General features: G+C 48.4%; 3 protein-coding genes, 1 non-coding gene and 1 pseudogene across 9 annotated transcripts; 2 read left to right on the top strand and 3 right to left on the bottom strand.

Moving 5' to 3' along the window:
• Positions 1-13,644: 13,644 nt before the first annotated feature.
• Positions 13,645-30,304, bottom strand: LOC101037528 (alpha-actinin-4-like; annotated as a pseudogene).
• A 2,437-nt stretch (positions 30,305-32,741) lies between these two features.
• On the top strand, positions 32,742-77,066 carry EPHA10 (EPH receptor A10). Of its 4 annotated transcripts, XM_039474606.2 has the most exons (18): positions 32,742-32,924; positions 34,992-35,056; positions 35,764-36,442; positions 44,107-44,262; positions 45,153-45,503; positions 57,974-58,107; positions 61,691-61,862; positions 66,186-66,294; positions 69,992-70,053; positions 70,197-70,322; positions 71,476-71,661; positions 72,142-72,203; positions 72,427-72,630; positions 72,932-73,081; positions 73,342-73,535; positions 74,130-74,285; positions 74,459-74,567; positions 76,941-77,066. In XM_039474606.2, exons 1-18 carry the CDS (start codon positions 32,819-32,821, stop codon positions 77,064-77,066), a joined length of 3,147 nt encoding a protein of 1,048 aa, XP_039330540.1. In that variant the 5' UTR covers positions 32,742-32,818. The 4 variants fall into 4 exon arrangements, with proteins under 4 accessions (XP_039330540.1, XP_074236638.1, XP_074236639.1 ...); XM_074380537.1 differs by having other exon boundaries at positions 74,459-76,966; XM_074380538.1 differs by lacking the exons at positions 74,459-74,567; positions 76,941-77,066 and having other exon boundaries at positions 73,342-73,441; positions 74,130-74,226.
• LOC120366251 (small nucleolar RNA U13) lies at positions 47,399-47,502 on the bottom strand. The gene has a single exon (XR_005580982.1). It is a non-coding gene; the product is annotated as a small nucleolar RNA U13 (small nucleolar RNA).
• A 6,307-nt stretch (positions 77,067-83,373) lies between the features above and the next one.
• CDCA8 (cell division cycle associated 8) lies at positions 83,374-99,483 on the bottom strand. The gene is made up of 10 exons (XM_003937038.3): positions 99,191-99,483; positions 98,939-99,067; positions 95,380-95,420; positions 93,227-93,299; positions 91,979-92,064; positions 90,657-90,721; positions 89,495-89,590; positions 87,295-87,421; positions 86,042-86,128; positions 83,374-84,778 (listed from the first exon to the last, which is right to left on the bottom strand). The coding sequence occupies exons 1-10, from the start codon at positions 99,282-99,284 to the stop codon at positions 84,734-84,736; spliced, it is 843 nt and encodes a 280-aa protein (XP_003937087.1). The 5' UTR covers positions 99,285-99,483; the 3' UTR covers positions 83,374-84,733.
• A 243-nt stretch (positions 99,484-99,726) lies between these two features.
• Positions 99,727-111,740, top strand: AIRIM (AFG2 interacting ribosome maturation factor). Of its 3 annotated transcripts, none has more exons than XM_074380533.1 (6): positions 99,727-99,955; positions 100,359-100,489; positions 102,094-102,371; positions 106,797-106,976; positions 109,872-109,990; positions 110,150-111,740. In XM_074380533.1, the coding sequence occupies exons 3-6, from the start codon at positions 102,097-102,099 to the stop codon at positions 110,185-110,187; spliced, it is 612 nt and encodes a 203-aa protein (XP_074236634.1). In that variant the 5' UTR covers positions 99,727-99,955; positions 100,359-100,489; positions 102,094-102,096; the 3' UTR covers positions 110,188-111,740. The 3 variants fall into 3 exon arrangements, with proteins under 3 accessions (XP_074236634.1, XP_074236636.1, XP_074236635.1); XM_074380535.1 differs by having other exon boundaries at positions 109,868-109,990; XM_074380534.1 differs by having other exon boundaries at positions 106,797-107,016; positions 109,854-109,990.
• Positions 111,741-135,117: the final 23,377 nt, after the last annotated feature.

Raw genomic sequence — 135,117 nt, 5'->3', positions numbered from 1 at the left:
TCTACTCTCCCCACCATTGACTTCATATACAAAGCCAGCTCCCCTCATACCACAAAATGACCGCTGTGGCCATTATTCCTCTTTCCATTCAACAGGCATGGGTAAGACTGATTTCTCTTTCCCAGAAGTCCTAGACAAACATCTCCTTGAATCTCATTGGTCTAATCGGGTTTAGGCCTTTTTATGCTAGACAAATTGTTGCTGAGGGGGATAGAATTACCACGACTAGATTAGATTAAATTCGTGGAGTGGGTTAAACGTTGGAGAGAATACCATGTCTACTAAAGAATGAGATGACTCTGGGAATAGAAGGTGAGAAGAATACGGGTAAGGGTGGAACTCTCAGGAACACCAGCATTTTTGGGGACAGGCAGAGGAAGGAGAGAGCCTTAGAAGGAAACAGAATCATTAATGAGGATCTAAGAGAACTGGAAGTGGGTGGTGGTCGTTTTGGAAAACTAGTGGAAAGGTTTCTCCAGCTCCCAGTCATTCCACTATTTCTGGGAATGCTCTGAAACAATTGTGGCCCCCACTGGCCATGCCTGGGGTCCTTGACACTGACACCTGGCCATGATGGTTTGACCCAGGGCTAGAACTCTGACCCAAGATGAGCAAATGATACCATCTCATCTCCCATTGGACCAGTCATGGATACTGACCCAAAGGCATCAATTCCGATCATTTTTTGGGATTTTTCTCTCCGGTCTAGAGGAGAGATTTCATCTTCTTTAAAGATAATGCCATTTGCTCACGCCTGTAATCGAAGCACTTTGGGAGGCCGAGGTGGGAGGATGACTTGAGTTCAGGCTTTTGAGGTCAGCCTGGGCAACATACTGAGACCTCATCTCTACAAAAAATTAAAATATATCAATTAGACATCATGGCACATGCCTGTACTCCCAACTACTCAGGAGGCTGAGGTGGGAGGATCACTTGAGCCTGAGAGGTCAAGGCTGCAGTGAGCTGTGATCACACCACAGCATCCCAGCCTGGGTGACGGAGTGAGACCCTCTCTCAAAAACAAACACACAAGGCTGGGTGCGGTGGCTCACGCCTGTAATCCGAGCACTTTGGGAGGCTGAGGTAGGCAGATCACTAGGTCAGGAGTTCAAGACCAGCCTGGCCAACAGAGTGAAACCCTGTCTCTACTAAAAATACAAAAATTAGCCAGCATGGTGGTGCATGCCTGTAGTCCCAGCTACTTGGGAGTCTGAGGCAGGAGAATCACTTGAACCCAGGAGGCGAAGGTTGCACTGAGCCAAGATTACACCACTGCACTCCAGCCTTCAGTCTCACTCAAACAGAGTGAGACTTCTTCTCAAAAACAAAACAAAAGAAACAAAGAAATAAAAAACAAACAAACAAGCAAGATATTGCCACTAGAGGGAAGGAAAAAGAGACAGAGAGAAACTCAGTGGTACTGGAGTCCTGATTTCAGTTTTCCTGGCAGTCTAGTTGCAGTGCAAAACACTGGACCATTCTTCCAAGAAGTTGCCCTTTTATTATGAGCAAGACGAGCTGATGGAGCTGACTATTGATTGCCTATCAGTCTCTGACAAGACCGAGAAGGAGACTTGGGAACAGGAGGTAATCTGGGCGGTAATCTCAGGAAGGAAGAGTTAGGAATTGAAGAGAATGAGACAAGAACAAAAGAAAAACCAAACCAGTGGCGCACTGAGCATGTGGCTGCTATCAATAATGGGGCCTTAATTCTGTCAGGCCTTTTCAGAAGTATACAAATGCCTCGCAGAGTCAGGAGGTATAAGGCTGAAGCAATTATCTGCTGACTCCCCTCCTCCACTGGTCAAGCATTTTCCCTAGGGGAGTTAATTTCCTTGTACCCATGTACTTCTGGACTCCTGTTGCCAGGCAGGCTCCCAGGACATCAGAGAAGGTTTTGAGGCAGGTATAAAGAGAGACAGACACATTATTTATTCAAGTGGGATGCTGCCAGTGAAAGGAAGACTAGCTTGCACAGAATCATCGATCCTAGATATACTCATTTTTTCTAAGCTGTTGTAACAAATTACTATAAATTAAGCAGTTAAAACAGCATAAAAGTTTACTATCTCTCGATTTCTGTAAGTCAGAAGTCTAGGCACAGTATGGCTTAGTGGGTTCTCTGGTTGGGATGTCACAAAGCCAAAATTAAGGCGTTGGCAGGTTATGCTCCTTTCTGGAGGCTCTAGAAGGGATCCATGTCCAGCTCAATGGCAGAATTCGGTTCTACACAATTGCAGGCCTGAGGCCCCCATCTGCTTGCTGACTGTCAGCTGGGGGTCTTTCTCAGTTTCTAGAGGCCTGCTGCATTTCTCGTCTTGCAGTCCCCTTCTTCCATCTTCAAAGCCAGAAACATCAGAGCTTGTCCTTCTCACACTTTGGATCTCTCTGATCTCCCTTTCTACCTCTCTCCTACTTTCGTCCTCTGGTTTTAAGAGCTCGGGTAATATATTAGATGCCATCAGATAACCCAGGGTAGCTTCCCCTGTTTAAGGTCAATTATTGGCCAAATGTGGTGGTTCATGCCTGTAATCTCAGCACTTTGGGAGGCCAAGATGGGAGGATCACTTGAGCTCAGGAGTTCGAGACCAGCCTGAACAATATAGCAAGACACTGTCTCTACCCTACCCCTGCCAAAAAAGGGGCCAGGCACAATGGCTCACACCTGTCCCAGCACTTTAGGAGGCCAAGGTGGGCAGATTGCTTGAGCTCAGAAGTTAGAGACCAGCCTGGGCAACACAGGGAGACCTCATCTCTAAAAGTAATTTTTTTTTTTTTTTTTTTTTTTTTTTTTTTTTTTTTTTTTGAGACGGAGTTTCGCTCTTGTTACCCAGGCTGGAGTGCAATGGCACGATCTCGGCTCACCGCAACCTCCGCCTCCTGGGTTCGGGCAATTGTCCCGCCTCAGCCTCCTGAGTAGCTGGGATTACAGGCACGCGCCACCATGCCCAGCTAATTTTTTGTATTTTTAGTAGAGACGGGGTTTCACTATGTTGACCAGGATGGTCTCGATCTCTCGACCTCGTGATCCACCCGCCTCGGCCTCCCAAAGTGCTGGGATTACAGGCTTGAGCCACCGCGCCCGGCAAAAGTATTTTTTAATTAAAAAAAATTATAAAATATAAGGTCAACTAATTAGTAAATTTTATTCCATTCCACAAAGTCCCTTCACAACAGTAACTAGATTATTTTTGATTGAATGGCCAGAGGGCAGGAATCTTGGTGGGGGACATCATAAGAGTTCTGCCTAAAAACTGCTCCTAAAATTAGTGGGCCAAAGCAATGTGACACATGGCATTCAAGGAGTCTATGACACCAATACTATCAATTGGAATGTGTGTTCAGCCACAAATAAGAAGGAAAACAGCTAAACATGGCTTAAAGTGCTTCTCTAAACTTTAGTGAGCATGGTAATCCCTTGAGGATCTTGTTAAAAATATAGATCCTGATTCATTAGGTCTGGAATGAAATCTGCATTTTTTTTTTTTTTTTTTTGAGACAGTACTTCACTCTCACCCAGTCTGGCTTGCAGTGGCACAATCACAGTGCACTGCAACCTTTGCCTCCTGGGCTCAAGCTATCTTTCTGCCTCAGTCTCCCAAGTAGTTAAGACTATAGGTATATACCACGACACCTGACTATTTTTTTTTTTTTTTTTTTGCTAGATATGGGGCTTTACCATGCCACCCAGGCTAGTCTCAAATTCCTGGGCTCAAGCAATCCACCTGCCTTGGCTTCCTGTAGTGCTGAGATTACAGGCATGAGCCACTGTGCCTGGCTGAGTCTGTGTTTCTAACAAGATGCCAGGTGATGCTTATTTGACGGGTCCTGAGACTGCATTGTAGGGCTTAGAGTGTAGTATATTTATTACCCCACATATTAAGGAGTCTTTAGGCTGGTTCTAGAGATGGTTAATCTTTTTTTTGAGACGGAGTTTCGCTCTTGTTACCCAGGCTGGAGTGCGATGGCGCGATCTCGGCTCACCACAACCTCCGCCTCCTGGGTTCAGGCAATTCTCCTGCCTCAGCCTCCTGAGTAGCTGGGATTACAGGCACGCACCACCATTCCCAGCTAATTTTTTGTATTTTTAGTAGAGACGGGGTTTCACCATGTTGACCAGGATGGTCTCAATCTCTTGACCTTGTGATCCACCTGCCTCTGCCTCCCAAAGTGCTGGGATTACAGGTGTGAGCCACCGCGCTCAGCCTTTTTTTTTTTGAGATGGAGTCTCACTCTGTCGCCCAGACTAGAGTGCAGTGGTGCGATCTTGGCCCACTGCAACCTCTGCCTCCCGGGTTCAAGCAATTCTCCTGCCTCAGCCTACCAAGTAGCTGGGATTACAGGCGTGCACCACCATGCCTGGATAATTTTTTGTATTTTTAGTAGAAATGGGGTTTCACCATGCTGGCCAAGCTGGTCTCAAACTCCTGACCTCGTGATCCACCCACCTCAGCCTCCCAAAGTGCTGGGATTACAGGCGTGAGCCACTGTGCTCAGCTAGAGATGGTTAATCTAAATCTAAGGGTTCAAAGGCAGTCATCAGATCGCCTTCTCTGTGATTCTTATTGACCTTCCCTGCATGATTGAGAAGGATAGAAGCAGTTCCAAGCATCCCATTTCCACAGGACAATGTCTAGGTGTAGAAGAGGGAATGGCCCTATTTTATAACCCTTTTACCAAGTAAGATAAGCTCTTCTAGAAGCTCTCAGTAGATTTCCCATCACTTCTGATTGGCCTGAATTGTGTCATACAAGCAGATCCCTTGCCAAGGCCATTCAGAGGTGAGCAAAATCAGAAAGAAGGGTAAAAGGAAGGGGATTTGGGTAAACAGCCAAAAGTCTTTCCAACATCTGCTTAGAGTCAATTTTCCCCTTCTTCCTTACAGAACTAGGACTGTGTTGAGAGAGCCACCCTTCCCTGCTGTGGCTAGAGATGACAGATTTGTTCTGTGAAAGAGCAGAACAAGACAGTCTCCACACACAGGAGTACCAGGCAACAGACATATTAAGGAGTCTTTAGGCTGGTTCTAGGGATGGTTAATCTTTTTTTTGAGACGGAGTTTTGCTCTTCTTACCCAGGCTGGAGTGCAATGGTGCGATCTCGGCTGACTGCAATCTCCGCCTCCTGGGTTCAGGCAGTTCTCCTGCCTGAGTCTTTAGGCTGGTGAATTGGGAGGGAGGAGTGAGGGGCATGCTGAAATCCAGGGGGGTCTGGATCAATAAATGGCAAGAAGTCCAGCTCTTTACATCACTCAGCCGCAGGAACACCGACAATCATAGGTCAGCCTTCCAGGAGCTGGGCATGGTAGTGCATGCCTGTAGTCCCAGCTACTCGGGAGGCTGAGGCACTTGAGGACAGGAGTTTGAGGACAGCCTGAGCAAAATAGTGATACCATGTCTCTAAAATAAGTTAAAAAATTAAAGGTTAATTTTCTTTTTTTTTTTTTTTTTTTTTTTGAGATGGAGTCTCGTTCTGTCGCCCAGGCTGGAATGTAGTGGCAGGATCTTGGCTTGCTTTAACCTCTGCCTGCCAGGTTGAAGCAATTCTTGTGCCTCAGGCTCCTGAGTAGCTGGGATTATAGGTGCAGGCCACCACAACTGGCTAGTTTTTATATTTTTAGAAGAAACGGGTTTCACCATGTTGGCCAGGCTGATCTCTAACTCCTGCATGTGATCCACCTTCCTCGGCCTCCCAAAGTGTTGAGATTACAGGCGTGAGCCACTGCCACTGCACCTGGCCATAAATTCTTCTTCATTTTTTTTTTTAGACAGAATCTTGCTCTGTAACCAGGGTTGGAGTGCAGTGGCATGATCTTGGTTCACTGCAACCTCTGCCTCCTGGGTTCAAGCAATTCTCCTGCCTCAGCCTCTCGAGTAGTTGGGACTACAGCTGTGTGCCACCATGCCCAGCTAATTTTTGTATTTTTAGTAAAGACAGGGTTTCACTGTGTTGGCCAGGATGGTTTTGATATCCTGACTTTGTGATCCACTCACCTCAGCCTCCCAAAGTGCTGGGATTACAGGCATGAGCTACCATGCCCCATAAAATGTTTTTTTTTTTAAGTCAACCTTCCAAGCAGAAGTCCAAGTGACTCCCTGGAGAAAAAGAAAGACCCTTGGGAAAAGTTCTGCACAGAATGACATGGAGACCCTTGATGAAAATCCTCCGCATACTGAAAAGTTAGCTCACTGCCCGATCAACCCAGAGTGAAACACATAAATCAGCAAACATGCTTCTTGCATTCAGATATTTCAATCAGGTTTCTAATGCCTCACTCTAAATGTAAATAACGAATAATTCCCAGACATTTAGTGAAAGCTCCCTGAATGAAAGGCAGATATAATAACAAGCAAACAAACAAAAAGAAAGAAATGAAGGAAGAAAATGGAGAAGAAAGAGTGAGAGCTAGCCTGGTACAGTGGCTCATGCCTATAATCCCAGCACTTTGTGAGGCTGAGGCAGGGGAATTGCTTGAACCCAGGAGGTTGAGGCTGTGGTGAGCCATGATAGCACCACTGCACTCCAGCTTTTTGTCTTTTGGAGTGAGACCCACCAAAAAAAACAAAACAAAACAAAACAAAAACAAACAAACAAACAAACAAAAAAACGAAAGAGTTGATGAGAAGAAAACAGAATGCAGCTAGCCAAGTAAAGAGATTTTCATATTCATGAAACTAAAACAGAATGTTATATAAATGTGGGGGGATGGGGAATATTGATCAGAAAGCAATAAAAAGCTCTCGGAAATTATAACAATAGAGGCTAAATTTAAAATTTTGTTATAATAGAAAGTTTTAGATGATAAAGTCAAGGAATCTCAAAGGAAATAGAAAAATAAACCAACCCTGAAGAACCTTTCTGAACAGTGAAACAATAAATTATCAAACAACTCATAAAATAAAATTTCCTGGGACCTGACTTTCTGGATTGCAGTAGCCCCCTAAGTGAGCAACGAATGAAAAATGACCCACACGGAACTTGTCATTATGAAACTTTAGGACATTGAAAACAAAGAGAAGATCCAAAAAGCTTCCAAAGAAAAAGAAGTCACATACCAAGGATTTGGAATTAGAATGGCCCTGGAAAGCAGAAGGCAGGGGAGAATTTCTTCCAAAATTCTTAGGAAAAATAATTTTGGACCTAGAATTCTACAGTTAGTTTTAAAATTGTGAGGGTGGTATATTCAGCCTTGCAATCCAGTAGAATGAACAAAAGTTAAAAACAATTATGAGGGTGAAATAGACTTTTTTTTTTTTTTTTTTTTTTTTTTTTTTTGAGATAGGGTCTCACTCTGTTGCCGAGGCTGGAGTGCAGTGGTGTAATCTTGGCTCACTGCAACCTCTACCTCCTTGGCTCAGGTGATCCTCCCATCTCAGCCCCTCAGGTAGCTGGGACTGTGCCACCATGCCTGGCTAATCTTTCAATTTTGTCAGAGACAAGGTTTTGCCATATTGCCCAGACTGGTGTTGAATAGGCCTTTTTTTTTTTTTTTTTAGGTATTCAAGGTCTCCATTTTTTTCTCCTGTGCTCTTTTTCTCAGGAAGCTGCCAAAGGATATAATAGAGAAGTAAGTAAATTAAAAAGATGAGGAGGAACTTGGGATCCAGTAAAAAGGAAATCTAACATAGAGAAAAAGCTCAGGGAGTCCCAGCGCACTCTCTGTGCAGCAAGTCTAAAGAGCAATCTGTTCGGTGGAAGCAGGAGGACACCCTTTCCCAGAGCAGCTGAAATTGATAGATAGGCTAGGCCTGGTGTGGTGGCTCCCGCCTGCAATCCCAGGACTTTGGAAGCAGAGGCAGGTGGATCACCTGAAGTCAGGAGTTGGAGACCAGCCTGGCCAACATGGTGAAACCCCATCTCTACAAAAATTAGCTGGGTGTGGTGGCACACACCTGTAATCCCAACCACTCAGGAGGCTGAGGCAGGAGAATCGCTTGAGCAATGGAGACTGAGGTTGCAGTGAGCTGAGAGTGTATCACTGCACTTTCCTTTTTCATTGTCCCTACGTGGTTGTATTTTTTTTTTTTTTTTTTTTTTTTGAGGCAGAGTTTCACTCTGTCACCCAGGCTTAAGTGCAATGGTGCGATCTCGGCTTACTGCAACCTCCTCCTCCCAAGTTCAAGTGATTTTCCTGACTCAGCCTCCCAAGTAGCTGGAATTACAGGTGCCCTCCACCATGCCCAGTTGATTTTTATATTTTTAGTAGAGATAGGGTTTCACCATGTTGGTCCGGCTGGTCTCGAACTCCTGACTTCAGGTGATTTGCCTGCCTCAGCCTCTCAAAGTGTTGGGATTACAGGTGTGACCCACTGAGCCTGACCTGGATTTTTTTTTTTTTTTTTTTTGAGAAAAAATCTTGCTCTGTCTCTCAGGCTGGAGTGCAGTGGCAACCTCCGCATCCTGGATTCAAGTGATTCTCCTGCCTCAGCCTCACTAGTAGCTAGATTACAGACATGCACCACCGCATCTGCTAATTTTTGTATTTTTAGTAGAGATGGATTTTCTCCATGTTGGCCAGGCTGATCTCGAATTCCTGACCTCAGGTGATCTGCCTGCCCTGGCCTCCCAAAGGGCTGGGATTACAAGAATGAGCCATCACGCAAGGCTGTATCATTTTTTATTTTTTATGTTAAATCACTAGTGAATATATTATATTTTATACATTTTTTGCTGTTGAATCAAGTACTGACCTGAGATTACACTTCCTTTCTTTTACGATATTTGTTTCTCCTGGAGTTAATGATTTGTTTTCTATCTTTTTTTTTTTTTCTTGAGACAATGTCTCACTCCGTAGCCCAGGCTGGAGTGCAGTGACATGATCATGGCTCACCAAAGCCTTGACCTCCTGGGCTCAAACAATCCTCTCCCCTCAGCCTCCCGAGTAGCTGGGGCTGTAGACATGCACCACCAAGCCGCACTCATTTTTGTATTTTTAGTAGAGATGAGGGGCGTCTCACTGTGCTTCCCAGGCTGGTCTCAAACTCCTTGGCCCAAGCAATCCGCCTGCCTTGGCTCCCCAAGTGCTGGGATTACTGGCCTGAGCCACGGTGCCCGGCCTCTATATCTTTATTAGTTGTTTTTTCCTAAACTCTCCAACACAACATTTAAATTCCTTTGAATCTAATTTCTGTACAGTCTTCATATTAGGATGCTTATCAATTAATAAACAAAACAGAATGGTCAGATGACAAGTGCTGTAGAGAAAAGCAAAGCAGGAGGTGGGGATAGGGAATGTGGGGCTGGGGAAATTTGACGATTTCTAACAGGTTGGGCAGCGAAGGCCTCCCTGAGCGGGTGGCCTGAGGGAGAGAGGAAGAAAACTGTGCAGACAGTGGGAAGAAGTGAGTTCCAGGAAGAAGAAACAGCAAGTTCATTTTCCTGGAGACAGGGAACTTGCCTCATGTGTTTTCGTGCGTCGGCTAGAATTTTCACTTGCATATTTTACTGTCAGTTCCACTACCTACCTTCCCAACCAAGGGCACCTCAATCTCTAAGGCACACGTCTTTAAACTTTAGTAACTGTTGATGCACTTTTTTAAAATGTTTATTTTTTAAAGATAAGACTAGCCTGGGCAACATAGTGAGACCCCATCTCTAAAAAAAAAAAATAAAACAGAATTGAAGCACAGACTTAAAACGCAGAAATAAACATGTCATGTTTGTGAGACATGCTCTGTTGCCCAGGCTGGAGTGCAGTGGCAGGATCATAGTTCCCGGCAGCTTTGAACTCCTGGGCTTAAGTGTTCCTTCTGCCTCAGCCTCCCCAGTAGGTGTGACTACAGGTGGCACTACTATGCCTAATTAAAATGTTAATTAATTAATTAATTAATTTAATAGAGATGGGATTTCACCATGTTGGTCAGGCTGGTCTCAAACTCCTGATTTTGTGCCCAAAAGTGCTAGGATTATAGGCGTGAGCTACCACGCCTGGCCCTAAATTTGTTTTAATTAGTTGGGATCTCAAACTCCTAGCCTCGAGTGATCTTCTCACTTCAGCCTTCCAAGTAGCTGAGATTATAGGTGACACCACCATGTCCAGCAATGCACTTTTTAGTTTCCAGTATACAAATGGTAACCAAGTCATATTGATAATGCTTGCAAAATGTTTTCATTCTTTCCCTTTTTCTGTATTCCCAGTGTCACCATATCAATCCTATAATGATAGAATTATAGAATATTAGGACTATCAGGCCTCTTAGAAACCACCTAGTATAAGTCCATCTTTCTAAGGCTACTTCTCTGCAAACTCTCAGCTATATCTCCAGAGTACCAGAGAAAGCTTAATTATACCACACCTGGGTTTTTCCTCTGCCCAAACTCAATCTATCCTGCCTGCTGTTCACACGAGTGCTCCCTGCACACTGTCCCATTCCTCCCCCACCCACCCTACAGGAGTACCCTACTGGCTACCTTGGCAGGGCTTTCTCAGCTGCCTATCCAACATGATCTCCTACATTTAAAATGAGCCTGGGCATGGTAGTTTATGCCTATAATCCCAGCACTTTTGGAGGCCAAGGAGGGAGGATCGCTTGAGGCCAGGTGTTCAAGACCAGCCTAGGCAACATATTGAGAGGTTGCCTCTGCAAAAAATTTTAAAAATTAGCTAGGTATGGTGGCATGTGTCTGTAATCCCAGCTACTCAGAAGGCTGAGGTAGGAGAATCACTTGAGCCCAGGAGTTTGAGGGCAGCAGACCAAGATCCTATCTCAAAAAAAAAAAAAAGAAAAAGAAAAAGAAAAAAGAAAACAAACAGCTGGGCGCGGTGGCTCACGCCTGTAATTCCACACTTTGGGAGGCCGAAGAGGGGGATCACGAGGTCAGGAGTTCGAGACCAGCCTGGTCAACATGGTAAAACCCAGTCTCTACAAAACATACAAAAATTAGCTGGGCATGATGGCGTGCACCTGTAATCCCAGCTCCTTGGGAGGCTGAGGCAGAATTGCTTGAACTGGGACCCTGGAGGCGGGGGTTGCATGAGCCAGGATCATGCCACTGCACTCTAGCCTGGGCTACAGAGCGAGACTCCATCTCAAAAACAAACAAACAGGCCGGGCGCGGTGGCTCAAGCCTGTAATCCCAGCACTTTGGGAGGCTGAGGCGGGTGGATCACGAGGTCAAGAGATCGAGACCATCCTGGTCAACACGGTGAAACCCCGTCGGTGGCGCGTGCTTGTAATCCCAGCTACTCAGGAGGCTGAGGCAGGAGAATTGCCTGAACCCAGGAGGTGGAGGTTGCGGTGAGCCGAGATCGCGCCATTGCACTCCAGCCTGGGTAACAAGAGGGAAACTCCGTCTCAAAAAAAACAAACAAACAGGCAGAACAAAGCACCTGACATTCAAGTTACGTTGATCTCCTTTCACTGTCTCTCAAACATGACATGTTTGTTTCTGCTTTTATGCCTGTGCTTCAGTTCTATTTAATTTTATCGCTTTAGAGATGGGGGGTCTCACCATGTTGTCTGGGCTGGTCTTGAACTCTTGGATTCAAGTGATCCTCCCACCTTTGCCTCTGGAAGTGTTGTGATTACAGGTGTGAGCCACTGCACTCAGCCTAATTCTCTTTTGTAATAACTTTTCTTTTTCCTTTCTATTCAGATTTCACCCATCCCTCAAGACATCTCCCAATCACAGTTTCTCTATGGCTGGTTCCCTACTGGATGGAGCAGAAGCCATGTTCGCTGTGTTTTAGGATGCTTGACTGCCGCCACACACACCATCCTCACAGATATCTTGTGTCATGGGGGAGGGAATTCCTTATGTTACAGATGAAGAAACAAAGGCTCAGAGAGGTAGGGAGAGCCTGGAGTAGGATTTATTTGAGCCCACAGTTGCCTGTGCTCTTTTTTTTTTTTTTTTTTTTTTTTTTTTTTTTGAGACGGAGTTTCACTCTTGTTACCCAGGCTGGAGTGCAATGGCGCGATCTCGGCTCACTGCAACCTCCACCTCCTGGGTTCAAGCAATTCTCCTGCCTCGGCCTCCCAAGTAGCTGGGACGACAGGCGTGGGCCACCATGCCCAGCTAATTTTTGTATTTTTAGTAGAGACGGGGTTTCACCATGCTGACCAGGATGGTCTCGATCTCTTGACCTCGTGATCCACCCGCCTCGGCCTCCCAAAGTGCTGGGGTTACAGGTGTGAGCCACAGCGCCCGGCTGCTTGTGCTCTTAATCATCACACAATAAATACTCTCTCCTGAACCTGGTGCACAGTAGGTGTTTGTAGATGTTAGCTGAGTTGTTCATGAGCTGTTTCATATATGCTGGGGTCTCATCACCCCCCAACTGGCCATGTCATGAGGCTTATGGAACAGAATGAGAGCAGGAAAAACCTCCCCTTCCAAAGGACCTACCCTGTGTGAGATTCAGCCCCACATTCAGTCATTGTGGAGAAATACCAGGAGGTAAAACCAAAGATGCAAAAGTGGTTGACTCTGGGGACTGAAACTCAGGGATGGGAGGAGGAAGCAGAGGATTTCTATTTCAATTATAAGTCTTGTAGTACTATTTGACTTTTAATTCTATGTACAATATTACTTTGATCAGAAATGAAAGCGAATTTAAACAAATTAAATAGGGAAGTGTGGACTAGTGGACTACATTTTAGAACTTCAGATATGGAGAGAAGGAAATATAGGGCAATAACCCTCTTACATATTTGTAGTAAGTCTTAAACAAACAAGGCATTTACACAATGTTTGGCTTAGAACCAGCAGCAAGAATGATTATAACATGAAGCAGAACATAGGATCAAGGTTCATCATGGGCTCATTAGACCCGAGAGATGTCATTGTAAGAACAGGCTATGATAATAAGAGATCATTATGGTCTCCACCAAAGCAGAAAAGATGCTACATCCTTCCCTGTCCTTCTACTTCCTCCAGATCTTTTTCTGTCTTCATTCCTTCCTTTTCTTTCTTTCTTTTAGTAGTGACAGGGTCTGGTTATGTTTCCCAGGCTGGTTTCAAATTCCCAGGCTCAAGTCGTCCTTCCTCCTCAGCCTCCTAAATTACTGGGATTACAGGTGTGAGCCACCACACCTGGCTGTTTCCTCCACATTTTTCTCTTGACTGAATTCACCTAATAGACTAATTATCCCTAACAAGGATGCCACACCCTCACATACATACCCCTTCCCTCTATCCCCACCCTTAAACCTGAGAAAAGTTAAATGTCCCTAGGATGTTTTAGTTTCAAGGAAGGGGAGTTTGGAAGGGAATATTGAATCATGTTATCAAATTTTCAGTCATTCACTCATTCAATGCATATTGATTAAGTGCATGCTATATGCCAGCCATAGTTGTAGGCACTGAAGACCTAGTGATGAACAAGGCAACAAGCTTTACACCTTCATAGGGTTTACATATAATGTCGCAATGACCAGAGCAGCTACTTGGGCAGCGAAGACCTCTGGCAAGGCCATTTGCACTGCCTGGTCTGAAGCAGTGGAACAAAATAGAAGAAACGACTTGGGATACCTGGCCATTCACATCTCCCTGCTTAAGTTACCATCTTCGTGCCAGATGACACTGTCCCCTCAACCACAGCCTTTTGGACCAGTAACAGACATCTGACCCAAGCTGAGCAATTAGATTCTACCCCCAAGAATTTGCCAAAATTTAGATGTGGGAGGTGAGTTGAAAGATCATTCAGAGTGAGGGCCACAGCAGAAGCCAGAGTCGACACCGTGACAAGCCGACATCATGGGTGGCGCAGACGGATGAGGGGTAGATGCTCGGAGCAGGTTGAAGCAAGCAGTCTGTCTGCAAAGAGGAAAATGTGGCATCTATGCTTTAAGAAGAACCCTGACAGCACTGGATCCAGGGAGGAAAGAGAAAAAGAGAATGAGCAAAAGACTCTTTTTAAAAGGAGAGAGCAGCTGCCTCAGTATCAGAGAGCTTCCAGACCCAGCTTCGAGTCCCACCAGGCTGCCCAGTTCATTCTTGGGAGGTGTTTTTGTCCCCAAAATGACTCCGCTCTCCTTCTCCTGAGTTGGTTTGAATAGTTCTTTTTTGTCGTTCTTGCTAGGAGAATGTATATTTATATAGTAAGTCTATAAGTTGATAAAATAAATAGTAATTCTCTGAAAGTTTTTTTTTTCTTTTTTTCTTTTTTCTTTTTTTTTTTTTGAGACGGAGTTTTGCTCTTGTTACTGGCTCGGAGTGCAATGGCGCGATCTCGGCTCACCGCAACCTCCGCCTCCTGGGTTCAGGCAATTCTCCTGCCTCAGCCTCCTGAGTAGCTGGGATTACAGGCACGCGCCACCATGCCCAGCTAATTTTTTGTATTTTTATTAGGAGAGACGTGGTTTCACCATGTTGACCAGGATGGTTTTGATCTCTTGACCTCGTGATCCACCCGCCTCAGCCTCCCAAAGTGCTGGGATTACAGGCTTGAGCCACCGCGCCCGGCCTTCTCTGAAAGTTTTAAATTCATTTTCCAAAGTTTTTTTATTTTTTTAGAGATGAAGTTTCACTCTTGTTGTCCAGGCTGCAGTGCAATGGCATCATCTCAGCTCGTCACAACCTCTGCCTCCTGGGTTCAAGTGATTCTCCTGCCTCAGCCTCCCTAGTAGCTGGGATTACAAGAGCACACCACCATCACCCCTGGCTAATTTTTGTATTATTAGTAGAGGCAGGGTTTCACCATGTTGGCCAGGCTGGTCTCGAACTCCTGACCTCAGGTGATCCACTCGCCTCAGTCTCCCAAAGTGCTGAGATTACAGGCATGAGCCACCAGGCCTGGCCTCCAGAAGTTTTTTTTTAATATATATTTTTTTGTTTTTGCTGTTTTTTTTTTTATGGTTTCTTTCTTTTATTCTTTTTCTTTTTTGGTCCTTAGAAAATCTGAGACTCATGGTTCAGACAAAGCAAGGGCAGGACTGGCTGGAATAGGGGTGAGGGGCTTGGTGGTCCTTTGCTGCAAAAAGCAGGGTGCTTAGCCAGGGCTTCTCATCTCCTGGCAATCTTGAGTCGGGGAGAGGAAGAAGAAGTGAGCTGGATGGAGTCCTTGGTCATGTCGGGTAGCTGTGGCATCCTCTGCTGGAACCTTCCTCCAGGTGGTTTCTGGACAAGGAACATGGGGCTTTGGCTTGGATGTGAGAGGCCTTGAAAGGACCTCAAGGACAAAGGAATAGACTTGGGTGTGGAGGGGCATCCCCAGGACATAGAGGGAAGCTGTTTTACTGTAGGGATCCACCGTTCCTCCACATAGGTTAAAAAACACCACCACATCAGATACGAGGGAATTTCCAAAAGTTTATGGAAAAATGGAATTAAAAGGTAGAAATAAAAAATACAAACTTTGTAAGCTTCATCAAGATCAGGAAACTTTTGAAAATAATGATACCAGCCATTTAGTCCACCACTAAAGACAGAGGATCCTGGGAAAGTGACCAGGTCAGTGCAGTCTTTAACATGATTACCTGAAGAAAATGGGTGCCCTTTACAGATTTTTTAAAGTTAGGAAACAGAAAGAAGTCCAGAGGAGCCAAGTCAGCACTGCAAGGTGGATGTCTAATGATTTCCCATCAAAACTCCCACAAAATTGCCCCTGTTCGATGAAGAGGAATGGGGAGTAGCATTGTTGTGGTAGAGAAAGACTCTCTGGTGAAGCTCTCTTGAGTGTTTTTCTACTAAAGCTTTGGCTAATTTTATCAAAACACTCTCATAATAAGTAGATAGTATTAGTTTTTGGCCCTCTAGAAAGTCAACAAGCAAAATGCTTTGAGCATCTTCCCAAAAATGGATGCCATGACCTTGCTCTTGACAGGTCCACTTTTGGTTTGGCTGGACACTTCCTCCTCTCGGTAGCCATTGCTTTGATTGTGCTTTGTCTTCAGGATTGTACTGGTAAAGCCATGTTTTATCTCCTGTTACAATTCTTCAAATACATGCTTCAGAATCTTCATCCCATTTGTTTAAAATTTGCGTTGAAAGCTCTGCTTTTGTCTGCAGCTGATCTGGGCACAGTGGTTTTGGCACCCGTTGAGAGGAAAGATTCCACAACTTTAATTTTTAGTTGGAATTGTGTAAGCTGAACCAATTGGGTTGCCTATGGTGTTCGCTATTGTTTGTGCTGTTAATTGTTGGTCCTCTTCAATTAGAACACAAATGAGATGAAAATTTTCCTGGAAAGTTGATGTAGATGATTGGCTGCTGTAGGCCTCATCTACAACATCATCTCATCCCTTCTTAAAACCAGCTGCTGCTGCGTGTGGTGGCTCATGCCTGTAATCTCAGCACTTTGGAAGGCCGAGGCAGGTGGATTGCTGGAGGTCAGGAGTTCAAGAGCAGCCTGGCTAACATGGTGAAACCCCATCTCTACTAAAAAAAAATACAAAAATCATCCAGGCATAGTGGCACATGCCTGTATTCCAGCTACTTGGGAGGCTAAGGCAGGAGAATCTCTTGAACCTGGGAGGCAGAGGTTGCAGTGAGCCAAGATGGCACAACTCCACTCCAGCCTGGGCGACAGATCCAGACTCTGTCTCAAAACAGAACAAAACAAAACAACAAAAAACAGCTATCCATTTGTAAACTGCTGATTTTTCTGGGGCATTGTATTAATCCATTCTCACACTGCTATAAAGAAGTACCTGAGACTGGGGAATTTATAATGAAAAGAGGTTTAATTGGCTCACAGTTGTGCAGGCTGAACAGGAGGCATGATGCTGGCATCTGCTTAGCCTCTAGGGAGGCTTCAGGAAACTTACAATCATGGTGGAAGTTGAGGGGGGAGTAGATATGTCACATAGTCAAAAGCAGAGCCAAGTTGGGGAGAAGGTGCTACACTTTTAAACAACCAGATCTTACCAGAACTCACTAACTATTGCAAGATAGCACCGAGGGGTTGGTACTAAACCATTAATGAGAAATCCACCCCCATGATCCAATTACTTCCCACCAGGCCCCACCTCCAACACCAGGGATTACAACTCAACATGAGATTTGGGTGGAGACACAGATCCAAACCATATCAGGCATTACCCCTACAAATTTTTGTAAAGCTTCAGTAATTTCATCATTCTTTCACCCAAGCTTCACCATAAATGTGGTGTTTGTTCTTTCTTCAATTTTAACATAATTCATGTTGCTCTGATAAGGGCTCTTTTCAAATTGATGTCTTATCCTTTTTAGTGCCTCAAAGTAGATCCTGTTCAGACATATTGTAACAGGTTAGTACCAGTTCATTTTGGTGCAATCCATGCAGAATTTTTTCATAGTATGTGATAATGTCTTCCTTCCTTCCTTCCTTCCTTCCTTCCTTCCTTCCTTCCTTCCTTCCTTCCTTCCTTCCTTCTTTCTTTCCCCTTCTTTCCTTCCTTCCTTCATTTCTTTCTTTCTTCTTGTTTCTTTCTCTTTCTTTCTCTTTTTTCTTTCTTCTCTCTCTCTCACTTTCTTCCTTTCTCTCTCCCCCTCTCTCTCTTTCTTGCTTTTTCTTTCTTCTTCTTTCTTTTTTCTTAAGGTAAAGTCTCGCTATGTTACCTGGGCTGGTCTTGAACTCCAGGGCTCAAATGGTCCTCTTGCCCCAGATGTGAGACACTGCACCTGGCCTGTAATATGCATTTTCTGTTAACTTTTTGGAGACCCCTCAGCTGGGCACCATGGCTCATGCCTGTAATCCCAGCACATAGGGAAGCAGAGGCAAGAGGATAGTTGACCTATCTGGACAACATAGCAAGACCCCATTCTCAATATAAAAAATAAATAAATAATAAGAATGAAGACCCCTCATATATTTACCAGACCAGAAACACTAACCTCAAGTGTCTTGCTTACCTCTACTGTGTGTGTGTGTGTGTGTGTGTGTGTGTGTGTGTGTGTGTGTGTAGGTGGGTAGGAGAGAATCTCCTGACCAACCAACAAAGAGAAGAGAGCCTACCTGTCCTTCCCCACTCACCCCCCAAAAGGACTGACAGAGTGCTTCACAAAGATACAGACTCAGAGGAATGGCTACTGTAGAGGCCCACACCATGGGAAGGGGGAAAAGGGCTCTCCCAGCTCCTACCAGAGGCCATGAGGAGGAGTGTTTGATCTGAGTCTCACCAAGGGCCTCATAGTCACTCTCACTGTATGGAGCTATAGAGAAGGATTTGTAGGCAAGGGCACCAGGCACGGCACTGGGGACTCATTGTGGTGCCAGGTGGATAAGGCAGTACTGGCCTGGTCAGGGGCACCTCTCTCTGCAGCTCCTCAGTCCTGATGAAGTTCTTGTCCCCTGCCAGGACCTTGAAGGAGGCAACGACCTGGCTGTGTCTATGTTGGTGGTCTCCCAAGGCCTGAAGTGGATGAAATCTTGGGAGGCCACAAGGCTGCTATGGTTAGGGTCAACCACACTCATGATGCAGTTGAACTCAGCATTGCTCTGCTGTTATCCTCCACGTCATAGCCCAAACTGATGAAGCAGGCCTTGAATTCCTTCAGCCCCAGCACCCTGCCATGGCTGTTGCCAATGTGGCTGGAGGACACTTGAAACTCTTGCGTCTGCTCCTGGCCAATGCCCTTGGTGTCGTAGGTGAGGATCTGGTTCTTGACCTCACTGATGGTGTGGGCAATGGTTGGTAAGCAGCTGCTCCCAGCCCATGCGGATGTGTTCCACCTTGTAGCTGATATGCTTGTTGTTGAAGATGAAGCCCTCCTGGAGGAGCTGGGGCTCTGCTTCAGCCGGTACAGGTTCAGCTTGTGGTCCATGATGCTTTGCTCGTATTGCTTTAGGTTTAGCTGGTCCTCCAGGGTCCCCTTCATCTTGATGCAGATGTACCCAATTTCCTCCATCTTGGTCTGGATCCAGGGCCCCATGACACTGGGGAGAACTGGTGGTGAAGGTGCTCATTGGACTGCTGCTTGCTCTGCTCCTTCAGAAGGGCATAATCCTGCTTTGGCACCAGCTGCTGCACCTTTGCCCACTGGGAGTGGATGATCTGGTTGGGGTGGTGGTGGGGTGACAATGATGTAGGGGTTGCTGCCTGACAGCTTGGTATGTTTGCTTGAAACGTGGACCACCACCTGCTGAAGTCTGGCTTGCAGACCCTGACTTAACGACAGATGAATGAATGCACTCTCACACCATTACAGTGATACAAGTGGGCTAGGGATGGCCGTTGGCTGCTTTCAGAGGTGAAATGCAACCAATCAACCAAGACCCTCTGTCCACCCACACTTTTATTCCATAGACTTTACAATAAAGGTTCTAAGTTAACACATTTGTGGATAATTAACATGGTTAAGAGAATGGTTTTACTACTGATAAAAGCTTTAGGTTCCAGGGCCCAGAGTAAATACTATTAACAAGTAATTCCCCTTTGATCTTCCCCTGAGAGGACCACCCAGCACAAAATTTACATTATTACACAGAGTGGAGACAAAGGGATGTGGAGTAAGCAGACTTAAACTTGAAAGGGATTTGATCACCTCTCTTTCCTATGCTAATGTTAATGAGGCAGCTGCCTTCAGCATGCCTCAATAAAACCTTTTGGCCTTCCAAAAGGTTTGAGATCACAATCTATAACTTTTCCTGATAGTTAATATCTCATCAGCCACCCTGAGTGAATATCAACATGCGCTCTCTATGATCCTCTGGGCCTCCTTGTGGATGGCCAGGTTAGCCTTTTTCTCCCTGTCAGTATCTGGCAGGGTCAACTTTTGGCTGTGGGCTGAGATCAGGCCCTGGATCTTCTTGGTGGTGTAGATGATGAGCATGTCCTGGAGCTCCTCCATGGCGCTCTCCATCCAGTTTTAGAAGGTGCTGCCCACTTGGCATACTCCAGGCGCAGATAATCAGTGGCCTCCAGCTGCATCTTCATTCTCTCCAGAGCTTCCCTGTGACCGTGGGTCAGAGAGCCCAGGGCTTCCCACTGCTCGCAGATCTTCTGGCATTGGGCATTGGCATTGTGGGAGTCATAGTAATCCAGCTCATTGAGTTCCTGGGAAATGTCCTCTATGATATTGTGAAATATATATTTGGTCTTCAATCCTGTTTCCTGGCATAAAAATCATTAGAATTTCCGAAACCACGTCCTTTTGTATGCTGACGAGTTGATGGTCTTCAGGATGGAGGCTGGTCACCAGAAAGACCAAGGCATAATTAGAGGGTTGGGACTTTCAGCTCCACCACCCAACCCCTGAGAATGGAAGAGTGACTGAAGATTAAGTTGATCAGCAATAGCCAGTGGTTTAATCAATGATGCCCATATAATAAAGCCTCCATAAAACCCCAGAAGGACAGGGTTCACAGAGCTTCTGGAGGGCTGAACACATGGAGGTTCCTGAAGGATGTCAACCCCAGAGAGGGCATGGAATCTCCAAGTCCTCTTTCCCACACACTGCCCTAGGCATCTCTTCATCTGTATCTTTTGTAATATCCTGTATAATAAACAAGCCAATTTAAGTAAAGTGTTTTTCTGAGCTTTGTGAGCTGCTCTAACAAATTAATGGAATCCAAGGAGGAGGTAGCAGGAACCCCAATTCATAGCCACTTGGTCTGAAGCACAGGCAAAAATAATTGGGCTTGTGATTAGCATCTGAAGTGGAGGCAGTCTCATACGACTGAGCCCTTACCCTGTGGGATCTGACACTATCTCCAGGTAGAGAATGCTAGAATTGAAGTGAACTGGAGGACAACCAGCTGGTGTCTGCTGCAGATTTGATTGCTTGTTCAGTGGGTGGGGAAAAACCTCACACATTTGGTCACAGAAGCATTCTGGGTTGTGTGAGAGCAGAGGAAAAACAGTTAGAGTTTTTTCCACTCTCAGAGCCTCGATCAGCTCCACCAAGTCCTGGTGTATGGCCAGATCACTCTCGAAGGCTTCATGGTTGTGGGTAAGGGCTTTGATGTCTGATAGGGTGGCTGTCTCATAGTCCCGCTGCTTAGGCATGGCTTCCTTCTCATCGGTCCAGGCCTCATGGATGCAGGCCTTCTGCTGGAACTTCTCAGCCAAGTGGTTGAGATGCTCCAGCCTGTGGATCTCATTCAGCAGCAACTCCTCATGTCCCTTCTTGGCCTGCTCCAGGTGCTGCCCGCCACTGTTGATCTTCGAGACCATCTTACTCTGAGTGCATGAAGGTGGGCTGGTTGCTTAGGTATAGCTTGGTCTGTGGCATGTTGAAGGTGATTTCCAGCTGGCCTCTCTCCTGCAACTTGGAGAGCTTGTGGATGCACCAGTAGTCACGAAAGACTTCTGCTGCATCTCCCAGAAGGTCTTTTGGGGGATGGGGTACTCCAGCCAGGGGCTGGTGTGCTGACTCCACTCCAGGAGATCACTGGCCAGCCTCCTGTAATTTTCTGTCAACTGCTCATGCCCCTGGTAGACAGCCAGCACCTTGCAGTTCTGGTTGGTGGCAGTCTCTACTAAAAATACAAACAATTAGCCAGGCATGGTGGTGCACACCTGTAATCCCAGTTACTCAGGAGGCTGAGACAGAAGAATTGCTTGAACCCAGGAGGCAGAGGTTGCAGTGAGCTAAGATCATCCCACTGTACTCCAGCCTGCACAACAGAGCAAGACTCTGTTTCAAAAAAAAAAAAAAAAAAAAAAGAAAAGAAAAAGAAAGAAAGAAAGAAAAGAAAAAAGAAGGCTGAAGACAGTGGCTCACACCTGTAATCCTAACACTCTGGGAGGCTGAGGCAGGTGGATCACCTGAGGTCAGGAGTTTGAGACCAGCCTGAGCAAAATGGAGAAACCCTGTCTCTAAAATACAAAATTAGCTAGGCATGGTGTAATCTCAGCTACTTGGGAGGCTGAGGCAGGAAAATCACTTGAACCCGAGAGGCAGAGGTTGCAGTGAATGAGGTCACATCATTGCACTCCAGCCTGCAAGACAGAGCAAGACTTGGTCTCAAAAAAAAAAAAAAAAAAAAATTATACAGTGTTAGTTTAAAGATACTGATTTTCTTTTAGTTACTGTTTGTATTATATACTGTTTGCACATACTATACTATTTGTTTGTTTGCAACCTTTGCTTTAGCGTATCTGTATCCTTATGTGGAAGTTTTTTAAAGCCGTATAAAGTCGCTGTTTAAAACCCAATCTGGGCCAGGTGTGGCGGCTCATGCCTAAAATCCCGCACTTTGGGAGGCTGAGGCAGATGGATCACATAAGCTCAGGAGTTCAAGAGCAGCCTGGGCAACTTGGTGAAACCTCGTCTCTACCAAAAAAAGACAAATACAAAAATTAGCTGTCATGATGGCATATACCTGTAGTCCCAGCTACTTAAGAGACTGAGGTGTGATGATCAGTCAAGTCCAGGAGGCAGAGGTTGCAGTGAGCTGTGATCATGCCACTGAACTCCAGCCTGGGTGACAGAATGAGACCTTATCTCAAAAAACAAACAAACAAACAAACAAATCAATCTGGACTGGCCATGATGACTCTTCCCTATAATTCCAGTACTTTGAGAGGCTGAGGCAGGTGGACCACTTGAGCTCAGGAGTTCAAGACCAGCCTGGGCAACATGGTGAACCTTTATCTCTACTAAAAAAAGTAATACAAAAATTAGCTGAGCATGATGGAATATGCCTGCAGTCCCAGCTACTTAGGAGACTGAGATGAGAGGATTACTCAAATCCAGGAGGCAGAGGTTGCAGTGAGCTGTGATCATACCGCTGAACTCCAGCCTAGGTGGCAGAATGAGACCTTGCTTTAGACACAAAACAAAACAAAACAAAACACAAAAACCAGTCTGGGCTGGCAATGGTGGCTCTTCCCTGCAATTCCAGTGCTTTGGGAGGCTGAGGCAGGAGGATTGCTTGAGGCCAGCAGTTCAAGACCAGCCTGGACAACATAGCAAAACCCGGACTCTACAATTTTTTTTTTTTTAATCATCCAGGTGTAGTGGTACATGCCTGTAGTCCTAGCTACTTTGGAGGCTGAGGTGGGTGGATTGCTTGAACACTGCATTCCAGTCTGGGCAACAGAACAAGATCCCGTCTCTAAGAAATTTTTTTAATACTAAAAAATAAAAATAATAAGTAAATTAGAAACTCAATCTGACAATCTTAGTTTTATTTTATTTTATTTTATTTTTATTTTTATTTTTTTGAGGTGAAGTGTCACTCTGTCACCCAGGCTGGAGTGCAGTGGCGCAATCTCTGCTCACCACGACCTCCGCCTTCCAGGTCCAACCACCTCCTACCTCAGCCTCCCCAGTAGCTGAGACCACAGGTGCGTGCCACCACACCTGGCTAATTTTTTGTATTTTTAGTAGAAGTGGGTTTTCAGGGCCTTAGACAGGATGATCTCGATCTCTTGACCTCATGATCTGCCCGCCTCAGCCTCCCAAAGTGCTGGGATCATAGGCATGAGCCACCATACCTGGCCCCTATTTTATTTTTTGAGACAGGGTTTCACTCTGTCACCCAGGCTGGAGTGCAGTGACACAATCATGGCTCACTGCAGCCTCAACCTCCCAGGCTCAAGTGATCTTCCCACCTCAGCAATTCAAGTAGCTGGGGACACAGGTGTGCATCACCATGCCTAGCTAATTTTTGTATTCTTTTGTAGACACAAGATTTCGCCATGTTGTCCAGGCTGGTCTCTACCACCTAGGCTCAAGCCACCCTCCTGCCTCAACCTCCCAGAGTGCTGGGATTACAGGTGTAAGCCACAGTACCCGGCCCAATCTTTGTTTTTAAATAGGAATATTTAGTCCATTTGTATTTAAAATAGTTATTTATACATCTGAGTTTCAAGATATCATAGTATTTGTATTCTAACTCTCCCACACATTCGATGTTCCTTTTTTCCTCTCTTCTAAATCTTTTTTGATTATTTTTATTATTCCAAATGTTTCTACATTAGCTTGTTAGTAACATATTTTTGTTACTATTTTTCCATGATTACCATGGTAATTACTGCATGCATCCTTCACTTGCTAAAGTTTAATATAAATTAATTCTTTTACCGCTTCATAGACAATGCAAGTACCTTAAAATACTTTACCTCCATTTATTTGCTCCCACACTGTGTGCTATTTTTGTGATGTGTTTTCATTCTGTGTGCATGTAGAACATCACATGACATTATCACTTTACACACTTATTGTTCATTTATTTTTACCCACATATTTACTTTCTTTTGATCTTATTTTTTTCCTGGATGTTCATAATTCCTTTTGAGTTTCTTTTAAAAAATTCCCTTTAATATTTCTTTAGTGTGGATCTGTGGAGAAGAATTTTGACAGTCTGAAAACATATTTATTGTACTTTCATTTTTGGAGTATTTTTACTGAGTATAGAGTTTTAGGTTATGATTTTCTTTTAGCACTTCAAAGATGCCATTCCATCATCTTCTGGATTTTATCATTTATATGAAAGAGTCAGTTGTCAGTCTTTTCATTTTATTTTATTTTATTTTTGAGATATTTATTTTCTCATTCTGTCTCCCAGTCTGGAGTGCAGTGGCATGATCACAGCTCACTATAGCCTTGAACTCCCAGGCTCAAATGATTCTCCTCTGTTCCTAGCCTTCTGAATAGCTAGGACAACAGGTGCATGACACTATGCTTGGCTCATTTTTCTATTTTTAGTGGAGATGGGATTTCCCCATGTTGCCCAGGCTTGTCTCAAATGGCTGGGCTCAAGTGATCCTCCCGTCTCAGCCTCTCAAACTGCTGAGGTTACAGGGATGAGCCACTGTGCCCAGCCTCAGTCCTTTTTTCAAAAAATTGGGGCAGTCTTGCTCTGTTGCCCAGGCTGGAGTGCAGTGGTGCAATCCTAGCTCACTGTAGCCTTAACCTGTGGGGATCAAGTGACCTCCCACTGCAGCTTCCTGAGTAGATGGGACTACAGGTGCACACCATCATGCCAGGCTAATTTTTGTATTTTTTTAGAGATGGGGGTCTCACTATATTGCCTAGGCTGGTTTTGAACTCCTGGCCTCAAGTGATCCTCCTGCTGTGGCCTTCCAAAGTGCTGGGATTACAGGCTTGAACTACCACGCCTAGCCAAAGTTATCTTTTTTTTTTTTTTTTTTTTTGACAGAGTCTTATTCTATCACCCAGGCTGGAGTGCAGTGGTGCAATCTTGGCTCACTGCAACCTCTGTCTCCCAGGTTCAAGCGATCTTCCTCAGCCTCCCAAGTAGCTGTGACTACAGGTGTATGCCACCATGCCTGGATAATTTTTGTATTTTAGTGGAGATGGGGTTTCACCATGTTGGCCAGGCTGGTCTTGAACTCCTGACCTCAGGTGATCTGCCTGCCTTAGCCTCCCAGAGTGCTGATTACAGGCATAAGCCACTGCACCTGGCCATTGTCAGTCTTAATGTTGTTCCTTTCAAGGTAATCTCTCTCTCTCTCTCTCTCTCTCTCTCTCTCTCTCTCTCTCTCTCCCTCTCTCTCTCTAATTGCTTTTAATATATTTTTCTTTGTCTTCGGTTTTAAGCCATTTTATTGTGAAGTGCTTAAATGTGGTTTTCAGTCAAGCATGGTGGCTCATGCCTGTAATCACTGTGTGCTATTTTTGTGATACTCAGGAGGCTAAGGCAGGAGGATCGCTCAAACCTGGGAGGCAGAGGTTGCAGTGAGCCAAGATCACACCACTGAACTTCCAGTATGGGTGACAGAGCAAGACTCTGTCTCAAAAAAGAAATGTTTTATTTGCATTTATTCTGCTTGGGATTGATAGTGCTTCTTGAGTATGTATCTTGGTATCTTTCAGCAATTTTGGAAAAATTTCAACTACTCCTTTTTCAAATAGTACTTCTTTCCTATTCTCTCTTTCTTCTCTTTCCAGGACTCTAATTCCATGTATTTAGGCCTTTTTGCCATGTCCCATATGTCTCTTTCTCTCTTATCTGTATTTTCACTTATTTTCTTTCTTCCCACACTTCCATCTGGATATTTTATGCTGAAACTATTCCACACCATTAATGCTGGAATTAGCTGTATCTAACCTGCTATCAGATCCATCTACCATATTAAATTCAATTATTACATTTTTCAATTCTAGGATTTCAATTGCATTCCCTTTTGGAGTACCCAGGTTCGGTAATTGTGCACTCTACCACAATTCCAATGCAAAATCTTACTGTTCGAGGCAGATCTACTCCCATTCAATTATATCAGCCAATAAAAGCTCATTTCTGTTTAAGCCAGTTTTATTTGGTTTCCTGTTACACACAACTGAAAAATCTTAACTGACAATGTTGAGATATCCCCCTTCATGATGTTGTAATGGCTGCAGCAACTCCAGGTATCAAAAGCAGACATGACATCCAGAGAAGAAGTGGAATATTGCCTGTCATCCATCTCTGCTTATTAGGAGTGAAAGCCTTTTCTATAATTTCTAATTCAGAAGGGCAGAGTTGTAATCACACACTACATGGAATGGGATGAAAATGATTAGCAAATAGCAATTTATTTATCCCTGAACTTGGAGAGAGGATCATTTTTTCCTAGCAAACAACTACAGTAGAAGAACATTCAAATAAAATTGGGACTCTGTCAGCAATATAAAATATGAGAGGGGAAGGGTATTGTGTAAATAATCAACAGTGTTTTCCACACTGTTATTAATTAATTTTCTGTCAAGTTGTGTGTGTGTGTGTAGAAAATATCAGGAATCGTAAATATCAATCTGTTAACAGGATATAAATTTCGGGAGGGGACTATCTGGAGTGGAAATGATGGATCTTTTTACTTTTACGATTTTCATTAGTTTATATTACTTTGATGATTTAAATATAAAAGGACCTCAATCTGAAAATGGGCTTCTCAGAAATAGAGCTAGAATAAAAATATAGAATCAGAAGGCTGGATATGGGGGCTCACACCTGTAATCCCAGCACTTCGGGAGGTCGAGGCAGGACAATCACTTTAGACCGGACTTTGAAACCAGTCTGGGCAACATAGTGATACCCTGTCTCTATGAAAGAAAAAAATAAAAAGAATTATGGGCATGGTTGTGTGTGCCTGTAATCCTAGCTACTCAAGAGGTTGGAGGATTGCTTGAGCCCAGGAGGTTGAAGCTACAGTGAGCTATGATCATATCACTGCAGTCTAGCCTGGGCAATAGAGTGCCTGTCTCCAAAATGTACACAAATACATGTATGTGTGCATGTGTGTGTAGTGTATATGTATTAGGGAGAAAGAGAGAGAGAGAGGGTCAGAGAAGCACATATTTGTATATTCTAGCGCCAGCCCTGGCCCCTACAGTTACTCAGGTGCCAGTAGCAGGTTTATCCCTTCTGGGGATTTGGAGGCACAAGGCTATCAGAGTCTGATGCCATCAAATATTTAAACTATTCACCGCCCTCCCCTCCCACTCTCAAAGCTGTTTTCACATCATAAAGTGGCTTTCTGTGCATATTTTCCTACAGGGAAAGAATGTGCTGGACATGGCATTGTGAGCATTCTGGCCCCCTTGGCAGTTCCATTTCTCATCATAAATTAATACATTGGTTCTCTGGCTCAGATAGCAGGATAGGAGCTGGGTTAGTAGGATCTACTTTCCATCCCCCCAACAGATAGATTCTCTCTTAATGCTGCTAAAGTCAAGTTCATAAGCCTGGACCATGATGAATTCACCAAGGTAAATGTCATTTCTGATGCCATTTGGCAGCTGGCCAGCCAGCCTGCCCTGATGACACCTCTGTCTCTTCAAGCACATTTCTTTCAGACTCCTGTGTTTCTAGCCACATTAATCTCAACCAGCTGTCTCTTTGTCCCTTATTCTGTCTTTTCCTCTATGACTCTCTCTTTTTAATTTATATATATCTTTCTTTCTTCCTCCGTCACCACTTATCTTTCCTCTATCCCTTGTTTTCTTTTTTCTCTCTCTCTCTTTCTTTCTTTCTTTCTTTCTTTCTTTTTCTTCTTCTTCTTCTTCTTCTTCTTCTTCTTCTTCTTCTTCTTCTTCTTCTTCTTCTTCTTCCTTCCTTCTTCTTCTTCTTCTTCTTCTTCTTCTTCTTCTTCTTCTTCTTCTTCTTCTTCTTCTTCTTCTTCTTCTTCTTCTTCTTCTTTCTTTTTAAAGATGGGGTTTCACCATATTGGTCAGGCTGGTCTTGAACTCCCGACCTCAGGTGATCTGCCCACGTGAGCCACCATGTTTGGCCCTCTTTCTTTCTTCTTTCTTCTCCCCTCCCCTCCCCTCCCCTCCCCTCCCCTCCCCTCCCTTCCCCTCCCTTCCACTCCCCTTCCCTCTCCCCTTCCCCTCTCCTCCCTTCCCCTCCCCCTTTCCCCTCCCCTCCCCTCCCCTCCCCTCCCTTTTCCTCTCTTCCCTGCCCCTCCCCTCCCCTCCCCTTCTCTTCCCTTCCCTTCCTTTCATTTCGTTCTTTTTCTTTTCTTTTTTTTTTTTTTTGCTGGAGTTTCTCTCTTTTTTGCCCAGGCTGGAATGCAACGGTGCAATCTTGGCTCACTGCAACCTCCCCCTCCCAAGTTCAAGCACTTCTCCTGCCTCAGCCTCCCAAGTAGCTGGGATTACAGGCACACAGCACCACATCCAGCTAATTTTGTATTTTCAGTAGAGACAGTGTTTCACCATGTTGACCAGACTGGTCTCAAACTCCTGACCTCAGGCGATCCACCTGCCTTAGCCTCCCAACGTACTGGGATTACAGGCATGAGCCACCATGCTCGGCCTTCTTTTCCTTTTTCTTTCTTTCTTTCTTTCTTTCTTTTTTTTTTTTTTTTTTTTTTTTTTTGGTTTACCTTAATTGACCATGGAGTTGAATAACAATATATACCAGAGCTTTTTGCCAAGCACATTTCTGGGCCATATGTAAAAATTATATTCTGACCTCACAATAGCTCTGAAAAACGTTTTTGTTCCTATTTTACAGAGAAAGAAATGGAGGCTCATAAAGTGTAAGTAGTTGTGTTTCATAATCTTAAAAGTTTTCTCTGCTTAATTTTCAAAATTAGTAAATTAAATGCTTTGTTTCCTTTATCTAAGAAAAATGCAGTTTAGGCCAGGTGTAGTGGCTCACACCTGTAATCTTAGCACTTTGGGAGGCTGAGGCGGGTAGATCACTTGAGGTCAGGAGTTAAGAGGCCAGCCGGACCAACATGGTGAAACCCTGTCTCTACTAAAAATACAAAATTAGCCAGGTGTGGTGGTGTGCACCTGTAGTCCCAGTTACTTGGGAGGCTGAGGCAGGAGAATTGCTTGAACCTGGGAGACAGAGGTTGCAGTGAACCAAGATCAGGCCACTGCATTCCAGCCAGGGCAACAGAGTGAGATACTGTCTCAAAAAAAAAAAAAAAAAAAAAAAAAAAGATCCTTTGACCCTTTGAACAATAAAGCTCCCACTGCTCTTTGCCCCTCCTCATCCTTCTTCCTGAGAGTAGGGCTTGACCCTGATTCCTCTGACACAATCTTAACCTTTTTTTTTTTTTTTTTAATCAGAGTCTTGCTCTGTCACTCAGGCTAGAGTGCAGTGGTACAATCTCAGCTCACCACAACCTTGACTTCCCGGCTTCAAATGATTCTCCTGCTTCAGCCTCCCGAGTAGCTGGGATTATTTTTTGTATTTTTAGTAGAGATGGGGTTTCACTGTGTTAGCCAGGATGGTCTTGATCTCCTGCCCTCGTGATCCTCCTACCTCGGCCTCCTAAAGCTGGGATTACAGGTGTGAGCCACCACACCCATTCACAATCTTAAACTTCTTTATGGAGGAGGTAATCTTTTATGTCCAGTCAGGCTTAATGTACTTTCTGTATCTGTGCAAAAGGAAGAGGTCAAATCTCAGCACCTAGATTTGTAACTTACAGTAACTTGGAGACAGAGGTTGTGGCAACATTGGGTCTGCTCCCTGGAAGATCACTTTTTATTATTTTGAGTGTTTAGTGAAGCTGCTCAGCCTTAACAGGTGTCCTCCCCGTGATCCTGGAGGAGAGTGAGGTAGAAGTAGAGAGAAGTATCCCTTCCAGCCTGCTTCAGTAGAGGTCTGAGACAAGCAAAAGAGGAAATAAGATGTGTCTGGGTGGGTTCCAGGCTCCTTTACTCTTCTATAAGGGAGTGAAGGCTGCTTATCTCCTGGAGACATGAATTACAGGATTTGTGTTATAGGCTGAAGGAGTAGATGCAACCGCTGTATTTTCTTAAAGGAAGCATAAAACATTTAATTTACTAATGTTGAAAATTAAACAGAGTAAACCTTTAAGATTATACAACACGACTACTTACTTTTTATGATCCTGCCAAGGATCAGAGCATAGCAGCAGAGAAGTCCCAGGTCCAAGTGAGTGTTCAGACTCCGTTGGGTTCAGCACCATGGACAGAAAGCAACCCAAAGCTGTCCCGAGGGCTGAGGGTTTAATGCCACAGACAGATACCCCTCTCTGTCCCCGCCCACAATCTCACCAATCCCCATTGCTATTCCAGGGAGGAACCTAAACCCGGCCATTAGTTAACTGGCTCCCATCACTTAAAGGTCGAGATAAGCAGTGGATTGGTTTCCTTCTGAGGCCCTCCTGAATTTCTTCACTGAGCTGTCTGTTCTGCAGCTTCCTGGTAGAGCGGGGTTCGCCTTAGAGCAACTCTTATTAAGATCCAGCTGATTTGCATATATTTGCATTCACTGGGGCTTCTCCGTTCTGGTTTTATTATAAATGAATTGCTCAGAGGAAAAGGAGGGATTATTTCACTCCTTCCTCTTCTTTCCCCCTATTCCTAGGGTCTCCATCTGGAAATTTCCCCCAGATGCCTGAAGGTGTGTGTGGCGGAAGAGGGTGGAAACCAGACTCCAACAGTCAGGTGTTTGCCAGAGCATCCTATGTAGATTTCCCCAGATAATTTCCCCCATCTGTTTGGTTTCTGAAAGATCCTTGTCAGGTTCAGAGGAAGTCTGTATTTTGTTTTAGCCCCTGGGGTCTGAACCTCTGGTCTGAAGTCCCTGGAGCTTCAGGAAGAAGCCATGATTGGTGCCTTAGAGCCTGCTAAGGGGATGGAACCCGGTTTTAAAGAGGAGTGAGGGGTGGTGTAGTGAGGACTCATTTTGAAATGAAAGGAGTCCTGGGTCTCTAAGCAGCTTCTAAAAATACCATCTCCCAGAGCTGGTGGGAGGGGGAGGGGAAAAATCGAGCGTGAGGAGAATGAAGATGGAATGGAGGTGGCAGTGTGAGAACACTTCCTCAGGTAGGTCTGGTTTTAGAGGTCCTGCCTGATTCTAAGGACTGGAGATTTGCCACACTTCCTTCTGCTTCCTCAGCGGGCTTATCTCCTGCGGTGTCCAAGACACACAGCCTTTGCTAATGACCTTTCTTTCTGCAGGTAAAAAAAACCAATTCCCCCCACCTACTCCTCCTATTGCTGCTGTCCAGCAAATATGTCTGAGTGAGCAAATGTGCATTTACTCACACACACATGCACATACACAGAAATGGCACATGAAAACGGCTTGTAAATGGCCAGTGATCTACGACGCCAGGAATCCTCCTTACCCTCGGCATTCAAAGAGGTATGGACTGTGGCAGAGGCAGCGTGGTTCACCAGGGCATCCGCAGCACAGAGCATGGCGCCCAGGAACGGCTGGGTGGAGGGGCAAGGGATACATATGCGCAAAACGCACAGACACTCAGACCGCAGGGGCCAAGTAAGTCATAGGACTCACACTCACTCCCAGGGCTTCTCAGGCTATATTTGCTTCCAAACAGAGAGGGGATGAGTCCCCCAAGAAAAGAGCTCAGAAAAAGCCACGAGGTGGGTGGAGCTTTCTCCCCTCAAGTTCAGCCCAGATGGTGGCGCTCAGTAGCCGCCTCCCTCGTCCTGGTGGGCCCCAGCCCTTCCCACCACCAAAGTGTTAAACCCTCAGCTTGCACATAAATGACCTTCACTAGACAGAGGTCGTGTTCCATGTGTTCTTGCGGCTTCTTCAACGCCGGCTGAACTCTGCCAGTTTTGCTCCGCCTCTCTCGCAGATGTCTCGGATTCCTGGCCGCGGTGCTGTTCACCAGTCCCTTGGGGTGGGCGGAGTGGGGTGACCGGAGGGGAACCCCGACTCTGACCAGACTGAGGACAGGGGTGGCTGTGAGGTGCGCTGCGCTGCTTGTGTCTTGACAGCAGAAGCAAGAACCTGAGGAACTGATCGTTCTTGCAAAACCACCACCGCCCCCATCCTGGCGTCCACATGGTTTCCGAGACTGGGAACCGCGCTGGTAGGGCAAGACCCCGTCCCTCACTTTGCTCTCCTTTCCCGAACAGCTCCGAGGTCGGGTTCGGCCCCTCCTTCCTGCCGCTGTGTGTGTGTGTGTGTGTGTGTGTGTGTGTGTGTGTGTGTGTGTGTGATGAGGGCGGGAAGAGAAAGGGGAGGGATGAGCCAGGAGACACCAGGAGCCTCAGACACGGGAACAGACCTAGGGCAGGGAGATAGGAGAGCTCCCCAGAGCTTGGGGTCAGGGCATAAGCCTTCAAAACCCCCGCAAGTCCTGGGAACAAGGGAGCTTCCAGACAAGCTCAGAGGCTGCAAGTGCCGCCTCCTCCCCTAGAGTCGCCCCTCCTTAAGCCAAACCCACGTTGCCTACTTCTCAGGAATGAGGAGCTAAGGTTTAGCGCTCTGGGCCACCGACGCCAGCTCATCCCCCTCGCGCAGCAGCCCCGTCAGCTCCCAGAGCTACCCCCCCAACCCCGGTTTGGGGATCTGCGGGACCCCTTCCTTTCCCCACCAGTTGGGTGTTCCACCCCTGGCCTATGAAACTCCACCTACCTACCCTCTGCTGGCGAGGATTGGTGGGCATCCCGCGGCGGTGCCTAGTGATTGGTCCCCATGGATGATGGTGAGCGGCGAGACCCCGCCCCCAGCTGGCGCTGGGGTCTGGGGGCACTGCTTAGCGGTGCTAGGCTGGCGCGGCTTGAGCCGCCGCCGCACTGACAGCTCGGTCTGCGGACCATGGAGACCGGCGCCGGTGCACACCCGCTGCTCCTGTTCCTCTGCCGGATGCCGCTCTGTCTCGCGGTGCTTTTGGGACCCTGGCGGCCTGGGACCGCCGAGGAAGGTGAGAAGACTGGTGGGCTCTGCTCGGAGCCTGGCATGCCAAAAGATAGGGGGGCTGGGGACGGGGATTTTGGGGGAAGGAGTCATTGGAGAGACTAGGGTCTGTATTGGGGCTAGAAGCAAGCAGGCAGCAAAGAACTGGAGAGGCAGAAAAATGTGGCCAAGCAGTAGCGAAGAGAGGGGCGTTGAGGAGCTTGGGGGCTGTAGACCCGGGAGGCAGGGGAAGAAAGAGACCAGAAACCGCGGGAGCCAGAGGCGGCAGTCCAGGGGCGGGCGAGATGGACAAGCTGAGTGATTGGAGGTGGGAGGTGTGGGGGCGGGGAGATAAAGAGAGTAGAGACAGAGAGATGCGAAGATGAGCTCGGAGTATGGGGAAACGGGATGGAGCCCGGACCACAGTGGCTAGGAGACCACAGCGTGGCCAACCTGATGCTGAAGGCTGGTCGAGGGGGCTGGGCCCGGGCGCTGCCCGATGTGCTGATCGTGGAACTGTCCGCAGTGCTGAATTCTGAGCGTAGTCTACCAGGCGCGCTCCGCGTTGCTGGCTTTGAGGCTGTCGGCGATACTAGAGCCCGCGTCTTGCCTCTGATTCTGCATTTGGGGAAGCTACACGCTCAGTTGAATCCAGAGCCGTCATATCTAGGTGCAGAATCCGGAGAAGCTGGAATCTGAGGCGCTGACCGCGGGGTTGGTCGGGGCCCTGGGTGGCTGACGCCTTCCAGTATGCAATTCCGATGTGCCCTCAGTTGCGCGGATCTCGGAAAATCGTCGGCTGTCCTGCCCACGGTCGCTGACACCTCTGGAGAGGCCCTCATTTTGGTGGGGCAGCCCCTGGCTTAAGCTCCAGAGGATAATATTCCAAGATTCCGGGATGTCCTGGCCTCCCGTCTCCGGTCTGCGGGCTTTGCTGCCCAAACCAGTTTCTGTGATCCATGCTGAGAGGTTGCAGACTGCTGATCCGATGCCTCCTGGGGGAATAAAGGGACTCCAAGCTTCACTGGTAGGAAGGGTCATAGAGGTATACATAAAAGGACCCCTGACATTCTTTCAAAAGCAGTGTAAGTGACAGCCCCTGGGAAAAGGGCTGGCTGAGAAGAGATTTTTATTTCTCCAGTTGTTGGCAGTATTTCTCCATATTATTTTCTCAGAGGCCCCGGGAGTCAGACTAAAAATGTTAAATTCTTCATGCCTCAGTGGGAGTGGATTTGGGGGTATATACAGGAATCCTCTGCTACATTCACTACTGACTTTCTCTTCCTCTAATTGACACTTAGCTATAATTTTGGGAACCTAAGAAGGTTAGGGAGGGTCACTGACTCCTATCCCCAATCTGAGAGCCAACCTGAGAGTATTTGCCATGGACCCTGTAGAAGGCTGAGTAATGACTCCTCACCCCCAATATGTCAATGTCCTAATCTCTAGAACCTATGAATGTTACCTTAAGTGACAAAAAATACATTGCATATGTGATTAATGATCTTTTGAGATGGAGAGATTATTTTAGATTATTTGGATGAGCCAAATAATCACAATGATCCTTGTATGAGGGGTGCAGGAAGAGTCAGAGGAGGAGGAAGTATGGTGACCTAGGCAGAGATTAAAGTGATGTGATTTGAAGATGGAGTAGGGGGCCATAAGCCAGGGACTACAGGCAGCCACTAGACACTGAAGGTGGCAAGGACATGAATTCTCCCCTCAGAGCCTCCAAAAGAAAACAGTCCTGCTGACACCTTGACTCTAGACCAGTGAAACTGGCTTCGGGCTTCTGACCTACAGAAGTGTAAGAGAAAAAAAAGTGTTGTTTTAAGCCACTAAATTTGTGGGAATGTGTAACAGCAGCCCCAGGAACTGAATACAAGCTCCTTCCCTAATCACTTGGCTACCTCTCTCTGGATTTGAGCTATTCATACCCCCTCCTGGGAATTTGTGGAGTGGGAAAAACTTGTCCCTATCATTTGTCACATTTTGCATTCCCTCAGCAAATTTACGGGACTTCACCAAAGGATTCCACTCTCCTGCTAAATTGACATTCTTGATTTCTGACATTTCTGTTCTCCCCTCTCCTTAGTCATCCTCCTGGATTCCAAAGCCTCCCAGGCTGAGCTGGGCTGGACTGCACTGCCTAGTAATGGGGTAAGTGTACAATGTCCCTCCCTGTCCCAGCGACCCTCTGGTGGTCCAGGACACAATCCCTTAAGCTCCCCATGTTTACATCAGCCAAAGTGTTCCTCAAAGTGTGTGATCTCCAGCAGCCCTGGCTTCAAGCCAGAGTAGCCTATTGGAATATATTGAGTTGTCAGCCAGTTAGACAGTCAAAAACAAAAACAAAAATAAACAAACAAACAAAAACCCCACAGTGAATAAATGAGGAGAGAACTGGCTGTCTAGGAACAGAAACCTGGCATCTGGATGAAGCTAATACAGGACAGTGCCTTTCACATAGTAGATCCTCCAAGCAATGTTGATTGACAGAGCAAGCAAGACTGGGAGTCCTGAAAGAGTCTTGGGAACTTCGGGTGGGGGTGGGATGATGGGGGTTGTAACAGCAGCTTGGTGGAGCGGAAAGGGCACTGGTCAGAGAGTCAGGAGACCATATGCACCATTCCTAGCTCTACCACTTTGAGGCACATACCTGGTCAAATCACTCTCCCTCTGGAGCCTCAGTTTCCCTATCTATAAAAAGATTTGGACTCATTTGTTTTCAGTTTCTCCCAGTGCTGCATCTTACAATTTCTGGGGTGTGCATGGTGGTGAGAGAGAAGGCAGGAGTCACTGCTAGCACTCTACCTCCTGGAAGCATGTTGGCTCTGAGCTGCCCACCCCTTTACTCTTGTCCCCAGTGGGAGGAGATCAGCGGTGTGGATGAACACGACCGTCCCATCCGCACATACCAAGTGTGCAATGTGCTGGAGCCCAACCAGGACAACTGGCTGCAGACTGGCTGGATCAGCCGCGGCCGCGGGCAGCGCATCTTCGTGGAGCTGCAGTTCACACTCCGTGACTGCAGCAGCATCCCTGGTGCCGCGGGCACCTGCAAGGAGACCTTCAACGTCTACTATCTGGAAACGGAGGCCGACCTGGGGCGCGGGCGTCCCCGCCTAGGCGGCAGCCGGCCCCGCAAAATCGACACGATCGCGGCGGACGAGAGCTTCACGCAGGGCGACCTGGGCGAGCGCAAGATGAAGCTGAACACAGAAGTGCGCGAGATCGGCCCGCTCAGCCGGAGAGGTTTCCACCTGGCCTTTCAGGACGTGGGCGCCTGCGTGGCGCTTGTCTCGGTGCGCGTCTACTACAAGCAGTGCCGTGCCACCGTGCGGGGGCTGGCCACGTTCCCAGCCACCGCAGCCGAGAGCGCCTTCTCCACCCTGGTGGAAGTGGCTGGAACGTGCGTGGCGCACTCGGAAGGCGAGCCCGGCAGCCCCCCGCGCATGCACTGCGGCGCGGACGGCGAGTGGCTGGTGCCTGTGGGCCGCTGCAGCTGCAGTGCGGGATTCCAGGAGCGTGGTGACATCTGCGAAGGTATCCAGCTGGCTGGGGGCTCTGGGGTGGGAGTGCAGAGCGCAAGTGGCAATTGAAAGTGTGCCCTGGATGAAAAAGGCGGGGCTGGGGGCGAGAGGGGTGGAGAAGCCTTGGGCTCTGAGCCCAAGGACAGTCCTGATGTTTTGTCTTGGAGTTTCCAGTGGGTCCAGTCAGGGCCAATGAGTGAAGTTACTAGGAGGTGAAATTGACTAGCTAAGGAGGCATTAGGGACCTGAATCTTAGGCACCTCACACAGGTCTTCTCATTTATTTTAATGGCAATAAAGGAAGCCATTCTTTTATTTTTATTTTTACTTTTTGATACAGAGTCTCTTGCTCTGTCACCCAAGTTGGAGTGCACTGGCCCAGTCTCCACTCACTACAATGGCCACCTCCTGGGTTCCAGTGATTCTCCTGCCTCAGCCTCCCAAGTAGCTGGGATTACAGGTGCGTGCCACCATGCCTAGCAAATTTTTGTATTTTTAGTAGACATGGGATTTCACTATGTTGGCCAGGCTGGTGTCAAACTCCTGACCTTAAGTGATCCACCTACTTTGGCCTCCCATATGCTGGGATTATAGGCATGAGCTACCGCACCCGGCCTAAAGGGAGTCATTCTTTTTTTTGGGAGGGAGTCTCGCTCTGTCACCAGGCTGGAGTGCAGTGGTGCGATCTCGGCTCTCTGCAAGCTTCACCTCCTGAGTTCAAGCGATTCTCCTGCCTCAGCCTTCTGAGTAGCTGGGACTATAGGTACGCACCACCACGCCCAGCTAATTTTTGTATTTTTAGCAGGGATGGGGTTTCACCATGTTGGCCACGATGGTCTCGACATCTTGACCTTGTGATCCACCCAGCTTAGCCTCTCAAAATGCTGGGATTACAGGCGTGAGCCACAGCGCCTAGCCTGAAGGAAGTCCTCCTTATTCCTATTTCACAGATAAAGAAACAGCCTCGGAGAGATTAGCACCTCACTTACAAAGTTAGGAAATGAGGAGCTAGGATCAGAATTCAGGCTTGCCCAACTCTCGCATTCTTTCTACGACACAATGTGGTTTCCCCTGCGCCTAAGGAAGAACTCTACAGGAGCCCAAGCTTCAGGCTAGTGGGACTGGTTGCATTACAGGGAGGAAGCTCCACGTCACTGACCATATGCTTGCAAGTCAGAGGCTGGCAGGGGGGATTTTTATGCTAGAGAGAGAGATTGAGAAGTTGCACTAGATGATTACTAAGATCACATCCCACTCTCTGAACTACAATCACTGTGCTCCCTGTGGGAGATCCTTCATGTTGGAGGTTTTGCTGGTTCTCAGGCTGGTGAGGGCATTAGGAATAGACCTCTCCTTCTCTCTCCTGCCTGTGGCTTTGGAGACAGAGGGTGAGGATGGGGTTATGAATGTGTGCACTTAATATAGAAAGATCAAGGTATGCTTTTAAACCATGTCCTTTTCTGGGTGCCAGGGCAACAGAAATGAGTCAGACATAGTCCCAGCTCTCAAGAAGCTCACAGTTTAGATGAAGAGATGCAAAAATTTAAAAACCACAAGAGGGTAATATATGCTATAAAAGAGGGATACACAGAGTGGTGGGAAGACAGAGAAGGAAGTGACTCAATTTGCTCTCATTTCTTTGTTCAATCATCCATCCAATATGAATTGAGGATGTGCCAGCTGCATTTATCAAGGGCTTGTTATATGTATACAGATGAATGCCACCATCTCTTCCCTGCAGAAATTGTAATTTAGCAAAAGACTGGGAGGCATGAACCTTCCTGAGCTCTCTAGATATAGTTAGGATCCACCTCTATGCTCTCCAGCACTCATTGAAAACTCTGTTTCTGTTCTTACCCTATGGTATGCAGTGATCTACTTATGTGTGTTTTCATCACTAGATTAAGAACTTTGTTTTTTTAGAGATGGGGGTCTGTGTTGCCTGGGCTTGACTGCAGCAGTTATTCATAGGCACGATCACAGTGTATTACAGCCTTGAGCTTCTGGGTTCAGGCATTCCTTCTGCCTCAGCCTCCTGCGTCGGTGGGACTACAGGGATCACACCTAGATTAGGAACTTCTTGAGCTCAGGCACTGGGTCTTATTAGTGTCAGCAGCCCCAGCATCCATAACAGGATAAGGCATATGGTAGGTGTTCAGTGAAAATGCATTGGGTAAACGAGTGGTTACCATAGGGTGTGACGCACAACCAGGCAGCTAAGGAAGCATGGAAGGGAGAACCTTGCTGGGTTCTGCGAAGCATGGAGAAGGCATCCCAGAGGTGAGATCTTTTTTCCCAGGCAGCTTAGAACACTCTAAACTCAGGAATTGCATGCAGAATCATGGAGGCAGGAAGGGACATAGCATGGTTGGGCCTATATAACTAAATGTGGTTAGAGCAGAGGGCATGTAGGGGTGTGGGAAGTTAAGTGATGGCAATGGAGAGGAGCAGGGCCTTGAATGTAGGGATAAAGAGCTTAGGCCAGTGGGGAAGATTTGAAGCAGGGATCTGACATGCTCAGATTTGTCGTTTCAAAAGATCACTCAAGCTGTAGCTGCAAAAAAGGGATTGAAGAGGGAAGGATTAGGAGCCAGAAGATGAAGAAGGAAGATGGTTCAATAGTGCAGGAGAAAGAATACAAGGTCTGAATTAAGGTAGTAGCAGAGATCATTGAGAGACAAGGATCTTGAGTTAGCATCCACAGCACTTAGTGACCATGTGATACAGGAGGAGAAAGGAGTCCCCTTTGACTTATACGCTACTGGGGATTGAATGGACAGAAGGATCATTCACTGGGGTACAGAACACAGGACATGGATAGACACATCATGTTTATGATGTCCCTGGCACATTGCAGAGGAAGTAGTTAGAAAGTGGGTCTGGAGCTCAGCAAGACAGAGAGAGTACTTGAAGCTGTGGGTGTGATTGGGACAGACCAGAGAGAACCTGTTGGGGAAGAAGCCAAGAGGGCCAACAATGAAGACTCATAGAAGAGCAATACTCAAGGACAAGTAGAAAATACAGAGCCCATTACAAAGGCTGAGAGGGAGTGGGCAGGGTATGGAGGAGAACTAGGAAAGTGTGATATTATGAGAGCCTAGAGAGGTAGGAGTGTCCAGGAAGGAATGGCCTAGAGTTGGGAAGCAGTCAGGTGAGTCGAGGGCTGGCAAGTGCCCACTTGGTGGACTTGGTGAGAGCAATTGCAGCTGAGTGATGGGTAGAGAGACCAGGTTGCAGTAGATGGAGGGATAAAGGAAGTTGAAGAGCTGGAGTCAGTGAATCTAGAAGCCTGGATTTGAATTAGGAGAAGAGGTGGTATCTTGAGGAGTACATTGGATTGAGGGAGGATTTTTGTTGTAGATGGGAGAGAGATTTGTTTGTATACTGAAGGGCAAAGAGTCACTGGAGTACCAAGTGTGTATATGGGGGGGATCCCCATCCCAGTCCCAGGAGGCAGGAGTATTTTATTATTGATGTGAGCTAGAATTGCTGGTGCATGTTGGTAATAAAAAGCAGGCCAGATTTTAGTCAGTTCTATTATTGTTTTTATATACTATTAGTTTGTGCCCTTATTGCCTGCACCCCAAATGGGCTGCTTTTTACTGTTTCACTACCAAGAGGGGAGACAACTGATGGAATGTAGCCTTTGATGAGGTTAAAGGGAGAGATCCAGGGTGGAGACAAAGGGATTGGCCTTCAACAGGAGATGGCTCATTCCCTCCTTTAGGACTGGAAAGAAGGAGGAGAGGGAGATGGTTGTGAATGGGGACATTTGTGTGTTTTGATGGGCAGATGTTGAGGGAGTTACCAACTGATGGCTTCTCTTCTCCCTATAAGGTGGGAGGGAGCACATCTGTAGAAGTGGACAGTAAGGTCCTTGTCTGTTTTATTCATTGCTGGGTATCTATAGAGGCTACATAATAGATGCTAAAAAAACATTTGCTGAATGAATGGATTAGGAGTGAGAGGAGGAGGTTTCTCTGAGAAATGGGGGAGAAGGAGAGAGGGAGAAAGAGACTCAGAAACCCAATCCATGTCTGATGAGACCAGAAAAAGGCCACTTGTAATGGCTTCAGCTTTGCCTTGGGGAGTTGGAAGCTGTGGACAATGCCAAGGAAAGCTTCACTGGGGAGATGTTATTTGAACTGGGGTTTGGAGAATTATGGAAGTTTGCCAGGAGAAAAGGGATATAAGGAGTTATAGAACAAGACACAGAAGGATGAGCTCAGTGTAGCACAGTAAAGTGGCGGGCAGTGGGGAGCTGTTGCAGGATATTAGGAAGGGAGGAAATTGTTGGACTTAGAAAGGTCTTCCAAGTGCCTTCTGCAGCTAACACAGACTTCCCTCTAAAAGTAAATAGATAAGAGGGGAATAGAGCTAAGATGTTCTTTTCTCCTTTTTGTTTCTCTTTAGTGACCTTGACTTTTGTTCTCTTAGTCACTAGAGAAATTAGTGAAAGAACTGGGATTTCCTTTGGGGGAAAAAAAATCAGGGCATGTAACCAGTATCTTTTATTCTTCACTAGGGCCAAGTGCAGTGGCTCACACCTGTAATCCCAGCAATTTGGGAGGCCAAGGCAGGACGATTGCTTGAGCCAGGAGTTCAAGATCAGCCTGGGCAACATAGGGGGACTCCATGTCTACACACACACAAATTAACTAGGTCTGGTGGCACAGCATGCCTGTGGTCCCAGCAACTTGGTAGGGCTGAGATGGGAGGATCGCTTGGCCCCAGGATGTGGAGGCTGTAGTGAGCTATGATTGTGCCACTGCACTCCAGCCTGGGCAACAGAGCAAGACCCTGTCACAAACAAGACAAACAAACAAACAAACCAACAGAAAACAACTCAGTGGGACTGCCTTGGAGCCAAGGGACCCAAGCTGATATGTTCCCTGAGGGTCCACAGGGCACAATGAGCCCCTGTGATGGGGTGGCACAAGGGGGTGGTGTGATGTGGGCTTGAGTTGGATTACAGACAGGGAAGCTAATGGGGGCTCATCCTAAGGAGCACTTTCTGCCAGTGTTGTCCAACAAAGGCAGTGTCACAAGCCGGCGAATGCCTCATGGTGAAGTATGTGACAAAGACTGTGGCTACTGCTAGGGAAGCTGCTGGAGGACCAGGCCAGTGGGAGCTGAGCCAGATTAGCTCTGAAGTTCTGACCTTGAGGAGAGGGAGGGACTGGCAGTCAGGAATCCCTGAATCTGCTCTTCAGCACAAACCCCTTCTTCTTCTTCTTCTTCTTTTTTTTTTTTTTTGAGACGGAGTTTCGCTCTTGTTGCCCAGGCTGGAGTGCAATGGCGCGATCTCGGCTCACCGCAACCTCCGCCTCCCGGGTTCAGGCAATTCTCCTGCCTCAGCCTCCTGAGTAGCTGGGATTACAGGCACGAGCCACCATGCCCAGCTAGTTTTTTGTATTTTTAGTAGAGACGGGGTTTCACCATGTTGACCAGGATGGTCTCGATCTCTTGATCCCGTGATTCACCCGCCTCGGCCTCCCAAAGTGCTAGGATTACAGGCTTGAGCCACCGTGCCCGGCCCTACAAATCCCTTCTAAACAGAGCCTCTCACAGCAGAGATGCCACTGTTGTCGCTGATGGGCCCACCCACCTCTAGGACAGCTGCCACCCTCATACACTTGTGGGGAGGGAGCCTCCAGCATTCTTCCCCTATTGCTGTGAAACCGTGTGAACAGATCCTTTATCTGGGCCCTCACTTGCTCTCCTATTTCACAACAGAGGTGGGCAGGCCATGATGGTTATTCCTATTTGACCGGTGGTTTCTTGAGGCCAAAGAGGCACGAGGAGTGGCCCAGCCAACGCTAGAACCCAAGCCTGCCAAGTTCCAGCCAGGAGGAAAACCTCCAGGCATGGAGGTTTTCTGCTGCCCACTAGACCATGGGGATAGTCGGCCCATGCTTTGTTCTGCCAGCAGAGAAGGCTTTGAAAAGCTCCTGGGCTGCTGAGTCCCTCCCACAGAGTTGTGTTGCCCAGGACTCTGGGCAAGATGGACCCTCCCAAGCCCAAACCTTCCAAACAGTGGGAGTCTTAGTCCCCTCCCCTCTTCTCCCACACAGGCTGAAAGTTCTTCCCCAAGAGCTAGTCTGCACCCTTTCTGTCATACTGCATCTTCTTGGAGCTGGAGACCAGCCAGCTAAACTAGAGGGGAGGGCCAGAGAACAAGGGAAGGACCACCCAATCTCTGAGACGTCGGGTCGGGAGCCACTGCCTCCCTCCTTGGCCCAGCGGGAGAGAAATTTTTTGAAGTGGGTGTTTAGCAGTTACCACTTAAGGCTTGTAGAGGAGGAACAGTAATTACTACCATTATTGTGAACATGTGTTTGGTGCTGGGCTAGGGGGTTTACATGTTTTATCTCAATCCTCCAACAACCTTTTTTGAGGTAGGTATTCAACACAAGGCTCAGAGAGGTCAACTGAAGTGCTCAAGGCTACACAGTAAATACGTAGTGTGACTCAGCTACAAACCCAGGTTGTTCAGATAGAAACCCTTGTGTTCTTAACAACCTGTGTTCTGAGAAGTGAGAAGCAAACTGAGTAGGTGTCAAGACTGGAACCAGGTCTGACTCACGACCCAGGGAACTTTTACTGGCCCTTCTTTCTCCACCCACCCTCCCCACACCTGGTTGGCTTTAATTTCAGTTGAGAATTTATGATGCATGAACTCGAATGATGGTGGCGGTGGGAGGGTGTGTGTGTGTGTGCGTGTGCATGCATGCTTGTGGGTCTGTCCCTGGGTAAGCACTTGGGACATCTCCCCCCTCTCTTTCTCACACCAGGACTGCAGAGTTTGGCTCATTTTTTTTCTTCCAGTGGGCATGAGGGTGGTGTGATGCTGGCTTGGGTTGGAATCCCACAGGCTGTGGGGCAGTAGCTGTAGGCAACTTCACCTCTCCTAGCCTTAGCTCCCCCGTTTTAAAAAGGGGAAAAAGGGCCAAGCACAGTGGCTCATGCCTGTAATTTCAACACTTTGGGAGGCAGAGGTGGGGGGCAGGGCAGATCACTTGAGGCCAGGAGTTCGAGACCAGCCTGGCCAGCATCGTGAAACTCCATCTTTATTAAAAATACAAAAACCAAAGCAAACAAAATCAGCCAGGCATGGAGGTGCATGCTTGTAAATCCCAGCTACCTGGGAGGCTGAGGCAGGAGAATTGCATAAACCTGGGAGGTAAAGGTTGCAGTGAGCTGAGATCTGGCCACTGCACTCCAGCCTGGGCAACAGAATGAGACTCTCTCAAAAACAAAAATAAAAAAAAATAAATAAAAAGAGGATAATCTCATAGGTGGTTGTAAGGATATGAATTAACAGACATAATTTTTAAAAAAGTAAATACAGACAGGGTTTCACCATGTTGCCCAGGCTGGTCTCCAGCTCCTGGACTCTAGTGATCCTCTGGCTTTGGCCTTCCAAAGTGTTGAGATTATGGGCGTGAGCTACTGCGCCCGGCTGAAAGTAAAATATTTCAGTTTTCCGAACACACTGAGCGTTTACTAAGGGTCGGTAATGGGTTGTTTAGGAGTCACTCCACGGGGCAGTGCTGACTGCAGTCCCCTGTTTTCCTATTGAAATTGGAGGAGATAAACCCTGCCCTAACCAGGCCAGTCAGCAAAGCGGGGAGAAACTGTGGCGGAGCCCCAGCTTCTCACCCGCCATGCCCTGCAGCCTGTCCCCCAGGGTTTTACAAAGTGTCCCCGCGGCGGCCCCTCTGCTCACCGTGCCCAGAGCACAGCCGGGCCCTGGAAAACGCCTCCACCTTCTGCGTGTGCCAGGACAGCTACGCGCGCTCGCCTACCGACCCGCCCTCGGCTTCCTGCACCCGTGAGTCCCCCTCTAGGGTGCACTGCAGAGGGTGGCGGGGTGGGGGAGGACAAGGAAGGCCTGATCCGGGTGGTGGTGAGGGTGGGGGCTCCGAACTGGGGCGCAGGAGGGCGGGTATGGGGGCCAGCGCCCCGGAAGGCGAGGTATGGGGACCGGAGCCTGGACGGGCGCTGAGGGGCGGGGCCTTGGATGAGAAGAACCATCCAAGGTTAGGATGCTTGGCGGGTCACTGAGGAGAGCGCCCCTCCGCCGCCCTCTCTGCACGCTGCGTACCCTCCAGTCGAAAGGGGGGCTCCCGACCTTCGCACCATCGGTTCACGGTCCACACACTCCCATCCTCGGCTCCTCACTTACCTCCTCCCACATCCTCACCACTGCCCTGCCGCTCTCACCTGCCGACCTCCCAAGGGCTCTCACACCTGGGTCTCTGACCCGTCCCTGGGGGAGGGACAAGCCCCTGCTCCCTCTCGCCCAGGGCTCATCCATACTTGACCCCTCACTGACCATCTCTGTTCCAACCTCCCTGACTGAACTCACGCCCCCATCCCTCCCACCCCCAGACCCCTCTCCCCTGTCCTATCTCCCACGCCCACTGGCTCCCACGACGCCTTTTCCGCTCAACCATCCCTGTCCCTTCACTGATCGTCCCTTCTGCCCTCCTCCCTGACTGACCCCACGCTCCCGTCCCCCGTCCCTGCATATCTATCCCGTCCCCTGCATCCACCCAGTCCCCTGATGAGCGCCCCGCTCCCTCCTCCCCGATTGACCCTCGCGCTCCAGCTTCTCCCGCCTCATTGGAAGGTGGACCAGCCCCCGCCCGCCCCGTGCATCCCGCCCTCCTAGCGGGCTCCCACGCCCCGCCCTGACCGCCCTGCCCCTGTGCCGCCCAGGGCCGCCGTCGGCGCCGCGGGACCTGCAGTACAGCCTGAGCCGCTCCCCGCTGGCGCTGAGGCTGCGCTGGCTGCCGCCGGCCGACTCAGGCGGACGCTCGGACGTCACCTACTCGCTGCTGTGCCTGCGCTGCGGCCGCGAGGGCCCGGCGGGCGCGTGCGAGCCGTGCGGGCCGCGCGTGGCCTTCGTGCCGCGCCAGGCCGGGCTGCGGGAGCGCGCCGCCACGCTGCTGCACCTGCGGCCCGGCGCGCGCTACACCGTGCGCGTGGCCGCGCTCAACGGCGTCTCGGGTCCGGCGGCCGCCGCGGGAGCCACCTACGCGCAGGTCACCGTCTCCACCGGGCCCGGGGGTAAGGCCGCCTGTCCCCCCGCCCGCATCCCCCGTCCCGAGGCCCCAGCGCCTGCTGCCCCCGCGCCCTCCCGGGGCCGCCCCGTCGGTCCAGCAGGAGCCCCACCCACTCTCCCCAGAGAAGCCACTCTCTGTGCACGCACCCGGCCCCTCTCCGGGACACGAAGTCACCCCCGGACTCCTCAGCGTCAGTCGCCCTCCCGGGTCTGCAAGAGGGACTGAGAATGCAGGCGTTCCCTTGCTACGGGCCAGAGGGGAGGCGCGCGGTTCTGTGCGTCTGCTGGAAGCCGCTGGGTGCTCGCCTTTCTCCTGAGCGCCCTGCACAAAGCCGCTGTCCGGCTAACAGCTCGGCAATTGGCCTTGCCGCTGACTTCTCAGGGAAAAAAGAGGTGGAAAGTCCCTTAATCTCTTACCTTACCTTTAAAAAAGTCAGTAGGAAGCCGAATTTACTTCCTTCTCTCTGTCTGGGGAAGCGGGGTCCCGTCATGTGTCCCTTGCCTCCATCCCTCGGCCTCTGCATGGTTTTGCTGTGTTGGCCACCCTTTTCCTGATCCCGGGAAATGGCAAGGAAGCTTGTAGAGTTAGGCTGTAGGGGAGATGGAACGCACCAGCCAACACATCGCTGAGACTGGACATGAGATGCGTTAAGTGAAGACCTGCAGCCTTTTTCCACCACACCTTCACTCCTGACAGTTTCTTTGCAAGAAAGATAAGCTAGTGGTAAGGTTTCTGACTCTATTCCTAATCGAGGCGATAGGATCCGTCTGTGACCCTGCTTCCCTGCCTTCTGTGATTCCGCTTCTGTCTTCTGGCAGTTCTGTTGCCTAGGAGAAGTCTGAGGCTAGGGTTATTTTCATTCTTTTCTACATAACTTGGACATATGACATATATATGTATACACACGGATGTTAGAATATTCTTTAACCTACTTAACCTGTTGAAAATAAACTTTTTTTTTTTTTTTTTTTTTTTTTTTAATGGAGTTTTGCTCTTGTCACCCAGGCTGGAGTGTGGTGGTGTGATCACAGCTCATGACAACCTCTGTCTTATGGGTTCAAGCGATTCTCCCACCTCAGCCTCCCGAGTAGCTGTGATTACAGGTGGGCACCGCCACACCCAGCTAATTTTTATATTTTTAGTAGAGATGGGGTTTCACCATGTTGGCCAGGCTGGTGTTGAACTCCTGACCTTAAGTGATCTGCCTGCCTCAGCCTCCCAAAGTGCTGGGATTACAGACGTAAAGCACCATGCACCCAGCCAGAAATAATCATTTGACCAATATGGATTTCTTTTGATTGAGTAAACCTTTTGATTTGCACAACTTTTTTTTTTTTTTTTCTGGAAAACTTTTTTTCAGGCCAGGCACAGTGGCACAGGCCTGTAGTCCCAGCATTTTGGGAGCCTGAGGCTAGGAACAACATAGTGAGATCCTGTCTCTACAAAAATTTATTAAAATTAGCCAGACATGGTGATGTGTGCCTATAGTCCCTGCTGCTCAGGAGGCTGAAGCAGGAGGATCACTTGAGCCCAGGAGTTTGAGGCTGCAGTAAGTGATGATTGTGCCACTGCACTCCAGCCTGGGCGACAGAGCCAGACCATGTCTCTTAAAAAAGTTTTCTTCAGCTACTGCTTTGACTAGAACTTCTGATAGCTTAAACATATCTCTTATTTAAAATATTTCTAAGCCTTAGGTTGTATATTCATTTTCTGATTCTCAAATCTTGTCACTTGACTTCCTTGATCATTTTGAGCTCTTAATCCACTTCCACTGCCTTTTGGAGGTTTCCCAGCTCGTCTGGGTTTCTGGAACAGTACTGTTTTTCACTGTCTCTATTGTGATTTAACATTTGCTATTGCATTTACATTTTTTAAAATTCCTTTTCGATCTTTCTTTCATGTTAGACGGGTATTGTGCCGATGTCGTAAAAAGGTTCAAGGGTGACACATCTCACACATGAGTGTGAATTCCCAATCATCACACCCACAAACTACAAAAGGATCACATTTTAAAAAATTCAGTGTAGAAAAAGAAGCTATAATCGTATTATGCCGACATAAACCACTATTAATATTTTAGAGTATATACTTCCAGAAATGTTTTTATCTCTATATTCATATTTGTAATTATCTACCCGTAAAACTCCTTTTGTTTTTTGTTTTTGTTTTTTTTTAATATTTAAATTATTTTACATTTTCTTTTTTAAAATTTTATTTTAGGTGTATTCTATATCCGGCATTTCTCCCCATGTTATCCCTCCCCACCCTCCCCACTCCCCACCGTCCCTCGCTTACCCCGCAACTACCCGCAGTGTGTGATGCTCCTCTCCCTGAATCCATGTGTTCTCATTGTTAAACACCCTCCTGTGAGTGAGAACATGCCATGTTTGGTTTTCTGTTCTTGCATCAGTTTGCTGAGAATGATGGTTTCCGGATTAATCCAAGTCCCTACAAAGGACACAAACTCATTGTTTTTTATGGTTGCATAGTATTCCATGGTGTATATGTGCCACATTTTCTTTGTCCTGTCTATCATTGATGGGCATTTGGGTTGGTTGCAGGACTTTGCTATTGTACACAGGGCTGCAGTGAACATATGTGTGCATGTGTCTTTATAGTAGTACGATTTATAGTTCTTTGGGTATATACCCAGTAATGGGATTGCTGGAAAACCCCTTTTGTTTTAATACAGTCATGCATCGTATGATATTTTGGTCAACAATGGATGGAATATATGATGGTGGTCCTATAAGATTATAATGGAGCTGAAAGACTCCTGTCACATAGTGCTTTCTGTTACAATTGCCCACAGTATTCAGTACAGTTACAGGCTATTATCCAGGCTGTACGGGTTGTAGCCTAGAAATGTGATAGGCTATACCATCTAGGTTTGTGTAAGTATACTTTGATGTTTCTGTAGCAATGAAATCGCCTAACAGCGTATTTCTCAGAACATCTTCCCATCATTTAGCAATCTGTGACAGTATATGTAATACTTTTATCTGGCATTTTATATTAGCAATCTTAACTGTTTTGACACAGATGGATTTAAAAGCCATGTTAAGGAAATAATCTTCTATTTCCACTTTCTCCATAAAAATACTAAGCTTCTACTGATCGAGGGCCGCTGTATTTGGCACTGTGCAATATGATTTTCTACATTAATTCATTGAAATGGTGCCGGGCGCGGTGGCTCACGCCTGCAATCTCAGCACTTTGGGAGGCCAAGGCAGGCAGATCATTTGAGATCAGGAGTTCGATGGGGTTTCAGCTTGGCCAACAAGGTGAAACCCCACCTCTAGTAAAAAAAAAAAAAAAAAAAAAAAAAGCCAGGTGTGGTGGCACAGGCCTGTAATCCTAGCTACTGGGGAAGCTGAGGCAGGAGAATCGCTTGAACCCCAGAAGTAGAAATTGCAGTGAGCCAAGATCGTGCCACTGCACTCCAGCCTGGGTAACAGAGTGAGACTCCACCTCAAAAAAAAAAAAAAAAAAAAAAATTAAATGAAACTCAGATTGGTCTTGGAACCCAGGTCTGTGTGCCCTCAAAGCCCTGAGCCTTTAACCCCTAGGCCATATAATGCTTCTGCTTTTTACTGAACTTTTTCTAAAAATCAGAAGTGGATGTTAATTTTATAAAATGCTTCTTAAGCATTTTCAAGATGACCACATTTTTCCCCCTTTGACCTCAGTATGATGAATGCTATTAATGGATTTTTCAGTTTGAACTCTCTGTACTCCTGGATTATACCCTACTGGATATGAGTATATTATTCTTTTGATATTTTGCTGAGTTCATTGGCTTATATTTCAATGTTTTTTTTTTTTATCTACATTTCTTTTTTTTAAAATTTTTATACAAAGAGCTCTTGCCATGGAACCATCTGCATTTCTAAGAGGGATTAGTGTTTTGTAATGTGTTCTTTGTCAAGTTTTGGCACTGTGGTGATACTGGCTTTAGTAAAGGCATCAGGAAAAATTTCTTCTTTTTCCCTGCTCTGGGGTATTTTAATAGCAAATTTATATATTACTTGAAGGCATGAAAAACTGCCTGGGAAACTTTCTGGGATCGATGCCATTTTTTGGGAGAAAGTTTGATATTTTATTTATTTAGTTAGTTAGTTTTTGAGATGGAGTTTTGCTCTTGTTGCTGAGGCTGGAGTGCAATGGCACAATCTTGACTCACTGCAATCTCTGCCTCCAGGGTCCAAGTGATTCTCTAGTCTCAGCCCCCGGAAAAGCTGGGATTACAGGCATTCGCCTCCAACCTTGGCCTATTTTGTATTTTTAGTAGAGATGGAGTTTCTCCATGTCGGCCAGAATGGTCTCGATCTCTTGGTCTCGTGATCCACCCGCCTCAGCCACCCGAAGTGCTGGGATTACAGGCATGAACCACTGTGCCCAGCCAAAAGCTTTTAATTTTGATGAAGTCTGATTTATCTATTTTTTCTTTGGTTGTTTGTACTTTTGGTGTCATCGCTAAGAAACCATTGCTTAGTCCAAGGTTAATATTTCTGTGTTTCTTTTTAGTGTTGTAGTTTTGACTCAAATTATTTTAGAGGATGTGCTTTCATTTCTAGATGACTTGCTTTTATTTTGTTTATGTTGCTGATTGTAATGCTTCATGGAGGTTCGTGCATGTAAAAGTTTTTAAACTATTTCATGCTACTTTAAAACAATATGCACTATTTTGTAGTATAGTTCTTTTTTTTCTCACTCTCTTTATATCTATCTATCTATCTATCTATCTATCTATCTATCTATCTATCTATTTGCCTACCTACCTGTCTATATGTAGATGCTCTTCAACTTAAAGACAGGCTTATGTCCCATTAAGCTCATTATAAATTGAAAATATTATAAGTTTCAAAATGCATTTAAGACACCCAGCCTGCCAAACCTCATACCTTAGCCTAGCCTACTTTAAACGTGCCCAGAGCACTTCCATTAGCCTACAGTTGGGCAAAATCACCTATTTTACAATGAATGTCTATTTTACATTGAGTATGTCATGTAATTTATTGAATACTGTTCTGAAGTGCAAAATCAGAATGGTTGTATTGCTTTTACATCATTGTAAAACGATCATCAGTTAAACCATCACAAGTTATTATTCAGTTGGAGTGACTTCTTGTTTTTTACTCGTTTCAAAGACTGAGGGGGGTTTGTTTTGCACTCTGTTTGTGATTTTGTTAAAATTCCTTGTATTTGTAATGAATTTTATTTTAAATATTTCAATTTTGCTGATGTATTTTTAGTTTCTTCACCCACCCCTTCTCAGTTTCTCCATTTTTATCTCATCTCTTCTTGTTTCTTTTTCTTCTCCACCTGTTTTCTCCTTATGACCTTCTGTACCTAGTTGGTGGAGGCTGTGTTTTCTTTCTTCTTAACATGCCAGAGCATCTCCTTATTCTCTATCACATTAAATCACTTTTCAAGATTTGCTTCTCCTGAATCTTCAGAACAATGCTCCTATTCCCTTATTCTGAAATATTTTTTCATATACCCAATTTCTGGTATTTTCTGTCTACTCATTCTTGAGTAAGGGGTTAGCTGTTGTTTGCCAACAATGACAAAAAAGATAACTGAATTGCCCTTTGAATTAGTTGTGAGGTTTTCAACTGCAAGTAGCAATAAATCCCAGTCTAACTGATTTTATTATTATTTTTAGAGACAGGATCTGACTCTGTCACTTAAGCTGGAGTGCAGTGGCATGATCATAGCTCACTGTAACCTCAAACTCCTGGGCTCAGGTGATCCTCCCCACTAAGCCTCCCAAGTGGTTAGGACTGCAGGCATGTGCCAACATGCCCAGCTGACTTTTTTCTTTTTTAATTTTTTTTTTGTACAGATGGGGTATTGCTATGTTGCCCAGGCTGGTCTCTAACTCCTGGCCTCAGGTGAGACTCCCACCTATGCCTCTCAAAGCTCTGGGATTACAGGCATGAGCCACAGTGCTGGGCCCTAACTGACTTTAACTTAAATGATTTCTTACCTCACGTAAGAGGGCTAGAGTTAAAGCTTGGTTCACTCAGCAACTCAAAAGTGTCCTCAAGGACTCAGGTTTTTTCTCTCTGTCCTCTCTGCCATTCTTAGCATATAGGCTGGTTCCCTCATGGCAGCAAGTTGGCTGTAGCAGCTCCAGACATCACATCCTTACCATTCAGAGGCAGGAAAAGAACTTTCTTCTTCTCGGGTATCTTTTTAAAAGCAAGAAACTTTTCTCTGAATCCCCGTCCCCAGCTAACTTATTTTGTTGTCCTGAAATGGATTATAAATCCAGCCCTAAACCATTCATTGGCAAAGGGAATGAGTGCACACAAATGTCTTAGAACAACCAGGAGACCGTAGACTCTGAACCAAAAATTCAGCTCAGCTAGCAGGAAAGCGGGGCAAGGCTGTCGACTTTGACCCCACTAGGGTGCTGGCTGATTCCCATCCCAAATCTACAGCTGGAGAGCTTTTAGATCCATTAGCAGGATTTATCAGGCTTTCATCTACTTATCTCTTTGGAACTGAAATGGAACCATCTTCTACCTCTCTATCCTGGCTGTGTAATGCTCTCCACACATGTAGCTTTAAAAACATGATATTTCTAGCCTCCCCTTCCCATCTCTGCCCCTTTCTGTATTTGCAAGGAACGTTGTCACCTCCTAGAATGCTTCACCACTCCTCTCACTTTGTGCTCAGGTCTTTTCTGGGAGCTGCCATCTCAAAGTGAATTTCGGCTGGGAAGCGCTCCTAGGGGACAGGGAAGAGCACTTTTCCTCGAAAGCAGCTCTGCGCTGGAGTGCTGGCTGTGCATTGTCCACTTGACAAAGACCTGGCTTTTTTTTTTGAGGGTCAGACACTGAGGGGAGGAATAAAGGATTTTTCGAGTTATTTTTAGAATGGGAGGCAATGCCACTCTGTGGGCAGTATAGCCTGGGGGTTCATTACAATCGCACTTTTTGATCTAGTCCCACTGGCTTGATCATAAGTAGAAATGTGCCACTCGACTCTCCAGCCCCCAATCTGGCGATCGGCTGTCAAGACTAGTTTATGGGCATGGTGTGGGTTTTCAACTCTTACTGTGTCTCTATGTTTTAATTGGAATTTGGGAAAAACACGGAGTGGAGGCTGATAGATGGGTATACCGTTTAAGACTAGAAGCCACATCCACACCCTTGTCAGAGCCTGAGCCACATACTTCCTGTCTCCAATTTTTTGCCTTATTACTCTCTGATCTCTGCTTTCCTCAATCCCCCAAAGTCAGCAGGAGCATTCACTTTATGAAAGCCAGAGGGAAACTTGAATCATCATCTTGTGCTGTCTCTTCTCGACATAAGACACTGCCCAGCACCAGCTCCTTTTGCTGGAATGCTGGTGCCGAGTGCTTGCTCAGTCTCTCATACACATGACTTCATAAAATTCCCACAGCATGCCTAGGAGGTGTCATCATTGTTCCTATTTTACACACAGGGAAACCAAGGCTCAGGGAGTAAGATCACTTGCTTGTGGACCAATAGTGGGCTCACCGCCAGAAAAGTCAGGAGGGAACCTTCCTAAATGTTCTCTTCCCGGGCTTCCATCACCTTGCTCACCCTTGGTCTTCCTCCTGCCTCTCTGGCTCCTTTTTTCAAACTTCTCTTCCTTTGCCTGTTTCTTAAATGCTGGCGTTTCTCAGACTTATTCCCTAAAAGCTTTTCCTCTTCTCTTTCTATGCGTTTTCCCTGGACAGTTTCATCCATTCACCTTCTGATGGCTCCTGCATCTCCATCTTTTTCTCAGACACCTTTTCTGAGCCCTGGAACCATTTCTCCCACTGCTTTCCTGGCATCTTCTCTTGGAAACCTCTTTGCTGAACACAAACCCCCGGCTGTATTACCTCCTGTACATGTGAGTATGTGTGTGTATGCTGCTGTTCACCTGACATTATCTAGACTAGCAATTCTCAACTTGTCTGCACACTGGAATCACCAAGAAACTTAAATAAAACAACAAACTCCTGAGCTCCAGCCTACAGAGGCAATGACTTGTTTGCTCTAGGTTGTGACCTGGGCATCAAATTTTTTTAATGTAAAAAACACATAAAATGTATCATCTTACCTATTTTATGTATATAGTGCAGTATGTTAACTAGATATGTTGTTCAGTGGATCTCTAACTTTTTCTTTTCCTTTTCTTTTTATTTTTTGAGATGGGGCCTTGCTGTATTGCCTAGGCTGGAGTACAGTGGCAGCCTTGATCTTCTGGGCTCAGGCTATCCTCCTGCCTCAGCCTCCCACGTAGCTGGGACCACAGGTGTGTGTCACCATGCCCGCCTAATTTTTTGATTTTTTGCAGAGACAGGGTCTCACTTAGTAGTCCAGGCTGGTGTTGAACCCTTGGGCTCAAGTGATCTTCCCACCTTGGCCCTCCCAGAGTGCTGAGATTACAGGCGTGAACTACAGCACCCGGTCTTTAGAACCTTTTCATCTTGCAAAGCTGTAATTCTATATCCATTTAACAACTCCCCTTTACCCCCACCACCCTCTCATGGCAACTACCATTTTACTTTCTTTTTCTTTCCAAAAACATACCAAATGGTAAAGAGCATCAACACAATCTTTTTTTTTTTTTTTTTTTTTTTTTTTAAGACTCAGTCTCACTCTTGTCCATCAGGCTGGAGTGCAATGGCGCAATCTTGGCTCACTGCAACCTCCGCCTCCCGGGTTCAAGTGATTCTCCTGCCTCAGCCTTCCAAGTAGCTGGGATTATAGGTGCTTGTCACCATGCCTGGCTAATTTTTGTATTTTTAGTAGAGACAAGGTTTCACCATGTTGGTCAGGCTAATCTTGCACTCCTGACCTCAGGTGATCCGCCTGCCTCGGCCTCCCAAAGTGCTGGGATTACAGGTGTGAGCCACCTCGCCTGGCCTTTTTTTTTCTTTGTTTTTTGAGTCAGGGTGTCACTCTGTCCACCAGGCTAAAGGGCACTGGTGCAATCTTGGCTCACTGCAACCTCTGCTTCCAGGGTACAACTGATTCTCCTGCCTCAGCCTCCCAAGTAGCTGAGATTATAGATGTCTGCCACCATCCCTGGTTAATTTCTGCATTTTTAGTAGAGACAGGCTTTTGCCGCATTGGCCAGGCTGGTCTCAAATTCCTGGCCTCAAGTGATCTGCTTGCCTTGGCCTCCCTAAATGTGCTGGGTTTACAGGCGCGAGCCACTGGATTTACAAGCATGAGCCACTGCGCCTGGCCTACTATTCTACTTTCTGTTTCAAAGAGTTTGACTGCTTTAGATACCTCACATAAGTGGAATCATGCAGTATTTGTCTTTTTGTGACTGGATTATTTTCCTTCGCATAATGTCTTCAAGGTTCATTTATATTGTGGCATATGACAGAATTTTCTTCTTTTTAAGGATTGAATAATATTCTATTGTGTATATACACCATATTTTCTTTATCCATTTATCTACTTATACATTTAGGTTGCTTCCGCCTCTTGGCTATTATGAATAATGCCCCAGTGAACATGGGTGAGCAGTATCTCTTCAGTTCTTTTTGAACTCTTGACCTCAGGTGATCCACCACCTTGGCCTCCCCAAGTGCTGACCTGATTTCAGTTCTTTTGGATATATGCCCAGAATCAGGATTGCTGGATCATATAGTAATTATAATTTTTTGAGGAACCTCCATATTGTTTTCCATAGCAGCTGCACCGATTACATTCCTACCAATGATGTACAAGGCTTCCAATTTCTTCATGTCCTTGCCAACACTTGTTACGTTCTATGTTTTTGGTAGTGGTCATCCTAAAGGGTGTGAGGCGATATCTCACTGTGGTTTTGGTTTGCATTTCTTGGCCATTTGTATATCTTTTTTTTTTTTTTTTTTGAGGCAGAGTTTCACTCCGTTACCCAGGCTGGAGTACAATGGTGCGATCTCAGCTCATCTCTGCCTCCCAGGTTCAAGCAATTCTCATGCCTCAGCCTCCCAAATAGCTGGGATTACAGGTGCATGCCACCACGCCCGGCTAACTTTTGTATTTTTAGTAAGGACAGGGTTTTACCATGTTGGCCAGGTTGGTCTAGAACTCTTGACCTCAGGTGATCCACCCCCTTGGCCTCCCCAAGTGCTGGGATTACAGGTGTGAGCCACCACGCCTGGCCTATATCTATTTTGAAGAAATGTCTACTCAGGCTGGTCTGAGTGCAGTGTTGTTTACAACTAATTGATCACATCCAGTTACAGATTCCTTTGTTCCTTCTCCACTCTCACTGCCTCACCTGATAGCCTAAAAAAAAAGTCTACTGAAGTCCTTTGTCCATTTTTTAACTGAGTTATTTGGTCTTTGTTATTGAGTTCTAGACAGTCTTTATACATTCTGGATAATAACCCCTTAGATATATGGTTAGCAACTATTTTCTCCCATTTCAAAGATTGCTTCTTTACTCTGATTATTGTTGTCTTCGCCCTGTAGAATTTTAAAAGTTTGATGTCGTCTCATTTGTCTATTTTTGTTTTTACCACCTGTGCTTCTGGTGTCATATCCAAGAAATCATTGATTGCTGAATCCAGTGTCATGAAGCTTTTCCCCTGTGTTTTCTTCTAGGGGTTTTATCATTTCAGATCCTACATTTAGGTCTTTAATCCATTTTGAGTTCATTTTTGTGTATGATATAAGGTGAGGGTCCAACTTCATTTTTTTACATGTGGATATCCACTTTTCTCAGTGTCATTTGGTGAAGAGACTGTACTTTCTGCATAGCATAACCTTGGTACCCTTGTGTGAGATCATTTGATCATACATGGAGAGGAATTATTTCTAGGCTCTGTATTCTGTTTCATTGGTCTATATGTCTGTACCATATTGTTTTGATTACTGTAGCTTTGAAATATGTTTTGAAGTCAGAAAGTGTGAGGAGTCTATCTTTGTGTGTGTGGGTGAGTTTTGTTGTTGGTTGGTTTTTGTAAATAATGGAGTCTCACTGTGTTGCTCAGGCTGGTCTCAAGCGATTCTCCCACCTTGGCCTCCCAAAGTGCTGGGATTATAGGTGCGAGCCCTGCCTCTGACCCAACTTTGTTTTTCCCATCCCATGATGGTCCTTTCAGATTCCGTATTTTAGGGTATTTTTTCTCTGTCTGTAAAAAATACTGGGATTTTGATAGGATTGCATTGAATCTGTAGTTCACTTTTGGTAGTAGGGACATTTTAACAATATTAAGTGTTCTATTCCATGAACACAGGATGCCTTTCCAATTATTTGTGTTTTCTTTAATTTCTTTCAGCAATGTTTTGTAGTTTTCTCTATGAAAGTCTTTAAATCCTGTGGTTAAGTTTATTTCTAAGTATTTTATTATTTTTGATGCTATTGTAAGTGGGATTGTTTTCCTAATTTTCTTTTTGAGTTGTTCATCATGTATAGAAACACAACTAATTTTTGTGCATTGGTTTTGTATTCTGCAGCTTTGCTGTATTTGTTTATTAGTTTTAAATTTTATTTTATTTTTTTGAGATGGAGTTTTGCTCTGTTGCCCAGGATGGAGTGCAGTGGTGTGATCTTGGCTCACTGCAGCCTCTGCCCCATGATTCTTCAGCCTCAGCCTCCTGAGTAGCTGAAATTACAGGTGTGGGCCACCATGCCCAGCTAATTTTTGTATTTTTAGTAGAGAGAAGGTTTTGCCATCTTGGCCAGGCTGATTTCGAACTCCTGAACTCAAAGTGATCCGCCCACCTCGGCATCCCAAAGTGCTGGGATGATAGGCATGAGCCACCATGCCTGGCCTAAAAACTCTGTGTGGAATCTTTAGGGTTTTCTACAGATAAAATCATGTCATCTGTAAACAGATAAATTTCCTGCTTCTTTTCCAGTTTGGATGCCTTTTATTTCTTTTTCTTGCCTAACTGCTCTGGCTAGAACTTCTGGTATTATGATGAGTAAAAGTGATGAGAGCAGACATCTTGCCTTTTTCCTGATGATGGACGGAAGGCTTCCAGTCTTTCACCATTGGGTATAATGTTCACTGTAGGCTTTTCATATATGGCCTTTATTCTTTTGGGATAATTTCCTTCTATTTCTAGTTTGTTGAGTGTATTACCTCTTGACCAGACCACTGGAATCGTTAATCATTTGCCCCTAAATGCTCTCTTATGTGTCCAAGCTGCAGCAAGTGTAGAAAGAGCCTGGAGCTTTAGAGCCAACCACCATGAGAGAAGCTGGGGTGTAGGCAGTGGGCAAGCAGCAGAAGGCCTGATGCTTTTCCCTCTGGGGACAAAGAAGAAAAGTACTGTGGGGGCAGAGGGGCCTCTTTCCTCCCATCCCGCAGACTCCTCCCCTTTGGCCACGCCTCTCAGGCTGTTCCCTAGCCCCGCCCACAGCCCCCAAGACCACGCCCCAGGCCTCTCTTAGCCCGGTCCCATAGCCCTGCACGCTGCACCCTCTTCCTCCTACCCCAAATCCTGCCACGTAGGGGGTCAAGGTGGAGAATGCCATGTTACTTACTTTCAGCGCCCTGGGAAGAGGATGAGATCCGCAGGGACCGAGTGGAGCCCCAGAGCGTGTCCCTGTCGTGGCGGGAGCCCATCCCTGCCGGAGCCCCTGGGGCCAATGGCACGGAGTACGAGATCCGATACTACGAGAAGGTGAGTACGTGTCTGGTAGGGACCTGCAGCCTGGCCCGCACCTGTCCCCCACCCCCGGGCTTCTGGTTCTTCAGGCCGTCCTCCCAGCAAAAGCCCTTCTAACTCCCTTTGTAAACATAACCGTCCTCTCCTAGGGGCCCCAGGCTCGAGTCTCTCCCTCCTTCCCCGGACTCCTGCTCCTCCTCTCTCTGCTCAGGTCTGTCTCCATCACCAACCATTTCCATTGTTCCCACGTCACCTCGTGTTTCAGTTGACAAAGAGATTTCTCTGGGGCTTGGTCTAGATTTTGTGTGGCTGAATCTTATACATGCCATTTGCAGAGCCCTTGTAAAGAAAAAGGACACAGAGAGATCATATCATTTCTAATTTTACAAAAATGCGTGCCCATGAAGCACATTGCTAGGTGTGGTGGTGTGCTGGTAGATGTTTAGCAGCCAGCTTTCCAGAACAATAAATGTATGAGTTATTATAATTTCAGTGATACAAAAAATGTGTAGCACAGCATTTACGGTGATAATAAAATATATACAGGACGCTTGATTGTGAACTCCATATAGCCAATTGATCCCTGTAGGATACTTGTGCTGATTTTTGCTGACCTCTTTTATCTGTTGTCAGTCTGTGGCTGCAGCTTAGCTGTGATGCAACAAATGGAGTCACATTCCAATCTGCTCATTTCCCTATAAGTTTATTATCTTTTTATTTATTTTTTTTATTTTGAAACAGAGTTTCATTCTTGTTGCCCAGGCTGCAGTGCAGTGGCATGATCTCAGCTCACTGCAACCTCTGCCTCCTGGGTTCAAGCGATTCTCCTTCCTCAGCCTCCCAAGTAGATGGGATTAGATGCCTGCCACTATATCTATCTGGCTAATTTTTATATATTTAGTAGTGACGGGGTTTCACCACGATGGCCAGGCTGGTCTCAAACCCCTGACCTCAGGTGATCCACCTGCCTCAGCCTCCCAAAGTGCTGGCATTACAGGCATGAGCCATTGTGCCTGGCGAGTTTATTTTCTTTAAATCTATATGTAAGCTACTGTTAAACTGTTTCTCACCTTGGTACAAATTATATTCACCAAAGTGAAACCTCTTTCAGCTTCTACCTGTGTCAGAACTTCACTCACTCCTCAACAACATGAGGGACTTCTTTGCTGAATCAGATAATAGATTTTGAATACTAGAAGTCTGTTGAGAGCTGTGAGTGTTGGGGCTGAATGGGAAGGAGGAGAGAGTCCTCAGTCACTGCTGGGTGTCTGACCTGGGTAACCCAAAGTATGGGGTACCACTGGCTGAGATAAAAAGCACTGAGTTGAAAGGGCAGGCTTGCGGCAAGATGATGAACCTGGTTTTGCTCATGTAGCATTCAGGGGGCCTGTGGGACACCTAGGTGGACTTACAGGTCTGAAGATCAAAGGAGAGGCCTGGCCTGGAGAGAGAGAGAGAGATTGTGGGTTCTCAGCATAGAGACAGTAGCTGTACCCCAGTGATTGGAGGAGAACAAGGAGGGCACTGAGAAGAGTGGCCAGGACAAAGCCCTGAGGAATGCTGATATTTAGGGGACAGCAGCAAAGGATACTGGGAAGGGGCTAGGTATGCAGCAGGTGCTTAGAAAGGACTCACTGAATGGACATTGAGAATCAGGGCATAGGCAAGAGTCCCAAGGCTGAGCTGGATGGATGCTCCCAGGCCATTAGCCAGGGAGTGTGAATTTGTTGGGCATGAAAACCCTCAAAAACAGGAGCAAGTGCTAGGCTCAGTGGCTCTCGCCTGTAATCCCAGCACTTTGGGAGGCCAGGCAGGAGGAAGGCTTGAGGCCAGAAGTTCAAGAGCAGCCTGGGCAATAAAGTGAGACTCCTACCTTTACAAAAAAGAAATTACCCAGCATGGTGGTGTGCGGCTGTGGTCCCAGCAACTTGGGATGCAGAAGCAGGAGGATTGCTTGAGCCCAGGCAGCCAAGGCTGCAGTGAGCAGTGATTGCACCACTGCACTCCAGCCTGGGCAACTGAGCAAGACCCTGTCTCAGAAAAACCCACCAAACCCCAAAACAATAAAAAAGAAGGAACAAGGCCAGGAGCGGTGATTCATGCCTGTCATCCCAGCACTTTGGGTGGCCAGGGTGGTGGATCACCTTAGGTCAGGAGTTCGAGACTAGGCTGTCCAACATGGTGAAACTGATGGTGGTAGGTGCCTGTAATCCCAGCTACTTGGGAGTCTGAGGCAGGGAGAATTACTTGAACCCAGGAGGTGGAGGTTGCAGTAAGCTGACATTGGACCACTGCACTCCAGCCTGGGTGACACAGCGAGACTCCGTCTCAAAAAAAAAAAAAAAGGAACAAATATATAAAGGGCTATATTTGAAGGGCTCTTTCAAGGAGCCTGCTGAGCTGAAGCCCTGCTGGGCCGCTGGGCCTGGGTGCGGTATCTACCAGCCCCTCTCGGGCACCACGGTGCTTCTCCTCTCAACCTCTCTCTACACACCAGTTCAGCCCATGCTGCAGAGGGGCCTGCTCACAGTACTCACCAATGTCATTGCTCCTTCCTCCTCCCTGCCCCTAGCCTGCCCTACCTCCTAGGTCCTAAAGCCTCTGCTTCTCTGTTTTTCAATGGACTGTTGAGCGGCCTAGAAGAGAGATTCTGATTGGCCCAGCTTGGGTCAAAGTCTGCCCCAATTCCTGAATGTTATGGCCAAAGAACTGGAGCCACGAAATATCAGGAGAGGAAACTTCTGGGGCTGTGGATATGGCAGGGGCTCTAATAAGGTGCGGGCAGGGATGAATCGATGGGAGGAGTGTCTCTAGTATGCATCGTCAGGTGTGTTGGGGTGGAGTGGGGGCGTCGTGATGTCGAGAAGTAAGCACAGGCTCTGCAGGGCGTCGGAGGGTGCACCAGCGCTTGCCTTGATGTGAACGTCACCTGAAAAGGAGTTGGAAATGCTGACTCCCAGGGGCTGTTGTGAGGCTCACGGGAAGTCGGGCTGTAACGGATCTCCTGCAGAACTGGCCCCGAGTAGGCGCTCATCAGTGACAGCTCCGACTGGGGCCTTGGGGGAGTCTTTACCCCTCTGAGCTGGGTTTCCTTATCTCTGAAACAAACAAACAAGATAATCCTTTCTGTCCTCTGAGCTATGCAGGACAGCTGTGAAAATCAGATGTCAAGGAAAGGAAAAGCCTTGTGAGCCATTGCGGGCTATCGTGGGTCAAGACTCATTCTCTTACTCTGTCCTCTGAGGCTTCAGGCCTGCCTAGGGCACTGGCCCAGGTCAGCCTGGACTGACAGGCCCTGGTGGCCCCCATCCTATCATTCCCCCGGAAGGAGGATCTGGTGTCTTCTCTAAAATTTCCCTTATGCAGAGGTGGGGCTATTCTCAGCTGCAAGTGCCACAGAGTGTGGGTGGGAGCTTGTGGTGAAGACAGGGGCTAAGGAGCCAAGGAAAAGATCCCTGGGATCCCCCAAGACGATTGGGGTTGGGTTTTCCCACTCAACCCACATGTGCTTCTCCTGCCTCCCTGCTCCTTTCGCCCTTCCTTCTCCTAGAACAGCGGGTCTGGTGCTGGTGGGCTCCACTTCTTGATCTCTTTCCAGGGTCAGAGTGAGCAGGCTTACTCCACGGTGAAGACGGGGGCGCCAGCAGTCACCGTCACCAACCTGAAGCCGGCTACCCGATACGTCTTTCAGATCCGGGCCGCTTCCCCTGGGCCATCCTGGGAGGCCCAGAGCTTTAACCCTAGCATTGAAGTGCAGACCCCGGGGGAGGGTAAGTAGTGTGTGTGAGTGGACAGGGACCTTGACAGAGAGAACCCTGCCTGAGGCTGAGGCAGGGAGACGAATAGATGGGCAGAGTTACCTGGAGTTATCTTCGCAGTTCAGGGAGCCCGCAGAACAGTTTAATTACAGCCTAATTAATTAATGACTTTGGAATCCACTGACTAATGCCTATTCACCAACATGAATTAGATTGGGAGCCTGTCCTGGAGGAGCTCACGGGAGAGGCTACAAGGGTTTCTGAACAGCTGCAACCCATGTCTCGGCTGGATAGAGACTCAGTTTGAATAGAGACCCAAACACAGGACACCGTCCCTCTCCCCACTAAGCCTTAGAGTGTGATGCTGACTTCATCGAAGGTTGACAGACATGAAGGGGTTGCGTTGCAGTGATAAACACAACAAATAAGGATTGCAGCTGGGTGCGGAGGCTCACACCTGTAATCCCAGCACTTTGGGAGGCCGAGGCAGGTGGATCACCTGAGGTCAGGAGTTTGAGACCAGCCTGGCCAACATGGCGAAACACGTCTTTGCTAAAGATACAAAAATTAGCCAGGTGTGGTGATGGGCACCTGTAATCCCAGGTACTTGGGAGGCTGAGGCACAAGAATCATTTAAACTTGGGAGGCAGAGGTTGCAATGAGCCAAGATGGTACCATTGCACTCCAGCCTAGGCGACAGAGTGAGATTCTATGTGGAAAAAAAAAAAAAAAAGAATTACACACCTTAAGTGGGTAAATCACATGGTATGTGAATGATATCTTAATAAAGCTGTTATCAAAACTAAACACAAACTGGACATTGAAGATCCTCAACTGAAAACATCTCTGGCTTCTCCACAATATTGTTCTTTCCTCCCTCCTCCTTTACTTCCCTCCTCTGGTTCCTCTTCTCCCCACCCACTCCCCAGTTCCCTGATGTGTGCAGAGCAGCTCAGCTTGTTGCTTTGCCTGCTGCTAACCCGGCCCTCAGGATCTCACCTCTATCTACCCTGAGCAGCTCATGGAAATGTTTTCCTGAACAAAGGCAGTTCCCCCTAAGAGCCATTCTGGCAGCAGCTGTCAAGATAATAATTTTTTCCAACCTGCTACATGACTCTAATCCAAGATAGGAAGAGCTCTGAGCCCGAAGGGAGGAGAAGATAAAATGTTGAGGGGCTCTGAGTTCTGGGAAGGAAGACCACACTTCTCGCCTGAATGTGGAAAGTGTCAGACCTCGGCCAGGTGCTGGAAAGAGGAGATTACAGCTGGGGAACATTTGAATGTGTACAGATGGGCAGGGAGGCATTTTGGGGAGAGGGAGCCACCTGAACAAAGGGGGCAGGTTTGGCTGGAGTGGGCATGGTGGGGGCAGGAGCTGGGGGCTGTCAGTGGAGAAGGCCTGATAGTCTCCATTTATTGGGTGCCTCTCAGTGTGTAGAGTCTGCTGAGATCCAACCTCCCTTCCTGTGGCCATGGCTATGGTTCTGCCAATCTGCAGAGTGTGGTTTCCCATCAGCCGTGTCTCCAAAGTGAGATTTGTTATTGTTGTTGAGATAGGATCTTACTGTGTCACTCAGGCTGGAGTGCGGTGGCACAATCGTAGTTCACTGCAGCCTCAACTTTCCAGGATCCCCCAAGTAGCTGAGACGACAGGCACTTACCACCATGCCTAGCTAATTTTTTAGTTTTGGGGGGTCTCACTATGTTGCTCAGACTGATTTCAAACTCCTGGGCTCAGGTGATCCACTTGGCCTTCCAGAGTGCTGGTATCACAGATGTGAGCCACCACCCCCGCCTTCCAAACCAGGGTCTTTTTTCTTTTTTAAAAAATAGAGATGGAATCTTGCTATGTTGCCCAGGCTGGTCTCAAACTCCTGGGCTCAAAGCAGTTCTTCTGTCTTGGCTTCCAAAAGTGTTAGGATTATAGGTGTGAGCCACCATGCCCAACCCCAAATCAGGGTCTTGGTGAAGGCTTATGCTTCACCACTGTACTAGCTACCTATTGCTGTGTAACAAGTTGCCCCAACATCTAGCAGGTGAAAACAACAAATATCTACAATCTCATGTTTCCACAGCTCAGTAATATGGGTGCCTCTGAGCTAGGTGCCATGATTCAGGGTCTTTTCCAAGGCTGCCGTCAAGCTCTCCTCGGGGGCTGTGATCATCTCGGGGCTTAGCTGGGGGAGAGTCCGCCTCCCTGCTCAGGGTCTTGCTGGCTGCTGCTGAGGCCTACTGTTTCTTGCCCCGTGGGCCTCTCCTTAGGGCCGCCCACCACAAACACTAGGTTCTTCCAGAGACTGTGAGCCAGGGAGAGGGCACCCAAGACAGAAGCCATTTGTCTTGTTTCCTTGCTATGTTGCCCAGGCTGGTCTCAAACTCCTGGGCTCAAAGCAGTTCTTCTGTCTTGGCTTCCAAAAGTGTTAGGATTACAGGCGTGAGCCACCATGCCCGGCCCCAAATCAGGGTCTTGGTGACCTGATTACATCCCAATACTCTTGCCATATTCTGTTCATCACAAGTGAGTCCAGCCTACACTCCCGAGGAGCGGATACCAGGAGGTAGGAATGCCATCTCAGAGGCTGCCGGCTGCTGCCATCTCTCTGTCACTCCCCATTTCTGTGTCCACATTGATGCTTCATTTCAAACAGCTCTTGGCAACTCTGATCCCCTCTGTCACTGCCCAGACCCTCAGCTCTCTTTATCTCTGGAACGCTGGGCTCTGAAATGCCCTCTTTGACTTTAGAATTTTTGTCCTCTAATTCTCTTCTTTTGTTCCTCCTCACTTGCTCTGTGACATTCAAAAGACAGCTCACTGGGTCCAACTCATCTCCCGGGCTTTTAGTTCCTCTGGGCCCCACATCCATCTCTACCCAGCTCCTGCAGATGATCTCATCAGAAATACTCCCTAACTCTGCCAGCCCTCATTCCCTGGACGTCTTACTGCGCCCAGCTGCTAGTCCCCAGACTTGGACCATTCTCCTCCCCCTGTCCCACGCGGAGCCGGCCTGCAGGGATGTACTTTTCCAATCTCAGTTCAGCCTTCAGGGCCACTTAGTACTCTTCTCATTCCTAACAGTTACTCCAAACCTTCACCTCTCTCAAGCACCTCTTCTCCATCCTCACTCCCACCTCATCAGACACCCTCATTCCTTTTCTTCTTGGACAGGAACTCTCTCCACTGCTCCCTGTCGCCCACAGGAGAAAGTTTATACTCCTTAGCTTAGCACTAAGGCCTCCCAGGTTCTTCTGCCCAGTTCCCGCCATCTTCCCACCCTCCAGCTTCCTATCTGCCACTCTCCGCCTTCAAGCAGTCTGTTTCCCAGCCACATGGGAAGACTTGCCATTTTCAGACCCAGCTTGTGCATCTAAGCACCATCAGAAATCCTTCCAGCCTCCAGGTCCAGTTCCGATGGCACCTTTTTCATGAAAACTTCCTCATTGGCTTTAGGAAGAAATTATTATTGCGCCTCTGCTCAGCTCTGCTCATTTCTGTTTCTTTTTTCATTCTGCAATTAAGATTTTTGTTTCTGCCACACCCATGGGCCCATGCACCCCTCCAGATTTATCACCATCTCCTCAGTGCTAATGCAAACTGGGCATGTAGGTTGGATAAATGGATGGATTGATTGGATGGGTCAATTGGTTAGATCTATGAATACGGCTGAGAGCAAGCGTCCTCTAGGCTGCTCTCTTGGGGAAAAAGTTCAAAGCTGAAGCTTTGGAGTCAGGCAGACAGTTTTGGAGTCATGCTTAAATCTTAGGTTCACCACTTTTTAGCCATGTGACCTTGGGCAGATTATGTAACTTCTCTACCTCGGTTTCCTCAGCTGTAAGATGGAGACAGTAATACCATCCTGGATTATTGTGATGATGAAACAAGATAGTATAGTTAAGGCACATGGCCCAGCGTCTTGAACGGAGTAAGGTGCTGTTACCGTTAGCTCTTTTTATTATTGTTGGTAGAAGGTCTGGATTGAGGACAGGGAGCTCAAAGCAGAGGCCATTCCTCCTGCAGAGCGACTTTGAGTCTCTCTCACTGCCCATCCGAAAGGCATAGAGGGAGGCCTGGCCCTGCCTGTCTGGACTCCTGCTTCCTCTCTGAGCAGGAGCTGGGCTGACCGGGAGGTGTCCTGCCCTGGGAGCAGAGGAAGCTCTTGGGACTCCAGGTGCCGCTGTGGTCAGTGGGACTGCCTTGGCAGCTCTGTGGCTGGGAGGCTCTGCCAAGTGCAGAGGTGCTGTGGGAGTCCTGCTACAGGGTGAGGACAGGAGTCTGCCCTGGGGCTTGCCCAGGAGCCGGGTCCTCTGCCCGACTCAACCTCGTGATTTTCCTCCCAGCTGCCTCAGGGTCCAGGGACCAGAGCCCCGCCGTTGTCGTCACCGTAGTGACCATCTCGGCCCTCCTCGTCCTGGGCTCCGTGATGAGTGTGCTGGCCATTTGGAGGAGGTAGGTGGCTGGCCCAGCCTGGGTGACCCCTGGTGGGTCACGTCCCCATGCACGTTAACATGTGCTCACGGGCATCCCTGTCTGCCCGCTTTGCACACACACAGATCTGCACCCTCGTGCACACTGCTGTGCAGATACAGGTGTGTGTCGTCTGGCCCCTCCCCCCACTCACGGTTCATGCGGCAGCCAGCACTGCAGCTAGCTCAGCCACTCTGGGATGAAGGGGATTTAGCGCCTTAAGTCATTAAATGTCAGAAGGCATCACTGAGGAAGGAATCAAGCTCCGGCTGCTCCAGTGTGATTAGGATTCTCCTGAGACGCTCAGAGGCCCCCAGGCCCTGCCCCCGGGCCTCTTGAGGCCCTTGAACACAGGAAAAAGGGGAAAAGGCAGAAATTGTGTGTATGTATATGTGTGGGAGGAGCAGGACAGAGAGGGCAATTCATAAAGCAGAAACCTCCCACTCCCACCAGAGAGAAGCTTGCAGGAGGGTGAGCAGAGAAAGGGGTTAGGAGGAAGGGGGAAGACGTAGAGCTTGAGTTGGCTTGAGTCTGGTTCAGAGAAGATTCTAGTCCTTTTGCAGGCAGCAGAGGCCTCCTGGCATGAATCCCCTCTTCTCCCCAGGGCCACACTCTGCTGCAGGCAGAGCCATCCTAGATGGGTCCCAGGCTGGGCTGAAGTCAGCAGACTGGAGAGGTTGGAAAGTCTGCATGGGATGGGCTGGAGCGGAGAGGCAGATGAGAGGTGGGTGGGCTGGGGAGCCACATCTCAGTGTCGTGGAACTGCCTGGTGGCTGGAAGGACAGTGGACATTCATTTGGCACTGGCTGTTTGCTCGGCCTTGATTGAGGCACTGAAAGTGACTGAGTGCGAGAGAACACTGTCTCGCTAGTCTGGGAGCCAGCTCGGCCCGGGCCAGGTGAACCAGGAAGGCAGAGCAAGAGTAGAGAGCTCCTTGCTCATGGAGCATGCAGGTCCCTGTGCTGGCTCCGTTGGAAAAGCAGGGATGGACAGGTGCCGCGAGTGCCTCATCCTGGCTTTGCCCTGAGGGGCTCTGAGAGGCAGAAGGAGGAAAGGGAGACAAGGAAGCCATGAGCCCCTCTTTCAAGCAGAGGCTCTGCAGGTCAGGGGCATCCTGGAGACAGGTGCCCTGCAGAGGCGGAGCAAGCCCGGGCAGGATTCCAAATCCCAAATCCAGCGGCGGCACCGAAATGGGGAGTGCAGAGGGGTAGAGAGCAGTTATTCCCCAGCAGGCGTGTCCCGGCCTGGCAGGCTGTTTGCAGCAGCTCTTACGCCACCCTGCTCTGCGCTATGGTCCCTCACCTCCAGTTTCCCTCCTCTCTAGTCCACCCTGGCTTGCCCACTGCTCACTCGGCCATGTGGTCCAGTGGAAGCTTTTCTCCTCTCCTCACCATGTACCCTCTTTCGCTCCTCCATCCATTCAGCCTTCCCCACTTCATCTCCACCCATCTCTCCTGGATGTTGCTCTCATTCCCGAGGATCATCTCTTCTGTTCCTCCTGACCATCCCCCTAGAATGCTTCACATCAATACTTTTTTTTTTTTTTTTAGATAGAGTCTTGCTCTTGTCACCCAGGCTGGAGTGCAGTGACGTGATCTCAGCTCACTGCAGCCTCTGCCTCCCCCATTCAAGTGATTCTTTTGCCTCAGATTCCTGAGTAGCTGGGACTACAAGCCTGTGCCAACATATCCAGCTAATTTTTTTTTTTTTTTTTTGTATTTTTAGTAGAGATGGGGTTTCACCATGTTGTTGGCGAGGCTGGTCTCAAACTCCTGACCTCAGGTGATCCATCACCCTTGGACTCCCAAAGTGCTGGGATTACAGGCGTGAGCCACCATGCCCGACCTCACCTCAGTCCTTAATCCAGTTCCACTCTTGGCCTGCAGACACCCTGTCTTTGCAGCTTGCTCTCTCAGTCACACCTGTCACACCTGGTCTTTAGCCTCGTCACTGGCCCCTAGACTTCTCACCATCCCGCCTGCAAACCTGCCTGCTTCTGCACCTATCCTCACCCCCTTTTCTCTAGAGGAGGTGATCCTCCCAGCCAGGATCAGTCCTTCCACCGATGACTGAACCCCACCCTTTTGGCATCTTGGGAACCCACATAACAGGGGACATGTGTGGAGCCTTGGTGAGCTGTCTGACAGCCTGCTGTCTGGCAGGCCTAGCTTTATTCTGATTTTATTAAAGAGAAAACGGAGCCACCCAGTCGCACAACTACCGAGTGGAGGAGCTGGGAAGTAGGTCCGTGTGGTCAGGTTCCCAGCCCAGGCTGTCAACACCCTTTGGCGGCCACCTCCCCCTGTGTGACAGCCTTGCTCCTCCTTCCCATCTGCATCTACACACCATCGTCTCTCCCGTGAAAACTTTGGAGACTCCTCCCTTGGTCTCTCCTCCTTGTACCTTTGTGTGATTTCTCTCACCACCTGCTCTGCTTTCTCTGTCCTTGATCCCTGTGATACTGCAGTATCGCCTGCAGAGCGCCCCCAGTTACCCCGCTCTCTCCTGTTCCTCTGGCGGTTCTTTTGTACTGTCCTCCTGCTTCCTTCCTCTAGCCTGCATGTTGGGGTTTCTCAGACTTGTTCCCAGTCCCTCCTCTCGGACTCCATCCTCTCCCTGGGCCAGGCTCGTGGCTCCTGATTTGTGTCTGCAGAGCAGGCCTCTCTTCCAAGCTCCGGACACACACACGTTGAACTCCCTTCTTATCTTTCCTGCTTATTCCCCAGGCCCACAAACTCAGATGTCTAAATGTGAACTTTCTGTCTCCTTGTCCCAGTAAATGGCACCGCCATAAGCTCCATGGGCAACTTGTCCCTCTTCCTTTCTGCTATCCGGCCGCCTCTCAGTCCTGTGGTCCCTGTCACCTTCCTGTCACTGGAGTCCCCTGCCTCTCTCCATGCCCATGTTGACCCCATGGCAGAACCACTGCCAGCTCATCCCCTGTGGTGCCACCAGCGGCAGCTTCCACCCTGCAACTGGAGCTCTTTCTAAAGTATAAATCAAATCACTGCACTCCTCTGCTTAAACCCCACAGGGGCTCTCCTCTGCTCCCAGAATAAAAGCCGAAGTCTTTATCTGGGCCAGTGAGGCCCCGCCCCTGGGGGAGCCCAAGTGCCAGCCTGTGGCTTTGTTGACTGTGATGCAGTCCTTTGGCCCTTGGCTGCCTCTGTCTCGGGAAGCCATCCACAGTGACCTCGAATCAGGTCAGGCCTGTCTGTCCCATGTCCCCACAGTACACCGCCCTTCTCCTTTGCCGGCACTGGTGAGTGGGCTTATGGCTAACTCTCCGTGTTTGTTTTCCTGATCAGACCAGAAGCTGCCCCGAGTGCTGGGTCTGCTTGCGTTATTCACACTTTCACAGAACCGCAGGCAGGGGCAGCTGGGGCCTGCAGTCAGGCTGTGGATTGGGTGCCTCTGGAGCTGCAATCATTTTCACTGTGTGCAAGTAGCTGGGAAGGGTGGCAGTGGTGAAGGTTTGGTCTAGGGCTACAGTTGTATCTGTGCTATGGGGAGGTAGTCAAACCACAGAGAAGCTTTTCAATCAGCTGGATGAGAAGGTACCTCCCCCAGGGCACAGACCTTGTCTTTTGAAGGGACAAAGAGGTGTTGCCTTCAATGCTCTGCAGTGGGAAGGGCTGGGGCAGCCTGGCTGAAAGAATGACCCTGAACTTCCTGCCAGGCCCTGCAGCTATGGCAAAGGAGGAGGGGATGCCCATGATGAAGAGGAGCTGTATTTCCATTGTGAGTTGGCTGGGCCTGGCTGGGAGGGTTGGGCTCCACCCTGCCCCACTCCTCTGCCCTCGGCCTAGCTCCACTGCATGAGCCCCTGTGTCCGCCCCAGCGATGGAGGCCCCTTTCCCCAGGCTCATCTCTTTCTCTCCCAGTCAAAGTCCCTACACGTCGCACATTCCTGGACCCCCAGAGCTGTGGGGACCCGCTGCAGGCTGTGCATCTGTTCGCCAAGGAGCTGGATGTGAAAAGCGTCACACTGGAGAGGAGCCTTGGAGCAGGCAAGCTGGGTGCCCAGGAAGCCTTGTCCCCATGTGGAAGCCCCACCTACTCCACAGGCCATGCCCCTACTCTGTCCACACCTCTATCCTGAAGCCCACCTCCACCCAAGTCCCTGCCTGGAAACGCTGCCTCCACACCAAGCCCACACCAAGCCCACCCTCCACCCAGAAAGTCCCTGCCTTGGCTGATTACAGGGAAGAGGGTGGCAGAGGGTCTGTGACCCTCTCCCGGTCCTCAAGGTCCCTCCATGACCTCTGCACACTGCCACTGGCAGTTTAGTCCCAGGCATTCATGTGGCGGGGGGGAAGGGCCTTTGCAAGCCTGGGGGCCAGGCATACCTGAGTTCTAGGCCTGGCCCTTCCACTGACCTCCTCATGATCAAGGGCATGTCCCTCTTTTGCTCAGAGCCTCAGTTTCTCATCTGTGACATGGGCATGATATCTGCCTCCTGGGGGCTGTTGTGGGGACCTCCCAGTACTCCCCACAGGGGCTGGCTGTTGATGCTTACCCTCTAAGGGCCAGACTCCTGCCAGCCTTTCTTCCTGACTGCAAATCTTCAACCCCTGTGCTCAGAGACGGCAGCTGCTTTCGCGGGGAACCTGACATTATTCCCTGACACTGTCTCCAGACCCGCTGGACAGAAGCTGGAAAGGGGCAGGGTGGCAGAATACAGGTCATTGCCATCTGTCCTGGGTCACATGGGGTTTGATGGCTGTTGGCACACTGGCATGCGCCACATCCCTTCTTCAAGTCTTAGAAACCTCCCCCCACTGAGGAAGGCAGGGAGGAATCCTCATTTCACAGAGGAGACTGAGGCCAAGGGAGGGGAAGAGATGGAATTCCAGGTCACACTGCTACTCTGTTTACCAGGACTTAAATTGGAAAGAGTCCATTATCTGGAGTCACTAGTCACTTTCTTTCTTTCCTTTTTTTTTTCTTTTTTGTTTGAGACCGAGTCTCGCTCTGTTGCCCGGTCTAAAGTGCAGTGGCACAATCTCAGCTCACTGCAACCTCCACCTCCTGGGTTCAAGTGATTTTCCTGCCTCAGCTTCCCAAGTAGCTGGGATTACAGGCATGCGTCACCACGCCTGGTTAATTTACGTGTGTTGCTGTGTTGGCCAGGCTAGTCAGAGTCATGCTGTTTTCCCACAGGACGGTTTGGGGAGCTGTGCTGTGGCTGCCTGCAGCTCCCCGGCCGCCAGGAGCTGCCCGTAGCCGTTCACACACTGAGGGACAGTGCCTCCGACTCACAGAGGCTCGGCTTCCTGGCCGAGGCCCTCACGCTGGGTCAGTTTGACCATAGCCACATCGTGCGGCTGGAGGGTGTTGTCACCCGAGGTAGGGCCCGGTGCCCCCCTTCCTGCTGCCCCGGGTATGGGGGGTGGAAATGATGGGGTGGGAGTTGGGGTGCCCCTGCCCCTCCAGGTCCTTCCCTCAGCCATGGGAGGGAACTTCAGCTAGCGGCTTCAGCTTTCACTGACTCAGGGTGGCCCTTCTCCTGGAGTGGCCACTCTGGCTCAGAGTGACCTTTCTGGCCTGTGATACTCTAGGGGGTGGGTCCCTTTGCCCTTGAGTGAGCTTCCTTAGCAAGCTTGTTGCAGCTCCTGACCTTGACCTTTCTCCCCCTACAGATGTCTCCTCTTTTGTTCCTTGGCTTAGGGGGCCCTGGGCAGGGCAGGAGGGTGCTGAGGTTAGGAAGCTTGGTGCTGGTTCTGGCTCTCGAGGCCCAGTCCGGGGCCCCGGTGGGGAAACTTGTGTGTGTGCGGGGTGGAGGGTGAGCAGGCAACTTAGCGTGTGTGTTCTCATCCCTGGGCACAGGAAGCACCTTGATGATTGTCACCGAGTACATGAGCCATGGGGCCCTGGATGGCTTCCTCAGGGTGAGTGGCCCTGGGGCTGCCGATGACCACTTTATTCTGTAAAGCAGGCAGGGGTCCTCCACTTTTCTCTTTGGTAGGGCTTGGGATTGGCATCATCCCCACTGGCTGGGCTGACCTGTGGTCACAGGATAAAGCACAGTGAGAGCTAGGTGACCACTGTGGCGTCACCCAACACTGGGGGATCCAAGCCCACAGCCCTGGCCTCTGTCTCCTCCCTCTGCAGCGGCACGAGGGACAGCTGATGGCTGGGCAGCTGATGGGGTTGCTGCCTGGGCTGGCATCAGCCATGAAGTATCTGTCAGAGATGGGCTACGTTCACCGGGGCCTGGCGGCTCGCCGTGTGCTGGTCAGCAGCGACCTTGTCTGCAAGATCTCTGGCTTTGGGCGAGGCCCCCGGGACCGAGCAGAGGCTGTCTACACCACCATGGTGAGGGCATCCTCCCCCAGCCGAGCCTGCTTGCACCGCCTGTTTCCCACCAAGCTGCCCTGGAGCCCCTAGCTCCCCACTTCCATTCCCTTCCCTGCCCCTCCACCTAGTCGGTCTTGGAATAAATGTCAGAGTGTACCCTGCCTTGAAATCAGTGTGTCTGCCTTTCCCAGACGTGAGGCTGGGGTTAGGGGGGTTGCCTGGGAGGATGACGTGCAGGGCTGGATCTGGGGCTCGGCGTGGTGGGGAAACCTGCGTGTGACCCGGTTCCTCCTTGCCCCTGACCTGCCCGCCCCTACAGAGTGGCCGGAGCCCGGCGCTGTGGGCCGCCCCTGAGACACTTGAGTTTGGTCACTTCAGCTCTGCCAGTGACGTGTGGAGCTTCGGCATCGTCATGTGGGAGGTGATGGCCTTTGGGGAGCGGCCTTACTGGGACATGTCTGGCCAAGACGTGAGTAATCTGTGGCTCCAGCTCCAGGCCTTCCGCCCTTCTCACCTCGGGCTCCAGCTCCCTGACCTCTGCCCATTGACCCTCAGCCTTCCTGCCCCAGGCCCCTCGTCTCTGTCTGCTTGTGTCTGGTTCTGCCTGACCACTGCCCGAGTCCTCCTTGCAACGTGTGTGTGTGTGTGTGTGTGTGTGTGTGTGTGTGTGTGCATGGTGTGCTGGGGGATCCCAGAGCCTCCTCTCTGCTCTCCACCCCCATGGTCCAGGTGATCAAGGCTGTGGAGGATGGCTTTCGGCTGCCACCCCCCAGGAACTGTCCCACTCTGCTGCACCGACTAATGCTTGACTGCTGGCAGAAGGACCCAGGTGAGCGGCCCAGGTTCTCCCAGATCCACAGCATCCTGAGCAAGACGGTGCAGGACCCAGAGCCCCCTAAGTGTGCCCCAACCACCTGTCCCAGGTATGTTCCCATGGGGGACCCCCAGCCTCTCATCTGCCCATGGAGGGCCTCCCTGCATGTCGCAAGTGCAGACCCCCCACCTCCACCCACCCCCTCCCTGTCCCGGAGTGATTGCTCACCCCATTGCCCCAGAGGGCTGTAGCCTCCCACCTGCCCAGGCCCACCTCACTGCACATCTGTCCTGGTCACTTCTGCTTCTCCTGGATTTTGCCCACATCCCTGGGTGCAATGGCTTCTGACTGGAGAGACAGACTTGGTAATAGCCCTAACATATCTGCAGTTCCAATGAATCAAATATGTGAAATTAATATTCATTGTTCCAAATACGAGCCACCAACCAGTCCTAGGAATGTCCTACCCCAGATTGTTTCAGATACTCCCATACCTTTAGCTGGCTCTGCCTCCACCTGCCTGAAGAGCCTGAAGCCCTTGCCTCTGCAGGAATGCACAGCGCCCCTGTGAGCCGGGGTCAGCCCTGGGGCCCAGTTACCCTCCTCTTCTCCTGTCCACCCTCAGCTGGCCTCTCCTCGGGAGGCCACCAGGTCTGGGCCCAGATCCCAGCTGTCGGTTGAGCACAGCTCCTCTGACCCGCAGGCCTCCCACCCCACTAGCGGACCGTGCCTTCTCCACCTTCCCCTCCTTTGGCTCTGTGGGTGCGTGGCTGGAGGCCCTGGACCTGTGCCGCTACAAGGACAGCTTTGCGGCTGCTGGCTACGGGAGCCTGGAGGCCGTGGCCGAGATGACCGCCCAGTGAGTCCAAGGCACCAAGGTCAAGGCTAGGGCTGGGGGATTCCAGGGACCCTGCCCCTGCCTATCTTGGGGAGCCCTGACTTGTCCAGAAAAGGGGAGGGAGAGTGGAGGGCCTTCGTGGGAGGAACAACAGTTGGGGTCAAGCCAGCCGGTGTGACCAGCCTTTGTTTCAGGGACCTGGTGAGCCTGGGCATCTCTTCGGCTGAACATCAAGAGGCCCTCCTTAGCGGGATCGGTGCCCTGCAGGCACGAGTGCTCCAGCTGCAGGGCCAGGGGGTACAGGTGTGAGTGGCCCTCCTTCTTTCAAGGCAGGACTCCAGTGGGGGTCCAGACCCCCAGCCCTGCCCAAGGACCGTGGCAAGCTGCGCTCCAGCAGCGGGAGGGAGCACCGTCTTCCTTGCTTGGGCCCAGATCTGGTGTGGGGCCGCAGCTTCCCCACTTTCACTGCTTGCTCCTCCCATTTCCACCAGTCTGAACATCTTGGCCAACTCAGTGTCCCTGAAAAGAGGTTCAGATCTCTAGGGAGGACCCCTGAGATAACAGCAGGAGGAAATTCAGGGTCTCAGAGAAGAGCTGGGGCAGGGATGGGAGGGAAGACATTGGGTTGAGATTGCCTGGCCCATGCCCAACTGCCATGTGTACCTACTAGAGGCTGAGACCTACCCCGGGGGTGCTCCCTTTTCCCACAGACCCAGTGACCAGTCAGACAGCATGGGTCCTGGGGTGCTCTTGTTCCACCTGGCAGTGACCGCAGCTGCCTGGTGGCTCAGGTGTCAGGGGCAGGGCCCGAGTCGCCTCATTCTCAGCTCCCTGTGCCTTGGCGGGGCTGACTGGATGCTGGCCAAGGCCCAGGCAGGCAAAGGTGGTGCTGAGCTCAGGGGCTGACGCCCAAGAGCCCTAGACTCAGGAGCTGGGGTTTCTGTGTCCGCCTGCCTTGGGCTGACAGTTCGGATGAGGCCAAGAGTCCTGGCCAGGCCGGACGGCAAAGGCTCTGGTGCTCCCTGAGGCCCCAAGAGGCCCTCGTGTGCATTCTTTTTATGAACTCAGTGGCCAGGACATTTGGGAAAAGCATGAAGGCCCATCTCCCCAGGGACCAAAGAGCTTTTCTCTCCAGCCTTGAGGAGGGTGAAAAGGAGACTCAGAGATGGGTCCTCTCTCTTATACAGGCTGGTCTAACCCCCAGATGGGGGAAACTGAAGCCAAGTGAGGAATCAGGGTCAGAGCTGGGGTCAGAACCCAACCCAGGGACGAGGCTGGCTCTGGAGAGAGAGTCCTTTGTCCTGCCCTATGGCACCACTACTTCCCTGTATAGCCCGTGGGGACTCTGGAGGCGACCCCCCTCCAGCCAGCTCCATGACTTGGGCACTAAACAGCCTTCCATGGAGCCCGCCCCTCCCCGCTCTGACTTCTGTGGAGCCCTGGCAGAAGTGGTTGTGCTGAGCCCACTGCGGAGTTTCTTATCCGCAAGGGCCCCTGAGAATGATGGGGGTCAGGGTGCCAGAGCTTTTGTACGATGGCAGGAAGGCAGCTGGATCTCGGTGGGGCTACAGGGGCTGAGTTTGTCCAGGCCACCCCTGACACTTGTCTGCTCTGCTTGGCGGTGTGTGGGTGGGGTGGGATGGGGCAGAAAGGAGACAGGAGTAGAGGAAGGTGAAAGAGACACACAGCCTGCCCTTGCAGGGGTTCAGGCTAGCCCAGGAGAAGAGCTCAGGTACCGAGAAGTCATTCCAGAGCACCATCCACCAGTGCTCAGGGTCCCCAGCAGCCATCTGGGTCAGTGGGTGTGTAGGCTGGAGGGGAGATGCCCACTCTCCATGTGTGAAGTTGAGATTAAGTTGAACAGGGCCTTGCAGGTGAGAGAGGGGGTGGGTGGAGTGTTCGGCAGGCAAGATGGCAGGCCTCAGACAAGATGAGTCCAGGCAGAGAGGCTAGCATGAGAAAGAGCCCAGAGGCGGGAAGGTGCAGTGCATCTTTGCAGAGCACCTCGAGGTGGGGGACATGACTCACAGCGGTGCCTTTGGCCTCACCCTGCCAGCAGCAGCTCCCCACCCCTTGGAATCTCCCCCAGCCCCCTGCCTCCCCGTCTCCTGAGCACCCGCCCCAGCTCGGTGACTTTGGGAGTACTGAGGAGACCAAGATGTTGCTACCACCTTTGTCAGGGTTGGGGGAGCCCCCGGCTAGGTGCTCTCCAGGATCCGCCTTCCCCACCCCACCCCTCCTGGGAAACCCGGACCAGCATCCAGGGGATGTGGGGATGAGCATCCCTTCTTGGGTGGATGGAGCCTCATCCCCATCTCCAGCCACATCAGTCATTCTCTGCAGGGCAGTCTCCTCTGCCTACCCCAGCTGTTCCTGCAGTAGGGCCCCTGGCTATGTTGGCAAGACTTCGGTGTCCAGGGTAGATCTCCCCTCCACTGAGGAGTGAGGTCCCAGAATCCCGATGGGTCCCAGGCCTTGGTCCTGCACAGGTGTGGTGTGGGCAGTGGCTCTCTGGGAGCCCTCTACAGATCTATTTTTATATGGAAATTGTTCACTGGACAGAGGTAGCCTGCAAGCCCCCATTACCCTGGTCTGAGCTCACCCAGGGAGAGAAGGGGACAGTTGGAGGGGGTTCCTCCTGGAGATGTTTTTATATTTCTTGGGTTCTCTATGCAGGATAATAAAAACTTGTCTGTGATGCAGTGCCTCTTTGAGTGGCAGTTGCTTGATCATCGTATAGCTGGTATGGAAGGGTCTCTGCCCCCTTCCTCTGGGACGGGGTTGTCCAGAGTGTGCGTCTGAGATCTCTCTGCATAGAGTTGAGTCCAACACTGCTCCTGCTGTGAAAGACATCCCAGGATCCATGACAGGATGGTGTGACCCAGGGTACCGAGGGCAACAGGGTGCCCTGGGTATGTAGAGAAGTCTGTCACCCAGTCTCAGGACCAGTAGACCAAGGGAGGTGTCCCAGACACAGTGGAGCCCTTCGCTGGGACAGATGTACTGGGGAGGGCAGAGACCAGGAAAGGATGCCCAGTGCCCAGTTTTGGATAGGTATTGTTTGAGATGCCTGCAGGATATGCGGCAGAGATGTCCAGAGGCAGGGGGATATCTGCTCCGAACCTTGGATCACATATGTGAGTTAGAGACAGAGCTTTGGAGTCGTCAGCATTCAGATGGGGGTGGAAGCCTCAGGGAGAAGGAGGCCCCCTGGCCAGCATGTGCAGGAGTGGGGAGACACCAGTGTTGGCAGGCACCTGGATGAAGGGGGGCAGTGGGAGAGGCCAACAGGAGCTGTGCCATTGCTGCTGGAGAGCAAGTTTTGGTGTTACTTACAGGGGAAATGGCTGGGTGCAGTGGCTCACGCCTGTAATCTCAGAACTTTGGGAGGCCGAGGTGCATAGATCGCTTAAGGCCAGGAGGTCGGGACCCGCTTGGCCAACATGGCGAAACCCCCTCTCTACAAAAAAATGCAAAAATTAACTGAATGTGGTGGTGGGTACTTGTAATCCCAGCTACTCAGAAGGCTAAGACGGGAGTATCGCTTGAACCCAGGAGGCGGAGGTTGCAGTGAGCGGAGATTGCGTCACTACACTCCAGCCTGGGTGACAGCAGAAAAACAAAGAAGAGGTGAGAGAGGAGGGAGGAGTGGCTGTCTGCAGGCGCTGGGATGTTCTCGGTGAGTGTGTTCGTTTGCTTGGGCTACTGTAACACAGCACCTCCAACTGGGTGGCTTAGCCAACGGGGAGTTGCCATCCCATAGCTCTGGAGGCCAGAAGTCCAAGATGTGGGCAAGGTTGTTTCCTTCTGAGAGCTGCAAGGGAAGCAACCGCTCTGAGCCTCTCTCTCGGCTTGCCTATGGCCATCTTCTTACTCTGTCTCTTCTCATATTCTTCCCTCTATAAGTCCAAATTTCCCCTTTATATGGATGCCAGTCATATTAAAGTGGTCCATGCTGGCCCGCCCTAACAGCCTTATTTTAACTTAATCACCCCTCTAAAGGGCTTGTCTCCAAATACAGTCACCTTCTGAGTTACTGGGCGTTAGGACTTCCACATAGAGGGCTGGTGGGAGCACAATTCAACCCATAAAGGTGACCTTCATTGTCAGGCGGAAGCCAGATGAGAGGACTGGGGAGTGGACTTTGGGAATCTCTGAGGAGTCCAGCGAAGGGAGGAAGAGTGGGCTGAGACCAGGAGCCAAAGGGTGCAGGGGCAAGGCCTGAGTGCCCATGCATGTGCACATATATGTACTCGTGGACACACGTGCACGCACACACTTGGACCACATGAGTCCTGCATGTCTCAGTTGGCTTGCTAGTGCTTCTCCGCTCCCTGCCCCGGGTCGTTCACGTTCTTAAGGCTGGAGAAGGCGTCTTCCTCATCTACATAGTTCAGGACATGGGAAGTGCTCAGTGCAAGGGATTGGTTGGTGAGGGTGGTGATAAGTAATACCCCTTCCCCCACTGCCTGTGCTCAGAGCCAGTTAAGTACTAATTCCTTGGGACAGACAGAGAGCAAAATACCAGCTCTCTGATAAGGCTAACTAGAGAATGTTGCTTACCAAGTTTCTTTGAATCTAAGATGCCATTGAGTATGAGATGTCCTACCAAGAAAGAAACATCACAGCCAACTGGAAGATGCATCCCAATCTCAGAGATGTTAACATGTACATCTTTAATTAATAAGATGCTGTGCATCAGGGACAAAGTGTGTTTCCCATCATTCCCCTGAACTAGACCCACCCAGTGCCAGGCTGAGCTGTGTGGGGCAGGCACCTGCTGCAGGGGCAGCACCGCCCCCTTGGCTCCTGCATGATGGGAGCAGAGCAGGGTGCACCTTACTTGTGGGCAAGCAGACCTGCAGGAGAAGCCAGATGGCCCTGAGGCTAGCAGGTTGTTCCTTCTGTCCCTCAATTCCACTTAAGAAGTCACTCCCGGTGGGGAGGAATGAATGAGGAGTGGGTTAGATGTTAGCAGCATTGCTCTGCCAAAGTCAGCCGCAGAAGAGGCAGCCAGGAAATGCAGGACTCCAGCATTACCCCAGTGCCTGGCACACAGAGCACAGGAAGTGCTCACTTGTTATTAGCATTACTATTAGATCGTCATCATCATTATCACCTAGCTGGCGAGAGGTACCAGGCAGACGTACAACATGTGGTCAGGAATGGACCTTCTCCAGGCAGGGGGCCTGCTGATCTGGCTTGACAAGGAATTTGCCCATTCACTGCACATGGACTAGGCACCTGCCAGATGGCTGGCTCGGGCCATGTCAGGCCCCATTGTGCAATGGGAAAGTCAGTTAAGTAAAAAGTATCCAAGCCATGGCAATAGGGATGAATCCTAGGTGTTTTGGGGACTAGGGGAGAGCACTACCTGACCTAGTCCCCAAGGAGGTGTGAGTGGGCTCCCAGGCGAAAGTGGGTATTGTGTTCGCTGCCTTTGGGAGCCAATGCCTGTGCTCTGGGCCTTAGAGGAAGGCATCTCAGTTCCTAACATTACCTCCACCCCATGGCTCAGGATGTGAGTAGAGCTCACACCGCCCTGCACTGCACCCCTCCCTTTAAATCTTTTTGTACCCTTTGCATTGAAATGGAACTGTCTGCCAGTATCTTGGAAAAACCCTGCTATTCTCAGGACATTTCCCACCTGAGTTTATTGGTGGAGCCCCTGGGGTCTTGGGGCAACAGAGGTCAGAAGTTGTTTTGGTTCATGAATGACCTCACGTTGCTTATCAGCATCTTGGGAGCAGATAATGGGTATCTCAAGCCTAGCTCCAAGGAATATGTTTTGATTAAGACTGATTGTATAAGTGTAAGAAGAAAATGAAAATATCAAAACCAAACTTGTTTCCCCATTGCAACACCTTCCCTTGGCTTTCATTTAGGGTTCTCCTCAGCCCCTTTTCCTTCCTCCACCCCACAGCACTTTTTTTTTTTTTTTTTGAGTGCAGTGGTGCGGCTCACTACAACCTCCAACTCCTGGGTTCAAGTGATTCTCCTGCCTCAGCCTCCCGAGTAGCTGGGACTACAGGTTCTCGCCACCATACCTAGCTCATTTTTGTATTTGGTAGAAACAGGGTTTCACCATGTTGGCCAGGGTAGTCTCAATCTCTTGACCTTGTGATCTACCCACCTTGGCCTCCTACAGGCATGAGCCACAGAATCGGCCTTTTTTTTTTTTTTTGAGACAGCCTTGCTGTTGCCCAGGCTGGAGTGCAATGGCATGATCTTGGCTCACTGTGACCTCCTCCTCCTGGGTTCAAGCGATTTTTTTGACTCAGTGAGTAGCTGGAATTATAGGCTTGTGCCACCACACCTGGTTAATTTTTGTATTTTTAGTAGAGACGGTTTTGTCATGTTGGCCAGGCTGGTCCTGGACCCTTGACCTCAGGTGATCCGCCCACCTCAGCCTCCCAAAGTGCTAGGATTACAGATATGAGCCACCGCGCCCGGCCAGCACTCCTTCTTGACCTTCAGCTGGGCCCTTATAAAAAGTCAAGGGGAGGAGGTTTGCCAGGGTAACCTTGGCATTCAATTGGAAGAGTGTATCCTTGAAGATTGTCACCTGTCTCCATCCTGATGGTTCTTAGCGTATTGTAACATGGGCGTGTTTGTGGGTACCGAAAATTTGCAGACGGAGCTGAGCTCTTCCTGGTATCTTGGTGCCAAGGGTATGTTTGTCCTCCACCATATCCACCACCCAAGGATCAGAAAAGATAAACCAGGCAGATCCTAATATCAACTAAGGGAAGGATGATGGCAAAGCATAGAAGGTGAGAAGCACAGGTTACAGCTGGCAGGGAGGGGACAGAGGGGCCTCGTTGGACAGATGGGGTGATGCAGGAAGGCATGATATGGGACTGAGGAAATGTCTAATTCTGGAAAGGGAGATGGCACCTTAGGCAAAGCAGATTGGATTCCAGACTCCCCTTTAGTGGGGAGCCCAGTGCAGCCCCCAATTCTGATGGAATCCTCTCTCAAGCATGTGTCTCAGTCCTTCCATTTCTGAAGCCACAGGAATTATCTACTATGAAAGTTTTGAGCATGTATGTCATGCTGAACGTTAGGTATGGGTCAACAGCTATGATACTGTGTAAAATTAGAAAACGGACCCACCAGAGCATGTACACAGGTGGACACTGAGACATGGTTTGTTTTTCAGAGGTGCGGGGCTAACTCGTGGAGCTAAGCCCTGCATTGGTATATGAGCTTATTATCGTGGGTGGGGCCGGGGATACTAATTTATCCGGGTAAAAGGCATGTCTGATGCTTTGGAGAAATGTTTAGGTGATGTCCTGCCATACACACACATGAGCTAACTCTTCATATGAGTAATGTAATCTAACCCTTTCAAGATAATACATTTGTAATCCTCACAACAGGAAGCCCCAAGTAGAGCTTTTGGAAATAACAGGGGCCCTATAAGACAAAGAATGAACCTGCTGTTTACTGGACCTCTAGGTTTCCTTGAAACTGCCCCAGGGGCCTTGGGGAAAGACTCCAGGCCTCCATCCTCCCTTCAACCTGGGGCAGCCCTACTTTTCTATGCTTTCTCTCCACAGCAGACAGTGCAAACTAAATTGCCTACAGAGATGAGGCAGGTAACATCAAGGGAAGAAGTAATCTCATTAGGATTGCTTTGAACCGGAAGAGGATTCTCCGTGGGCCCAGGAAAGCTGCTACTGAGCTCCAGCTGACTGTTGGCCTGGGCTGTCAGATCTTATTTTAGGAGGCTAGCAATCTTTGTGTAATCACCCCATATTTAAATGGTTAGCCGCTAATTTGGAAACAACAACAAAAAACAAAACAAAACAAACCCAACCCAATGAGTGTGAAAGCACGTCTGGGCCTGGCAGTAAGATTTACATTGTCTTTGTTCCAGTCCTGTAACATAGTTCAGCCTGTACTTAAAAATCCTTGGATGGTGGGAACATAAGTTCTGCAAAATATATCAGCAAGAGATATGAAATGATAAGAAAAATTTTTTTTTGGAAAAAAATCCTGGAATGGGGCCGGGTGCAGTGGCTCATACCTATAATCCCAGCACTTTGGGAGGCTGAGGTGGGTGAATCTCCTGAGGTCAGGAGTTGGAGACCAGCCTGTCCAACATGGTGAAACCCCGTCTCTACTAAAAATACAAAAATTAGCTAGGTGTGGTAGCGTGCGCCTGTAATCCCAGCTACTCAGGAGGCTGAGACAGAATTGCTTGAACCTGAGAGGCAAGGGTTGCAGTGAGCCAAGATCGTACCATTGCACTCCAGCCTGGGCAACAAGAGCAAAACTCAGTCTCAAAAAAAAAAAAAAAAAAAAAAAAAAAAATCCTGGGATGGGGACCTTTTTACTTTCCAAGCCAGCCCCTTATATGAAATGACGAACTGCCATGTCTCAGTCCCAGGCATTAATTAGGCACCTGCTGCATAACATGTATTTCCTACAAGGTGATTTAGGCCGTGGTGCAGATGGAGTGAAATGGGAGGAACCTGGTTCTGGGTAAGATGTGTTGGATCCTAAGTATTTCCTTGGTGTCAGGCTCTTCAGGCCTGATGACGTGTAGTCTGGGTTACTTACCTGCACTGAGTAACCCTTCTTCCAAATGCTGTCACCACCAGGCTTCTAGTCTCTAAATTGTCCATGCCCGGTAACCTGGCTAGGTATGCTCCAGGTTGTCTTCTTTTAGGCAGAGCCCTCTGCATCATTAGCTCCAGGTTGATTGTTGATCATTTTCAGCCTAGGCTTCCGGGAGGCAGATGTGCCAGGGCCTCAGAAACTCTCAGAAGTGAGACTCATGATCACTGAATTACTCTTGCCCCACTTTGTTCGTGGCCAGCAAAAGTCCACTGTACTGGGAAATTTGAGAGACCCTGGGTGTTCTCCTTCCAGATATAAATTTCTAGCTCATGGAATGAAGGTACTGGGGAGCTCTGCTGGGGGATGAAGGTTCTGATGCCCTGGATCTTGTAGTGAGCCCCTCTTTCAGATACCAGAATGATTCTGCCTGAAGCAGTTTTCACATCTTCTGAGAAAAGCAGCTGTGCAGACCCCCACACCAGTTCCTGTCTCCCTAGTCCACAGAGCACAGTTTGGAGAGGACAAGCAGGATGAAGAATGATTACAAAAGAAAACACAAAACCAGAATTTATTGAAAGCAGGTACCAGCTCTGACTAGAACAATCAGCTTAGAGATACCATTACTCAGAATAACTATACATACAAAAATCTCAGGGAAAGGAGAATAAAAGAACTTAAAAGAATACAACTTGAACAGGACTTTTTTACCAAAATGGTCTTGTTGCAAAATAGTAACTACCACAAAGAGCCCTACATGAGAAAGCCACGTGTCCTTAGGCCTGGGGGTGAGGACTCTAGTTCTCAAATTCTTAGAACACAGTGCATGATTCTCCGGGACAGAGAGGCTGGCTGGAGCATGAGGACCTCACTGCTGACTCCATTTAACAAAGCCCATGCCCCAGGCACAGGCACAGATGGAATGAGACCACCAAGCAAGTCACCCTCCCCTGCCCCCATGAGCTCCGTAACAGAGAAGTGCTCTCTGAAGTGATTGTCCATAGAATAACTGTCTCTAAGCTGACCACTGGACCAGGGACAGCTTAGAGACAGTTATTCTATGGACAATCACATAAAACCCCCAGAATCTAAGCCCTACAATTCCCTTATCCCAATTCCCACTAACTAGGGAGGTAGAAGAGCAAGACATGGAAGCTGTCTCCAAACCAGTATTTGGTCTCCAGTAAACAGGGATAAACACAAAACACTGTTCCACAAACGGGTTTTAAAAGAACTACTGGGCACAGCAGGTGAAAGATCCCAAAGTCCCATTTAGCACCTCTCATAGGAGGAGGAGGAGGAAGGCTGGGAGGGGGAGGTGTGATGAGTGCAGGAGGGGAGATGGGCATGTTCCCTGCTGAGGTCACTGCTGCCAACTGTCCTGTTCTGCTGATCTGTACAGTTCCGCCCACTCATGGGATCTGCCCTCTCATGGCCCAGAGCTCATTTACCTGAGCCTAAACCTCCGAGTCTCAAGCATAGAGAGCAGAGATGCCAGACGCAGAGGTTCTCTGGGTAGGGGTGGTGAAGGCAGTCTTCCCGAGAACACAGGGTTCTTCTGTGCCCTCTCAATTGCAGGGAGGGTAGGTTGAAGAGGATGCTGAGTTACAGGAGGCAGAAGGCAGCAGCTCAGAGAGCAGGGAGGATTCAGCTGGGAGACTGATAGGAAGCTTCTATGGCATGGAGCCAGCAAGCAGTGGCTGGGGTCGGCTGGAATGGGAGGCTGAATAGCACAGCTCTACCTAACTGGTGTGGGAAGAGCATGTCTGAATTCCTGAATTCCCCCAGAGCAACATGGCTCCTTGCTCTGGAACTTCACACTCGAACAATAAGCCTGAAGGGAAGAAGTCTCTTCAGGGTCCCAGAGGTGCCCATTAAAAGTCCATCCTGTCAACTTTGGCTTCTCATTTGCGGGTCTGTATGCTGCTGCAGATTTGGGCGAGACGGTTCTAAAAAGAAAAGGCGAGAGGTTACTGGAGAAGATGCCACTTGGCAGGCTTGCCCCTTGGCCACCCACAGTCAGCCTGAGCACAGGTCTGAGTGAGCCTCAGCCCCTCCATTCTCCATCTGTGTCACACATGAATTCACCTTTTTGAACCTTGTTTTCTCATCCGAACAAGGGAGTAAAATAACAACTCAAGGGAGACAGTAAAGGTATCATATGAGATTATTTGAGAATAGTATTGCAGCAGGTTTAGCTAGAGGATGGCAGTCACGAGATGTGGGTGGCTGGGTGTGTGTCATCTCAGCACTGGGCCTATGTTCAGAAGGACAGGTTTGGGAAACCAGCCCCACCTTGTCCCCTTCCTTGGATGTGCCCTTCAGACCCCACAGAAAAGTGAGGGTAAGGTTGCGATGTTTGCACCAAGTGCTCCATCTGCCACCCAAGACAATGGCTGACTGGACCAAGGAGGTTCATCCCTGGCTGAGCCAATTAAATTCTTCCTCTGGAGAATTTCTCTCTGAGTTGAGGTCTTTCATTGTCACGCAGGCTGGAGTACAGCAGCACGATCACGGTTCACTGCAGCCTTGAACTCATGGACTCAAACAATTTTTCTCCTGAGCTGCAGGGATTACAGTGTGTGCCGCTGCGCCTGGATCTCTTGAGAATTTAAACCAAGACAAGAAATTGAACAGCTGGGCAATGAAGCAATAAAGTTGGAGTTGGAGGTATGGTCACTCAAAGCCACATGCAAAGCCATCTTAAGTGAGAGCAGAACCTAGAGCCTGTGGAGGTTATCCGCTGAGAGAGGGGAGCGAAGTGTGGGGGAAAGGAGCACACAGGCCCCACCTGACGGGCGCCACCACTCCAGAGGCTTGGCTGTTCAGTTCGCTCTTCGATTCTGTTAATGCTGTAAAATTCCTGGTAACAGCCCCGACCCTCATTCTTGAACTATTATAGGCTTCAATTTCCGGTGGCCAATAGTGCCCTAACATACCCCAAGCACTAACTGCCTGAATGAGGCAGAATTGTGATTTTGTAGTGGGACTTCTGTGGCACGCATTCTAGGATTGACCAAAACTCAACAGACACGGCGGAACAGAACTGCTGCTATCTAAGTTGGGTAACAGTCAAAATCTCTGGGGGGAAGGAAGACAACATAAATTTAAGTAGAAAGTATTAGCCCAGGCCCAAAAGACAATCCTAAATAAAGGTAACGCAAGAAAGCTACTAGAGGCATGCTATGTGTGGAGATGAAGATGAGACTTACGGAGAGCTTCTTAATGTTTCCCAAGGCCTCTGGATCCAGCTGAGCAATATTGTGCCTCTGCAAGTCACTGGCCAATAATCGCAGGCTCTGTATAGAGAGGGGAGTGGGTTAAACTGGCATGTCCCTTAGGGCAGGAACCCTCATCTGGCAGTGTGCCCCAAAGGATCCCCCTGATATCCTGCACTTAGTGGTTGGGAATGGCTGGGATGGGGAAGTGGCGAGATAGGCAGGAAGGGTGTTAGCCTATGGAGACGATGATAACGTCAGGGCTATCACTGGGGTGGAGACTGGAATACCTGGGCACAAAAGGCATGCGCATTATCTTAGAAATGCCCAAATGCCCTGCAGAGCACGTCTGAAACAAACTATCCTCCTCTCACAGGGGCTGAGGTCAGCACCTCACTCCATGCAGCCCTGAGAAACTGAGCTCAGCCTGCTTCAGAATCCCTTAAAGTTACAGAAAGCTGAAGGCAGAGCTCATGCTCCTAATTCTAGACTAAGCGCAGAGCTCGGTGGTGCCCTCCTCTGCTCCACCCTTTAACATCTCTATTATTGCGCACATCACAGATACCACGATTGCAACCCCATCTTGACCACTGAGCTGCTTCTCAAGGGCAGGCCCCATGTCTACTTCTCAGGCCTGCTACAATCAGGTGGGCAAATGTTAGCTGATGAATAGATGGAGGCCGTGTGCAGTGGCTCACACTTGTAATCCCAGCACTTTGGGAGGCTGAGGGGGCATGGATCACCTGAGGTCAGGAGTTCGAGACCAGCTCGACCAATATGGTGAAACCCCATCTCTACTAAAAATACAAAAATCAGCCAGGCATGGTAGCGTGTGCCTGTAGTTGCAGCTACTCAGGAGGCTGAGACAGGAGAACTGCTTGAACCCGAGAGGCAGAGACTGCAGTGGGCCAAGATCATGCCACTGCACTCCAGCGTGGGTAACAGAGTGACACTCTGTCTCAAAAAATAAAACACACACACAAACACACACACACACACACACAGAGAGAGAGAGAGAGAGAGAGAGATCAGAAAAACAGATAGAACCCAGAGCTGGGCAATGATCTTTGCAGTCTGGGCCTCTAACCTGGGAGAGAAAACTGGGTTCTGAGTCCTGCAGAAGTGTGGAGATCAGGACCCACGCAACTGAAAGGACTCTGAGGGAGAAGTGTGGGTGAGGGCTCAGGGGAGGGAAATGTTTGACTAAGCAGCACACTGTGGCCTGGCTTCCCTTGGAAATACTTCACCTCTCCGCCGCCCACTGGCACAGTGAGGAAGATCTCTTTGCTGTCGGCAAGAGGGCTGCCATTCCCTGAGATGTTGTAAATCCGCTCTCCTGCTGCTGGAGTGCGCAGGCCAGGGGTCTTGAAGACCCTAGAATGGGAAAAAATCTCTGTGAAGATGGCTTGGCAATTGGATGATCCCAGATTCTATAGATGCTTTTAACCTCCGTCTGGCCTCAAGCTGCAGTTTTCAAATCACACATTCCTAAGAAGGCAAGTTCTAAATTTAAAAAAAAAATTTTTTTAAAGCAGGAATGACTAAACACAGCTGGAGAAAGAAGGATGTAATTATTGAACATACATCTAGCAAAAAGTCAACTCTTATCCAAAAGTTTAGGTCCAAAGCTCCATATGGGTGCCAGTCATCCATCCATCCACAAAGCCAGAAATAAGCTGGTTAATTGTTTCTAGGAGTGGCTGCTTCCATCAGGAGGAATTTTTCAGAGGCAAGGAGGATGATTTAGAGATTACATCATTATACTAATTTCTCAAGACAGTTAAAATATGATTACCTAGTTTTCCCTAAATGCCTTTTGTTAAATATTCATGTGAAAAAACAAGCACTAAAGTGGGAATTGGCTGGGAGCAGTGGCTCACGCCTGTAATCTCAGCACTTTGGGGGGCTGAGGTGGGTGGATCACCTGAGGTCAGGAGTCCAAGACCAGTCTGGCCAACATGGTAAAATCCCATCTCTACTAAAAATACAAAACTTAGCTGGGCGTGGTGGTGTACACCTGTACTCCCAGCTACTTAGGAGCCTGAGGCAGGAGAATCGCTTGACCCCGCGAGGTGAAGGTTGCAGTGAGCTGAGATCGCACCAGTGCACTCCAGCCTGGGTGACAGGGTAAGACTCTGTCTAAAAAATAAATAAATAAATAAGTGGCAATTAAAAGCAGAAAATAAATATTCCACACTTTCCCCACATCAGAGATAACCACTTCTATCCCCAGGTGTAGCCACTCTGAATTCCTTATCTACCCTTCCAGAAACTTTCTATGTATATAAAACCAAATGGGATCATAGAGCACAGTGTTCAGCAACCTGCTCGGAGATGCTCTGTGATCATGAAGCTCTTTCCTATCAGCACACACAGATCCAGTCTTTTTTAATGGCTATGCAGCATCTCCTATTTAGTTAACTAGGTTCTTTGGAAGGTATTAACTTATGCTGCAAGAACATCCTTGCTTATGCCAGCCTCAAAAAAACCAGTATCAATTTTTACTTCTACCGAGAGTACAGGCGTGTGCCTACTCATCTTTAAAAAACTGATTTGAGGTGGGGCATGATGGCTCATGTCTGTAATCTCAGCACACGTTGGGAGGCCAAGGTGGGTAGATCGCTTGAGCCCAGGAGCTCAAGATCAGCCTGGGCAACCTGGCAAACCCCCATCTCTACAAAAAAACAAAAAATTGGCCAGGCATGGTGGCACGCATGGGAGGCTAAGGTGGGAGAATCACCTGTGCCCAGGAAGTCAAGGTTACAGTGAGCTGTGATTGTGACACTGGTCTCCAGCCTGGGCATCAGAGTGAGACCTTGCCTCAAAGGAAATAAATATTTTAAAAATAAAATAATAACTCTCTGATTTGAATCAGAAAAGGCCAAAAACGTCACCTAGAGGCCTCCTAGTCATCACAGGCAGAATATTCGCCTCCCTCCCATCAGATAAAGAATCATTTTGCCACTGAAGATGGGTGAACCTACACTCAAGGGAGAGGCATACATCAGGAAACCCGGCTGGCCACGGTCCTCTGATGAGGCATCCCGGGCCAAGGATTTGGGACTATTTTCTTTACTTTAAGACAGAGTCTTACTCTGTTGCCCAGGCTGGAGTGTGGTGGTGCGATCTCAGCTCACTGCAACCTCCACCTCCTGGCTTCAAGCAATTCTCCTACCTCAGCCTCCCGAGTAGCTGGGATTACAGGTGCAGGCCACCACACCCAGCTAATTTTTGTATTTTTAGTAGACACAGGGATTCGCCATCTTGGCCAGGCTAGTCTTAAATTCCTGACCTCAAGTGAACTGCCCAACTCAGCCTTCCAAAAGTGTTGGGATTACAGCTGTGAGCCACAGGGCACAGCCTAAGAGTATTTTCTTAGACACTACTTCTCTGGGTATGTTCAGTGTTGGAGTCCCATCAAATCCAAGTGTTCCCCTCAATACTCACCTCGAGTCAAACCTAGGTGTCAGGCCTGGAGTTGGTTTGACCACGGATGCCTCCAAGCGGCCCATGGCTGGGGTAACAATGTTAACACGGCTTGACCTACAGGTAAGAAACAGCCATCAGGCATGCCAATTCTCAGGTTCCACAATAGCAGCAGCAGAGCAGTGACACGTAGAGAGCTGACTGTGAGACACTGCTCTGGGCACCTCGCATACCTCCACTCATGTGACCCTCCTAACAACATGGGACACCAGCACTGCTGCTATCCTCATACACGGATGCAGACACTCAGGTGCACCGAGTTTTAAAAACTTGCCCCAAATCACATATCCAATTAGGGTGGAGCCAGAACTTTGAACCAAAGCAGTCTGCCTCCAGAATCTGACTTTTTTTTTTTTTTTTGAGACAGCTTTGTCAGCCAAGCTGGAGTGCAGTGACGTAATCTTGGCTTATGGCAACTTCTGACTTCCAGGTTCAAGTGACTCTCCTGCCTCAGCCTCCTGAGCAGCTGGGATTACAGGCACGTGCCACTACACCTGGGTAATTTTTGTGATTTTAGTAGATATGGGGTTTCATCATGTTGGCCAGGCTGGTCTTGAACTCCTGACCTCAAGTGATCCACCCACCTTGGCCTCCCAAAGGGCTGGGATTACAGGCATGAGCCACCTTGCCCGGCCTCAGAATCTGACTTTTTAATCAAGGAGATAGCCTCTTTATGCAAAGGCTCCCCCAGCTGGAATTCTGTCCTCGTGCCAGGCAGCTGCTGCTCTGCTCAAGGAGAAATTAGTTCACTCCTCCACAGACATGCAACCCAGTGACCACTCTCCTAGGCTGTATCACCATCCCCACATGGCTTATGGTAGAGTCCAGCATAATCAACTCAAGCCCATAATGGTTCTTCACTTTGAAGGACTGGACAAAACATTTCAAGAAACCAATTATAGGTAAGTGACAGCCACTCTATGATGAGCTATGGGGTAGCTCTACATATGGGCTATCAGGAGCTGAAACATAACAGGCAGTTCTTGCTATACTTCAGACACTCAAGGGTTCAGTGATTTTAAGCTGCACTCAAACACTAGTCACCAGAGCCTTCCACTGCCCCTCACTTTCAGCCATAATACATATAGCTCTTTAATAAAACCCAAAACGAAAAGCCTACTACCTTTTCCTTTTGCCTTTTCCTTGTACGGACTGAGTTCTCTTCTTGGATGGAGGACACCTTTTGACCTGCAGTCACAATCAAATGACACTAAGTTTACAAAAAACCCAGCAAAGAGGAAAGGTAAGGAGGGTAAGGAGGGCTTTTTTTTTTTTTTAAAGGGTTTAAAAAAAAGAAACAAACCACCAAAAAACAAAGGGAACAAGCTTTGGATAGTTAATACTAAATGCAGTAAGTTAATACTAAATATAATAAGAATTCAATGACTTAAAAAGTTCAGAACATAACTAACTGAATTTCCACTGGCTGGGTTTTCAACATAGAGGATTTTGGCCAAGATTAAAAGTGAATCTGTTTTGAACTGATTGCAGCCTGGCTTGTCCTGACTACTATACATAAAGGGCTGCTGTCAAGGTCACTCAGGGCATCCCAGGTGCCCAACCAAAGGCAAACTCTGCAGTGCTCCCTTCCTGGGGCCTGGGAGGTCCCTGGCAAGAATCACTCCTTATCTTCCATATATTCTCTCCTCCCTTGTCCTCCATGATGGATCCATCTTGCCTGCTTCTCTAGCTTCCTTGGCAGCCTGCCTTAGGAGCTCCTCTCTATATCCTCCCTCTATGTTCACCCTCAGACTCCTTCCCTTCCTGCACAACCATCTCTACTTCCACAATGGGACAAACACTTAAAGATCTGGGAGGCAGTGTATTTCTCAATCTCCCTCTTCTCCCTGAGCTCCAGGCTGAAATTTCTGTCCAGTCTAGATCTCCTGGAAAAGTATCGAATGGTCCACATGCCATGCAATTGACAGGTACTCCCCCTACCCCCAGTCCAGCACCACTCTGCCGCCTAAGTCCCACACCTCACTGGATGGCGGCTGCCTTAGCTAGAAACCATGCAGTCGTCTCTGATTCCTCCTTTTCTCTACCAACCATGCCACTTTCTAAAACCTATCTCAAAACCATCCCTTCTTTTTATAGTATCGGCATGTCAGTTCAAGAATTCATAAGCTTCCAGCTGGTTTCCCCATCTCCAGTTTCCCTCCTCCCCCATTTATCCTGAATACTGTTCCTCTTCGCTTTCTTCTTCAGCTAGCAGGCTCTCACTCACCTTGAAAGACCTGTTTATGTCCTAATGGGGTACAGGAGACTTGCTAGCTTCCTCTTCTGTGTTCTATACACTTTAGACACCAGTCAATTATCACTCCATGTAAAGTAGGATCATCTCTGCTAAACTGTGAGCTCTGGTGTACAACAATGTATTTTATGCATTTTTGTGTTTGCTTGTTTCATGATAACCCCCAGCCCCCAACCTCAGTGTCCACTTACTCTTGCAGTTTGAAGATTCTTATGTTTATTTTCTTCTTCTTCTTCCTCTTCTACTATCATTTCATCTACTTGTATTACCTTTCGTGCTGTAAGAAACAGTTTCAACAGTGTGGTATTTCTAATGAGAATAAAGTTTTGTGCATTCACATTTCTTATAGGAATAAAACATATGCAATCCTATACTGCAATTAAGAAATGAACTAAAATTAAAGAAGACTTTTTTTTTTTTTTGAGATGGAGTTTCGCTGTTGTTACTCAGACTGGAGTGCAATGGCATGATCTCGGCTCACTGCAACCTCCACCTCCTGGGTTCAAGCAATTCTCCTGACTCAGCCTCCCGAGTAGCTGGGACTACAGGCACGCACCATCATGCCCAGCTAATTTTTGTATTTTTAGTAGACACAGGTTTCACCACATTGGCCAGGATGGTCTTGATCTCCTGACCTTGTGATCTGCCCGCCTCAGCCTCCCAAAATGCTGGGATTACAGGCATCAGCCACTGCACCGGGCCAAGTCATTTCTTTTTTTATTTTCTTTTCTATTGAGACGGAGTTTTGCTCTTGTTGCCCAGGCTGGAGTGCAATGGCCCGATCTTGGCTCATGGCAACCTCTGCCTCCCGGTTTCAAGTTATTTATTTGCCTGTCTCAGCCTCCTGAGTAGCTTGGATTATAGGCATTTGCCACCATGCCTGGCTAATTTTGTATTTTTAGTAGAGATGGGGTCTCTCCACATTGGTCAGGTTGGTTTTGAACTCCTGACCTCAGGTGATCTGCCCGCCTCAGCCTCCCAAAGTGCTGGGATTACAGGTGTGAGCTACTGCGCCTGGGCCAAGTCATTCCTTTTTCAATTCTCTTTCAACTTTGCTGATTCCATCAGGGAGAGTCCCAGTTGGTGTTACCAGTCTTTTAATACCTTTCCAGCAACAATGTTTGTTTTCTAGCACAGCTTTTTTTTTTTTTTTTCTTTTTTCACTTTCACTTTAGTTCACACAGGGGTCTTGAGTTTGGTTAGCAGCAGTCCTGCATACAATAAACTGAATTTCTGGTTTGAATTGGTGTTTGGGTAAAAATAATAATAATAATAATAATAAAAATACAGCATCCAAAAGCAAGTTTTTGGATTTACAAGATTAAGAACCAGACATTAAAGGGAAGACCCTCTACCAACAAGACCCTGGCTGAGCAGCCAACCAAGCAAGCTGAGCCTCAGTTCTTTCTATTGGACAAGGAGTTTTGAAAAGTACTCACTTTTGGCCGATTTCAGGGGTGTCTGAATAGCTTCTGCTGTCAGTTTGTTTATTTCGGTGATATCCAGGTCAGCCTATGACAAACATAGCCAGAAAGCACCAGAGTTATTTCACCAAAATAAGAGAAACAATATTTTGAGATAAAAAATTTTTTTTTAACTATTATTTGATACATAAGACTGTTAAATGTAAGTGATAATACAATGTACAATGTAGCAGACTCCCATAAAGCCACCACACAACCCAAGACCTAAAACATTGCCAGATACTTGCTTTGGCTGTGTATTTATTCCTTCTTCCGTTTCCTTGTCTCTTCTTGCAAAGGTGGTAAGTCTCCTGATCCTGTCATTCCCCAGAGGTAACCATCCCATTCCACTTGCTTAATCATAAGGTGTATGTGTATGTGCTCACATTTACATGCATATGTGTGTATACGTGTGTACACACATAGACACGCTTTTTCACATGTACTTAAACATTTTGTTTTGTTTTGGCTGTTTTCACCACTATTTGTGGTTGTAGTAAATTTGTTTTCACTGCTATATCATACCCCACTGTGTGAATATACCACCATGGATTTGTCCATGCTTCATCAATTGTTTCATACTATTATAAACAGTGCTACCTTGAACTGTCTTATGTGTCTGATGGACATGTCCAAGCATCCCCTTGGCTCTGTCCTTAGGATAGGGGATCAAAGGCATTATAGGTCACATAAATATTCAGCCTTTGCATTATGTCAAATTGTTTCCCAAAGTGGTTACCCTTGTCTACAGCCCATCTGCAAACAATGCAAGTTCCTAATGATCTACATCTTCTCCTACACTTGGCCCTGTGTCAGGCTGACCATTTCTTTGGATCAATCTACAGGGTCTCAATAAGGTTTTCTATGACGATCCTGGGTCCTTCCAAAAGGCTTCCAGTCACCATTCAAATTAGTTGAGACAGAGTTTCGCTCTTGTTACCCAGGCTGGAGTGCAATGGCGCGATCTCGGCTTACCGCAACCTCCGCCTCCTGGGTTCAGGCAATTCTCCTGCCTCAGCCTCCTGAGTAGCTGGGATTACAGGCACGCGCCACCATGCCCAGCTAATTTTTTGTATTTTTTAGTAGAGAAGGGGTTTCACCATGTTGACCAGGATGGTCTCGATCTCTTGACCTCGTGATCCACCCACCTCAGCCTCCCAAAGTGCTGGGATTACAGGCTTGAGCCACTGTGCCCAACCAAGCTCCTCATTATCTTTAACTTCTGAATGAAGCTGGTGGAGATTTACTGCTGTGTACCCTTGGTGGTCAGACTCCTTCAAACCCTGAGATTCCAAATGCTTCTGATCAACTCAACAAAAGATGTCAATTTTGGGGTTTACTTTGTAAATCCAGTGGAGGCTGCAATAAACTAACAGAAAGATACACAAATGCATGTATACATATATTGTTTGTATATGACTTTAGAGTGCCTAGGGAACTCTGTGAAGCCCTTGTATAGACTAGTTTCCAATGCTGTCTCACAGAACTTTCGTAAGAGTAGCAATGTTCTGTGCTCTCTGATGCAGTAGCCGCTAGTCACATGTAGCTACTGAACACGTAAAATGTGGCTAGTATGTCTGAGAAAATAAATTCCTTAATTTTATTAATTTTAATTAACTGAAATACTGCATATACCTTGTGGCTACTATTGGACAATGCAGCTTTCGGAGCTCTATTTTGTATCCCCTTCTTACTGCCTTCAATCCTGGTACTGATGCTGGGAGGAAGGAGGTGAGAGGGGTCGGGGAGTAATGAGCATGCCCAGCAAGAGCACTGCTTCTACAGTATGACATGATGAAACAGCCTCGTCATCTAGCAGGCTAACACATACTGTAATGACCCAGTGGCTTAAAGGAACTTGGGCTTGAGGCTTTCTACTTCCACTGTAGAGTTCAGGACAAACGACTGCAAGAAATTGGTCAAAAATAGAACGGCCACCCTCTGTAGGGCAGAACTATCTGGGTCTCATGTACACAGTGTCTGGCCCAACTCGTAACTTTTTGTTTGATACAAACAGATAACGTCCCTCTATGCAACCTCTTCCACAGTAGGCACCTATTCGTTGGATCTCGGGACTGGACTAGACTTAAGAACTAAGCAGCAGCTGGAAAACAAGACAGGTCACTTACTGTTGCTGCCTCTTCCAGGGCCTGCTTGTTTCCTCCAAGGGCTTTAAAAAGAACATTGTAGTTACGATTAGATTTTAACAATAAATCATCTCACCTAATAGTACCATTTATCTTTCTAAAACTGATCCAGCCCATAGTCTAACATTCAAGGACCTTCACCATCTAATCTATTCTTTCTCCAAGTTATATCCCAAATGTGCCACTGATTCTCATGACTTGTTGCTATGGTACTTTGTATTTCCTCTGCCTGAAGTTCCCCTCCATACTAGACTAATTTCTTTTTTTTTTTTTTGAGACGGAGTTTCACTCTTGTTACCCAGGCTGAGTGCAATGGCATGATCTTGGCTCACCTCAACCTCCGCCTCCTGGGTTCAAGCAATTCTCCTGCCTCAGCCTCCTGAGTAGCTGGGACTACAGGTGTGCGCCACCATGCCCAGCTAGTTTTTGTATTTTTAGTAGAGACGAGGTTTCACCATGTTGACCAGAATGGTCTCGATCTCTTGACCTCATGATCCACCCGTCTTGGCCTCCCAAAGTGCTGGGATTACAGGCTTGAGCCACCACGCCAGCCTAGACTAATTTCTAACTCATTCTTCAAAACTCAGCTCAAACATCACCCCAAAAATTCTGCTTATTTTTCTTTTTTAAAAATATTTTTTAAATTTTATTTATTTATTTTTGAGACAGAGTCTTGCTCTGTCACCTAAGCTGACGTGGAGTGGCTATCTTAAGAGCTCTCTATCTCCAGGGCTCAACTGATCATCCCACCTCAGCCTCCCAAGTAGCTGGGACTACAGGCATGTGCCCCCACATTTGGCTAATTTTTGTATTTTTTGTAGAGACAGGGTATCACCAAGTTATCTAGGCTTTTTTTTTTTTTTTTTTTTTTTTTTTTTTTTTTTTTTAACTAGAGATGTAGTCTCTTGCTATGTTGCCCAGACTGGCTTTGAACTCCTGGGCTCAAGTGATACTCCTGCCTTGGCCTCCCAAAGTACTAGGATTATAGGCATGAACCCCCACCCCAGGCCCTGCCCCCTGCTTATTTTTCTTTAAAATTTTTAAAAAAAATTTTTCTTGTTTTCCTTTCGCTAGGAACTCATTAAAATTTTTATTACTTTTTTAAAGTTTAAAGATAGGGTCTTATTATATTGTGCAGGCTGGTCTCAAATTCCTGGGCTCAAGCAATCCACCTGTCTCGGCCTCCCAAAGTGCTGGGATTATAGGCATAAGCCATTGTGCCCAGCCTGCTTATTTTTCGATCTCACAGGCTGCTGCAAAGTGTGGTGTTAGTTGCTCACCCTCATAATACCCAACAACTCCTCAAAGCTGTTTAAATGTCCATCTCTGCCTTGGACTGAATTCCAGAGATGATATCTTTTGCTTCTCGCAAAAATCTAGCAGACAACAGCTGTACAGTAAACATGTGTTGAATGAAAAGGTCTTTGTGAGATTTACATGTAGAATAAAAAGTTAGCTTAGATCCTCCTGCTAGAAACCCTCACAGTATCTTGTAAGACAGTTAAGATCTTAGGCTATGAAACCAGAATACCCGGGTTCAAACAGACTACACCACTAACTAGCTTATAAGGCCCTGAGCAAAGTATCCAATTTCTCTGTACCTTCATCTTGTTGTTTTGAAAAACAGAAATATTAAAGCTGGGCGCGGTGGCTCACGCCTGCAATCCTAGCACTTTGGGAGGCTGAGGTGGGTGGATCACCTGAGGTCAGGAGTTCAAGACCAGCCTGGCCATCATGGTGAAACACCATCTAAAAAAAAAAAAGAAAAAAAAGAAAAGAAAAAAGAAAAACAGAAATATTATTATTAGTAAGAAAAATTCATCAATGTATATAAAACATTTGGTACAATGCCCATCTGGCATAGGAAGCACAATATAAATATGCTCACTGACCACGACTCTATTCTACCTCCTTTGTAGTACCTATACTTAATTAGATAATTGCATGTGGATTTTTCTAATAGCTCTTTTCTACTAACCTGCATATTCCTGAAGGCAGAGACACTGTTGTGTTATTCCCCAGTGCATCTTTAGCACCTAGCACTGTGACTGACACATGCTCCATGTTTGTGGAAATGAGCAAACGAATGGCTTAATATTAATAAATAAAAGGGCAAGTCAAAAGGATCATTAAATGTCAAATATGTGAGCAGAACATGCATTTCTAACCAAGAAGGAGACTACATGCTGGGTAATTAATAATAAGGAAAAGAGAAAAAGAAAAGGCAATCCAGCAGAAAGTCCAGCCTCCTGCATTTCGATGGACATTTAATAAGGGAGGGGGGAAACAGGCTGGGATTTTTCTCTGGCTAGGAAAACTGATGTGTCCATTTTTAAGGTAGCAATTTCCATAAGCTGCCAAAGGAGCTGCTTCAGGTTATTCTTCTACCTGAGCTCTGGTTAACTGACTACATCATTTATTCATTGTTACATGGGAAGGGGAAAATATACATATATTTTTATGGTTTTTGTTTTAAATTTTTTTTTGAGACAAGAGTCTTGCTCTGTCACCCAGGCTGGAGGGCAGTGGCATGATCTTGGCTCACTGCAACCTCCATCTCCCGGGTTCAAGAGATTCTCCTGCCTCAGCCTTCTGAGTAGCTGGCACTACAGCCACCCACCACCATGCCCAGCTAATTTTGGTATTTTTTAGTAGAGACAGGGTTTCATCGTATTGGCTAGGCTGGTCCTGAACTGCTGACCTTGTGATCTGCCCACCTCGGCCTCCCAAAGTGCTGAGATTACAGGTGTGAGCCACACCCCTCAACCCCGCGTCCGGCCAAAATACACATATATTTTAAAAAATACTATTTCCAGGCCAGGCAGTGGCTGACGCCTGTAATCCCACACTTTGGGAGGCGGAGGCAGGCTTGAGGTCGGGAGTTCAAGACCAGTCTGGCCAACACGATGAAACCCCGTTTCTACTGAAAATACAAAAATCAGCCGGGTGTGGTGGCAGGCGCCGGTAATCCCAGCTACTCCGAAGGCTGAGGCAGGAGGCAGGAGAATCACTTGAACCCATAACGCGGAGGCTGTACTTGAACCCAGGAGGTGGATGTTGCAATGAGCCAATATCGCGCCACTGCACTTCACTCCAGCCTGGGTGACAGACTGAGGCTCTGTCTAAAAAAATAAATAAATAAATAAAAATACTATTTCCTGATGTGGAAAAATTATGTGAAATTCACATTTCAGTGGATCCATAACTAAAATTTTATTGCAGTACAGCCCCTCCATGCCCATTCACTACAGCTGTTTTGGAACTGTATCACAGAGTTGAGTACTCCGACAGAGACCCCCACCGCCCCCCCGCACCAGTGGACTAAAATATTTGCTAGCTAGACCTTTAGAGAAAAGCATGGAGAAAAATGAAGTAGGGAAGTGAGACAGAGAGTGAAGGGGAGCAGTAGGTCTGCCATTTTCCTTAAGTGGTCATGTCAGATCTCATTAAAAGGTGCCATCTGAGCGAGCCCTTTCTGAAGGGTGTCACCTAACCCCAAGGGGCTCCAGGCCTCCGCCCAGGGAAGCGTTCCAGCTCTTACCGAAGTAGTCGAGCCAGTTCATCTCGCGCAGCGCCTTGGGGAGTCGCAGGATCTCGATGTTGTACAAGTTATCCACCTCCTTGAGGAGGTTCTGCCTGTCTGACTCAATCTGCTTGATTCGTATTTCCACTGCGGGAGGGCAGAGCCGACGGGACACGGGTCACGGGGCGGGCGAATAGGTGCCGCTCGTGTCCCCCCACCCGCCAGCATCCCGCGACCGCCCCGGGAAGCTGCGACGGCCCGGCCCCTTACCTTCACGGTCGAAGTCTTTCAGAAAGGAGGCGAGCTTCCGCTTCCGTAAGGAGTTGGTTTTGGCCACTCGACTGCTGCCCTTCCTAGGAGCCATGGTGCTCGGCGGAGGCTGCGAGGAGCGGCGGAGATGGTGCAGGGAGGCAAGGAACCGGGTAGGCACGAGAAAGGCAGACGAATACCACCCGAAGAAGTTGCCAGGCACGTACCTGCGGTCCCGAGACAAGGGCTAGGCAAAACCTCCCTGTGCCAGTGAGAGAGAGCGGCTCTACTACCAACCGCCACCCAATTCAAACTCCACGGCCACAAGCTGACCAATGAGAAGCCGCCGTCCCACAACATCCAATCACAAGCAAGTTCCTGCCGGTCCGGGGTCTCCCGCCCAATGCGCTCTCTACAGCCTGATTACGACAGCGCAGCCGCCGCCGTTGCGGGTGCTCCTGGGAGTTGTGGTTCAAGATTGTTTCCCCGCCCTTTCCACCTCCCAGCCGGCTCCGCCCTGGCCAGCTGCAAACGATATAAACTACTACTCCCGGCAGGCCTTGCGGCGGCACCCCGCCACTGTAAGCTCTGGAGGGCTGGGGGCACTTGGACGCCGGGAATCCCAGCACTTTAGGAGGCTGCTTCTTTCTGGCCTGGTAGCCACTGAGTAGCCGAGGGCCGCCGTGACCCACTGATTTACTACTGACTGGCTGACTGCCTACCTTTGCGCTCCTCAGGGCCCCAAGCTCCCCAGGCCGAACTTCGGACAAGTGGAGAGAACTTCGGGCAAGTGGAGGGTCGGCGGGGACAGAGCAGCCCCACCCAGCAGCGTTTGGAAGGGTGCAGGCTTTGGGGGTGGGCGGCGCCAGCGCGCGGCCAGTCGGGACAGCAAGTGGGGGAACCCTCTCGTTCCTCGCTCGCCCGCAGGCTGGCCCCTCCTGCCCAGTTCTCTCCTGGCGCCTCGACTGGGTGCGCAGTGCGGAGCCGCGACTTCAGGGGCAGGTAGTGGCGCTTGGCAGCTGGCCATACGGTGACTGCAGCAGGAGCCGCGGTCGCCAGACAACAGGGAGCCCAAGGCAGCCCTGGGTGTCAAGGCCGTGGGCCTGGGAATGGGCGTGTAGACGGCGAGCCCCGCCGATCCGCGGTCTAGTCGGAGGTGCTAACTGTGCATCTTGGCATCTGTCCACAGCCACAGGATTGGATTGCTCAGGGGTTGTGCTGAGGCCCAGCAAGCCTAGAGGCTAGTCTCGAAGTCTCCAGGGATCAGAGCGATAGCTCAGGCTGAGTCTCAAGGCAGACGGCGACTGGACTGCCAGACTGGTGAGCTCTTGACGGGTTTGTGGAATGATTGTTTGGATTTGGTGCTTTTCACCTGTGGGTGCGGTCTGAAGCCATGTCAGAGGGCTTGTGTTTGTGTTTAAGTGTGTATTTTATAGACTGTAGGGGTGATAATCTTGTCTCTCTGAGTTCAGGAACAATCAAGGAAATAAGCAAAGGTGTCAAGCAGGCTCCTGATAGGCACCAGCGAGCTTGGGGGCACAGCAGGTCGAGCATAGGGGCCCGGGCAAGCCTGGCCCTTCCTGGAGAGTCCTTTCTCTCCCTTCCAGCCTGTCCTGTTGCTCCATATGCAACAAGTATTTGAATGTCGCTCTTCAGCCCGAGGTCAGCCCTGGGCAGTGGGTGATGGCGGTGACACCCCAGTCTGCTGGGTGCCTGAGGATCTTCATCAGGCAGATGGCCAAGATGAGAGGGGATGACAACCGGTACCTCATGCAGGCTCCCCCCAGCAGGTATTTTTATGCTGGGCAAGTCGGGCTTCCAGCCTCTTGGTTTCAGGGCTTTTTTCACCCCACTCCCCAATGCACTCGAGTTCCCTGGGCACCTAGGACGTCCCCCTGCATCTTAGCTAGAGCTGCCACGTCAGGAACCCCTGATTCACTAGTTTTTGCCAGTTGGCTGTGCCACAAACATTGTGAAATATGTCATTAAGGCATAGCCGGAGGCGCAGGCTGAGAGGAAGAGACTCCCAGCTAATAGGACGTGGCAACACCGCCACCAATTTAAACTGCCGCAGGCTGACAAATGAGAAGTTGCGGTGTTGGGACGGCTGCAACATCTCAAGGAAGCTTCAAGCCCAGTGGCCAATTCGCATGTGGAACTACAGTACCCAGAAGTCATTGCGGCACTACGATATATTTTCGCGACTCAGTAGCCCTGCAGGCTAGAGGAGCTTTGCGGGGTGGTCACGTTTGAGCACACGCAGGCAGACTACTGGTGCGTGTGCAGGTCTGGAGGGTTCTCACACTTTGGCTGTCTCCGCTGGTTTCAGGAAGGCGACCGGCAGCCTCGGGCAGGGGAGACTGGCCTCTGGGTCAGAGAATAGATGGCGCTTGGATGCCGGGAATCCTCTGAAGCAGGAGACTGCCCTATCCAAGTCACCCTTCCCGAGGGAAAGCCAGGATCTCCTTCACAAAGCTGAGGCAGGGCCTGACACGGTGGCTCACGCCTGTGATCCCAGCACTTTGGGAGGCCGAGGCAGGCGGATCAGGAGTTCAAGACCAGCCTGGCCAACATGGCGAAACCTCGTCTCTACTAAAAATACAAAAATTAGCTGGGCGTGGTGGCAGGCACCTGTAATCCCAGCTACTCTGAAGGCTGAGGCAAGAGAATCGCTTGAACTTGTAAGGTGGAGGTTGCAGTGAGCTGAGATCTCGCCACTGCACTCCAGCCTGGGAGATGGAGTGAGACTCCATCTTAAAAAAAAAAAGAAGAAGAAGAAGAAGAAGAAGCCATTTCTGGAGGTGAGACAACTCCTGTCCAAACACGAGGATGGAGATGACCGCCCACCCTCGACCCAGTGCCTACCCGACTGACTTGGCACCCCTACATGGTTATTTTCTTTATGTTTTTATCTTTGTCAACAGAAGATGACTCAAGACCGGCCTCTGCTTGCCGTGCAGGAGGCCCTGAAGAAGTGCTTCCCCGTGGTGGAAGAGCAGCAGGGCCTGTGGCAGAGCGCCCTGCTAGACTGCCAGCCCCTCCTGGTCTCCCTCAGCAACCTGGCGGAGCAGCTGCAGGCCGCACGGAACCTGAGGTTTGAGGATGTGCCGGCGCTTCGGGCCTTCCCAGACTTAAAAGAGCGACTGAAGCGCAAGCAGCTGGCGGCTGGTGACATCATCCTGGACAAACTAGGGGAAAGGCTGTAAGCGGCTCCGTAGTGCTCTTTCTTGGTGGAAGGATTTTATAAAAAGGTGTTTTATATGTAGCTAGGATCAGTCTAGAAGGTGTTTTTCTCCTTGAAAGCATGGCATTTGGAGGTATCTCAGCCTTCCTTACTTTACATCTGAGGCAGTGGGACCTCTGTCAGAAAGCCATTTTCTGGTATTTTCCTTGTCAGAGACTAGGCATGGTTGTGGTGGGCTTAGTAGAAGTCACAGAAGAACAGAAAAGGAGCAAAGAAAGTGTATTAGCTCTCCCCTATCCTTTTCTTTGGTAAAAGGCAGTGAGGAGCTGTGTAAACTTAGTAGGTGCCAGAGCTAAGGGTTTTACATATATTACATCATAAAGTCTCTTCAACATATCTCTGACTTAACTGCACTTATTCCATGCAGGTAGGAAACTGAGGCTCAAGCAGATTGCCCATAGTGACACAGCTAGTAAAGAGTAGAGCTGGGATTCTAACTCAAGTGTGTCTGACACAAAAGCTAGAGCTCTTAATCACCACTTTGTTCTGCTGTAGATTGGAATCTCTGTGCCCAGGAGTAGCACATCTCTAAGTTCAGATACACTTGTTATCAGACTCAGTATCTGAGTTACAGATTTTTTTTTTTTTTTTTTTTTTTTTTTGAGACAGGGTCTTACTCTGTCACCCAGGCTGGAATGCAGTGGCATGATCACAGCTCACTGCAGCCTTGACCTCCCTGGTTCAAGCGATCCTCCCATCTCAGCCCGCACGAGTACCTGGGACAACAGGCATGCACTTCTATGTCCAGTTAATTTAAAAAATTTTTGTAGAGATGGAGGCTTACTTTGTTGTCCAGGATGAGAGTTACAGATTATTGACAGAGAAGAGACAAGACATGTGTATCCTTTCCTTGAACCAGAACAAAAGAAAGTTCCAGTATACAGAGTCTGTGCCATAGACTAATAGGAAACTGTCACAGATGAGGACATTCCTATTATTTATTTGTACAAAATACATTCATCAGGCACCAGTGCAAGATGCCAGGAATACAATAATGAACCAGACTTGCTTCCTGTTCTTAATAGAACAGAAGAAATAGACAATCAGTGAATTAAATTGTGAGATGTTTTAAGATATTGATAAGTATGGCTTCTGAGGAGGGAGGAACTTCTGGGAGGAAGTGATATTTAAAACCTGATGGTTGAAAAGGTGTAAACTGAGTCAAGACATGGGTGTGAGTAGTGTGCATAGAGAATAGTATGACTGGCCGGGCGCGGTGGCTCAAGCCTGTAATCCCAGCACTTTGGGAGGCCGAGGCGGGTGGATCACAAGGTCGAGAGATCGAGACCAACCTGGTCAACATGGTGAAACCCCGTCTCTACTAAAAATACAAAAAATTAGCTGGGCATGGTGGCGCGTGCCTGTAATCCCAGCTACTCAGGAGGCTGAGGCAGGAGAATTGCCTGAACCCAGGAGGCGGAGGTTGCGGTGAGCCGAGATCGCGCCATTGCACTCCAGCCTGGGTGACAAGAGCGAAACTCCGTCTCAAAAAAAAAAAAAAAAAAAAAAAAAAAAAGAGAATAGTATGACTGGCCAGGCACGGTGGCCCATGCCTGTAATCCCAGCACTTTGGGAGGCATATCACTTGAGGTCAGGAGTTTGAGACCAGCCTGGACAATATGGTGAAATCCCATCTCTACTAAAAATACAAAAAATTAACTGGGCATCATGGTGCACACCTGTAGTCCCAGGAGGTTGAGGCAGGAGAATCTCTTGGACCTGGGAGGTGGAGGTTGCAGTGAGCCAAGATTGTGCCAGTGCACTCCAGCCTGGGTGACAGAGCAAGACTCTGTCTCAAAAAAAAAGAGAATAGTATGACTGGAGTAGAGGCCTGGTAAGAGATGAGATCAGCTGGGTATGGCAGCTCAGCCTGTAATATCAGCACTCAGGGAGGCAGAAGCAGGAGGATCGCTTGAGACCAGAAGTTTGAGACCAGCCTGGGCAATAAAGTGAGACTGACTCTACAAGAAATCAAAAAATTATCTGGGTTTGGGGATGAGCACCTGTGGTTACACGGGGGCTACACAAGGGGCTGAGGCAAGAGGATCACTTGAACCCAGGAGGTCAAGGCTGCAGCGAGCCACCTTTGTGTCACTGCACTCCAGCCGGGGTGACAGAGTGAGATCTTGTCTCTAAAAAAAAAGAAAGATGAGATCAGAGAGGTAAAGCAGCTCATGAAATGATGGGTAAGTTAATGTAGAAAATCATACAGTTACTAGATCTGCCTGCCACCTTTGACAGAGTCTCACTCTGTCTCCCAGGGTGGAATGCAGTGGCACAATCCTGGCTTACTGCAACTTCCATAAGATCACTGCACCCTCCACTCCCAGGTTCAAGTGATTCTCCTGCCTCAGCCTCCTGAGTAGCTGGGATTATAGGTGCCCACCACTACGCCTGGCAAATTTTTTTATTTTTAGTAGACACGGGGTTTTACCATGTTGGCCAGGCTGGTCTCAAAACTCTTGACCTCAAGTAATCCACCCTCTTCAGCCTCCCAAAATGTTGGGATTACAGGTGTAAGCCACCACGCCTGACCTTTAGTGGCATTTATATACCATTGTAGTATCATACGGAACAGGTTTACTGCAAGTTGTATACTTTTAAATGGTAAATTTTATGGTTTGTGAATTATATCTCAATTTAAAAAATAAAACACTGCCTGTCAAAGCCTACCACCCAAGAGGCACTTGGTTTTTTCTAGTTCAGTGGTTTTTAGCTTTGGACTTTGACTTACAAAAAGAAATATATTTTGTATCATTCATAGACACACATACATGTGTATATAATTGGAATGTTTCACAAAACAATATTGGGTGCTTTACTTAATACTTTGTGTTCTTTTTATTTTATTTTTAGAGACAGAGTCTCACTCTGTTGCCCAGGCTGAGGTGCAGCGGTATGCTCATAGCTTACTGTAGCCTCTAACTCCTCTTGCCTCAGCCTCCTGAGTACAGGTGATTGCCACCATACCTGGCTAATTTTTAAAATTTTTTGTAGAGATGGTCTTGCCATATTGCCCACGCTGGCCTTGAATTCCTAGCTTTAAGCTGTCCTCTGGCCTTGGCCTCCAAAAATGCTGGGATTACAGGCATGCCACTGCACCTGGCTTTTTTTTTTTTTTTTTTTGAGATGGAGTTTCGCTCTTGCTACCCAGGCCGGAGTGCAATGGCACGATCTCGGCTCACCGCAACCTCCGCCTCCTGGGTTCAGGCAATTCTCCTGCCTCAGCCTCCTGAGTAGCTGGGATCACAGGCACGCGCCACCATGCCCAGCTAATTTTTTGCATTTTTAGTAGAGACGGGGTTTCACCTTGTTGACCAGGATGGTCTCGATCTCTTGACCTCGTGATCCATCCGCCTCGGCCTCCCAAAGTGCTGGGATTACAGGCTTGAGCCACCGCGCCCGGCCTTTTTTTTTTTTTTTAATGTTTTAATTTAAAAAAAATTCTATTTACTTTTGAGATGGAGTCTCACTCTATCACCTAGGCTGGAGTGTAGTGGCACTATCTCGGCTCACTGCAACCTCTGCCTCTGGGTTCAAGTGATTCTCATGCCTCAGCCTCCCAAGTAGCTGGGTCTACAGGCGTGCACCACCACACCCGGCTAATTTTTTTATTTTTAGTAGAGACAGGGTTTTGCCATGTTGGCCAGGCTGGTCTCAAACTCCTGACCTCAGGTGATCTATCCGCCTCAGTCTCCCAAAGTGCTGGAATTAAGGTATCAAGCCACTACGCCCAGCCCCTTTCTTGATTCTTGAGCCACTCCTACCTCCAAGGCATTGTCACTAATTCCCTTATCCCACTGGTCTCGATTGGAGATGGTTGTTTTTTTTTTTTTTTTTTTCTGAGACAGAGTCTTGCTCTTGTTGCCCAGGCTGGAGTACAGTGGCATGATCTCGGCCCACTGCAACCTCTGCCTCCCAGTTCAAGCAATTCTCTTGCCTCAGCTCCCCAGTATCTGGGACTACAGGTGCCTGCCACCGTGCCCGGCTAATTTTTGTATTTTTAGTAGAGACAGGGTTTCACCATCTTGGCCAGGCTGGTCTTAAACTCCTGACCTTGTGATCCACTTGCCTCAGCCTCCCAAAGTGCTGGGATTACAGGTGTGAGCCACCGCGCCCGGCCTGGGGATAGTCTTTCAATGAGGGGACATTTGGCAACATCTAGAGACATTGGTTGTTATGGCTTATGGAGGGTATAGGTATAGTTTACTCCTGTTGTTTATTGGGTAGGGGCCAGGCATACTCCTAAGCATCCTCCAATGTACAGGGCAGCTCTCCACAACAGAGAATCGTGTAGCCCAAAATATCAGTAGTGCCAAAATTGAGAAACCCTCCTTTAGACCTGTCTCATGATACTGCCTAATGTCAGATTCTTTCCTACAGAGCCATCCTCCTCAAGGTGCGAGACACAGTCAGCAGCCATGTGGAGCGAGTGTTTCAGATCTATGAACAACACGCAGACACAGCTGGCATTGATGCTGTCCTGCAGTCTTCAGCGGTGAGCCCCTCTGTGGCTGACATGTTGGAATGGTTGCGAGATATTGAGAGGCATTATCGAAATTCGTATCCTTTGCACACCTTTCAGATCATAGCCAGAGCTGTTGTAAGTCTTTCAAACTTCAGTTTTCACAAGATTGGATAACTATATAGTGTGGGTCAGTTCTCTTTGGGGGTTCCTGAACTTGGATTCTTCCTGCATTCTTTTGTACAATCCTTCCTCTAATAATTTATTGAGTAGCTACTGCATGTCAGGCACTGTTCTTGGTGCAGAGAGACACGCATTCAAAAAGGAAAATAGAATGCCAAAAAAAAAAAAAAAAAAAAAAAGGAAAATAGAATGCCAGAGAATGTCAGATGATGATAAGTGCTACGGAGAAAAATAAAGCGGGGAAAGTGAGGAGGGGAGGGGAGGGTTGTGATTTAAAATGGAGTGGTCAGAGCAGGCCTCATGAGAAAGTGATATTTGAGCAAACATCTGAAGAGAGAAAGGGAAAGAGCTATGCAGATATTTGGGGAGAGAAAGTTCTAGGCTGAGGAAATATCAAATGCAAAGGCCTTCAGGTAAGAACATTTCTGGTATATTCAGAAAATAGTAAGGAGGCTAGAGCAGAGTATGAGGGGGAGCTTAATAGCAGATGAGGGTAGTAAGATAGGGCTCGACTTTGTAGGGCCTTGAAGGTCTTTGAAAGAATTTGGGATCTGGGTGTGGTGGCTCACGCCTGTAATCCCAACACTTTGGGAGGCTGAGGTGGGAGGATTGCTTGAGCCTGGGAGTTTGAGACCAGCTTGGGCAACATGGTGAAACCCTGTCTCTACAGAAAAATACAAAAATTAGTCAGGCATGGTGGTGTGTGCCTGTAGTCCCAGCTACTTGGGAGGCTGAGGCTGGAGGATTGCTTGAACGGGGGAGGTCAAGGCTGCAGTGAGCTAAGATCATACCATGGCCCTCCAGCCTGGGTGATAAGAGTCTCAAAAAAAAAAAAAAGAATTTTGGGCCAGGCATGGTGCTGTGCACCTGTAGTCCTAGCTACTCAGGAAGCTGAGGTGGGAGGATTGCTTGAGCCTTGGGAAGTCAAGGCTACAGTGAGCCGTGATCACCAGCCTAGGTGTGAACCAGCCTAGGTGGCAGATTAAGACCCTGTCTCAAACTGCAGCCCCCCTCCCCCCAAAATAAAAAGCATTTGAGTGAGAGAAAAAGCCTTAGAAACTTTTGAGTAAGGAGGATAAGATCTATGTCTTCAACAGTATCATTCTGGCTTTGTTGTGGGGTAAGATTTGGGGTACTGGGGGCAAAGGTAAAAGTAGAAAGACCAAATTAGTTGAAGCTCTAACCTTTTTCTCTCAAAAAAAAAAAAAAAAAATTTCCTAGGAGATGGAGTCTTGCTGTGCTGACCAGGCTGGTCTTGAACTCCTGGCCTCAAGTGATGCTACTAGCTTGGCTTCCTAAAATGCTGAGTCCAGGTGTGAGCCACCATGCCTGGTCTTCTCTCAATTCTTGCCTGATACCTAATTTTAGCCTCTGGCTTAGGTTTCTGCCTTCATGTGAATAACTCCCAAACCCCAGCTTTGCTTTTCTCTAGTCTTGATTTTTGGTTTCCTGCAGATGCCTGCAACTAGATTGTTCTTGGAACTGCAAACTCAAGTTTACAATTGAACTCCTCAATCTAGCCCTCAAATTCAGCCTCCTTTTCCTTGAGTTGTAGAATCCACCCTGTTTTCTCTTTTATTTGTTTATTTTTTGATACAGAGTTTAACTCTTGTCGCCCAGGCTGGAGTGCAGTGGCATGATCTTGGCTCACTGTAACCTCCACCTCCCAGGTTCAAGCAGTTCTCTGCCTCAGCCTCCCAAGTAGCTGAGATTACGCCTGGCTAATTTTTATATATTTTTGTAGAGATGGGGTTTCACCACGTTGGCTAGGCTGATCTTGAACTCCTGACCTCAGGTGATCCTGCCACCTCAGCTTCCCAAAGTGCTGGTATTACAGGCATGAGCCACCGCGCCTGGCCTATTTTCTCTTTTAAATGCATGGGTAGCAGCAGTAGTAACAGCAACAGGAGCATGGGCAGAAGGAGCAAGAGCTGCAGCTGACATGACAGAGCACTTGCTATGTGCCAGAATGTTGACACAGTCACTCTTCAAGTCCTTTCATTCTGTTTCTCTGGTGCTTCTTCGATTTTCCTTCTCTGTCTCCTCTGCTGCTTACGTGGCTTCTTACCTCTCTCACTTGGACTCTTAATTGCATGTAGCTTCTTGACAGGTTTCTCTGTCTCTAGTTTCTTTCCCTCTAAGCTGACTCCAATTAATGATCTCACTCTGTATCTTCAGGAAGTCTGGTTCTGATCCTGCTACTTAGGATCAGAATTGTACTGTACTGTATAGGAATAGCTCCTGTTGCCAGTGGGATCAAGTTCAAAGTCCCTACCTTGGTACTCAGTGTTCTTTCTGTTCTGGCTCAGCCCACCTTTCAGCTTTGCCGACTGCTCTCCATGCGGCATCCATGCTGAGCAGACTGGAAGATTTGCTTTCCCTGAATTCATTCCATGCCTCTCTGCTTCTGTGCCTTTGCTTATGCTTCCTACCAGCTGGAGTGTCCCTGCTGTCCTCTGAGTTGGATGTATTGATTCTCCCAACCTCCACTGAGCTTTACCTTTCATGTCACTTTTGTTTCTTCTTCTCAGGATCTGGTTTTGTCCTCGCCGTGCTGAGATCCCAGATTTCAGGGATGGTCACATTCCTCTTTCCCTGTAGCACAAAACCATATTAGGAAATATTTGTAGGAAATATTTGTAGCATTGGTGAATCAGGCCCGCTTGGTAAAATGTAAGGATATCTGCCCTTTCACTTTTATACTTCCCTCTTCCCTCTGGTTCTTACCAGGGTGTGTTTTTCTTCTTCTTCTTCTTCTTCTCCTTCAGCATATTTCATTTTCTTTTGAGCAGTCCTTAACTTCCAGGAAGGTACCTGAAGAGAAAGTATCTTCTTTCTTCTATCCAGTGGGGAGACTTGGCAAACATCCAAGCTTTGCCCAAGGCCTGGGACCGAATTTCAAAAGATGAACACCAAGATCTTGTACAAGGTACTGGGTTTTTGTTCTTCCTTCATGTCTCCTCTCCTTCTTTATTTCCCTGTGGCCCACCTCTTTGGAAACATTAGAAAGATGCCCTTGCTGTGCCTCTGTGTGTTTTATATTCTCTGGAGAGGTGATAATGCCAGTTTTTCTCTCTTCCTATTTCAGATATCCTATTGAATGTTTCCTTCTTCCTGGAAGAGTAAGGAAGCTGTGTTTTTCTGGAGACCACAGTTGAAGACTGACATTGCTGCACCCTGCTATTTCTAAAGAAACATCAGTATTTCAGTCTGACATATTTGAAATATCAGTGCCTTGAACCTGAAGACTGGGTGGGTCCTGTGGGGGAATTAGTGCTTAGATGTCTGAAGGAGCTGCTGCATGCCAGGCCGTGACTGAGAGTATATGAGCCCTGCGCCTTGCCCTTTTCTGAGGCTCAGGGAAGTGGATGGAGTTAGAGAGAAAGCAGGAAGGGCATTGCTGAAGAACATAGTGCCTTGCATCCCTTGTAGACTTGAGGTAAGGAAGGCTAGGACAGGAGGCAAAGAGCCACACTGCCCTTGGTATCATCCACAGCATCGTCTGGTTGACAGCAGGTCCTGCCTTTGTGCCTTTTGTCAATACTTGAATTCTTGACAAAAGGAAAACTGGTTTTGATGATTTAAAGAAATAAGTATGATTTTGACAGAGTATATTTTAAAAATTTTGACTAATTGCAGTAATTAACCATGCGGCATCCATGCTGAGCCGACTGGAAGATTTTTTAAGCCAATTTCCAGCACCTGCCACCAGGGGGAGGTGGTGCAACATGAATCCCTCGGAATGCTTTGTCTTTCAAGGGTTCCCGGTTACTGTTAGACTCTCAGAGGAAGTCACTGCGCATGGTGAGACTCCTAAAATGACAGGGTTTTTTTTTTTTTTTTTGGCCAAAGCTGGCATCTGGCTTGCCACATTCGTCTGAGTCTGGAGTAGTTGCAGGGTGGGACAATGTCAGGCCAGAGTCACTCCTTTGGGGTCACATTTCCAAGGCCCGCTACTGTCATTCATGTAATGGTGGTTATTACTTTCAGACCTTTCAGCTTCCCAGAGCACTGTAGAAATGTTGGTCATTGAATGTAAAGTGGCTTAGTAAAGGGTATAGATATTTTTCCAAAATGAAAATAACTTTTTTCTTATAAGTGATATGCTTTTATAAAGATCATAGGAAAATTAGAAAACATTTAAGTAGAAAATTGTAAAACAAACTTTATTAGAGATATTTTGATGTGTATCTTTTCAGTGTCTATTCATAAATTTTATTTTTTAATAGAGATGGGGTCTCACTATATTCCCCAGCTCAAACTCCTGAGCTCAAGGGATCCTCCCACCTCAGCCTCCCAAAGTGTTGGGAATACAGGCATGAGCCACTGTGCTGGGCCAATTCACGAATTTTTCAAAGAACAAACATGGTATCATTGATACATACTGTTAGATTGTCTTTTTTTAAAACCTAATGTAATTTGTTCATCTTTTTATATCTGTAAATGTAGCTCCACACAATTATATACCTTTTCTGAATGTATTATATCTTACAATTTACATTTTATCTTACATTTTACATGTATTTTCCCAAATCTTCATGTTTCTCTATCTGTAAAGATAATCCATGCTGATTATGCATCATTATCTACCTATAACTATTATTAATAATGTGTGTTTATTTTTCCAGAAATTAAAATCTATCATATACATATTATAAATAAAACTTTAAAACCTTTGAGTGTCAAGTCTTATGTTGGGCTCGGGGGACAGAGATGAAAGAGAACCCTAGAAAGGCTCACAGTTCAACCAGGGAAAGATTAATGTGCAAATAAATCAGTGATATCTTGTTAAAGTTCGGATTCGGATTCTATAGGTCTCAGGTGGGCCCCAGATTCATTTCTTTTTTTTTTTTTTTTTTTTTTAGACAGAGTCTCACTCCGTCACCAGGCACCAGGCTGGAGTGCAGTGGTGTGACCTCAGCTCACTGCAACCTCTGCCTCCCAGGTTCAAGCAATTCTCCTGCCTCAGCCTCCCGAGTAGCTGGGACTACAGGCACGCGCCACCATGCCCAGCTAATTTTTTTGTATTTTTAGTAGAGACGGGGTTTCACCATGTTGGCCAGGATGGTCTCAATCTCTTGACCTTGTGATCTGCCCGACTCGGCCTCCCAAAGTGCTGGGATTACAGGCGTGAGCCACTGTGCCCGGCCCAGATTCATTTCAAACAAAGTCCCAGCTAATGTCGATGCCGATGGCCCAAGGTCCAGACTTTGGGTTGCAGAGATTTAAGTTGTAATACGATCATAAAAGTGTGATAGCTAAGGTAAAAACAGGTGCCGTGGGAGAAGAGAGGTGATAACTAATTGCCCGTGGGGACTCTGATTACAGTACATTTGAGGTAGGTCTTGAGGGGAATTTTACTTGGGGCTGGGAGAGAGGTGCAGAGCGTTCCATGCACAGGAACGGAAGCCAACCCTTGACAAAAGCTTGCTGTGTGCCAGGGATTGTGCTTGTTACCTTTACCCTCCAGAACTGGCAAATAACAGTTCAGTATCACAAATAACAGGCTCATAGAAGGATAGCAGGAAATGGATCACTAAGGGTGGACTGGAACCAAATTGTGAAGAGAACTGTGAATCCCAGCTCGAGCGTGTGTATTTTGCTCTACAGATGGGAGTTGCTTGCTTATGTGTAATAAAGAGGTTTCTAAACTCTCAGAAGCAAGTAATGGCTAGGTAGGAACAGGCATGTTTATGGTGCTCAGTAATAACTATATAGTATTTAAGTATAATTGTTACTGTTTTCATTTTGTTCCCTTTTACCTTTTTTTCTGTTAAAATGCCATCCTTTTCATTGTTCTTTTTAAATTTAAAATACATTTTATTTATATTTTTCAGATGGAGTCATATTCCGTCACCCAGGCTGGAGTGCAGAGGTGTGATCTCAGCTCACTACAACCTCCGTCTCCTGGATTCAAGTGATTCTCCTGCCTCAGCCTCCCAAGTAGCTGGGATTACAGGCACGTGCCACCACGCCCAGCTAATTTTTGTATTTTTAGTAGAGCTGAGGTCTCGCCATGTTGGCCAAGCTGGCCTCAAAACTCCTGACCTCAAGTGATCTGCCTGCCTCGGCCTCCCAAAGTGCTGGGATTACAGGTGTGAGCCACCGCACCTGGCCTGATTTATTTTTTAGGTGATACATCAATATTATTAAAAAGGTATGCAAGAGCATATTAGGCTGGGCACAATGGCTCATGCCTGTACCAGCACTTTGGGATGCTGAGGTGGGAGGATGGTGTGAGGTCTGGAGTTTAGACCAGACTGGGGAATATAGTGAGACCCTGTCTCTACAAAAAAATTAAAGAGCTAGGTATGGCGGTGTGACCTAGCTATTTGGGAGGTTGAGGCAGGAGGATCACTTGAGCCCTGGAGTTTAAGGTTACAGTGAGTCATGATCATACCACTCCACTCTAGCCTGGGCAATAGAGTGAGACCCTGTCTCTAAAAGAACAATAGTATATTCAGCGAAGAATTTTTCTCCCCCAGTTTGCCAATTCCCTTCCCGGAAGGCAACCAATATTGAATGTTTCTAGTGTATCCTTCCTTCCATAAAGACTATTTGCCTGTGTGAGTGTGGGGGGTAGGTATCCTCAAAGACAGTCCCCAGTGGTCCCACCTCTGGAATTCATGCCCTGTGTACTCCCATCTTGTTCCCTACAGCTTGGACTTACAGAAACACTTCTAATGAATAGAATACTATACAAGTGGTAGGATGTTACTTCTGAAACAGGTAAAAAAGACTGCAGCTTCCCTCTTGGGTTTTCTCTCTCTCTGGGATCACCCCTCCTGGGAAAGGCAGCTTCGATGCTGTGAGGCAGCCATGGAGAGGCTCATGTGAGAGACCAATGCCATGTGAGTGAACTTGGAAGCAGATCCTCCCTCCCAGCTGATGGGTCCACAGCCCCAGCCGACAGTTTCACTACAGCCTCTTGAAGACCCCAGCCAAAGGCAGTCAGCTAAGCAGTACCTGGATTCCTGATCCACGTAAACTGGGATAATAAATGTTTTAAATCACTAAGTTTGGGGGCCATTTGTTCCTCAGCAATAGATAATCACTGCAACAAAAACCCCCCTTCATTTTTATGTGAATAGTAACATACCATCTACCCACTTTTGCACCTTGTTCATCCGAGTGACTGTATCTTGGAGTTCATTATATAGAAAAAGCTTCCTTGCATTTTTTTTAAAAAAAGTTGTCTAGATTTCTGTTGTGTGAGTAAACTGTAATTTACTTAAATAGCCCCTGAGGGTGGACATTTGCTTCCAAAGTCTTAATACCTATTGGTTTTTATAATAGCAACCCCCCTGTCCTCCCAATCTTGTTCATCAGGCCTTGCCCCTCCCCCTGGAATTTTCCAATTAGCTAATCCCACCACCTTCCAATAAAAAAGTCTTTTTTTTTTTTTTTTTTTACTGGGATCACTAAATTGATAAACTAATTGAGGGAGAGTCACCACAATGGGAGTACTTCCGGTGTTCCCTTATGTATGCCACTGGCTAATGGACAAAGACACCAATATGAGTTCCGTTCTCTGCTGCCCTCAGCTGGGTCAGAACCCCTTTCTCTGTCGGTGTCAGACAGTCTTGGGATGAAATGAAGAGTTTTGGTTTCCCTCTATCCTGTCCCTCCCCATCCACATCCAGAAATTGACGTTCAGGTTCTTCTCTCAGAGTAAGGTTGTCTCAAGCTGCTGGGTTGCCTGGGCCCAAAGAGAAGGACTCCTGCCTGCCCAAGGAAAGCCGAGGCTTTATGGGGACCGTATGATGTCTGACTTTCATTGGGATGAGAAGCCAGGTACCTTCCCAACCTGTTCAAACATTGGATCATTTATAGTACCATTTCCCTGTGAGAAGGGAGGGAGAGTGCACATTTCAGGGAGCAGGTTTGGGGATGAGGGGAAGGAGAGAACTGAGACCTGGGTTCAAGTCTCAGCCCGGCCTTTAGCTAGCCACGTGATCTTGGGTAAGTGATTTCCCCTAAGTCTATTTCCTCATCTGTAGAGTGGAAGTGATGATATGTTCCTACAGGGTTGTAAGGTTTAAGTGAGAGGAGATAATGAGGCCTTTTGGTACATTTGTGAGCATTAAAGGGATTGAAATTCACTTAGGCTTTATTAGTAACACACTAAGTATATAGCTCTGGGCTAGGCTGTTTAATATCTTTTTAAACCCTCAACAAGTATTGAAACAAGGATGCTTACTTCCAATAGGTAGATGAGGAGACTGAGACAGAGACCTGGTAAGTTTTTTCTTTTCTTTTTTGAGACGGACGGAGTCTCACTCTGTTGCTAGGCTGGAGTGCAGTGGCGTGATCTTGGTTCACCGCAACCTCCACCAAGCGATTCTTCTGCCTCAGCCTCCTGAGTAGCCGGGACCACAGGTGTGCACCACCACACCCAGCTAATTTTTGTATTTTTAGTAGAGATGGGGGTTTCACCATGTTGGCCAGGATGGTCTCAATCTCTTGACTTCGTGATCCGCCTGCCTTGGCCTCCCAAAGTGCTGGGATTACAGGTGTGAGCCACCATGCCCAGCCACCTGGTAAGCTTTCTAAGTGCTCACAGCTTGTCAGGGATGTTGCCAGAATTTGCACCAGGGCTTGCCTGGTTCCGGTGAAAGGCGCTTCTCCCAACATCTCTGTCCCCTCCCTGCCACGGAAGGCAAGAGCATGTCTAACATCTACTCCATTGTAACAAGAGCGAGGCTTTCTGATGTCCAGCGCTGCACAGGACGTGGACCCTGCAGTGCAGAGCTGCCCCCGTCCGACTTGGCAGTGGCACATGTAGTATCCAGGCCTCTTCCAGACAGCCACAGCCTTGCCAATTACCCTCCCTTCTAATCCCATAGCCACGAGGGTTGGAGCAAATCCTGACACGCTCTACCAGAGTCTTAAACTTTTGCCCTTGATGCCAGAGCCTGGTAGGAGAAAGCCAGTGCTTCTGAAGGAATAACGGGTATCCCTTCCAGGCACTCTCCTCCTCCCCATCCTTCCTGGAAGACTCCTTCTTGGTTTCCACGTAGTGCAAAGGAAAGTCATTTTTCTGAGACTGTAGGGCCCAGAGATTCCGATCTAGTGTGTGGGGTGAGGGGCTAGATATCTGCAGCCTCAGTAAGTACCCTTCATTCTGTTTCAGGGTCATTCCTCAAGAAAGAGCCTTAATCCTGAGAAAAGGCAGCAGTTAGCACAGAGATTGATGGCTGGGAACAGCAGCCACAAAGACCACCCTTCTCTGGGGGAAGAAATGCCTTCATAACTCCCTCACTGCACCTCTTCTCCCGCTTTTGTTCCCAGTCCTCAAGTCCAGCAGGTACCTCAGCATTGCTCCCCTGGCCCCTCCATGCTGTTTGGGGTGGGATAGTCATAACTTATGTATATGGGGCTTTACAGTCTGTCACATCCATATCCATTCATTCTGAGGCCTCCCTGTGTGCCCAGCACAGAACTCATCATTAGCAAAACAGAAGTAAATCAAAGAAGCTCATGATTTAGTAGGCCAGGCGGATCTGCAAGCCCTTCGTGAGAAGTACTATTGTGAAGGATGTGTGGGGAATGCAGTGGATGGAGAGAGTGACTGATTGTTTTTGTGGGTTTTTGTGGGAGGCAAGATGGGGAATGTGAGACTAGATCCTCTGTGACTTAATTTCAGTGAGCGTCTTCCCTCTGCTGTCTAGTAGAGTAAATGATGGGGGTGGGGGTCAGCATGGCCTGTTGGCCATCATGTGAGCAGGGAGCAACCCTCTCTGCTCCGGCTTGTCTCTTCTGATTGAAACGTGTGGAACAGTTCTTAATTTGCACAGAGAGCCCAGACTAATAAATCCGCTACTCAATTGCAATCCCCACAGTGCGTTTATAGGCAACAGCTGACTTTTATCAGCTAGTTTGTTCTTTCATATAAGCAGAGTTTTATGAGGGTCTCCTGAGCTGGCTCGTAACGTGATGAAACGTCTGCAAAACTCAACCATAAATCCCTGGCACCTGCCAAGCAGAGGATGCTGTTTTCCAGGCACATTTTGTCCAGCTGACGGCTCTGTCCCCTTGCCCAGTTTGCATTTTTTGCACTTGTCTCTTTAAACTTGGATTTGTTTTTCAGTTCTCTGCGGCCTCTTTAAAGGCAACTGAAAAATGAGGGGTAGGAAAAAGGAACTAGAAAGTTACGTCTGTGCTAAAAATTACCCCTGGCTTATGTTGCTCTGAAAGCCAGTTTTGATCCCACTGTTGAAACAGACATCAGGCTTCCCAGCCACATGAACCCCAGGGCGGGGGACAGGAGACCAGTGCCAGGCGAGCCCTTTATTAATACTTTGATTCTTTTCTGGGCCATCACCCTTTGTACTTGCCAAAGGCCCCTACCCTCAGTTGTCAGTTTTGTAAATTAAAGAAACAGCTCTGGAAGCCTTTTCCCCAGATGGTCTCCAGGCATGACATCTTTCCCCAGCATTTAGAGCTCCCCCAACACAGAGAGATGAAATTTAAATGCCCTTTCTCCTCCAAACAGGGCAAGACCTGGACTCCTTGAGCATGCTGGTTGGCTGGGGAGGACTGGGTGGCTGGGAGAGCTAAGAATGCCTCAGTGGTGCATGTAGGAAAGGCGGAGCGTGGCCCTGGCTGTGTCTTAGGGTTACCCACCTGTGTTTATGGGTTCTCTTCTTTTTTTTTTTTTTTTTTTTGAGGAGTCTTGCACTGTCACCCAGGCTGGAGTGCAATGGCGCAATCTCAGCTCACTGCAACCTCCGCCTCCCAGGTTCAAGCAATTCTCCTGCCTCAGCCTCCCAAGTAGTTGGGATTACAGACATATGCCACCATGCCTGGATAATTTTTTTTTTGTTGTTTTTTTTTTTGTATTTTTAGTAGAGACGGGGTTTCTCCATGTTGGTTAGGCTGGTCTTGAACTCCCGATCTCAGGTAATCCACCTACCTTGGCCTCCCAATGTGTTGTGATTACAGGCCTGAGCCACCATGCCCAGCCCCGTTTTCTTCATTTTGATCAGACTGTTAGATCAGAGGCTCCTGAGGCTGCCCTTCCTGTAGCCTTATCCCTCGCTTGCTTCCCCTAGCCCACACTTCAGGGCTGGCTTCATGGGCCTGTGACCCACGCTTACAAGGATTCCCAAGGTTGGTTCCATGCTCTGCTGTCACTCTCGAAATTCTGAACAGTTTTTGAACAAGGGGCCCGATCTCCCTTTTGCACTGGGTCCTGCAAATTACGTTGCCAGTTCTGCCCAGCTTCTCTCTGGTCCTGCTGCTTGTAGCTGCCCCAGCTCTGTGGACAGACCCTTTCTTCTCCAGGTTTGAGCCTTTGTAGAGCAGGTTAGCTACCTGTCATGGAGGAATCTGCCCTTGTTCCCCTCCCAAAGGTGCCCCGTTATCCACTTTCTGGCTACAGCCAACCCCTATTACGTGACAGTGCCTCAACAGGCCCTCAAGAGGTGCCTGCCAATCCCAACTCTCTCAGTCATCTGCAGCTGCTCCTGGCCCCTTCTTTTCGTTTTCCAGAAAAGATTTCTAGTCACTGCACTCTGCTCGGAAGACGCTGCCTGCTCTTATGGAGGAGCTGGGTTCTTTGCTGGAGAAAACATCCCTGAACTCCCACCTCCACCTCAAAGGCAAGACCTTGCTTCCCGCTATGGGAAAGGAGACCTACTTTCTTATTTTTCCAAGCCCAACTCAGACACCATCTCCTCTGTGGTATCTCTTCTTACACCCCTAGGTGAAAATAACCCTTCCTTTCTCAGCACACGACTTTTACTTCTCTTTACCACTTAATTAAAAACATTTTTTTAAAAAAAAATAGAGACAGGGTTTCACCATGTGGTCCAGGCTGGTCTTGAACTCCTGGGCTCAAGTGATCTACCTGGGCTGGGCGCAGTAGCTCACACCTGTAATCCCAGCACTTTGGGAGACCAAGGCGGGCAGATCACTTAAGCCCAGGAGTTTGAGACCAGCCAGAGAACACAGTGAGACCCCATCTCTTAAAAAAGTAAATAAATAGAGATCTGCCCACCTTAGCCTCCCAAAGTGCTGGGATTATAGGCGTGTTTTATTATTATTATTATTATTTAAATCCAGCTCCTGCGGGAAACTATTTTTTTCTTATCCATTCTTATATCCCTACCAGCTCAGCGAGGGGCTCAGCCCCATCTGGGAATTGAACCAAGTGGTAGAAATGATGCAGGGGCCTCTACGGCTGCCCGTCATGGAGAAAGTGAGCTCTGCTCTACCCGGTGGGAGGGTGCAAGGGGTGGCAGTAGTCCCTTGCAGAACTGGCTGGCTGCTGGTAGCCATGGCCTCCTGTAAAGCCACAGTATCCTAGAAAGATTGTGAGCTTTGTCATAATCCTGGCTCCACCACCTAGGATGTGGGCCTGGTATTTTACCCCTCTTACCTGTAAGATTAGGATAAGAAGACCTGACTCACTGAGCTATTTTGAAAATGAACTAATTCATTCAAACCACAGAGGATGAAGCCTAGCATCCAGTAGGTTCTTAACTAATTATAGGTTTTATCCTCCCACTGGAGGAGGACTTGGGGCTGAGGCTCATTTCCTCCTCTGTTAGGTACCAGCTGGGCTGGGGGTGTAGTCACTGGCTACCTAGGAACTAGACTGGCTGATGGAAGTGAAACAGGGCAGAAGATGACCCCTATCCCAACAGCAAAGACCCACAGGCCACTCTGGGTCTTTCCCAGCCTGCCTGGCTTGGGTTCCCTGGCAAGGCTGGCAGACCTAGGTCCGCCCAGCATTGCCACACTGGCGGAAATGGTGGTTACCATCCCAGCCAAATCCTAGGACTGTGGCAACAGCCCTGACAGGGGCCCAGCCACCACATCAAGGACAGAGCTCCACCCTCCTCTTAGCATCCCCTCCCACCCCACGCTTCCCCACCTCCCTCCTTCCCAGAGAACTGAGGGTGTAACCGCTCCTTGAGGCCAAGGTAAGCCACAGCCCTCTGTGGCTGCTGCTGTGTGGTGAAGGTCCTGGGTGAGAAGTCAGGACATCTGGGTTCCTGACCCAGCTCTGCCACCCGAGGGGGACCTGAGTGTGTGACTTGACCTCTCTAGACCCCAGGGTCTTCATCAAATAAAGAGATCAGGTAGACAAAAGTTTCAACTTCATAGAGCTGATGCAAAGCTGTCTCCACAATAATAAATAAATAAATAAATAAATAAATAAATAAATAAATAAGCTGGGTGTGGTGGCACACACCTGTAGTCCCAGCTACTTGGGAGGCTGAGGTGCAAGGATCACTTGAGCCCAGGAGGTCAAGGCTGCAATGAGCCATGACTGCACCACTACACTCCAGCTTGGGTGATAGAACAAGACCTTGTTTCCAAAAAACAAACAAAAAAACTTGAAATCACATCAGAAATGGAAGTGATTTTCCTCTGAGAAGCAAAAGGATTGGGGAGCCAATAAGAATAACACTATAATTGCCACTTGCGGAAGTTTCCCAGCTTCATGCTTACTCCTAATGCTTTCACATTCATTAAACAACGCTGTGAGGCAGGTGCTATTTCCCCCGTTTTACAGACAAGGATGCTGATTTGGGGGTGTGTGTGGTCAAATGACCTCTCAAAGGTCACATGGTCAATCTGAGATTTTAACTCTGATCAACTGTCTGGCACAGTGCTGGGCAAATTTTCTTCTCTTGCTTGGAATCAGGAATTCCCGCTCGGCCTCTTAGCATTAAGAGCTGCATTGGGTTGAACGGTGGCTGACTCCAGCCTTTCTGGGGAGTTCTGGTGATTGCTCAGTGCGGGAAGCATTGCCCAGGTGGGAGCATAGGCGTGTCAATTCCTGGCTACACTTCAGTGCCCAAGCCAGTAATGTGAGCCTCCTCCTTGCCCAGGAGAATCTGGGGACCTGCATCATTTCTATCTCTGTCCACTGAAATAATCATTGTTCCCTGCGAGTCTCCAAAGCACCAGAATCCTGCATCACAGCAAGGGGAAAAATGCTCCCAGTGCAGCAAGCCGTGCAGACGTGTTTGCGAGAATAACCAGTGCAGTCTGTGCAAGCGGCCAATCCCATCTCTTTGATCCACAGCCCGGGACCAGGGAGGGTAGTTCTCACCCACAGAGAGCTGAGTAGCTTCCTCAATCCAGTTGCCCTTGGGCCTGGCTGTCTGGTCCAGCAAGACAGAGTTGCCCTTATTTATATCCAGTGCAACTCTGGCCCAGTGAGGAATAAACAGTCTCTCCGTTAGTGAGGATTTAAGAATCTGGACCAGTGGCGCTTATTCTCGCCTGCACATTGGAGTCATTTGGGGAACTTTATAAAACACTGATGTGTGGTTAGAATCAGGTTCACCCCCTGAGATTCTGGTTTAATTGGCTGGGATGCAGGAATTTTAAAATCCCCTCTCCCACAGTGTTTCTAATACAGAGCAATGGCTGAGAACAACTGCTTTGATACAATTCATTCATTTAAAGATCTTTGACGCTGTGTGTCAGGCACTATGCTGGGCTCCAAGGTGAACAAAAGAATCTGGATTTTGTTCTCATGGAGCTTGCATTCTAGTTGGGAGGAACAAAATAAGCAAGAAAATAATTTCAGATGGTAACAAGTTCTATAAAGACCATGCAAGTGGGACACGCAGCTCACACCAGTAATCCCAGCACTTTGGGAGATGAATCACTTGAGCCCAGGAGTTCAAGACTAGCCTGAACAACATAGGGAGACCCTTGTCTCTACAAAAAGTTAAAAAAAAAAATTAACCAGACTTGGTAACACACACCTATGTTTCCAGCAATGCAGGAGGCTGGGGTGGGAGGATCACTTGAGCCTGGGAGGTTGAGGCTGCAGTGAACTGTGGTTATGCCACTGTACTCCAGCCTGGGTGACAGAGCAAGACCCTGTCTCAGAAAGAAAGAAAGAAAGGGTGGGGTGGGGGAGGGAAGGAAGGAAGGGAGGGAAGGAAGGAAGGAAAGAAATAAAGGAAAGAGAGAGGAATAAAGGAATAAAGGAATAAATAAAGGAAAGAAGGAAGGAAGGAAAGAAAGGGAAGAAAGGAAGAAAGAAGGAAAGAAAAAGAGAGAGAGATAGAAGGAGATCTGAGAGAGAGAGAGAGAGAAGCTTTCTGAGGAGGTGACTTTTGTTCTTACACCCAAATGAAGTGAATGAGTGGGGCATGTGACTGTCTGGTGAGCTGTGCTCAGTACCTTCTGGGCACTCCAAGACGCTTTCAGGGGTTTTGCAAGTGGAAACTTTTTATGATACTAAGATGCTATTTGTAAGTCTCATTCTCTCACCAGTCTACAAGGAAGTTTTCAGGTACCCTGTGATGTATGATGATGTCATTTCTCTAACAGCTAATGGGATATGTTCTTAAGCGTGCTAATGTTTGGGTTTTTTTGTTTGTTCATTTTTTGAGATCAAGTCTCACTATGTTGACCAGCCTAGTTTAGAACTCTGGGGCTCAAGCAATCCTACTTCCTGAGCCTCCCAGGTAGCTGGAACTACAGGCACACACCACTGAGCCTGGCTTGTATTTTGCTTTTAAAAATCCTCAAATTTAATTTCTGTATTGGTAAACAATGATAGATATAACCCACATGAACACAGACAGACATTCTTTGGAGTCCTCAATTCTTTTTTTTTTTTTGTGAACAGGATCTCACCCAGTTGCCCAGGCTGGAGTACAGTGGCACAATCATAGCTCACTACACACTACAGTCTCAACTTCCCAGGCTTAGGTGATCCCACTTCAGCCTCCCGAGTAGCTGAGACCACAGGTGCATGCCACCACACCTGGCTGATTTTCTTTTTAGTAGAGATAGGGGTCTTGCTATGTGGCCCAGGCTGGTCTTGAACTTCTGGCCTCAAGCAACCCTCCCACCTCTGCTTCCCAAAGTGCTGGAACTATAGGCATGAGCTACCATATCTGAGGCCTGAAATCCTCAATTCTTTTTTCTTTTTGACCTCCTGGACTCAAGCGATCTTCCCACCTCAGCCTCCTGAGTAACTGGGACTACAGTTTCTGTAGAGACAGGGTTACACCATGTAATTTTTGTAGTTTTTTATAGAGACAGGGTTACACCATGTTTCCCAGCCTGGTCCCGAACTCAAGTAATCCACCCGCCTCCGCCTCCCAAAGTGCTGGGATTACAGATGTGAGTCGCCACGCCCAGCCCCTCAGTTCTTAAGAGTGTAATAGAGTCATGGGACCAAAAAGTTTGAGAACTGCTGATCTGGCAGGAGAGTATTCCAGAGAGTCCAGGGGTGGGAACCAACTTGGTGTATTCAGGAAAGAGCAGGCAGGGAGGGGGACTAGAACGAAGACAGAAAGGGGAGGGAAGCAGATGAGGTCAGAGGGGAAGGCAGAGACCAGCTCTGCAGGGACCTAGAGGGAGGACAACTTCAGGCAGAGAAGACTGGGAGGCTGTCCAGGTGTGAGATACCAGACCAGGCCAGGGTGATGAAAGTGGAGATGGGGAGAAGTCGATCCCAGAGATATTTGGAAGGTTGAATCAGCAGGACCTGGTGATACATTGGATGTACGGAGAGTAAAGGTGAATGACTCCAGTTTGCTGGCTGTTCAGCAAGGCAGGGGACAGGTGGGGAATGGGTGGGTGGGGGAGACAGAATATGAGACATGGGGTGGAGGACATCTGCTGGCTTCTGGAGAGATGGGTTTGGAGGTCACTAGAGAAGTCAGGGCTGGAGTGAGGATCAAGCTTCGGGAGAATGTGTGCAGAGAGGAGAAGCATCTGGGGGCTTTGCTGGGGAAGCTCAACCTGTATGACCTTGCCCAAGGAGGTGGCAAAGAGCGTGAGAAGAAAACCAGCAGGTACTGGGGGCAGGAGCCAAGGAAGGAGACAGAAAAAGGAAGAAAGGGAGGCAGGGAGGGAGGAAGGGAGGGAAGCAAGAAGGAAGGAAGGAAGGAAGGGAGTGAGGGAGGGGGTGAGGCAGGGAGGGAGGGAGGCAGGAAAGAAGGAAGGGAGGGAGGTAGTGAGGGAGGGAGGGAGGGAAGCAGGAAGGAAGGGAGGGAGGGAGGGAGGGAGGAATAAATGAAGGGTTCGATATGATGAAAGTGCAGAAAGGACACGTAGGATGAGAACAGGCCCGTATAGGCTGTGTCCTCTGTAAGAAGAGTTTCTTGGAAGTAGTGGCACAGCAGCTAGTTTGCAGCTGGTTGAAGGGTGAAAGAGATGAAGATATGGAAATGATGGGTGCAGAAAGCCCTTTAAGGGAGAAAGGAAGAAGGCAGTAGCTTGAAGCAGATGCAGGGGGCAGTTTAGAGTGGAGGAGACAGGGCCCTGTTTTGTCAGCTGAGGGGCAGGAGACAGCAGCATGAGAAAGGATGGTTGATGGCAGAGTCCCAGAGCACAGGTGGAGAGGCTGGCTCAGGACTAGGGGAGGGACGCCTGGAAACCTGACAGTGAGTTTGAGGGGTGGGAGTGTCTTCGGGATGGCAGGTAAGAGGCAAGGTCATTTGCCTAGGGGTACTAGTGTGGCATGGAGGCTCTGGGGGAGAGGAAGGTATGTAAAGGCCCCTAAGGATGCTGGATGAGGAAGCTGCTGGGCTCAACAGCAAGACTGGGTTTCGGACTTTCTGTCCGTCACCCGTCGTGGACTTGGTGGGCTCAGAAAATCCAAAGAGCTCCTCACGTCTCCCCCAGATGTTTCCCAGTTGTCTTCTCCATGCCGGGAGGAGGTGGATGAAGAGGGGTGGGAATGAACTTTTTGACGTGGGGAAACACGTGCCAGGTGAAGAAGAGGAACACGGGTGTCCTGGCTCCCTGAATCCTAACCACTGGGCAGCCATGCCTGGAGAGGATCCTTCTGCCCCTCCCCACTCGAGCTTCCTCTCACCCACCAGCCTCATGGTTCCTGACTCTTTCTTCTTTTTTGCCTCCTCACCGCTCCCCGCTACATCCCACCCCAGCATGGAAATCCCCAAGATGGTGGTACTGTCCAAACCTCCAAGAATCTGCCCGTCCCTCTCCCTTCTCCCTGCCTGGACAATTGCTGGCCTCTGCCTCTAACCTCTTTTCCTCCAGTATACCCTCTGCCAAGAGGATCACCCTACCACTTGTCCCAGAAGACCTTCAGAGGTTCCTTGGGTCTCCAGCCTGGTGTCCAAGGCCCCTCGTGAGCCTATGAGCCCCTCGTCTTCCCGTGCTCTACAATATGCCCTCCTCTGCCCCACACCTTTGTTGCGGGGGATCTCCCGCTAGGGATGGCTTCTCCCTTCATCCACCTGGGGAGGTTCTGTCCACCTTTCAGTTTAAACATCACCTCCTCTGTGAAGCCTTCCTTGACCACCAGGCCAAGCCACCACCCTCATCCAAGTCCCCAGAGTACAGGAAATCCTCACTTAATGTTGTTGGTAGGTTCTTGGAAACGACTTTAAGGAAAGCAATGTACAGCAGGTCCTCAAATAACAGCATTTTGTTTCTTTCAATGTCCACGAGGAAAAAATTGGGTTTGTTCTATGTCGTTTTGCTTAAAGTCAGTGTCCAAGAACCGACTGACAATGTTAAGTAAGGACTTACTGTACCATACACTCCAGTACAATAGTCCATCCCACTTTCGGGTAACCGGCTATTTACACATCCATCTCCTTTCCCTGGACTCCTCCAGGACAGCGGCCATGTTTGGTGCTCTTTTCTGTCCCAGCCAGGAACAGTTTGGAGCCTTGTGGGTGCCCAAATGAATGAATGAATGAATGAATCAATCAATCAATCAATCAATAATGCTCTTATGGATCCTGTGTCTTCAATGTGGGAACCTTTTCTACAGCTGTCGTTAAAAAAAATGTGTTATCTGGTTTTATATGATCCAAAAATGCATAGGGACTCAAAGACCCAGGGAGGGGGCTTTGCAGTGTACGTGGAGGAGGACTTGGCCCCACTGGAGTGTGTACAGAGGACCTCTGGCAGCTTCCCGGATTCCCCTGCAGAAACCCTCCTGAGGCCATTAGCCAGGATGCCTGGGGAGTCCCACCCTACCAGCTGAGCCTCTGGGCAACACAGCCCTGAGAAACACTGATGACCGGGAGGCCTAAGTGAGGCAGCAATCACTCATCAGCCCAGACTGGCACAAGTCTGCCTTGCCCAGAGGCAGGGGGCTGCATGGGAGGAACCCTGCTCCATGAGGCCCTGGCTCCCCGAGCCTGCGTGACAGCCTGGACAGTCACAATGGTTGTGCGTAGTCACATCTGCAGGTAATTTCTTCATCCATCTGCATTGGAACGGATCTCATTCAGTTCATTAGAACAACACCCTCTGTCCCAGTGCCATCTCTCAGGCGGGAGGGGCTGCTGTGTGCCCTGGAAAGCACGCTGCTCAGGCTCAGTGTTGGAACCTTCTGTCTCTTAGTGGGCTCTAATTGCATTAGGAGTAAGCATGAGGTCAGCAGGCATGCTTGTTATAGGCAGCCTGGCCGCCAGCCGCCTGGGTGCGTGCACAAGGAGCTCCCAGGCCGTGCTGCCTGACATTTGAGATCGTTTAATGCAAATAAGTTCCATCTTGGAGCTCTGCTCAGCCTTTCATACAGCAGCCAAACCGTCCTCCTTGGACAGGACATAAATCCTGCTGGCAAGTCACCGGGCCAGCTTGCCTCCTGGAGCTGGTTCTCTCCCGGAGCTCACCAGGGTGCAGCTGTTTGCACCCCAGTTCAGAAAAGGTCCTGGGGTTCTGATGGGATACAGGGGGAAAGAGAGCACTATTTTGGGAGCCAAATTCCAGAGGAGCAGCTTCCAGGCTGGTCAAGTTATTAACACTTAACTCTCTGAGCTTTGGTTTTTCTCATTTGTATAAGGGGAAGATTGATACCTGCTTCTCTTAGTTACTCTAAGAATTAAAGGCCGCTGCGATGCCTGACATCCTGTAGCTACACAGAATGCGATGTTTCCGTCATCCACGTACCAGCTGTGTGACCTCAGGTGAAGCACATAACTTCTCTGTCTTCTCATTTTCCTCATCTGTAAAATGGCATCATGGCAGTGCCCATCTCATACTGTGTTTGTGAGGATTAAGTGGGGCAACGTGGGTAGAGCGATGAGAATGGTGCCCGCACATGGGAATCACTCAGTGCACATTGCTGCCACTGCTTTTACTTCTTTGCAGGACACAGCTTTGGAGCGAGGCCCGGTAAATACATGACTTGGGATGGTTTGGCAGTTGATTGTCTCCTGGCAGGGCTCTAAGCTGAGACAGGTTGCAGGTTTGGGGGAGAAAGAGGGCCAGTGAGAATACTGAGTTCCAGACTGACCAGATATCTTGTTCCTTTAACAAATGTTTGTGGAGGTCCTACTGTGTGCCAAGCACTGGGCTAAATATGTCAAATTGACAGAGATGTCTTCCCAGTTACTGGATATTCATGTGATCCACTGGTTTGATTTTTCTCTGCATTGGGCTATCCACTTAAAGAATTTTAAAAAGGCTCACTGATGCTGCCCCAGCTGAGCTTCTGGGTGTACCTCAATAGCACACAGGTCCTGGGATTTTAGAGTCCAGCTCTTGCTCTGTTCACTGTCTCCCTCTTTTTCCAGTCTCAGCAGAGATGTCTCTTCCTCCAGGAAGTCTTCCCCCGTCCCCTCTAGAGGAGTCGAGGTGTCTGGACCTGATTCTCTGTCTATCACAGCAGTGACAAGGCACTATCTTGAAGTTTTCTGGTCACTGGTTCCTGACCTGGGATGGACAGCCACTGTGTCTCTTGCTCCCTGCTCTCCAGAACCAGTAAATGCCCAGCATCGAGCAGACGCTCAACCAATATTTGTCAAAGGGATGAGCATGGACTTTTGGCCTGCCTTTGGGCTTAGGACTAGGGCTCCTAAGAGGTGACCTACCTCTGTCTTTAACAGCCTCCTCACAGACCCAGCCCCCATAAAATGTCTCCAAGGGCCAACAACTCCACCATCTTCCTCATGCTCCTGTTTCAGCATCGAAGCCCCTGTTGGTCAGGAAGTTCTTCCCAATATCTGCCTAAGTCTCCAGGAGTAACTTAGGCCAATTGTCCCACAGCCAGGCAGCATGGAGGCAGAGGGGTGTCCCTCCCCAAATGCCTCCTCTTGCTTCCCGAAGGAAAAGAATGCAGGAGGAGCCAGCACAGGAGAGTGAGGAGGATGGGGGACAGGTTGGAAATTGAACTGACAAATATCCAGTGCATGTTCCCGAGAAAATCCAATGTAATTGCAGTGAACAGGGTTTGGCAAAGAGAGCCTGCATCTGATCTAAAACTTACAAGCTTTCCTAGTGGAGAGGCACTGGCAACCAAGAAGGGTGAGCTCTCAAGTCATGAGCCAGGCATCCCTCCAGCGTGGCAGGTGCATCGGGAATCTTTGCGTAACTACCAGTCACAGTGGAAGAGGCAGGCAGGGTGGGGGTTTCCAGAGCCATAGCCTTCCTGGGTTGGGTTGAGAGAAGACACCCAGGCTGGCCTAGACAAACAAAGGACCCTGCAGCCTGGGCCAGGACTACTCACTATTAGACCAGAAAGAAGGGGCCTCCAGCAAGGCTGCCCTGCAGGAAGGAAGGGCCCCTGCCCATCTCTCTCGTGACCCGTCTGGGTCAGCCTCAAAGGCAGGGGCCCTCCAGCCCAACTGCACACAGGTCCCTGCCATCCTCACTGTCTTCACACTTAACTGTTCAATGCCACTTCTCCCATGCAGGCCTTGTGCTGGCCCAGAGAGGTGAAACGACTTTCCAGAGACTCTGGGAACACCAACCAAACCCTTCTTCCCACCTCTCCACTCCCTCAAGGACTATTTCTAGCCTCTCTCTGTTTTTCCTGAAGTCTCACCAGTTACTCTAAGCAGAGAGTGGTGGGATCACTTCCGGGCAAGGAGACCAGTGACTTACAGTCCAGTCCCATCTCTCTGAGTCCTGAGTTATTTCACTTCCAGAGAATGGGAAACAGCAGAGATTTTTTAAATGCATTTTATTTTTATTATTATTATTTTTGAGACAGGGTTTTCACTCTTGTCGCCCAGCTGGAGTTCAATGGCGTGATGTTGGCTCACTGCAACCTCTACCTCCCGGGTTCAAGCGATGCTCCTGCCTCAGCCTCCCAAGTAGCTGGGATTACCGGCGACTGCCACCATGCCCAGCTAATTTTTGTATTTTTAATAGAGACGGAGTTTTACCATGTTGGCCAGGCTGCTCTTGAACTCCTGACCTCAGGTGATTCACCTGCCTTGGCCTCTCAAAGTGCTGGGATTACAGGTGTGAGCCACTGTCCCCAGCCTATTTTTATTTTTATTTTTAGAAAAAAAAAAAAAAGAATAATAAGAAAAAGAATAAAGAAGAGGAAGAAAGAGAAAGAGGAAGAGGGAGAGAGAATGGGCGTATTGCTTTGTTGCCCGGGCTAGAATGCAGTCTAAATATGGGTATGCCTATAATTGCCCTTAATAATGGAGACATGAAAGAAAATGAGGGAAGAGAATAAAAAACAAGGAGCCAACCAACATTTCATTTAAATTTCTAAGTTGATATGATGTGGTACTGATAAGAGTATATATTTTGTGTATTTAAAGTGGAGAGTTCTATAAATGTTAATTACATTTACTTGTTCCAGATCTGAGTTCAAGTCCTGGATATCGTTGTTAATTTTCTGTCTCATTGATCTGTCTAATATTAATGTTGAAGTCTCCCACTATTATTGTGTGGGAGTCTAAGTCTCTTTATAAGTCTTGTATGTCTGGGTATTCCTGTATTGGGTGCGTATATATTTAGGATCTTTAGCTCTTCTTGTTGTTGCGTTGATTCTTTTATCATTATATAATGTCCTTCTGTGCTTCTTTTGATCTTTGTTGCTTTAAAGACTATTTTATCAGAGGCAAAAATTGTAACTTCTGCTTTTTATTTATTTATTTTTGCTCTCTGGTTGGTTGGTAAATCTCTCTCCATCCCTTGTTTTGAGTCTTTGTGTTTCCTTGAATGTGAGATGGGTCTGGATGCAGCATACCGATGGGTTTTAGTTTTTTGTCCAAATTGCCTGTCTTTGAATTGGGGAATTTAGTCAATTTAAATTTAGAATAATGATATATGTGAGTTTAATACTGCCATTTAATATTAGCTGGCTATTTTGCCCATTAGTTGATGTAAATTCTTCATTTTATTGATGTTCTTTACTTTTTGGTATTTTTTAGAAAGGTTGATACTGTTTGTTCCTTTCTATATGTAGTGGTTCTTTCAGAAGCTCTTGTAAAGCAGGCCTGGTGGTGATGAATTCTCCGAGTGCTTGCTTGTTCACAAAAAACTTTATTTTTCCTACGCTTATGAAGCTTAGTTTGGCTGGATGTGAAATTGTTTGTTGAAAGTTCTTTTCTTTAAGGATGTTGAATATTGGTCCCCACTCTCTTCTGGCTTGTAGGGTTTCTGCTGAGAGATCTGCTGTAAGTCTGATAGGCTTCCCTTTGTGGGTAACCTGACCTTTTTCTCTGGCTGCCCTTAGTATTTTCTCCTTCATTTCAACCCTGGTGAATCTGACGATTATGTGCCTTGGAGTTGCTCTTCCTGAGGAATATCTTTGTGGTGTTCTCTGTATTACCTGGAGTTGAATATTATCCTGCCTTACTAAGTTGGGAAAATTTTCCTGAATAATATCCTGAAGCGTATTTTCCAGCTTGGATTCATTCTCTTCGTCACATTCAGGTACACCTATCAAGTGTAGATTAGGTCTTTTCACATAGTCCCATAATTCTTGGAGACTTTGCTCATTCCTTTTTATCCTTTTTTCCCTAATCTTGTCTTCTTGTTTTATTTCATTGAGTTGGTCTTCGACCTCTGATATCCTTTCTTCTGCTTGATCAATTCGGCTGTTAAAACTTGTGCATACTTCACGTAGTTCTCGTATTGTGTTTTTCAGCTCCATCAATTCACTTATTTTCCTCTCTAAATTCTGTATTCTTGTTGACATTTCGTCAAACCTTTTTTCAAAGTTCTTAGTTTCTTTAGATTGTGTTAGAACAAGTTCTTTTAATTCACAGAAGTTTCTTATTATCCACATTTTGAAGCCTGCTTCTGTAATTGGAACACACTCGTTCTCCATCAAGCCTTGTTTCGTTGCTGATGAGGAACTGGGATCCCCCGCTAAGGGAGAGGCATGCTGATCTTGGGTATTCTCAGCCTTTTTTGGCTGTTTTCTTCCCTTCATTGTAGATTTATCCACCTGTGGTCTTTATAATTACCATCTTTGTAATTGGGTTTCCGAGTGGACGTCCAACTTATTGATTCTCAGCGCCGAAATCTGAGCAACCCACTGCGCCGACTAAATCAGCGGCGTTAAGATTGATGGTGCTTTTCTGACTCTGCACCAAGAACCGATGCTCCGAGGCGCTGGCAAAACCGCCTCGCCGGTCACGAGAGTCGCACTGGCGACCCGTGGGGCTCCTCCGCTGGGAATCTCCTGGTGCGTGAGCAACAAGAATTCATGTGAAGGTCTGGCGTCCTCTCGTTCTTTGCGTTTTCACTGGGAGCTACAATCCCGAGCTGCTAGTGATCAGCCATCTTGGATCTCTCTCTCATCTTTATTTTTTAAAGAAGTAGAAACCTTAGTATTGTGGACAGAAACATGAGGAATGTCAATATGTAGAACAAGGCGGGCCTGCTCTGACTAGAGCAGGGGAGCCTGGGGTCCTGCCTGCTCAGCCTCCCCTATGCCTCTGAGCGCCTCTCCCACACCCATTGCCTGAGAACCACGGCACTGCAAGACCGTTAAGGGACTTCTTTCCCTCAAGCTTAACAGGGGCTTCCAAGTGGGCTAAGGCTGGGAGGTCCAAGGGCAGTGGCATCTGCTGGAAAGATGACAACTGGCTCACGAGTAGGGTCAGGGGAGGGCAGACCCATGGTGCCTTGCTCATGAAGACATTTCTGCAGGAGAACTAGCTTCCCAGGGATGGTTGCGGCTCCAGCCGAAGGTGCAATATGAACCATCTCCCTCCAAAGCTGTGCACAGTGGGAGGCAGCTGCCCAGACATCCCTCAGGAAGCTGCTGGGGTCACACTGCCTGGGGACAGGAGACCCATGTGATGACCCCCCTCCCAGGTGCCTACAGGAAGCAGACGTAGAGGAGAGCTCGGAGCATGGAGCTCCCTACCTAGAAGTGATTGGGGTCCTCAGGTCCAGCCTTACTGTCCCCAGGGAGAGCGGGCATTGAGAGCACCAGACCAGGCCCTGCCGCCAGCCTCTGCTCCGGAAACCCCCTCATTCCACGCTGTCTGCTTAATCCCTGTTAACAGTGGGCTGACCTTCCGCCTCCATGGCCTCACACTGGGCCTGCCCCAGATCCTCACAGGCCTCCTTCGAAAAATAAATAAATACTTTCTCCATTATCCCATTAGCAGCTTCACAGGTTTTTCTGCTGTTAGTTCCCAGCTCCAGTGAAAGTGGAAACACGTGTTCCAAAGAGCCTCCGCTTGCCCACCAGTCACCATGGGCTGGTGCTACGCATGAGGCAGCAGGAGCTGTGCCTGGCCACCTGCAGCTGCCCCCTGGGGAGAGAGGGGGTCAGAACCCATTCAGCTCCCCACAAATTCTACCACCTCCAGCATAAACCGGGGGTCTCCACACAACTGGGCAAGGAGCGGGAGATAGCTTCTGTGTGATGCTCTTCACTGGCTTTGTGTCTTCTGGAAAAGCTCATTACCTCTCTGAGCTTCAGTTTCTATTTTATTGTATTTTATTACTTTGAGGTAGAGTCTTGCTCTGTGGGCCAGTCTGGAGTGCAGTGGCGCAATCTTGGCTCACTGCAACCTCTGCCTCCTGGGTTCAGTGATTCTCATGCCTCAACTTCCCAAGTAGCTGAAATAACAGGCGTGCGCCACCATGCTTGCCTAATTTTTTTTTTTCTGGTATTTTTTAGTAGAGATGGGGTTTCATCATGTTGGCCACGCTGGTCTTGAACTCCTGATCTCAAATAATCCATCTGCCTCAACCTTCCCAAAGTGCCAGGATTATAGGCGTGAACTACCATGCCCAGCCTCAGTTTCTATTTTAAAATGGAGATTAAAACTCCTATTTTAAGGACTAGAGGTTCAAAATTACCTGAGAGGACAAGGAAGGGTCTTTATGTGCTTTGCCAGTGGGGATGGGGCCCTTGGGAAAGTTCATGCTCTTCCAGTCACTGCTGGCCACCTCTCCTTCTGCAGACACAGTGAAGGAAGTAGCCAGGCCTTCCCTCGCTGCACTGCCTACATCTGAAGAGAGAGTTTTGGAAGCTCAGACCCCAGGGGTTGGCTACCACCCTTTCGGTGCCTAGTGCATACTGCTCGCGATGGCCACAGTTCTCTGAGGAGGTTCTAGGATGTTCCATCATTGGCTTTTCAAGGTGGGGCAGGGCGCTGTCCAGCTGGTCTCGGCTACCACCATCACAATGCCCAGTGCAGGCCCTGGCACAGAGCAGAATCAGGCTGGGAGCTGCAAATGTTTGTCTCCCAATTCCATCTCTTGGCTCCTTCTCACTTGCTCTGCCTGAGGCCCCAGGCAAGGGGGGACCAAGTGTGCAGGCGTGTGGCTGCTTCCGGCTGCCCACTGGGCACCTGGGACTTGGGTGGACAGGCAGCTAGTCTGTGCAGAGCCTGTGGACAGCTGGAATCTGTTGGCAGTGCCTGCGATGTCAGTGCTCTGGCTTCCCTTTTTGAAGGAAGTGGGACTAAATCCTAGCTCAGGCCATCTCTGGAACCCACGAACTCTTGGCTCTCACTCTTCTGTCTGCCCCTTCCCTGGTACCCCACCCTGCTTCACTTTTCTTGTCTGCGAGCTTCTTGAGACAGAAAGGGTGTATTCTTGTCCTTTGAACATGCTGTGCTCCATTCGGTGCCAAATTGGAACAGTGGCTTTCTTATGGATTGGCTGTAAACTTGAACCAGTGACCTCACTTCTCTGGACCTCTAATTTCCTCATCTTTAAAGTGCAGACGGCACATTGCACCGCTGCGAGGGTCTAGTGGGATAATGTATCAGCACAGTCCCTGGCACTTCGTAAGCCCCCCAGAGAATGAGCTGTCCTGGGACCGCAGCATGGCCTGGTAGAGTGTGGCCCGTGGCTGAGGGGCATGTGAAGGCATGCTCAGTCCCAGGCCCTCAGCCCCTCCCTCTGGTTCCTGGCCAGGTGGGAGATGCTGTCAGCTCTGCCAGAGTGTGGTTTCCCAGCTTGGGAAATGCCGTCTGGACACCTGGGAACAGCAGAATGACTGTGCCTGGGCAGCCCTGGGGCCCACAGTCTCTCTGGGAAGAAAGGAGCCGGAGCGCATTCCTGGGTGGAGAGCGGGATTGGCCCACCTGCACTGTTCGTCTGCGGAGTTGGCCTCTTCTCACCAACCCCACGGCTTCTCTCTGTGGGCCCATTTCAGCAGCCAGGCTTCCTTTCCCGGCCCCCTGGGAAACCCCCTCTCACCTATCAACCAGCAGCTCTCATCCCCTTGGTTCCCCCAGAGATTGGACCAGAGCATCCTTCCACTCTGACCTGCTAAGCCCCTGCCGGAATGAACCACCCATGGAGGGAGAGGTGAGGCTGGGGCTGGACTGAAGGATGCTATGACTTGCTTTCTCCATCTTGGCCAAGGCTGGCACTCAAGGAGGCAGAGGCGGGAGGGCTGATAACCTCCCTCCTGGGATCCTGGGCTGTCTCTGGCCAGAAGCCAGCTGGGCACTTTGGCATCAGGTGCCTTTGCAGGCCAGGATGGGGGTGGGAAGGGCCAGCCCCCTCTCCACCGATGCTGGTTGGGGGGCTGGGCACGGCCTCGTGTGGAGCTGGCCTGGAGGCAGTGAAGGCAGGGGGCTGCACCGCCTGACCTCCTGTGAGTCCAGAGGCTACGATTCTGTGATTGATTCTCCCCTCGGAGCCTCTGAGCTGCTCTCCTGGGAAAGCCGGCCGGTCTGGGTCAAGGGGAGGGAGTCTGGTATGGACCATATTCAGGGACGGATTAGCTGAGGGAACTGCTCCCACCAGCAGGGAGGGGAGAGATAAAGCCTGTGAGCTGGAGAAGGGGGGCCAGCACCGAGACACTCCCTCCCTGACCCCAGGCCCGTGCAGAGCTGGTGTCTGTGGTGGGGGAGGGGGCCGCCCCCTTTCCCAGGGTACTGGCTGGCCTTGGAGCCCAGCACTTTCTCAGGC

Source organism: Saimiri boliviensis, chromosome 11 (assembly GCF_048565385.1).
Source record: "Saimiri boliviensis isolate mSaiBol1 chromosome 11, mSaiBol1.pri, whole genome shotgun sequence".
In the NCBI taxonomy this organism is placed as follows: Eukaryota; Metazoa; Chordata; class Mammalia; order Primates; family Cebidae; genus Saimiri; species Saimiri boliviensis.
Note: the sequence above shows the minus strand (reverse complement) of the source record. Positions and strands in the feature narration are given on the sequence as shown.

Excerpts from the sequence above, each read along its gene's own strand:
- EPHA10 (XM_039474606.2), top strand. The coding sequence starts at position 32,819 with ATGGAGACCGGCGCCGGTGCACACCCGCTGCTCCTGTTCCTCTGCCGG. Across the intron at positions 36,443-44,106 it reads GCGTGGTGACATCTGCGAAG|CCTGTCCCCCAGGGTTTTAC; the intron begins GTATCCAGCTGG and ends CATGCCCTGCAG. Across the intron at positions 61,863-66,185 it reads AGTGCAGACCCCGGGGGAGG|CTGCCTCAGGGTCCAGGGAC; the intron begins GTAAGTAGTGTG and ends TTTTCCTCCCAG.
- CDCA8 (XM_003937038.3), bottom strand. The coding sequence starts at position 99,284 with ATGGCTCCTAGGAAGGGCAGCAGTCGAGTGGCCAAAACCAACTCCTTA. Across the intron at positions 87,422-89,494 it reads ACACCTAGGTTTGACTCGAG|GGTCTTCAAGACCCCTGGCC; the intron begins GTGAGTATTGAG and ends TTCCCATTCTAG. Across the intron at positions 86,129-87,294 it reads TGCCAGTGGGCGGCGGAGAG|AGCCTGCGATTATTGGCCAG; the intron begins GTGAAGTATTTC and ends CTCTCTATACAG.
- AIRIM (XM_074380533.1), top strand. The coding sequence starts at position 102,097 with ATGACTCAAGACCGGCCTCTGCTTGCCGTGCAGGAGGCCCTGAAGAAG. Across the intron at positions 106,977-109,871 it reads GAGAGGCATTATCGAAATTC|GTACCTGAAGAGAAAGTATC; the intron begins GTATCCTTTGCA and ends ACTTCCAGGAAG. Across the intron at positions 109,991-110,149 it reads ACACCAAGATCTTGTACAAG|ATATCCTATTGAATGTTTCC; the intron begins GTACTGGGTTTT and ends TTCCTATTTCAG.